The sequence below is a fragment of the Oryx dammah genome, unplaced genomic scaffold (assembly GCF_014754425.2).
Source record: "Oryx dammah isolate SB20612 unplaced genomic scaffold, SCBI_Odam_1.1 HiC_scaffold_4, whole genome shotgun sequence".
In the NCBI taxonomy this organism is placed as follows: domain Eukaryota; kingdom Metazoa; phylum Chordata; class Mammalia; order Artiodactyla; family Bovidae; genus Oryx; species Oryx dammah.
In genome coordinates this window covers 21,709,458-21,843,283 of record NW_024070188.1, presented here as the reverse complement: position 1 = coordinate 21,843,283, position 133,826 = coordinate 21,709,458, and the positions used below count along the sequence as shown (strand labels likewise).

Genomic DNA, 133,826 nt, shown 5'->3' with positions numbered 1-133,826 from the left:
TGTTAAAATTTGACATGAAGAAATAGAAATTATGCATATTTCATAACAACTGAAAAAAAGCTGAATCCCTAATTTAAAACTCTCCAGTACAGGTCCAGAATTTCACTATGTAATTCTAGCAAATGTTTAATGAGTAAACTTCTTTATGCTTTTCAAGAAAAAAAATTTAGGAAACACTCTCCAATTTAATTCATGAGGCTGGCATAACCCTGAAAACATGAACAGGAAATTGTGAAGAAAAAATTTGTTTATTTCAAAGGTGTATATCTTTCTGAACTCTCATTTGTGCCACTGATCTTTGTCTATTCTCACCCCCCAGACTACACTATCTTAATTATTGCCCTCCTCCAGAGAATCTTCCCAACCCAGGGATTGAACCCAGGTCTTCCACATTGCTGGCAATTCTTTACCAACTGAGCCACAGGGAAAGCCCTCTTAATTATTACAGACAGACAATAAGTATTGTCAGACAATAAGTATTAATACCTAGTAGAACAAATCCTCCTCCTTTTACCCTCCTATTCAAAGAATGCCATGAACATATACATCAAAATTCTTCATTTCAGCTAACCAAATAACATGTATAAACAATAATATGTCACAAACAAGATGGGTTTGTTGTAATTATACAATGTTAGTTTAATATTAGAAAACTAATCAGTAGAATTTACCACATTAAAAGAATAAAAAAATCATATGACCATCTTAATAGAAAAGCAGCTGATGAAAACCATCTTTTGGCAAACTAAGAATAGAAGCAAATTCCTTTAACAGAGGAAATCTACAAGACACCAATAGGCAGACACGATGGAAATACTAAAAACTTTTCTTCTGAGATCAGGAATAAGACAAGTATGAGAATTATCACCAATTCTGGTCAGCCTTATACGATAGTCCTAATCAGTGTAGAAGGAAAGAAAAAGAATTCAAAGAAACAAAACTGCTATTATTTGTTATGATTATGTGCATAGAAAATCCCAAAGATTCTGCCAATAGATATAGAATTAAATGACTTTAACAAGATTATCTTTGTGAAGTTCATTTAATTCTAATATCTACCTGTAGATTTTTTAAATTGCAGGACTATGACAAGTAGCAATAGAAAATAGAACTGAAAAATTTATAATAGTATCAAAAAATATTTAAAATCTAGGAATAGATATTGAAAAGTTGTGGGGCAAAAGCATAAAACATTCCTGAGAGACATAAAAAACAAATTAATTCAGGCTTATGTCACATTCACATATTGAAAGACCCAGCATTTTACATTTTAATTATTCTGAAACTGAGCTTTAGGTTCAATGAAATTCCAATAAAAATCCAAGTAGCTTTTTATGTGCACTTAAGTGTGTGTATGTGTATATGAGAGGGAGAGAAAGAAAAGATCTTAAAATTTTTCTAAATATATATATATATATATATATATATGAAAATTAAAGAAGCAGGTACAGGTAAGACACTCTTCAAAGAGGAGGATAAAAATAGGAGGATTTGTTCTACTAGGTATTAATACTTATTGTATATCTATAGTAATTAAGATAGTTTAGTATCGGGGTGAGAAAAGACAAAAAGATCAGTGGCACAAATCAGAATACAGAAAGAGATGAATCTTTGCAATAAATCAGTTGCCTCTATATTCAACTAGATATATACCCTTGGACATCAAAGTACCAATAAAAGAAAAAGACTGATAATTGAACCATGCTAAAATTAAGAACCTCCGTTTATCAAAAGACACTTTTAATTACCTGTAGTCAAATAATTCTGCTTCTCTACTGTCAGTGACAGCACATAAGAAATTGAAGCAGTGTAATGATTTCAACAAGTTTAATGAAGGAGCAAAAGGCAGTGTAATTTGTATATTTATTAATATTTCTAGAAATAACACATCATTTTATTATTCTCATAATTGAGAAGTTTCAATTGTGTAGTAGTCAAGTTCAAGGGTAGAGGACTATATTACACATATGAGTCTTAGATCCAGCATACATATAAAGAACATGTGCAAATCAATATTTAAGACAACCCAATGAAAAACAAGCAAGAGACCAGAAAGGCGTTTCACTAAAATAGGATACCACAATTGCCAACAACCATAAGAAAAGGTCTTTAATTTCTTTAGTAGTCAGGCAAATGCATATTAAATTAAATTAAATGCAAATTAAAACCACAGTGATATACTACTAGAATTCCTCTAGAAAAGCTAAAATTACTGACAGTCTTAAGTATGGGTAAGGTTGTGGAGCAACAAGAATCCTTATTCACTGTTAAAAATTTTAGAAAGTGATAAATTATCCATAAAAAGAGAATGGAATTAGCATGTATATATATATTATTCATACATTCAGGTTTCAAGCACTGACTTGTTGTGTCTCAACTGCCTTTCAGGATACGTACAGTATCTAGTTTACAGATAGGAAAAATGAGGCTCAGGAAAGCCAAAGATCTTTAGTATAAGTTTACTAAGTGGAAGAGCCAGCATCTAAACCAAGTCTTTCCAACTCTCAACTCCATATTGTTTTCCCTAAGACCAATGCAGTTTAGAACATAATTATGATCTGTGAAAGAAGTTCAGTTCTTTGCTATGTTGATCTCTATCCTAGTTGCTTTCTTTTAAAAAACTTTTTATTGGAATATAATTGCTTTACAATGCTGTGCTAGTTTCTACTGTGCAATGAAAAAAAATCAGCTGCACGTGTACACTGTCTCCTCCTTCATGATCCTCTTCCTCACCACATCCCACCCCTCTAGGTCGTCACAGAGCACAAAGTTGAGCTCCTTGTGCTATATAGCAGCTTCCCACTAGCTATCTGTTTTACACATGGTAGCGTGTATATGTCAAGCCTAATCTCCCAATTCATCCCACCTTCCCTTTCCCCCTCTGTGTCCACGTGTCACAGGTGGACATGTTCTCTATGTGCATGGCTCTATTCCTGCCCTGAAAATAGGTTTATCTGTACCATTTTTCTAGATTCCATATATGTGGGCTAATATACAATATTTGTTTTTCTCTTTCTGACTTACTTTACTCTGCATGACAGACTCTGGGCCCATCCATTTCTCTGCAAATGACCCGATATTATCCCTTTTATGACTGGGTAATATTCCACCATATATACATACTACTTCTTCTTTATCCATTCATGTCATTGGACATTTAGGTTGTTTCCATGTCCTGGCGATTGTAAACAGTGCTGCAATGAACAGTGGGGTACATGTGTCATTCTGAATTATGGTTTTCTCATGGTATATGCCCAGCTGTGGGATTGCTGAGTCATATGGACAGGGAGTGGGAGAAAACGGAATCCACTTGCACTGTTGGTGATGATGCCAGTTGATAACAGCCACTGTGGAGAGCAGTATAGAGGTTCCTTAAAAAGCTAAAAATAGAACTGTCTTCTTTTAACATATTTTTACTTAGTGAACATTATTGTACTAATTTGTTTACATGTGTCTCTTATTACTAGATTTTAATATTTTTGTGGGAAAGCTCTTATCTTTGTGTCTTTATATCCCCAGCATATCACACAAATGTCTGTTGAATGAATGGATGAACTCTTACCCTTGACATCTTGACTCACAATGGGCTAATTCCCATTTCAACTCTTTAACATTTTAACTCTTTAAAGAAAGATTGAAATCACTCTGCTCTCTTCTAGGGAAATTGAAGCCAAATCATGTTCTCAAAGATAAATGGTTCTATTTCATCTTTCCATTTGAAGTGATTTGCAAACAATTCCACTTCTTGTTCCTCTGTTCATTCACACACTATCCAAGTTTCACAAACTATACCCAGACAATGTGTTGAAAGTTTTGTTTTCTTCTCCTCTTCTGTGTGTATTTAATCATAAATATCTCTCTCAGAATTATATTCAGCATTATAATTTGCATCCCTGCTATACATTTGCATTCATATGTCAACTTTGTTAGAATCTAGGGAGAGTTTTATTTCGGCTATACTTAGTAATCAAAAATAAATATCTGTTTTATAGGAGAAAAATCTAAAAATAGATACCTTTAGTATGTTAACAGAAAATACATTCCTGGGAGATGATATACAAGGTACAAGATGCTACATGATGTGATAGAATTGATTTTAGCCAAAGTCTTGCTCATTTGAATGTAACAGTTAGTTATAACTTCTAAAAGTTGTGTTAAAATAAAGATTATTTTAACACTAATATTAAAATGCCACTTACCTGAGTGACATGTGATCTGCTGTATTTGCTTGCAGCAAATTCTATTAGTATAATTATATTGTGCTCAAAATATCTATGTATTTTAGGTTAAGTTCATAGTCTTTGTTGCAAAAACAGTTAGTGACTGTGATATGTATAAATATTTATGACTGTAATGAGAATAGCTAATAATAATGATATACTGATAACGTCTAAGTTTAGAATTTGTCTTTATTGGGTATTCCTGGTTGCTTGGTGGGTAAAGAATCTGCTTACAATGAAGACACAGGAGATGTGGTTTCGATCCCTGGGTTGGGAAAATCCCCTGGAGAAGGAAATGGCATCCCTCTCCAGTATTCTTGCCTGGGAAATCCCATGGACAGAGGGCCTGGGGAGCTATAGTCCAGGGGGTCGCAAAGAGTCAGACATGACTGAGTGACTAAACACAACACTGATAATGTCTAAGTTTAGATTTTGACTTTATTAATGCAATAGCCCTCGCTGTAAATACTATCATTATCTCTGTTTTACAGTAAGAAAGCTGAGGCCCACAATAAATATTTGTTCAGTGTCACGCAGTTAATAAATGGTAGAGATGGTACATAAATCTAAATAATCTGACCCCACAACCCCTGCTCCCCACTGCAGTACTATGCAGTACCTCATATATATGAGGAAAGCATATATAAGAAAAATTGCTTTGTGCAGGTTTTACTTTAGCTAAATTTTTCAATAGTACCATAATTCATCATTTAAAATCAGAAATGCTCTAATTGTAGAATTAATCTGGAAAAAAATGAAAAGCAGCATTATTACTGATTATTATAGAGTCTTAAGGTCAAATAAATATTTACAAAATTGTGCTTTGATGAAATCTGTGGTTTCAGATGTATCATAGAAAACGGTTTTACCTACTTCCTAATGACTGTTTGTGAACTAAAATGTCCCATGTGATTTGCTCTTTTTAGAAATAGCTCTGAGGATATCAAATGTGTTAAGTCTGCTCTGATTTATGGAGACTTTTTACTCCTGCATTCAATAACACCCGTAGCAATTTGGGAAGACATAATAAAATTTGGTATAAACACGAAGATTATCTTCAGCATTTGCAGCAGAAATTTTGTACTTAACATTCATCCTGTCAGGTAAAAGAAACAAAAATAACCACAAAGGATAAACTTCATCAGTTCCTTTCTGTAACAAGAGCTTTGTTTTTCTTCACATCTCTGTTTTGTGTCCTGATTAACCTTACTTTTCTGGCTCCATTTACGTTTAATTAATATGCATCCTTTCATAGCAAAACATTTTAAATTTTGATCCTATAAATTAAGAATTCATTATAATTCATAAACTGAACCAAAAACTACTTTTGGCATAAGTACAGAGAGAGTGGAAAGCGTAGCTAAGAAGTTTGACCCATACCCAACAAGCATCTGCAGAGTTTTGTTACCTAATTTGCAGAATTCATGTAGCTTATTCCATTCACAAGGCCGTAGAGTGACAGAAAACTTTTTCCATTTTCCAGCAAAATAGTGTACAGGCAGCAGCATGTTATAAAACAAAGCAGCACTTGCCAGTTAATCAAGATTCTCCAGCTTCCCCTTGTGCCTGGACCTCTGCAGCCTTGCCCAGACATCCTTGCCTAGGTCCATCTGGAACTGTAAGTTCCTCTATGGTTCCAAATAGCAAAGCTCGATATTCCAGAAATGTTTGCTCTAATCCTGACTTGTCTCACACACCCTGTGCTAGAATCTCTGTTCATCTGTATCCATTTACTAGTAATTTGCTCCTGTTCAGTAGATGAATTAGTTTTTCTTGTCTATAACTGGATGACAAAGTCCAAGATAGAATCTTCCACCTCAGTCCTGTCCATCTGTTCACCATATCCCATGGCCATATGTGCTGAACTTTTCATCTCCCATAGCTGATGTGGCTACTTTACGCTTCCAAGAGCTTACATAATGTTAAAACTTAGAACATTTACAAGTTGTCAGGGAACATGTACCCACCCACAAATAATAATCTTTTTTCTTGTTTTGTTTTGTTTTTCAAAAAATAAACTATCCTTTTTTTTAACTTTATGATTTATTTCAGTTGAATTGAAAAATGTCTCCAAAGTTTTTTTTTCAACACTGAAATTGGGACCTGGTGAAGGGAAGTGGTACAGTTCAGAAGGGAAAGTTCTGCTAACAAACTCCTATTTTTTTTTTTTGAGCCATGGAAACTATCATTTTGTTGTTTTAACATGAAGTGAAATGATCTAAGCTATGGTTTAGAAATATTAATCTGACTACTGTGTTTTTGATGGCTTAAAGAGAACAGTCATGAAAGCCAGTTGTATGATCGATCTGAGTGAGAAAGTAATGAAATCTTCCCTTAAATAGGGAAGCAGTAGTGGAAATTAATAGGAAGAAGACAGTTGTTGTCTGTAGATTCTGGCAGGATCTAACAACTAAGTTGGGGAGAAGGAAAGTCAAAGGTAACTGAGGTTTCACATTGCTCACTGCCCACTCTTAGTGCTAATGCTGTTAAGAAATATGGAACAACACAAGAATGAATCCATTCTGCAGTTAGGGAGATAGTGAAATATCCAAGAAGAGGTATTGAACCAGCCAGTGGAAATACAGAATTTATAACATTTGAAAGTCTCTTTACCAATAGCTGTGAAAATGGATATAATTTCTGTGTGACAGTATGTAGTATAGAAAGATGAGTTGCATGGGACTTTAAGATACATTCACTGAGGAAAAAAAGGATTGATAAAGGCAAGTATGCAAGAGGAATAGTCATGAAGTTTTGGGGGGACCCATGAAAATTTGTTTATTCAGTCCCCGAGGCATGTCCAACTCTTTGTGACCCTATGGATGGCAGCATACCAGGCCTTCCTGCCCCTCACTATCTCCTGGAATCTGCCCAAGTTCATGTCCATTGAGTCAGTGATGCTATCCAACCATCTCATCCTCTGTCGTCCCCTTCTCCTCCTGCCTTCAGTCTTTCCCAGCATCAGGGTCTTTTCCAATGAGTCAGCTCTTTGTAGCAGGTGGCCAAAGTATTGGAGTTTCAGCTTCAGCATTAGCCCTTTCAATGAACACCCAGGACTGATCTCCTTTAGGATTGACTGGTTTGATTTTCTTGCTGTCCAAGGGACTCTCAAGAGTCTTCTTCAGCACCACAATTCAAAAGCATCCCTTCTTTGGTGCTCAGCCTTCTTTATGGTTCAACTCTTACATCCATACATGACTACTGGTCCCATCACTTCATGGCAAGTAAAAGGGGAAAAAGCAGAAGCAGTGGCAGATTTTCTCTTCTTGGGCAACAAAATCACTGTGGATGGTGACTGCAGCCATGAAATTAGAAGATGCTTGCTTCTTGAAAGGAAAGCTATGACAAACCTAGACAGCGTATTACAAAGCAAAGACATCACTTTGATGACAAAGGTTTGTGTAGTCAAAGCTGTGATCTTTAGAAGCTCTACCTGGGGTTCTTTGAGTCTCTTAGATGTGCGTATTAATGTTTTTAATAAAATTTGTTATATTTTCAGTTATTGTTTTTCAAATACTTTTTCTGGTGTCTTCTCTTTATCCTCTTCTTGTGGAACTCCCACTACTAAGATTTTGGGACATTTGATGTTATCCCACTGGTCTCTTCAGTTTGGATAGTTTCTACTGATCTGTCTTCAAGTTCAGTGATTCTTTCTTGTGCCATCTTAAATCTGCTATTGTGGCCTTCTAGTGAATTATTTTATTTTTCAAATCAGGAATATATGCTTTGGTACTTTTTCTCTAATTTCTGTCACCCTGCTGAGAATCTCTATTTGTCGATTCATTGCTGTCATACTTTCCTTTAACTCCAGATCACTGCTTTGAACTACATAGCTGCTTTTTAAAAGAAGTGTTTTGTATTTTTTGTCTGTAAAATTCAACATTTGAGGACAATCAGACAATGTTTTTATTAACTACTTTATTTCCTGAATATAGGTCACACATTCTTATCTCTTTGCACATGTCATAATCATTTTCTTGAAAACTGGATGTATTAGAAATTCAGTGCTTATCCATTGTACCACAGAGCCTGACATAACTAGATATATTAGGCAATATATCTCAATCAGTCTGGATTCTGATTTTTGTTTTCACTTCTGAAGGTTATTTTTGCTGCTGATTTTGTTTGCTTGTTTAGGAATTTGCCTGGGTTAAATTTGTGAAAATTTTTTCCTCTGTCATTTGCTTGTGCTGATGTCTCTGCTCAGTTTAAAAAATATATAAAAGTAAAGACTTCCCTGATGGTCCTGTGGCTATGACTCTATACTCCCAATGCAGGGGGACTGGGTTCAATCCCTAGTCAGGGAACTAGATCCCACATGCCACAACTAAGACTTTACATGGTCAAATAAATAAGTAAATATTAAAAATATACATATAGGTATATGTAGAAATATGTGTACATTTCATAGATAGATATACATGTACATCTATATGTACCTATACATTATATATCATATTTCTATATATGTGTATGTTATATCATTTTACACAGAATTTACAGTCTTAGAAAGTAAGTTTTATTCATTTGCTAAAAGCTACTCAAATTGGCTAATACTATTGAGACTATAGTTTGGTTTTAAATTGTGGCTAGTAGAACATTTGTTTTGATTGAGTATAAATTTGGGTTTTTGCCTACTTTTCTTATAACTTCCATATAGTCAACACCATTAATAACTTTTCTAAAACAGAGATGTGAATGTTTTCTCCTTGCTGAATTCTCAGTCTCATGAATCCACTCTTAGAACCCTGATTTCAACAGAATAGTCATCTGATTTTTAGTTTGATGGTTCCATACTCAGATCTCCTGGCAGCAAGAGAGTAACCCTTCCTAGAACCATGAGAGAAAACAGTCTGTTCTGAGTATGGTAGAAGATAAAAATAAATCTGATAACTCATGTCACATTTTAAAATGTGTATTTTTTATTTAAGAAAAATGTTAATAAGTTGGCAAACTTATTGATGTTTAAATTTCTAGGAACCATTTTTATAGCTGATTATAATATGATTAAATATATTCTTATTTGCTAAATATATCACAACTACAATCTACTGTAATTTTACATAGTAATGTTTGTTATTTATTAATAACTTCATTATTTTACCTCCTTATGAAATAGTTGCATGTATACTGAAATTTTTAATAATGTTCCACAAAAAGATAAAAAGATAAGAGTTATTGACCATCTTGGATTAATTTTTTATGAATGCGGTGTCAAGTATATTCTTTTATAACCTCAGGTTTATCAATTTAATTCAAATGGTCAGTCTTTGCTGACTAGTCCTCTCTGACATCAGGTGTCCTCCAATTCTAATCTCAAGACTTTAGGAACTTTTGAGTTTGTAATCAGAAAGCTCCCTGGTAAGCATGAATGAGATGAAGGTCTTCAATGTTCATCTCAATTCTGGTAGAACCCAGAGAGTTGTCTCGTACATTTTAGCACATGTCTTTCTATTGACCACAGTTCTCCTATCCCAGAGCGCTGCTCCTTAGTTTATGAGAACTTTAAGTCCCATCATTAAACCTTTACTAATTGCATGTAACCTCTTTGGTTATAATTAGTTTCCACTGGACTGTAACCAAAGCCCATTCCAGTCTCTATCCATCATCTGGGAAAAGTTACTCCAGACCTCAATTTTCTGTCTATAAATAAGTAAAATAAAAGGGTCAAACTAGATGTCTAGCTGGAATGTTTCATAATTTTATGTGTTTATGTATTTTTGGAATCAATATCCACATACAGTCTTGCTTAATGTTACTTTGTGTGAATTGGCTATTATTAATATATATATATCTACACATTGTCTATCTACACGTAGCTTCCTAGGCACAACTAATTTTTTCAGTCTTTAACTTACCCTGTTACTATGTCCAGGTATCAGTTCATCTAAAATGACCAGTTAGAACCATTTCTTCTCTCAATCATAAAGATTCCCCAAACACAGGACCTGCCCTCAAAGAATCTCTCAATATGTACTGAATTGACATGGGTCATTGAGCCTCATTTCTAGACTCTGCATGGAGGTAGCTGTACTGGGAATGGTGGTTCTGAAAAGCAAAAAGACTTTAAAAATCTGCAGGGTCAGTGTAGATAGGGTAGAGGCCAGTAGCTCTGCAACTAGGTAGTAGGAAATAGAGAAACAAAAAACAGGAACTTTGGGATTCTTTGAGGAGCTTTAAACCACTTTAAAACACCACAGCCCAAATGTTTGTGCTAAAGAAGTAAGAGGGCCAAGGAGAAAATATTAGTCAGATCTGGGGCTTCATTCATTCCAATAACATGCCTGGCAGAGAAATCACTATCCGTTTTGCAACATAACCTTAGGGCAATTCTGGGTAGGCTTTGGGAGGGCAAAAAGTTGCCTTCCACAAACTGACCTGGCTTGCCAAGCAACCCACACACATGCCCCACACATGGAATCTTCCTTCTTTCCTTTTTCCTATCCTCTTTTCATTCATCCCTCATCCTTCCCTCCCTCTATTCTCTTCTTCCTCCTTCTCTTTCTCTCTGCTCCCCTCCTCCTTCTTCACATTCTCCCTTCCTTCTCTCTCTCTGTGTCCTTCTCCAGAATAATCTGTGGGATTGTGGAATGTGTTTGTCAGACAAGTGCATCAGGGAAAATTAAGAATAAGACAGAGGCATGAGTCTTGTGGTCATCATAAGTGCTTGGCCTTCTATAAACCTTAATCATTTATTTTATCTAAGCACTAAAATGTTGGTCTTTAGTAATTTATGGCTCAAGTACACATATTAATAAATGTCTTTGTGTGTATGTGTGTACATGGAAGTGTATATATCTGTGGGTTTGTCTTTATATAAACACTGATGGATATTTTTCCAAATGAACTGGTGCTGACCTTTGTTTTGTGTTTAAGCAGAAGGAACTTTATGTTCTACTTTTCCTCTGGAGAGATGGAAAGACTACTAAGGGTGGTGGCGGGGGGCAGATTTGTGTGTGTGTGTGTATTAGGTAATATTTAATGGAAAATTTGGGGATATTTTCCTTTGTCATGGTCCAAATAAATCTGTTTATGTCATAGTTACTGGGAATAAATATCTTTCTTCATGAGGGCCTTCTTAGTTTCCAGAAAATCTTATAAATGTTTATCAGTAAAGTCTATATAGTAGACTTTGTTTCATTAATAATAATAGTTACCTTTGAGAATCTGCTCTGTCTGGCATTGTGTCTAACACTTTACTTCATCCTTATAAACTTGCAAGATGGGCATTAATAGCCCCAGAACACTGAGATTTGGGGATGCTGAGCAATTTTCCTGAGGCTATAGAGCTAATATATTGTACAACTGTTACTTGAACATAGATTGACTATCTCTATCCATAGGACATTTGCCGTTATTACAGAGAGGGACTCGGGTAGATTTGGGACTTATTTTATAATTATGAGAGCTTCTCTATCAAGATGTTTGCTTTTTGTGAACTTTAATGGCCAATGGAAAATAATTTGATGATGATGATGATTTTAAGTTTAAAAAGTCTTAGAAGTGATCTAAACCTAGTGTTATGTTTTCTTAGATCCTTAGAAAAGGTTGTAGAGTATACATAAGCAGCCTTCAGATACCAAATCATAGTGCTTATCTGCTTTAAAAAGTGGTGTAGTGTCATTTTCTAGAATCTAGACTACAGATAGCTTTTAAATATATACCTTTATTTGCAGTATTATATAGAGGTAATATTTTCTGATACACAGTCCTTCTCTTAGAAAGAAGATAGTATTTGGTGTAGTCTGCACAGGAACAGTCTTCCTCATATTTGTCCTTGATAAGTTAGGGTGTGTAGCAGCACTGGGTTCCTAGGGAGAGATGATGGGCTCAGGCTGCTGGGGTCCACCTTATTGACAACTGTGCGATGCTTAGTGAACACTGCTAGAGATCCGCAGTGGCTGCAAGGGCTGTGGGGGTCCTCAGTGGCGCCTCTAGGTCGGGTGGCTAGGAACCAGGGAAGGCAGCAGTAGTAGCTGGAGCACACCGTACGACACAGTCGGCTGCGGGGGCAGCTGCAAGTGCTTGTGTAGTGGTGGAGTCTGGCTGCAAACACACACACAGTGGTGGGGGTTAGGAGCCAGTGACAGGTCCACTAGAATCTGCAGGGGCCCTGGCTGTTGGCCTGCTCTTCTGTGTCTCCACAGTCCCCTCTAGGTGTGCACACTGCAGGAGGCCTTTTCTGTCAGTAAAACAGAGTGCTGTGGGAGGTTTCACTCTGCTAAGTTCTCCCAACCACTCTGTTACCTCTCATTGGAAGACATCTGAAGATGAGAATATCTCAGACTGAAGGCAGCCAGTCTACAAACAAATGTTAAGCGGCTCAAAAGCAGGTCTATCACCACAGCTGCTGCTCCATCAAGTCACCAGCTGGCTGAGCAGAATCTGGCCTCCTTTGTTTTGCAACGTCAGCTCACTGTTTGTTTTGTTTCTTAAATACGTTTTAACTTGAAATTGCCCTCCATAACTGAAAGCACCCTTTGCTGTTAGGATTAGTGTTGAAATCTTCCAGCTCACTCAGCAGACAAGATAGTCCTCTCTGGAGGGTCTCTGCGGGGGTTGCTAACCATAAATCACTGCTTCCCTTAGGCCAGCTACCTCTGAACAGCACGAAGCCTCAGTTAGGTCAGTAAAAAGGTTTTAAACACTGCTCTGTAGATTGGAATGAACCGGCTGCATCTCAGATTTATCTAGTGAGATTTTTAAAGATATGATCCATGCTCAAGGAATGAGATGCGCTCAGAAATATTTTCTTTTTAAGTTCCTCTAATAGTTTTGATGAATAGCCATGTTTTGGAACCATGACTCACAGCATCGAAGAGAAATGTAACTCCTACTCCTTCCTATTTGTGAACTCCACTATTGTCAATAGCAGTGTTATCCAAAATGGGAGATAGCTGCCACTAGCAGCACATGGCGCTTGTGAGCACTTGATGTCACATGGCTATTTGAGATTTCAAAGGGGTGTTGAAATAACAATATTTCGGACATACTGGGTTAAGGAAAAATTTTATAAAACCTTATTTCACCTTTTTGTTTTGATATATTTTAATGTAGCCACTACACATTTCAGATTAGCTATGTGGCCAGCATTATATTTCTTCTGGACTATCCTTATCTAGAAGGCCATAGCTACCGCAGTTCAGAAATCCTGAATCATAAAATTCTAAAGGTGAAGGAATCTTGTAGATGATAACAAGCATTCATTCCATGAATGAGGTTATTGGCACCCGGTTGGGTGCAGTGACTTATTCATGTCCCTCAATTGGTGGCAGAGTCAGAAAGTGCATACTTGGCTCTCCATCAAGTGTCTACTTGACTTTTCCCTCCCATGAGGCCTGTGTTTGGCTGCAGTAGCCACACTGAGTATTTCAGGACTCCTCTAATTCTAGGGCACGGAAAGGCCTACTAGCCTCAGCCCCTGCTGCCATCTCTGCTCACCTGATCTGTCTTCATAGCTGGTTGTTGTTGTTCAGTCGCTCAGTCGTGTCTGACTCTTTGGTGCTTCCAAATTCATTTCTAAAAAGACATATTTGGACCTCAAGTTAATGTCTCCCCCTTTTATCATCTCACATTAATTACTGTTTTTGACATCCACAGGGAGTTGTGGTTTTAGTAAGGTGTTGGTATCTTTCCAAAGCATGGCTCAGAAAAACAAAAACCCCAACAAACTGAGAAAAAGAAAAAACAGAAACAAACCCCTTCTAGCTAATTGAGAAGTGTGAAACTTTGAAATTCATTATTATGTCCCCCCCCCAACATTTACTACATTTTGGTTTTGTCTGGCATCCAGAAAACAATGTTACTTCTCCAGTACTAGTACACTCTTCAGAAGGATCAAGTGCTGATGGGTGGTGAGCCACTCCCTAGCTTCTGCCCCTTAGCAGTAAAAACAAATTATTTTTTACATGACATCAACATGCCTTGCTTATATAAGACTTTTTTTTAAGCCAAAAATATTTTTCCTTCTTTCTCACCTGTTAATAAACTATTTGAGAATTTTAAGTAAATAGGTAGCATCCAAAGTATTTCTAGAATCCATCACCCTGCAATAGGAATATCTGCTGCTCTGAATGGTACATTCCAGGGACCCACTTTCCCAGATGATTCCAAGCCTGTAGAAATCTATGTATGTACATGTCCCAAAATATATGAAAATCTGTTTGTGTATGTACGTGTGTCGAAAGTCTGAAGATACAGGGAAATACCTGACTGAAGCCTTTGCATTTTGATGTATATTCTTCTGGATTCCTTAGGTTTAAGATGAGCTGTCAAGTGCAGAATTTATAGAGTAATTTATCCAAGTCACTGATAAATTAAAATACCCCAGGCAAATAAGACTAGGTAAATAAATCTTGTTTTAGAATTTCTTAGAACTAGGTCATAAAATGCTTTCTAATTTCAGTTCATCACTATCTAGTTGAATCCCTGCCACTGGCAGAAGGCAAGCAAGTTAAGTTCTCTTTCTCCGGTTCCAAGGCCCTATATCCAGTGCAGTAAAAATTTCTGATTATTATGCTATTTTCCTCAGAAGTTACAGGTGTCTTTCACTGTTGCTGACTCTTCCTGACCATAGAGATATTCACCTTGTGAAAAGACATAAAAATAATAATCAATAGATGACTGTTTAGAGATTTTACAGTATTGACACCATCTGCAACAGCAGTCTGCAGCCTATGCTTGTATGTATACTGCTGCTGCTGCTGCTGCTAAATCACTTCAGTCGTGTCCGATTCTGTGCGACCCCATAGACCCCACCATGCTCCCCTGTCCCTGGGATTCTCCAGGCAAGAACACTGGAGTGGGTTGGCATTTCCTTCTCCAATGCATGAAAGTGAAAAATGAAAGTGAAGTTGCTGGAGTTTACTTAAATTCATGTCCTTTGAGTTGGTGATTCCATCTAACCATCTCATTCTCTGTCGTCCCCTTCTCCTCCTGCCTTCAATCTTTCCCAGTATCAAGGTCTTTTCCAATGAGTCAGTTCTTCGCATCAGGTGGCCAAAGTATTGAAGTTTCAGCTTCAGCATCAGTCCTTCCAATGAATATTCAAGACTGATTTCCTTTAGGATGGACTTGTTGGATCTCCTTGCAGTCCAAGAGACTCTCAGGAGTCTTCTCCAACACCACAGTTCAAAAGCATCAATTCTCTGGCACTCAGCTTTCTTTACAGTCCAACTCTCACATCCATACATGACTATTGGAAAAACTATAGCTTTAACTAGACAGACCTTTGCTGGCAAAGTAATGGCTCTGCTTTTTAATATGCTGTTTAGGTTGGCCATAGCTTTTCTTTCAAGGAGAAAGAGTCTTTTAATTTCATGGCTGCAGTCACCATCTGCAGTGATTTTGGAGCCCCCCAAAATAAAGTCTGTTACTGTTTCCATTGTTTCCCCATCTATTTCCCATGAAGTGATGGAACCAGATACCATGATCTTAGTTTTCTAAATGTTGAGTTTTAAGCCAACTTTTTCACTTTCCTCTTTCACTTTCATCAAGAGGCTCTTTAGTTCTTCTTTGCTTTCTGCCATAATTGTGATGTCATCTACATATCTGAGGTTATTAATATTTCTGCCGGCAATCTTAATTCCAGCTTGTGCTTCATCCAGCCCAATGTTTCTCGTGATGTACTCTGCGTATAAGTTAGGTAAGCAGGGTGACAATATACAGCCTTGACATACTCCTTTCCTGATTTGGAACCAGTCTGTCGTTCCATGTTCAGTTCTAACTGTTGCTTCCTGACCTGCATACAGATTTCTCAAGAGGCAGGTCAGGTGTTTTATTAAAACTATTCTTATTGGGGAAAGGAAGATACAGACACTGGTATCAATTCTTCATAAAACTGGCAAATAAAACTTTTTAATATATTTCTGAACTGAGAAAAGAGCATAATAGTTCTAATTGACAATGCTTCTTTTAATAAAAACAAAGATTATATTTAATGTGATATTTTAGCAATTTTCTCACTGAAAATAAACAGTGTATTTTACCCAGTTTCTTAGTAATGACCTAGTTTCTTAATAATTTAATAATGACCATTATTGTCAGAATCTTATCATTTTCAGTAGTCATTGTCAGCCATACATGATTAAATTTAAATACGTCTTTTTTTCCTATTTATAACTTTGGTTTAGCTACTATATTCATATATTTTGTCTCCTATATATATTAAGATCATAAAGAAGGCTAAGCACCAAAGAATTGGTGCTTTTGAACTGTGGTGTTGTAGAAGACTCTTGAGAGTCCCTTGCACTGCAGGGAGATCAAACCAGTCAATCCTAAAGGAAATCAACCCTGAATATTCATTGGAAGGACTGATGCTGAAGCTGAAGCTCGAAGACTTTGGCCACCTGATGTGAAGAGCTGATTCATCAGAAAAGACTCTGATGCTGGGAAAGATTGAAGGCAGAAGGAGAAGGGAATGACAGAGGATGAGGTGGTTGGATGGCATCACCAACTCAGTGAATATGAATTTGAGCAAACTCCAGGAGACAGTGAAGGACAGTGAAGCCTGGTGTGCTGCAGTCCATGGGGTTGCAAAGAGTTGGACTCGACTGAGCAACTGAACAACAACTATATATGGTAAACACTGTTTTAATACTTAGCAAATGCAGTTTAATACTCAATTATGACATTAGGAAGGTTTTTGGCTTTCAGAGAATGACATCTGAAGATCAAGAACATACAAAAGTTACTACTGTTCTTTCACACTCATAAGTAGAAACTCTATAATAGAGATCTTTTATTTCAATACAGTATATACAACAGGTGATGTGGTAAAGTGGAAACAGCTGGATGTTTTGGAATATTATTACAAATCAGAATTGTCTAATGCTTCCTTTTCACTGCAAGCATTTGTTAATCTCAGCTCATTTGTAGTTTTAAGTGTTGGTATAGTTTGCTTTGTTTCACAAAATTGTATCTGTTGACTTGTGAGGCAAGATCTCTTAGGTTAGCATCCTCTCTGGTTGCTAGGTCATGGTCATTCTTACTGGTATCCAATAAAAGCAAAAGCAATATGGCAGCATTGCTTTCAAACAATTCTCCACCAAATTATGTTTTGCTTATAAACTTGCTTACAGAGAAAGAATATTGCCATGTATCTGCTTATGGAAAGAAAGTTACATCTTGATATGTTTTCTAATATTTTATTTGTAATTTCTCTTAATGTTTTTACTTGTTGAAAGATGCAGAAAATATTTGAAAGATGGTTTTTGAAGGAGTTGTAAACAAAGGTAACACCATTATCCCACTTTGATTAGAGCATGAATTTCTGAGTGGATGTACCAATTCACTGGTAATTCTCAGGTTACTTTGTGAGTATTAGTATGGATATTGAACGTATCCATATGTTTGAAAACGTTGCCCCCTTGGCCTCATCAAAACAGAATTATAATTAAGTCACGTGCTCAAATACTGTTCTTAATAAAGAAACGGGAAGTCTCTCAGTCGTGTCCGACTCTTTGCAACCCCGTGGACTGTAGCTTACCAGGCTTCTCCGTCCATGGGATTCTCCAGGCAAGAGTACTGGAGTGGGGTGCCACTTCCTTCTCCAGGGGAGTCTTCCCGACCCAGGGATCAAACCCAGGTCTCCCACATTGGAGGCAGACGCTTTAACCTCTGAGCCACCAGGGAAGATCAATAAAGAAAGGCAATGCCAAAGAATGCCCAAACTACCGCACAATTGCACTCATCTCACACTCTAGTAAAGTAATGCTCAAAATTCTCCAAGCTAGGCTTCAGCAATATGTGAACCATGAACTTCCAGATGTTCAAGCTGGTTTTAGGAAAGGCAGAGGAACCAGAGATCAAACTGCCAACATCTGCTGGATCATCGAAAAAAAGCGAGAGAGTTCCAGAAAAACATCTATTTCTGCTTTATTGACTATGCCAAATCCTTTGACTGTGTGGATCACAATATACTGTGGAAAATTCTGAAAGAGATGGGCATACCAGACCACCTGACCTGCCTCTTGAGAAACCTGTATGCAGGTCAGGAAGCAACAGTTAGAACTGCACATGGAACAACAGACTGGTTCCAAATAGGAAAAGGAGTACATCAAGGCTGAATATTGTCACCCTGCTTATTTAACTTCTCTGCAGAATACATCATGAGAAACGCGGGCTGGAGGAAGCACAAGCTGGAATTAAGATTGCTGGGAGAAATATCAATAACCTCAGATATGCAGATGACACCACCCTTATGGCAGAAAGTGAAGAAGAACTAAAGAGGCTAAAGAGCCTCTTGATGAAAGTAAAAGAGGAGAGTGAAAAAATTGGGTTAAAGCTCAACATTCAGAAAACTAAGATTATGGCATCCGGTCCCATTACTTCATGGCAGATAGATGGGGAAACAGTGGCTGACTTTATTTTTCTGGGCTCCAAAATCACTGCAGATGGTAATTGCAGCCATGAAATTAAAAGACGCTTACTCCTTGGAAGGAAAGTTATGACCAGCCTAGACAGCATATTAAAAAGCAGAGACATTGCTTTGCCAACAAAGGTCCGTCAGGTCAAGGATATGATTTTTTCAGTGGTCATGTATGGATGTGAGAGTTGGACTATAAAGAAAGGTGAGCGCCGAAGAATTGATGCTTTTGAACTGTGGTGTTGGAGAAGACTCTTGAGAGTCTCTTGGACTGCAAGGAGGTCCAACCAGTCCATCCTAAAGGAGATCAGTCCTGGGTGTTCATTGGAAGGACTGATGTTAAAGCTGAAACTCCAGTACTTTGGCTGCCACCTGATGCGAAGAGCTGACTCATTGGAAAAGACCTTGATGCTGGGAAAGATTGAAGGCAGGAGGAGAAGGGGACGACAGAGGATGAGGTGGTTGGATGACATCATCAACTTGATGGACATGGGTTTGGGTGGACTCTGGGAGTTGGTGATGGACAGGTAGGCCTGGCGTGCTGCGGTTCATGGGGTCACGAGTCGGACACGACTGAGCGACTGAACTGAACTGAACTGAATACCTCTGCAGTTAGACTCAGTATTATTAGGAAAATTGTTAGTTTTGATTCATTAGTTACTTGTTCCTCTCTGATGAATCTGAAGTTTTTAAATAGTTCATGTGCCTGAACAGAAATGATGAAACATCAGTAGTGTTTTTCTAATTTTACGTGCTAACTTTTGTGCTGACAGAATTACAATTAAATTCATTGGTTAGAGCTCTGGTAGTCTCAGATATTTTAAAATGTCAGCTTTCTACAACTATTGTTATAAATTTGGGGGGGAAATGGCATCTGCACTTTTTAGCCTAGAGCCATTTATATCCTGGTATCAAAAGAGATTTTAAAATTATATAATTGAATATGTTTTAATACTAAGAAATACCCTTATTTCCTTTATTTATACAGTTGAATAAACTTTTCTGAGATTTATGAAATAATCACATTATGTTTGTTTTATAGAATTACTCCTGGTCTCCAAATTTGTAAGATTCTTTTAAAATGTCTCATAATCATCTGGCTACTACCCAAACCCTCCTTTAGTTTGTACTGTGTGTGGAAAGACATTTGACCGTCAACTAGATCTTCTATTTTTATGAAGCAGGAGGTGAAAGTGAAGTCGCTCAGTTGTGTCTGACTCTTTGTGACCCCATGGACAGTAGCCTGCCAGGCTCCTTCATCCACAGGGTTTTCCAGGCAAGAATACTGGAATGGGTTGCCATTTCCTTCTCCAGGGTATCTTCCCAACCCAGGGATCGAATCTGGGTATCCCGCATTGCAGGTGGACTCTTTACTGTATGAGCCACCAGGGAATCCCCTAGGAAGATATATGGTCTCCTATGAGGACCATGTATCTAGGAAAATAGTACTATTAAAATAAAAATTCTCAAAATAATTTCAGTTTCCTGTATCATATAATGAAGAAATGAAAAGAGACTAACAAATGTGTTTGTATCTGAAACTACAAAATAGAAAGAGCTATCTAATCACCCTCCTTTTGATGTATATTATCTAGATTATTAATATTATTTTACATATATGTATGTCATTGTATTAAAATCCACACTATTTTTGAACCAAAAAGATCCTTAGAGATCTTCTACACTGGAACTTCTCAAACTGGAGTCACCTGCAGAGCTTTAAAACTTGCTTAGAGTAGGCATCCTGTAACAAATCAAAATTTCTGGGATAGGGCCCCAGGCATTAAAGGTTTAAACATTCCCCAAATGATTCAATGTGCAGCCTAGTGTAAGAATAAGTGATTGAAGCCAGTAATTCTCAAACACGCTGTGCCTAAGAACCACCTGTAGAGTTTGTTAAAACATGGACTTCTGGTCCTTACTCCCAGAATCTGGGCTTGGAGCTGACATTTAAAAAAGTCCCATGGTTCCCAGAGGAGAGGAGATAAGTCTGGAGGAGAGATAAATTGGAAGATTGGGACTGACATATATACACTGTACATATAAAATTCCCATGTTCTTGCCTGGAGAATCCCAGGGACGGGGGAGCTGCCGTCTCTGGGGTCGCATAGAGTCGGACACGACTGAAGCGACTTAGCAGTAGCAGCAAAGACCTACTGTATAGCACAGGGAGCTCTACTCAGTGCTCTGTATTGGCCTATATAGGGAAATATGCTAAATAAGAGTGGACATACATATGTGTAAGAGATTCACTTTGCTATAACCCAAACTAACACAACATTGTAAATCAACTATACCTCAATGAAATAATTAAAAAAAAATTCTTTTAAGTCCCAAGTTCCATGTACTGAATCACCTTATATATTGAAGCCCTGACCCTATATGACCATATTTGGAGACAGGACTTTTAAGAAGTAAAGTTCTATGAAGTCATACGTGCGGGGTGATAATCCAGTAAGACTTGTCGTAAAAGAAGAGGAAGAGAGAGAAAGTTCTGTTTCTCTCTCTACACTTGCATGCGCCAAGGAAAGGCAGTGTGAGGTTATAGCAAGAAGACAGGAAGAAAGCTCTCACCAGAAGCTGAATCAGCTGGCACCTTGATCTTGGACTTGCCAGTCTTCAGAACTGTGGGACATAAATTTCTGTCATGTAAGCCACCCAGTCGCTGGTATTTTGTTGCGGCAGCCCAAGCTGACTAATATACCACGTAATGCTGATGCCAGCAGTCCATGAGCCTCATTTTGAGCACTGCTAGCCGAGGCTGCATTCCCCAGAACTTGTTTTAATTTGCCTGAGGGTACTGCAGGGTGTCATTATTTTTTAACGTTTCCTGGGTGATTCTAGTGTATAGATAGAAATGAAAACCACAGATCAAGCCCAGTTTCTTCAACTTATAGCTAAGGACACTGAGACTCAAAGAGGTTGAGTGATTTTGCCCAAGTTTTAAATGCTGAATTTTAAATTGCTGAATTTTTCCAAATTTATAGGAAAAAAAAAAGAAAATTTATTCTGGGGTCACACTGCTGGCATCTGAAAGACTTAGTCCTAGAGCCCAGTACTCTCAGTTTCTAGGATTTCCCCCCAAACAACATTAACATTTGTTTAATTCAGGCAGGTCCACTTTCCTTTTCCATGATAGTACAATCCAAGAATGTTGTAGTCTGTACTCTGAGTCTGCTTAATAACAGTTGCTGTTTGTTGCAACATGCTTAAAGACTGAATAGAAGGTGAGATCATACACACACACACACACACACACGCACACATGTGTATATGGGCTTCCCTAGTGGATCAAGCAGTAGAGAATATGCTAGTAATGCTGGTGCCATATGAGTTGAAGCTTCGATCCCTGGGTCAGGAAGATACCCTGGAGGAAGAAATGACATCCCACTCCGGTATTCTTGCCTAGAGAATACCATGGACAGAGGATCCTGGTGGGTACAGTCCATGGGGTTGCAGAAGAATCAGACATGACTAAAGTGACTTAGCAAGCACGCATACATGTATATGAATATATATGTGGTTGACCTTCACACAATAATATTAATTTGCTCACTGTGAACAGAAACACTGGTACTGTCCTTCTTGTATAATAGCAAGAAACAGAAAATTGACTTGTGCAATAGAAAGATGAAAAATTTTTTGAATGCCTTAAAACCCCCAGGTATAATGTGAATAAATTACCAAGATGTAAAAGTTTACTGAAGATTTCACCCCAAGGACAAAAGTTTGGTTTGGTAGCAATTGCAAGTATGTGGTACTGAGCTTACTTTGCCTAAATCTCAGTGGAAAATTATATCATGAGTAACCTATGGCATCAAATTTAATGATGATAAATGTGCTATTTTGAGTAGGCATTTGATTTTTCCCTAAAATAAAGCTTATTTCTCCTTATACATTGACATTCTGTTAGTGGAAAAAATGAATCTTGACATTTTATAATAAATTGCCTTCAGTTCAGTCACTCAGTAGTGTCCGACTCTTTGCAACCCCATGAACCGTGGCACGACAGGCCTCCCTGTCCATCACCAACTCCCAGAGTTCACTCAGATTCACGTCCATCGAGTCGGTGATGCCATCCAGCCATCTCTTCCTCTGTCGTCCCCTTCTCCTCCTGCCCCCAATCCCTCCCAGCATCAGAGTCTTTTCTAATGAGTCAACTCTTCGCATGAAGTGGCCAAAGTACTGGAGTTTCAGCTTTAGCATCATTCCTTCCAAAGAACACCCAAGACTGATCTCCTTTAAAATGGGCTGGTTGGATCTCCTTGCAGTCCAAGGGACTCTCAAGAGTCTTCTCCAACACCACAGTTCAAAAGCATCAATTCTTCGGTGCTCAGCCTTCTTCACAGTCCAACTCTCACATCCATACATGACTACTGGAAAAACCATAGCCTTAACTAGATGGACCTACTAGTCGGCAAAGTAATGTTTCTGCTTTTCAATATGCTATCTAGGTTGGTCATAACTTTCCTTCCAAGGAGTAAGTGTCTTTTAATTTCATGGCTGCAATCACCATCTGTAGTGATTTTGGAGCCCCCCAAAATAAAGTCTGACACTGTTTCCACTGTTTCCCCATCTATTTCCCGTGAAATGATGGGACCAGATGCCATGATCTTTGTTTTCTGAATGTTGAGCTTTAAGCCAGCTTTTTCACTCTCCTCTTTTACTTTCATCAAGAGGCTTTTTAGTTCCTCTTCACTTTCTGCCATAAGGGTGGTGTCATCTGCATATCTGAGGTTATTGATATTTCTCCTGGTAATCTTGATTCCAGCTTGTGCTTCTTCCAGCCCAGCGTTTCTCATGATGTACTCTGCATATAAGTTAAATAAGCAGGGTCATAGTTCATTTGAAATATGAGGACCTCGAAAGACAGAAGTTAAGTGTGCTTTTTGGTCAGTGACGAAGCATGGAGAAGTGGGAGAAACGAAGCTTGGCTAGAAACCAGGAGGACTGAAATCTCTTCCCATCCCTATCAGTAATTAGCCCCAGGAACTGTAACAATGACCCCTTATGTTAACCTCAGTTTCTTTATAAGATGAAAGGGTCGGTATTATTCCAAATTTCTTTTTACCTTCATTGTATAGATCATAAGCACCTCTAAGGAATGCTGCTTTTCTGTCAAACTTTACTTGGGTTTTTCAATTTTGTTTCCATTTGTCCACAAAGAGTAAAAATGGCCACTCAAAATTTGCACCATTTTAAAATAAAAACTAACACAGAAGAAGAAACAGTCTGTATTCTTTGGAGTAAGGTTAGAAAAAGATGTTGAAAAATACCATTGGGTCACATCAGTTCAGTTGCTCAGTCTTGTCCGACTCTTAGCGACCCCATGAACTGTGGCACGCCAGGCCTCCCTGTCCATCACCAACTCCCGGAGATCACTCAAACTCACGTCCATCGAGTCGGTGATGCCATCTAGCCATCTCATCCTCTGTCGTCCCCTTCTCCTCCTGCCCCCAGTCCCTCCCAACATCAGAGTCTTTTCCAATGAGTCAACTCTTCGCATGAGGTGGCCAAAGTACTGGAGTTTCAGCTTCAGCATCATTCCTTCCAAAGAACACACAGGGCTGATCTCCTTCAGAATGGATCACATACTTAGCTTTAATATCAGTAAACTGTTAATTATTCCTCATCTAAAAAATGCGATACATGAAAAGAAGACAAGAATTTCATTGCTTCATACAGTTAATCTCACCAGTAGAAGAAAAAGCCTGAATAGCCTGGCTATTGGAATTCAGTATTTATAATACTTGGGCAGCAGAAATGTGAAATGAACATTACAATCTGAAAGCAACTTCACTAGTTCAACCAATATTGAAATCAAGTATCACTTCCCCAAACTGCATATCTGACAAATGTGTTTAGAAATTAGTGAACTGATATAAATGAAACTGATCTTCACAATATTTTATATAATTATTAAAACAGGAGAAGCATGACAAACAAACTTATATTTTAAATCTAATGCTTCATTTGATTCAACTGCCCATTACCCCTGTAGAACAGTGGTTCTCAAGCTTTCTCTACACTGGAGTCATAGGGCCTTAAACACTGAGTTATTATGCTTTGATTGGTACAGGCTACAGTCTGGGCATCACAAGTTCTAAAAGCGCTCCCCACCGGGTAGTTCTAAAGTACAGCCGAGGTGGGGAACCATTGTTGAAGAGTATTGGTTCTAACTTTGGCTGCATACTGGAACCATCTGGCATCTTAGAAAGAATATGGGATGCCTGGACTTCATCCTAGAAAGAATTAAATCAGAATTCTGAGAGTAAGTCTGAGCATTGGTGTGTTTTAGGTCCTCTCCTAAAACAAGTAGTAGGTGATGTTAATATTCAGCCTTAGGGTGAGTTACTACTACAGAACACTGCCTGAGTATTCCTCATGGCCTCCCAAATACGTGAGCATGAAGTCCCATAAGGTTTGTCTTCCACGTTAGTGGAAACCTGGCATAAACTCAATTACTTTCAGCAGGGCTGTGAGGGGGTGGGTGCATGAAGAGAGAAATAAGGCTATTTCTTGAACCAACAGACCGTAACAATACACAACATTGGGCAATCAAATTCCTGGGCCATGAATCTGTCTTCAGAACTTTCTTAACATAATTCTTCCCTAATTGTACTTCTCTAGAAAAAGCCAGAGTTTGGTAAAAAGAGGAGAATTAAGTACTACCTGAGCACCTGAATCGCCCAAATTAAAAAGTCTCAGTAAATATTTATTTTCTAATCTTCTCAGTGATACCCACATTGCTTTACATTCTCAAAAGCCATGTTCAACAGCATGCTAATGCAGTGTCAGCAGTGGCAGGCATCTGAGATTGAAAACTTGAATGTTAACATGGCATACAGACTAAATTTGCAGAACACAGGAAGGTGGGAGGTAGAATTATTCAGTTACCTCAATGATACTTAACATGTCAAGCTAAAGGGACCTAACTTAACATGTGATTCTATTAAATTTTCTTGTGCAAAGTGCTGAAAAAACTATAATGGGAATAGGCTGGGAAGAAGTGCTTTGGAGAAGACATGAAAAATGTTCTGCTTCAGAGTTTAAGTAGGTTACAACATAGGAGTCAATAGGGTGACATTGCTCCCATAATAGTTCCTAGGATTTACTTGGGAAAATACAGTAATTAGAACAAAGCCATTAAACATTTGTGTTATTTGAATGAAACCCTGAATTTCATTTTTGGGGGTCAGATTTTGAAATGAGCAATGACGAAGTAAACCACCTTCCAAGGGCTTTCAGAAAAGAGGAGGAAAAGCTGATGGAGTTGGTAGATATCCAGGCAAACTGAAGCACTCTCCCATGGAATTAAGGCTACAAGCATCCTGGAAGACTCTAGAGGGCAGGATTACAGATCTTTTGAGTCCTACTATCCGGGGTGGGGGGTGGGGGCCGTTTGCAAGAGGTAGATGTTACTCAGAAGCAGATTTCCAGGTCAATTTACAGCCAAACTGTAAATTTACAGCCCCCAGTTTTGGGGACAAAGCGGAATAAATGATAGTGGGTACTGTCTCCTTTGAAGATTTCTTAATCCTGGTTGCACATTCTGATCACCAGGGAAGAAATTTTAAAATGCTGATACTTACATGTTAGCCTTAGAGATTCTGATTTATTGGTCTGGTGTGGGGTCCCCATTAAAAACTATTTTATCACATCTCCTTCGCTGATTTAACGTTTTGGGATGGAGAATCACTGAGTTAGATGACTACTTATGGGGAGGTTAAATAAATCAAACCACATGCTTTTTCTAAGATCTCTTCCAAATTTGGGAAGGTAAGTAGAAACAACACTTATGGGTTACATACTACAGCTAGACACTTTCACAATTAATTTTCTCTAATAGCTGAATCAATACATGTAATCGCTTAGCACAGCATCTGGCATGTAGCAACTCTCAAATATTTGATATTCTTCAATGGAGGTATTATACCTCTATGTTACAGTTAAGAAAACCAAGGCTCCAGGGTTAGCTTTCCAAGGACCCTTGTAGTAAATTGCAAATGAGGATCATCATTATTATTTATTTTTGGCTTTGCCGAGTCTTTGCTGCTGCACCTGGGCTTTCTCTAGTTGCTGTGAACAGGAGGCTACTCTTCTCTGCAGTGTGCAGGCTTCTCTCTGGGGTGATTTCTCTTGTTGCGCAGCATGGGCTTTAGAGCACCGGCTCAATAGTCAGTTGCTCTCGGTAGTTGTGGAGTTTAGTTGCCCTGGGGCATCAAGGATCTTCCTGGACCATCAAGGATCTTCCTGGACCAGGGATCGAACCTGTGTCCCCTGCATTGGCAGGCATATTCTTAACCACTGGACCACCAGCGAAGCCGCTCAAATGAGGATTTAAACCAGAGTAAAGCCGTCTATGGGGTCGCACAGAGTTGGACACGACTGAAGCGACTTAGCAGTAGCAGCCGCAGCAAACTAGTTTTAAGTTCTAGAGACCCTTATCTCCTCCACCATCCGCCCCTAAAACATCTGGAAGTTTATGCAAATCAGTGGTGTACTTGAGTGAACATTTCATATATTTAACAAAACCACTTCCTCTTGACCATTTTGTAAGGAATCTCTCTTCAAATGCAATTTCTGGGAAAAAAAACAGCAGAAAAGTCGACATCCACATTTTTCTTTCTTTCTTTTTTTTTCCTAATGTGGCCTGAGGAAAACTGTAGGTCTTGAGAGCCTCTAAGAACCGGGAAAATGGATAGAGGCGGTCCTTTAGAAGTCATAACAGCGGAGAGGCAAGGGAGTAAAACACTCCTCTCAGGTAAAACCTCTCTAGGGCTAACGAATGGATGAAGATCTGTCACTTCTGTACCTTGTAGCTTCGGTAGTTTAATTACAGAGGTTAAAGCGTCTGCCTCCAATGAGGGAGACCCGGGTTCGATCCCTGGGTCGGGAAGATCCCCTGGAGAAGGAAATGGTAACCCACGCCAGTATTCTTGCCTGGAGGATCCCATGGACAGAAAAGGCTACAGTCCATGGGGTCGCAGAGAGTCGGACACGACTGAGCGGCTTCACTTCACTCAATACTGAGGGAGGCGAAGTTATTAGTCCTGGGGTGATGGCTCTGGTCTTATCTGACACCTTTCTGAGGTCAGGTTGAACCAGACTGTGCAGTGGCTGCTTCAAGAAAATGCAGGAAACTTCTCTAAAGACTGTGACTACTAAGGTTGCAGATCGTCCACCTGAAAAACTCGGATGACAGTCTCTCTCTCTCGTCCACCCAGGCTAGGAGATAGGGTAAATTAAATTTCTTCCTGTCAGCTGTATATTTCGAATGTTCTGTTCCTGACCCTTGACCTTTGATTACAATCTGTTTCGTTTGTAGAGTTCCCTGCTTTTGATTTACTGTATTTTGTTCGAACGGTTAAAGCGAGAACTGCTTCTAAATAGATGATTTCCTCCCTTCTCTCTGAAGAGAGTAAAAACCGAATCCGGGAGAAACGGAGGAGTAACAATTTTGGAAAAGGCGCGGGGAGCGGGGAACAGCCTTCGGTGGTAAAGTTCTTTCCACGTTTTCCTCTCCCGGAGCTGTTTTGAAGCATCCATCAGCTCCTCCCCTCAGGCCTCCGAAAGTACCCTGCGGTTGGGGCGATTCTGGAGTCGAACCCAAAGCGTGTGGGGTCATTAGAAACTAGAGCAAGTTGAAGCCAAAGAGGCCTGGCAGGGTAGGGGTGCGTGGATTCGGGCCCGAGTGGAGGCGAAGGCCGACAGCCGCGAGTCCTCGGAGAGGAGGAGGAGGAGGGCGAGAGAGCGGGGCGGGCTGGAGGTCGGGGTCCCGCAGCGGGAAGGGGTCCCCGTCCCCCCTCCCATCCTCGCCGCCCGGGGCTCTGGTGACGTTGCGGTTTCCTCCTCCCTCCAGCGAGCCTCACGCCCGCCGCGTCCCGCCCTCCTCCCCTTCGCCCACACCCACCCGCCCGCGCCGGCCCGGCTAGCAGTAGCGCCGCCCGAGGCTGCAGCGGCGCATCCTGTGGCGCGGCGCCCACCCGCACCCATGGCGCGGCTGGCGCGCTGAGGGTTCGGCTCCGAGGGCGCCGGGGGCCCGGGCGCCTTGGAGAGAAGAGGGCCGGGAAGGGGTTCCGGAGCCTGGGCCCAAGCTGGAGAGGCGACGCCCGAGAGGACGAAACCGCGGCGGGGAGCGGTAAGCGGAGGGGCGCGCGAGTGGTGGGCAGCGGCGCGCGGCGGACGTCGCTCTGGACCCCGCGCCGCGCAACTTTCTTCCGGAGTCTCGGGCGGGTCGTTGGCCGGGAGCCGGCGGGAGGCAAGCGGAGAGCCACGTCCCCCGCCGGGCGCCAAGCGCCGCGACCTGCGCGCCCGAGCCCAGCTCGGCTGGTGGGCGCGCGAGGCATGAAGCTGGAGCCATGAGTTTCCACGGCGGCGGGGCAGCTTTGAGTCCCTCTCCAACCCTTGGGCGCCCAGCGCAGAGCTGGGCGCACGGTAAGAACTCGGAGATCACTTTTCGGTGCGTCGGGTCCGGCCGGCCCAGCCGCGATTTTCCGGACGGCCGGGGGCTCCGGCTTCCCTCTGCCCGGTAGGTTGGCACAGTTTCGCGCCCTCCTTTCTCTCCGTCTCCCTGTTAATTGGGGTGGTGGTGGTCGGGTGTGCCGATCCTGGGGCTAGCAGCCCGCCTCTGCAGCTGTGGAAGCCAGGCAAGCACGTCCCGAGCCTCCCTAGACGCCGGATTCCAAAGCCGCCAGGCTCCACCGACACTTGGAGAAATTGTTGGTAAACCTCACTCCCAGGCAGTCCCTGGTGGTGGGGTGGGGGGTGGGGCGTGCTTGACTCACAGGCTGGGAAGCTCTGTGAGCAATGCCACATGGGCTCTGGATCTGTCGCGGATGGAATCTAAGCTACGTTTGTGACCTCAGAATTTTCTCATTTTCATCGCTTGTTTGAGGCATCAACCTCTGCTCAGGCTGGCGGGCATTGAAGGCTGAAACCGAATCCATTGCTTAGAAGTAGGAGGTGAACCTCATTTACTTGGAATTCCTTAGGTCAGGAAATGACACTTTTAGTTTCTAGGGATCTCCATATTATAAGGTTCTTTTAAACATTTTTTCATTAGTCATGCTTTAGAGAGTCATGGTTTAGTTGACATTAAATTTGAGAACGGACGTTCTCACTGAGAAATAGTTTCAAAACAGTTTTTTCCTCCAGTATTTTATTTTTCACATAATAGACCTTAACCTTTCAGGAATTTCCTTTTCTTTAGGTTTTTTTTTTTTTTAATTTTGCAATAAATGATAACCTGTATGAAATGAAATAGGATATGCAATATTTTATAGAATTTTCTGACTACTTCTAAAATGAGATCCCCAAATTGTTTGCAGGATTCATGGAAGAAATAAAATATAGGATTATCTGAGTATTTGTGTATCATGTACTACAAGGTTACCATACAGATATGTGTCCTTTTGTAAAATGTTCAGGTAAGATGTGTTCTATAAAGATAGAGAAGAGAAAATGTGGACAAAAGGGAAATTTGCAACAGAAAACAGTATAGACCCCTTGTCACTGAAGGAATTATTAGCACCTTCCTGGGCCTGCTGGGTGGAAGGTTTTTAAAGTTCCTCTCTCTGAGGTTTCGGGCCTGGTTACCGAAAGACTGTGTGAGAAGTTAGCTAGGTTTGCCACATGAAGTCAGGACCATCATAATACCTAACATTTGTGTGTCTCTCTACTTTAGGGTTTATGAAGTTAGTCCACAAATTAGCTAATAACATGTTTTCAGTGAGCTTTGTTGACCAGTCCAATATCCCACAGTGCTGCCTTGAGGGGATCTGATGGTCATCCAGGAGGAAAGGTTCTTCACTGAGGTTGTACTGCCCTTCCCAAGACCTCATTATAAAGGTTTCTTTTAATCTCTGAAAAAGTATTTTAAGATCATAGATGAAAATACATTCTGCAATTAAGCAATAAGATATTTGTTTATACATTTCTTAATATTTGTAGTTGAATATTTTGATATTTATTTCTACTTGCCTTGGATGACACTCTGTCCCATGAAAGAAATTACATGATTTCCACTCAATATTACAATTTCAACAAATGATTGGAAAGGAATAAAGGAAGATACAGCATTGAGATTGGGGTTTTACTGTATCAATAATGTTTGTTTCCCAAAGGGGTAAAGAAACTAGTAAAAGATTAGCATTTTGTAGTTGCAGTGTGTATTAAATACTACTTGCATGCATGCTAAATCGCTTCAGTCATACCCAACTCTTTGCAACCACATGGACTGTATCCCTCCCGGCTCCTCTGTCCATGGAGTTCTCTAGGCAAGAATACTGGAGTAGTTGGCCATGCCCTCCTCCAGGGATCTTTCCCACCCAGGGACTGAACCCGTGTCTCTCATGTCTTCTGCATTGGTGGGGGTTCTTTACCATTAGCGCCATGTGAGAAGGCCCGATATCATTAGCATGTTTGAGTCCTAAATATAGTACATGTTCTTATCCTTTTTTTACCTTCTTCCCCCATAAATTTAAAAAAAAAAAAGAAATAACTTTTTTTATGCTAGAATGTGTTTGTGGCAGGCCTTTGAGGAGATCAAGACCCTCTTGTAGAGGGAAGGTCATCACTGTAGTGGATACTTTTATTCTGTTTGCTGAGAAGGGCTGGATCTTTACTATTATGAAGGAGTGGGTAAGGTGGAGATTCCATGCCCAGCAATCCTTCTGAAAGAATGGCTCCAAGTAGAGGACAGGACAGTTCTTTTGACCATATTATAAAACGCCTTAGGATTTTCTCATCTTGGAATTACATTATCTTCACGCATGGCAATCTGTGGGCTTTCCAGGTGGCCCTAGTGGTAAAGGACCTGCCTGCCATTGCAGGAGACGTGAGAGACAGGCATTCAGTCCCTAGGTAGGGAAGATGCCCTGGAAGAGGGCCTGTCAGTCCACTCCAGTATCTTGCCTGGAGAATCCCATGGACAGAGGGGCCTGGTGGGCTACAGTCCATGGGATCGCAGAGTCAGATGTGACTGAAGTGACTTAGCATGTATGCTTGTTGATTTGTAGAAAAAAAACTTGTTGGGGGTCACCAAATTACCAGTGGATATTTGGATGACACAGTGTAATCTAAACCAAGAGTCAGTGCCTGACATGGGAATTAGGCAAGTGTATAAGTTCAGAGTACCAAAAAGAAATTACTTCCCAGAGAAATTCATCTGATGAATTAAGGGCAGAATGGAAGTAGAGTTTAAAGTCCTAGATTTCAGTGGCACTCATCCATGCTTCTATTTGATGATGGCAGTAATTAGAAATGGATGAATTTCAAAAAGTCTGACTGATCCTAATGCCCAACTCTCACAGGAAATTATATATTTTAAAAGTGAAACCTTGCATTAAGTGGATAATATTTTTAATTGAAGTAATTTTTCTTTAAAGAAAATCTTTCTATATATGTTAGTAAATCAGTGTAGTCCCAGGTTCTTACCCGTCTAACTTTAGTGTTTCACAGCTCCTACTTGCACGTAGAAGAGTGGTTTGATTAGGGGGTGGTAGAGAGATATTACAGGAAAGAATCATACTAGATTAAAAGGTAGTGTTGTGGACAGGATAAAAAGGAGCCATTAGGGTTAATAAATTCTTGCTTATGAATTCCTGTGCATTAGACAATGGAAGGAAAACAAGAGTCCCTGGTAGATCATACAGCTATGCGAATGCTTCTATTTAAAAGTGCCTAGGGCTTCCCCATGGCTCAGCAGTAAAAAACCTTCCTGCAATGCAAGAGACATAGGAAGGGTGGGTTTGATCCCTGGGTGGGGAAGATCCCTTGGAGGAGAAAATGGCTACCCAATCCAGTATTCTTGCCTGGAGAATCCCATGGACAGAGGAGCTTGGTAGGCTACAGTCCATGGGGTGGCAAAGAGTCAGACATGACTGAGCGTGAGCATGAGAAAGTAATTCAATATTTTTTCAAAGAATTCTAATATTTTCATTTTTTAGCCTAGTGGAAATGAAGAATGATATAGAGTAGATGTCTTATCCTTAGTTTAGGGCTGTAGAAATGGAAATACCATGAAAAGAAGAGACTCGTCTGTCATTCACAAGTAATTAGTGGCCTATTTTACATATGAGATTAACCTAAATGGCATATTTCATTCTACTTTTCTCCTTTATGATTCCACATCCATGTTATTAAAGACTCTTACATTTCATTTTCTACAGATCTAATTTATTATCCCATTTACTACTCATTACTGTCCATGATTCGTCAGCTCCCTGGAATGCTCGCTTGTGTGTTTTCCAGGCTTCTGTAAACTAGCTGTTTTGGGGCCCTCTTCCCACAGCACCCTCTTTCGCTCTGCTTATCTCTTATCATCCTCATCAGGGTTCCATCCTGGGGCCCCTTCTGATGCCCACAGAGCCCTGTGCTCGTTGCTCAGCCCTCATCTGCTGGCTTCAGGTTTTGGGGTGTTTTACCAGCTGTGTTGCTTCCGTCTGCATGTCTCAGCAAGCTCCAGCCTATCAAGGCTATGGGTTTCAGATCCTCTGTCAGAGGCCCAGAAGAGTATAAACCTGCAGGAGGCCGAGTGTTTAGAGAGTCTGTTAAATACCACAGAAAAGAAAAGGGAATGATTTTACTTTGGAAAAAGAAGAAATGATGGTTGAGACCATCTGTGTTTTTTGTTTTTTTTTTTTAATTTTTTAAAATTAATTTGTTTGGAGTACAATTGCTTTTTTTTAAATTAATTTTTATTGGAGAATGATTGCTTTCCCACCCCCACCCCACCCCACCCCACGCCACCCTGTCATGCTACACAGCATGTGGGATCTTAGTTCCCAGACCAGGGATGGAACCTGCACCCCTTGGCTTTGGAAGCGTGGTGTCTTAACCACTGGACCACCAGGCAAGTTCCATCTGTTTATTTCTTGAATGGAGTTCTGTCCTTAATTCCAGATAACACTATGAATTTTAATGTGCTTTAACATTACCACTGGATTTCCTTCTATTTGTTCCAACTCCCTTGGGGTAGTCCATAAACATGATCTTGGTAAGTGTTGTCATCAAATGTTAGTAAACAATTTCTGAAAGAACAGAATTTGCCTCTTTAATAATATGTAGAAGCTATAAACATCCTGGTAATAGCATGATTTGTTTGGGCACTTTTTATTTGAGAATACTTATAACCATTAGGTAAGTGTAGTTGTGTTTTTAAAAATATAACAAAACACATGTGTGTAGCTAACTCTCAGTTATGCATATGTCGTGTATCCATTGTAGACTGCATCCATCTGCTTTGCTCTAGACAGAGAGAATTTGCAACTGAGTGTATGTATGTGTCCACATGTGAAAAATATTTTTGGTATTATTTATGGAATTAATAGGGCCTCTCTACTTAATTAGTGGAAAATATTAGGATTATCATAGTAAAATTCCCTGTGTGTTTATTGTACATGATCATTCAGTAGAAATTGAGTAGGTCCACAGTCATTTAAAAAGCTGTCATTTAAATCTTTGCATTTGAAATATTCATTTCATATACAGATGCCATAGGGTTGTAAATTTGTTGATTAAATTAAGGTTTTTGCATTTTTCTCATGTGTAACAAACTTAGCTACTAAGGAAAAGGGATTTAATGCATGCAGATGTTATACCACAACAAAGCTGACTCAGCATTTCATAACTCTTAAAAAGAATTTGTAAAGGAAGTGGCCTCACCAAGCTGTGGGTCTATAATATTTTTATTGATAAAGTACACAGGCAATGTACTGGCTTTACTGTTGGAGTCTAATGACTATTGTGAGAAAAATGGGGATATTTGTTAGCAATTCTTGAAGTGGGAGTTAACAGCATTAGTGTAAAATGTAGTGATCAGCAGATTGCGTTGTGAACCTGGTAGAGATTACTAATTTAAAAAAATAGACTGGGAGCACAGTTGGTGAACCAGGGGATGCCGGTGATGTCCTAGATGAAGCGACAGTCCTCCCTAGCAGAAAGATCAAATGGAGCATGGTAATTGGCTGAGGGCCATGGGCCTCTTGAACAAGTCTGTTCTGTTCCGGAAACCAAAAGTGCCCTTCCTTATCTTTGCATACATTTTACTGTCATATCCTCTTCTTCAGACTGTGCTGTCTCTACTTCTTAGGGATTGGAAATCCATGCTAAAGTCACTTTTCATTAGAATTTGATCATCTGCATTTGTATGAGATGGCTGTAGGGATCTTTGGCAGGTGGGGGGGAGAAAAATTGTCATCCCTCTAAATACCCATTATGAAAAAAAAAACAGGACAGAATGCAAAGGAAACAGCGGTAGCAGGAAAAAAGGAGCAGAGAAGAGCTGTGAACAATGCTCATTTATTTCGAATAAACATATTTTAAAAAGTGAAAAAAAAGAAAAAGAAATAAAAGGCTACATATTAACATCTTCATTTAGAGTAGTTCTGTACCTTGGAGTATTGAAAGGGTTATTGCATTTCTAAAGTAAGCTTACATCCAGAAAGTTGCGTCAGTGACAAAGGAACTCAAGAATTGCATGATAAAAATCACCAAGTAGTTTAAAAATGTTTCATGCCAGGGTGCACTCAACACCCTGACACCAGGTAGAGTGGTAGTGAACACTGCTTACCTTCTTTACAGTTGTGACTGTCAGCTTTTCTTCTTGACACAGCGCTATTTTTGTTGTCTTGACTATATCTGAAGACAGACTCTAAGTGAAGGATTTCTGGAATTCCACAAATTCTGGTAAAGAAGGCCTCTTCTTGGGGCCTTGGCAGTTGGATGACAGCATCCTAGGAGGCTCGCATGGGGCCGGGCTCACCAGCCCCTTGGATAATCGGGTAGGGGCCAGCTGGATTTAGGAATCACCTGCAGTGTTTACACTTCTCCCAAGGGGGAAATGGGCCTGGCAGGAAGGAACAAGGGGCCTGAAAGGGAATGTTGAACAGCTGTTTTCCATCTTCCCTGAAGAAAAAGAAGAGGAAATCGACTTACAGCAGGCATCAAGAGGGATTTATGCTAAATACAGGGAAGTTTTTCTGAATGTTTTAACCTTTAGAATGGATTTATGAAGGAGGCCTTTGAGTTCTTCTCTGTTTAGAAAGGTTTAAGTGAGGTTGTCCAGGAGGGATGTTAGCATTTGTCTTCTGGGATTCTAATTTTAATCCTGCTGCTCATCTGGATTTGAAAATCTTGGAAATTAAAAGTGACTTAATTATGTGAATGTAAAAGATATGGTGAGTTTTAGTGTTTGAAATAAAGTTGTCTATAGTTGTCTATAGTTTCTACTTAGCATTTTTATTTACTAGAGCAAAGTATTAATATTTGCTAACTGGTTAAATATTGATCATGCATAAGATTGCTTCAGCGTTTCATTCAGATACACATTACAGCGTCTGAAAGCCCTTCTCCCCTATGCTCAATCTATTTTCTCCTCAAACGGATCACTTTCCGCTACATTTCTTTTTTATTTTAGAAAATCTTTTTTTGAAAAGGGCTTGGCAGCAGATTGTGGTGTTCCATTTGGACTTTCAGTAATATCTTTTACATTTCTCTACCCCATTTTTTATAGTAGAACTAGACTGGCAACAGTGGTCACATGAATGTATGGGGCATTCATTAGCCATGTGGTCAAAACATAGAGGTTGCCCATGTCAGAAAGAGCTTGGAAACCTCGCTTGTATTCCAGACTTCTTAACAGCAGTATTTTTGGTTAAAAAGAATGGCATGTATAGAAACAGAACGTGAGCTTTGTTTCATTTTTGTTCAGGAAAATAGACTCTAGTAGAATTAATTTGTGGTTTAAGGCCAGTGGTCGTGTTTTTTCACAGTAATAAAATCAGGCAGGACTTAAGATGTAATCATCTTAAAAGCATGTTCATACTGATGCTGCTAAAGGTGTTAGAAAACAGACTCAGCCAATATTGGGTCAGTGGGTTTGGGGGGTGCCAAGAACAGGAGCCCAACAATGTCAATGTCTTAGGCAGCTGAAATGGAATGTTTCCACTTAGTTTTACAGCCCATAGTTTTAAAGCAATTTTGAAATGTTTTTCACAGTTACCTTTCTCAGAGGAAACTGATTTCTTGGAATCACTGAAAAGCCTGCTGAGTTAACCAGTTAAAGTGTCTTTGGCTGTCACCCTTAGGTATGAGGTTGATTTCTTCTTTTTTCCTCTATTTTGAAGGTAAGTCTTTCACAAGTTAGAGCATGTTGGTTCTAATGAGAACCCAGGCGAAATAGAGAGCAGAATAATAATTGACCTATTACTTTTATCCAATAGTTCAGTTTATCATTTCTTAAACTTTAGTGTAAAAATTTAAGATCCACTTTTTTTCTCTTAAGGAAACCAGTATTGTTCAGATTGGATTCATCCTGTTAATCACATGCTCTGTTAGGGTTCCAAGCTTTTCAGCATCAATAGTTTTTAGATTTACTGTGACTTGCATAGAGTTATTCTAAATAAAATTCAAATTAACAAATGGTATTTGAGTATCTGCTATAGGAACTTGAAAAATTCAGTTTCACCTCAACTTGTTAAATGTAATCTGGCAAGTTTTAGGGTAAGTTGGGCCACTTTCAATATCTCTTTCTGGGGAAGAAATGTGTTGGCAGTATTTATACTACTAAATTGCCATAAAATGATAAATCCTGTGCCTAAAGAAGTTGAATGGAGCTAGCAGTATTCGGGTGGTTATGTAACAGACCCTTCTTTGTGTGCTTACACCGTTTTTTCTTGTTGGTGAAGCCACTGAAGTTTGGTTCAGTGATTGCAAGTTTTAGAAAAGATAAATCTGTGTTACCAGGAATGAATGCTTTGATATATAACTTTTTCCAGTGTACTTTTGAACCTGAGAGTCAGATGAAAGAACATTCTACTTTAGCGATAGAAATACTGAAAGGATTTAGTCATTCAGCAAGTACTTGCCAGGTACTTCATGTTTGAGGGGACGTCTGGTTGGAGCCGAAGCGGGGCAGCATGCAAAAAAAAAAAAAGACATGGATTCCAGCCTTCGGGAGCTATAAAGTCTGGTTAGAGAAGGATAACTGAGTATGAAACTTTATGAGAACAATTAAGTGTTAAACAGACAAATCCTTGCAACAGGATTGCAGGAAGAAAGATGTCTGTGAGGGTTATGTGGGCGAAGAATACTCAGCAAGGAGGGGAAAATGAACTGCACCTCAGAGGATTTTATGCCAAAAGGGGGAGGAGAGAAAGCCTTGCAAGTACAGCCACCAGCTAAGCAAAGGCGCAGGAAGAGGAGTGAGCTAAGGAGTGGGGTAGCCGCCAGGTCAAGGAGAACTTCTTAGAAAAATCCTGCAAATTCCCTTATTTCCTTTCATGACAGGCTCTCTCCTATCTTCTGTACCTTCTTCATGAATTCTTTCCTTGTTTTCCACAAATCTTTTTGAAGGCCTATGTTGCACGTAATCATTTGTGCATGACACCATAGGAAAGACAAAGAAGATCTAAGAGGATCTAAGATCCCCACCTCCCAGCGGCTTATACCTGAGCAGGTGAGGTCTGTCTCAGAGCCCTTTTGGATTCAGAGAGGACTGAAACAATAAATGTGAGAAAAGGAGAAAACAAGTATCTTCGAGTAACTCAGTGTGCATGTTATTAGTACTGAGTGTATTAATTAGTGGAGATAAAGATAGTTATAGATAGATAGCTATAGACATTCTTCCTGATCCCTTTTTAAGACCCAGTTCAGACGCCCCTCGGTGCAGCCATCCTTCTTCAACTCAGTTGGAAGTATTGATTTCTAAAAATTTCAATAGTACTTTGTAATTCTCATATAATTCTTTTTCTTTTGGCCTCAAGGATCTTAGCTCCCCAACCAGAGATCAGACCCATGTCCCTGCAGCGGCAGCTCAGAGTCCTAACTATTGGGCTGTCAGGGAATTTTCTTACTTCCTTTTTCTTTAGTGGTTTGTGTAGATATTTTCTTTGTTTTACCATTTTATAAAAGGGCAGGTGCACTTTCTTGGTTGGCATCTTCCCTGAATTCTCAAAGAGTATTGAGCAATGCGTGTATGGGGCCCTAGGGAAGGGCACTTGTGCACAGAGTTGCTAGGGAATGCTTCGTAGATAGCACTGTGCTCTTTGAGAAAGGTATGAAGTTGATGTGGAGCAGGTAGAGGGAACCCTCAGAGAGAGTAACAGTAGGAATCAAGGATAAAATATGAGTCGTGCTCAAGCAAGGATGAGCAGTTAAGCGTGAAGGGAGAGTTTGTGTGGGGAGGAAGTGAATGCTAATGTTGAAGAGACGGGCCAGAACTAGACTGTGGAAGCTCTTGGAGGAGAAAATTGTTATTTCTGCTGTGGGAAATAGAGGCTCTTGAGTAGGAAAGTGGTTATGATGATGGTGATTTATTTAATTTGGAAGGACCTTGATAGTTTGCAAAGATAGCTATTTCATGGGTAGTACTGTCAGACTGCATGGGTTTATATCTTGGCCCCTTCACTTTCTGTGTGACCTTGACTGGTAAAGAATCTGCCCGCAATGTGGGAGACCTGGGTTCAATCTCTGGGTTGAGAAGATCCCCTGGAGAAGGGAAAGGCTACCCACTCCAGTATTCTGGCCTGGAGAATTCCATGGACTATACAGTCCGTGGGGTTGCAAAGGGTCCGGCACTACGAGCGACTTCCACTTTCACTTTTCTCTTCCTTACTATTCTGCTGTGCCTCGGTTTCCTCAGCTATGAAAAGGGGACGATATTAGTCTCTGTGATACGGCATTGTGGTGAGGATTAAATGAGTTAACCCATGTGAACTACCTAGCATAGTTCCTAGTATTTGGTAAGCACTCTATATGTTTATTGTTTATAGCAGCCTTTGATGTAGATATAATAAAAATTACGATCCCTACTTTAGGAATGGAATGAGGCCTGGAGTGCTGCAGTCCATGGGGTTGCAAAGAGTTGGACACGACTTAGCGAACAACAACAATTTTAGGAACGAGAACATTGTAAGACTAGGACTGCGTATAGTTTATTAGGGCTGCTGTAACAAAGTACCTCCACTTGAGTGGCTCACACAGCAGAAATCTATTGTCTCGCAGTTCTGTGAGGCTAGAAGTCCAAAACGCAAGCATCAGCAGGATTGGCTCCTTCCAAGGCCGAGAGCACCAGCCCCATGCCTTTCTCCCAGCTTCTGGTGGTTTCTGTCCGTCTTCAGCGTCCTTGGCTTGTGGACCACTTCACGCTGATCTCCTGCTGCATCTCCTCCTGGCATTCTCCCTGTTTATGCATTTCTGTCATCAGACTGCCCCTTTTTATAAAGATAACCATCCTATTGGATTAGGAGCCCATCCTACTCCAGTAAGCCCATCTTAACTTAATTATAATTGTCATATCTTAATTATATCTGTGGTTTATTTGGACCCTGTTTCCACATAAGGTCATATTTTGAGGCGTTGGGTATTAAAACTCCAACACAGGAATTTTTATAGGACCCAATCCCACCCATTACTGATTTCAAGTTAGACCTTTTGAGTCTACTACACTATGCCATGACATGCCTAAAGGACTGGAGAAAAGAGGAGGCCTCTGTGGTTTTATATGGGAAATAAGTAATGAGCCATCCATGGCTCTTCTGCCTCCTCTTTGTCTGGACTTGCACTGTTTCCTGAACAGCAGTGGACACATTGTGCATGGTTGGCCTTGGATATTTGTGTGCTCCCTGAGTCCTGAAAACATCTTTTTACCTTTCTTCTATCTTTGCAGGATGGCACTCTCCATGACTTCTTTCCATTTAGGATTAGAGATAAAGATATTAAGGTAAGTTTGAAAGTGAAGTCACTCAGTCTTGTCTGACTCTTTGCAACCCGGTAGACTGCAGCCCACCAGGCTCCTGTGTCCATGGGATTCTCCAGGCAAGAATACTGGAGTGGGTTGCCATTTCCTTCTCCAGGGGATCTTCCTGACCCAGGAATTGAACCCAGGTCTCCCACACTGCAGGCAGACGCTTTAACCTCTGAGCCACCTGGATAATTTCAATTTTCTCTGTAAATTTGGATGATATGTTACTGTCCCCAAATATAGGTGATAAAGGAAGAATTGAATACTTCTGAAAAGAGGCAAAAATCTAATGTTTCAGAATAAGGATTTTGCTGAGGAGTTAATTGAAAATGAGTAAGTGAGTAGATATGCAGCTGTGAGGTAAGATAGAAATTGATGCCTCTGGGCTTCCCAGGTGGTGCTAATGGTAAAGAATCTGCCTGCCAATGCAGGAGATGTAAGAGATGTGGGTTTGATCCCTGGGTTGGGAAGATCCCTTGGAGAAGGGAATGGCAACCCACTCCAGTATTCTTGCCTGGACAGTCCCATGGACAGAGGAGCCTGGGGGACTACAGTCCATTGTGTTGCAAAGAGTCGGACACGACTACACATGCGTGCACACAGGTTTTTAGTGTTGAGTTTCCCAAATCACTGAGAGGTTGAGAAGTATTCCAAAACAATGCAAATGACCCATGAAGATTAAAAAGAGTACAGAGACAAATAATGATTGCAAGAGATGAAGGCGCCAGGAGAGTCACCCCTGACGAGTCACTGAGAAAACTAAGGTGGCTCTAGGAACGGAAGAAGCTGGTTCCCATCTTGCTTGTGGGTTGGGGAGAATGGCTTTCAGCCTCCATGGAGAGCACAATAGAGGATGTATCGCTGAAAGAGTCAAAATTACTTCACAGAATCTGTCATTTGGAGCATCTTAAGTGTCATCTCTGCCCGTTTAACTCAGGAATTGACTTGGCAAATGGTCTAGTCTCCACATTCATGTAGGACAGAACATGAGAAGAAGGTCTAAGAAATAAAATCGGTACAAGAGGAGTTTTCTCCAGCATGGATGAAGAGAATTCCTTCAGGTCTGACCAAAAGAAATAGCTAGGTAGAATCTGGCCATGAGCAGAGACAGGGTGAAATGAGTAGGGTGGATATGAGAGGTGTTACTCCTAGTTTAAGAGATACAAAGAATGGGGCTACCACTACCAGAATAGAATGCCAAAGTCAGAAAAAAATGCAGTAAATTCACCGATATGAGGATATAGACACCAAGTTAAATGTTCATGACCTGGAACATACAGACACAAACATTAAATATCTGGCAGTTTCACGCTCTGAGTTGGGCTATTTCTGGCAGGAAAATGTGTTTTGGCCTGTGAATCTGTCACCATCAATTCAGAAATTGTCTTATTCTTCACAGCATGCATGGTCTCCACTGTCTAGTAACGTATCGCCTCGAAAATTGTTTCTTGACTAGTAATGTTTTATAGACCGAACTATAAAAACTGTCACAAGAAGTTTTTAGCACAAAATAATAGGAATAATGTAGTGTGAAAGGAAGAATAATTAATTAGAAAGCACCCTTATTCTTTGACATCTCTGCATAAAAGAAATGTTGGCAGTACAGAGGATTTTTTTTTTTAATTTCCAGTAGCATCGACATATATACACTGTCATGTGTGAAATAGATAGCCAGTGGGAAGCTGCTGTATAGCACAGGGAGCTCAGCCTGGTGCTCTATGATGACCTAGAGGGGTGGGGTGGAAGGGAGACTCAAGAGGAAAAGAATATATATATATATATATATATACTTAATGTTCATTCACATTGTTGTGGGGCAGAAACCAACACACATTATGGAGCAATTATCCTCCAATTTAAAATAAAATATACAACTAATAGCAATAATAAAACCTTTATAACAAACCATTACATTATGATGATAATCTTTGGGAATGTGGTTAAAAGAAGGGACATGAAGGAAATTTAAATCTGAAATGTAAATTTCAGAACAGAAGATCCTCAGTGAAAGTCTTAGCATATGCAGTCATCCTGCATGAAGGAGGCCTGGCTGGTCTGAGCTTGGAGAAAGGGGAGGAGCAGAATGTCTAATCCCATGCAAAAAGGGCTGAAAATTTTGAGGTGACATTTAGGAGAAAACTCTCAGGAAACCCATGAAAACCACTCGTAGAATGTTGGGAAACAGCAGGGAATCCTCAGGGAGTGGACTGTGGTCAGAAGCAGGCCAGGCACGGTGACCAGGACATGGTGGGCTTGGGGGTACAGGAGCCAACCACAGTCAAGGGTATACGTGGGGCTTTGCCTGAGTGAGGGTTGGAAGGGCGCTGGGCAGAGGGCAGCTCTCAGTCAACTCTGTCATTAATAATCACACTCAGCAGTCTTCTAAAGTTCAGGCATTATAATACATTTTACCTCCAAAAGTTATACTCAAAAGATCTTTATTTCTTCTTTTTATGTAGTTGTATTTACATAGTTATCTAACTATGTGTTTAGTTATCTCTGAGTATTTAAAGCTTTGTATCTTAAACATGTTCATTAAATTCATCAATTCCATAAATATTCTCTGTTTAAGTGCTGGGCATGCTTAGGTGGTAGGGATATAGCAAAAAAGCAAAGTGCCCTCATGGAGCTTACATTCTAGAGGGGGAAGCCAGGCACACACACAAAATCAGTAGGTTGTATAGTAATTAGAGAGTTATAAGTGCCATGAAGGAAAATAAAACCCAGAAGGGAGTTTAGGGAGTGATGGTGGTTAAATGTTGTAAGGATGTAACTTAGATGAGATGGTCACATCTGGCCTCACTGAGAAAGTGACATTTGAGCAAATACTTAAAGGAAGTGAGGGAGCAAGCCACGCAGATGTCTGGGGGAGGAACAAACTCACAGGCACTGGGAAGGGAGTGCCCACATGTGTATAAGGATAGAGAGACCATCTGACTGGGAGGGAAAAGAGGGGGAGAGTTGTAGGATGTGGAGACTCCACAACCGGTCCACATAATGACTTGAGAGCTATTGGTGGTACTTTGGGACTTCCCAGGTGAGGCAGTGGTAGGGAATCCTCCTGCCAATGGAGGAGACCTGGGAGATGCAAGTTCAATCCCTGGGTCAGGCAGACCCCCTGTAGGAGGAAATGACAGCCCACTCCAGTATTCTTTCCTGGCAAATCCCACAGCCACAGGAGCCTGGCAGACTACAATCCACGGGTTCTTGAAGAGTCAGACATGACCTGCACGACTGAGCAAGCACGCATGTTGGTACATGAGATGGGAAACCTTTGGAGGGTATTAACCAGAGTGGTGACATAATCTGCGTTATGGTTGAACAGGTCAGCTCTGGCCCCTGTGTCGAGAATGACCACTGGAGGTGAGGGCGAAGACAGGGAGACTAGTTTGGCAGCTATTGCAGTAATTTGGGCAAGACATGATGTGGCTTAGGCTGTTACGGTGGTGGCGAAAGTGGCTGGATTCTGCATGTATTTTGAGAATGGAGCCAACAGAATTTGCTGATGGTTTGAATATGGAGACAAAGCGGGGAAGGGAAGGAAGGGAGTTTGGGCCTGAATTTCTGGCAGGATTGATTGCCAGTAACTGAGGCTGAGATGGGGAAGTCTGAGACAGCAGTGCCTACGTCTTTGGGTTAATTACATCTCTGTATCTTTGTTCTACAAACCAAGTCTGTGGTATTCTGAGTTTTGATTATGATTCATAGGAGGACATTTGGAAAGTACTCAGGGATTTTAATGCCAAGGAACTATGATCCGTGAGACAAAAATGAGGATGAGAACAAAAGTACACATAAAAAAGTTTGAGAATGTGAAGACAGCAAAAAAAAAAAAAAAGTAGAAGATTAAAAAATGGAAGAATGCTTAAATATAAGTAAGAGATGAAAAAGAACTGTGTGTTAAAAGCATCACTCCATACGTACCATCCAATAAGTGACATTTTAATTTTAAACAAATGAACTGGAATGGTATGTTTAGTGCCAGCAAATTACTTCCTAGTGAAAGTCTTCTAAGCTTTTCCACCTAATATTATGTATTTCATTTTTAGACAATATCTAAAGCTTTTAAGCCATTTGATACTAAGTCCAGTATTCTGCTGCGTCCTTTACTTCAACGGCAACATCCTTCGACACAATCATTTTGGGGGGTTTAAAATGGAACAATATCAGAAGTTGAGTAAGGAGAAGGAGTTGGTGAAAAGTATGACATTTTCGACTCTCAGAATTCTAACAGAAATTTAGATCATTGAACTAAAAAGGAGGTCAGGGAATTCCCCAAGACCACAGTTGGGCTCAGTGATTCATTAGAAGGACTCAAAAAGCTGTTAAAATTGTGGTTATAGTTTAACGCAGCCAAAGGATAGAGAGTGAAATCAGCGAAGAGAAAAGGTGCACGGGGTGGAGTCTGGGAGGAACCGGGCGCAGGCTTCTGATGTCCTCTGCTAATGAAGTTCCACTCCTGGCAAGAATATGTGACAACACCCACACAGAGTTGCCAGCCAGGGGAGCTCACTTGAGCCTTGGCGTTCAGGGATTTTATTGGGGTTCAGTCGTGGAAGCTTGTAATACCTGCATGACTGACTTTAGCTATTCAGATTCTGGTCCCCCAGAGCAAAGACAGTTCATTGTGAATCCCATTGTGACTATAAACTGTCCGATATTAATAGTACCACATGGCCCAAGGCCTCAGGCACCCAAAAATCCTCTTATCACATAGAATATAATGAGAACTCAGAACTCATCTCCCATGAACCAGACATGGGCCAGTCCTTTCTTAGAAATGTGTAGGATTTGAGTTAACCCTTTCCTGCATAGCTAGGTAGGGCTTTGAACATGGTATTAGTGCTTCCTAGAATCATTATCATTAGAGGGTAAATTTATAGGACCTAATGCTGAAGGAGATGATATAAGAACATATTCTAAATATGCATAGTTTTAGGTAGATAGGTAAATGAATGAACCAGAGTAGATTATGTATGAGAAGTTCAATGTATTTTGTGGTACTTTGCCTGAAAAATATATAATTGTTGTCATGACTTATCCCACAGAAGTTTGCAGATACTGGGCTAGAAAAATACAGGCATTGACCTCCAAGTATGTGGTATTGATTGGAGTCAGGAAAGAGGTGGAAAGGAGGGAGGGTAGCCTGGAAGTTGATGTTGAGGCAGAAGAATTGACTCATGGAACTCATGCAGCTATGGAAGCTGATTGTCTGCAAGCTAGAACCCAGGAAAGGTTGACGGTGTAAGTCCCAGTCTAAGGGCAGGAGGAGATGATGTCCGTGCTCATCAGTAAGGCAGAGAGAAAGGGAAGGAAGAGGGGATTTCTCCCTTCCTCTGCCTTTTTGCTCTATTCAGATCCTTAGTGAATTGAACAAGACTCACCTACATTTGAAACAGCAATCTGCTTTACTCAGTCTCCCACTTCTAATGCTAATCTCTTCAGGAAACCTTTCACAGACACAACCAGAAATAACATTTCATCAAATATCTGAGCACTGTATGGCTGCAGTCAGGTTGACACATAAAAGTAACCATCACAGGTGCTAAGAAAAGAAGTCATATATCTCAAAAATCAAAGGAGGAGATTTGGTTACAGAATTAAAGATACTTATGTCCACAAATTCAAAGAATTACATTGTTAACTGAAAATTAATATATAATACCATTTATGACTTCCCTGGTGGCTCAGACAGTAAAGCTTCTGCCTTCAATGTGGGAGACCTGGGTTCAATCCCTGGGTTGGGAAGATCTCCTGGAGAAGGAAATGGCAGCCCACTCCAGTACTATTGCTGGAAAATCCCATGGACAGAGGAGCCTGGTGGGCTACAGTCCATGGGGTTGCAAAGAGTCGGACACGACTGAGCGACTTCACTTTCTTTCACTTTCATGGGAAGTAGAAAATGTATTTCAATCAAACGTAAGATTTAAAAATTTTAAGTTCAGAAGTAAGTTTTTCATCTTTAAACTTCAAGACTGTTGTTTCTCTGTTTAGGATATTTTTCTGACTGGGTGAGCACATGTACAATCAGAATGGTTTATCAGTAAGCTTTATCTCTCTGTATAAAATTTGGTTGCCAAAGAAATAGTATTAAATGTAGAAACTTCTTTTCTCCTCACATGTGTTCAGTTACTTGAAATGTGTAGCCTCAAAGTTATAAATGAGCCATTGAGCAGGAAGAAAGCCCAACTTCTTGGCATCAGGTACTTTATATTTGTCAAAATATTTGGTATTTGTAGGCTTTTGAAGACTCTACAAGGTTATGAATACATGGTGCATTGTACCTATTTTTAAAATAACCTTCTGTGAGGGATGGTTTGTGAGCACTTCCTCCTGGTGTCATGGCGCGCTTTCTCTCCTGTGGACTAACCTTGGTGTTCCTATTGACAAGATGATGACAACTGCTAGCATTTGTTGAACACTTTCTAAATCCCAGTGGCCCTTTTAATGCTTGAAGCTAATTTAAGATCACAGAAACCCTGTGAGGAATGTGTCATTTTATCCATTTTACAGAGGAGGAAACAGGAACATCGCTAAGGATGTGGTGGTGCGGGGATTCAGATTCTTAAGTCTGGCTCCTGCTTGTGCCCTCAGTCACTAATCGGGTTCTGAGGTGAATGATGAGAACTAGCGTTTTGGGGGAACCCTTACCAGAAAGTGTTCATTGCTTTCTAGGTGTTATGTCATTTAATCTCCCAACCAGCCTGTGAGACAAATACCATTGTCCTCTTCATTTTAAGTAAGGGAATTGGTTTAGCTTGCCCACAGTCACACAGTGGTGAAAAAAGCCACTCTGACCCCTGGGCCAGCCTTCTTAACTGCCTCACCAGTCTGCCCTTATGAATCTGTGGCAGGAAGAAAATTTTTCCTTCAGTTTTCATGGACATCTCCTGGTTTAAATTAACTGTTATTTGAAACTGTATGAGGTTATATTTAGCTCTTGGCTTCATTATCTTTATTCATCTTCTTTACATGCTTTATGCTTTTAGTCAGTTATGCCAGAAAATAGTGTTTTCATGTTTAAAGCTATTGCTGAGAAAGTCAAAGCTAGTTTTTGAGACTCTTCTAGAAAAATCTTTGATTACGAAAAATTTTGAACACAAAAAGGATTGCTGATTTTCTTTGGGGCCAGGTACAATAAGTTAAATAAATTGCTTTGGACTAAGGGAGAAATTTTACCTTGTAGCCTCATGTCTGATATAGTTTCTAGGTTTATGGCTGCTCAATACATAGCTGAATTAATGAATAAATACAAGAAAGTCTTAGTCCCAGTATAGGTAGGGAATTGGTATTCCAATTCTGGAAAACAATACAGTGGAAAACTTAAAATACATAAGCTACCACTTTTTAAAAGATTCAGAATCAAAAAAGAAATACACTTAATTACACTAAGATCTGCTGAAGAAGGGATAGGCCACCCACTTCGGTATTCTTGGGCTTCCCTGGTGATTCATCTGGTAGAGAATCCACCTGCAATGCAGGAGACCTGGGTTCGATTCCTGAGTTGGGAAGATCCCCTGGAGAAGGGAAAGGCTACCCACTCCAGTATTCTGGCCTGGAGATTCCATGGACTGTATAGTCCATGGTGTCACAAAGAGTTGGACATGACTGAGCGACTTTCACTTTCATACTCAGCATTAGATTATTCTGAAAATAATGTAAGAATAAAAAATTCTGAAAATAGGATATTGTCGTCCCATGTCATCATTAAGAAAATCCATGAAAACTGTAACAAGTACCAATCAGAAGATATCCAACTGTTACACTGGTAGATAAACTAGAATTTACTTATAGCTTGTCTTAGAGAGTATAAAACCATTTCATTTTCTCTTTGAGCATTTTTGCAGGTAAAATTCAGTACTCTAGTAGTCTCATCAGTGACTTTGTAGATACTTCTCTCCCCCTACTCTATCCTGTTCTCTCTTTGCCTCCATGAAAATTTTACTTCCTCTCTGCTTTCTGTAGGACAACCACTCTCTCAAAAAACAGAATCTTAATGGTTTTTAGTTTTGTAGGAATGCGTAGCAGGCAAAACTCTCCGCCTGAATATACCTTCAGTTTGATAGCCACTAAATTACTCAAACAAAAGTCTGCGGTGCATGCGAGATGGAGATTTCAGATTTGACGCCAGAAAATATGTATGATCATTTAAAAATATAATCCAGCTTAATTCTCCTTCTTATATAAAGAAGTTATACAGTTACTGTTGTTGATGTTGCAAAGACATGAACTTCAGAGAAAATGTAGAATGAGAAAATGTGGAATCTTCTAAACAACTTTCCTAGAGACATGTGGAAATTGTCTTTCACTGTGCAGGGCTGCACTTAACTTACAGACCTAACCTAAAGTTTCTCCAGCATTGAGTGTGAAGGGGGTGAACACCATTATTTTATTATTATTTTTTTTAATCCAGGCGCGCGCCTTAACACCATTATTATACAGAGTGTGGTTTTGCTCTGTGGGTTCAGGTTTATGATTACTCCCTCAGCAGTTTGTGTAAATTCTTGGGGTTCCATATGTTATAATTTCATATTGTGGACTTTTGTTTGGAAATGACTTTTGGGGGAGATATATTTCATTTCACCCTTAAATAAGGAAACAGTAAGCCATCAGTTAAAAAAAGAACTTTCATTTTGATTAAGAGTGCTTGGTTTTTAAATTTTTCTTTTTTGGCTGAGTCCATAGGCTTTACACATCAGGGAGTATAATTTTAGGGAATGATTGTATGGTACCAAAACCATATGTTTTCTTAGCATTTGATATATTTAAGAATAATGTTAGATTTATTTCACTACAAAAGTCTACCAAGGACCTATAAGGTTTTATTTTGATATTGAGGAAAAATAATTTTTAAAATTATCCTAATGATGCATTTAATAAAATTGAAATAGAAAAGCGAGGAGAACTTTAAATATATATGTATATTCTACTTAAAACATATGGAAATGGTGCAGTAGTATGTGTGAGACCACGGCAAGATGTTTCTCAAATACTTGGAAATAGGTTTCTTTGAGAGTCAAATCCTAAAATAGATCAGAGAAGGAAATATATAGCTCTGCTGGGAGATATTAGTGCTCTCAGACCATTGGTTTGCCTAAAACCTGACTGGACGCCTAAGCAGGAAGGGAACTTGGGTTTCAGTGGAAGCATGAAGAAAAAGGAACTGTAGCTGCAAACTTCTGCAAGATCTACGTGTTTACCAGGGCATAGGGTACAATGTCAGGGGCATTCAGTTGTCTGTTTCCTAGACTGTTTTAGCCCTTCATCAATAAGGGCACCTCCAGTTCTAGTGTGGGAGGGTCAGCTGTCCTAGACGTATATTTGGTTGGCCAAAAAGTTTGTTTGGATTACAGGACAACCCAAACGAACTTTTGGCCAACACAGTATTAACTATTGGGCCTGTCCATTGGGTTGGGCACACTAGAATGGTTACTGTTGAGATGAACTTAGTGGAGGTGGTGCAGGAGCTCTGGGGAGGGGTTGGTGGTGCACGTTTCACTCTTCTTTCCTAAGTAGCATTCAGTGCAGTTCAGTCCCTCAGTCGTGTCCAACTCTGCGACCCTATGAACCATGGCACACCAGGCCTCCCTGTCCATCACCAAGTCCCAGAGTTCACTCAGATTCACGTCCATTGAGTCAGTGATGCCATCCAGCCATCTCTTCCTCTGTCATCCCCTTCTCCTCCTGCCCCCAATCCCTCCCAGCATCAGAGTCTTTTCCAGTGAGTCAGCTCTTCGCATGAGGTGGCCAAAGTACTGGAGTTTCAGCTTTAGCATCATTCCTTCCAAAGAACACCCAGGACTGATCTCCTTTAGGATAGACTGGTTGGATCTCCTTGCAGTCCAAGGGACTCTCAAGAGTCTTCTCCAACACCACAGTTCAAAAGCATCAATTCTTCAGTGCTCAGCTTTCTTCACAGTCCAACTCTCACATCCGTACATGACTACTGGAAAAACCATAGCCTTGACTAGATGGACCTTTGTTGGCAAAGTAATGTCTCTGCTTTTTAATATGCTATCTAGTGTTCCTGCCTGGAGAATCCCAGGGACGGGGGAGCCTGGTGGGCTGCCGTCTATGGGGTCACACAGAGTCAGACACGACTGGAGTGACTTAGCAGCAGCAGCAGCAGGTTGGTCATAACTTTCCTTCCAAGGAGTACGTGTCTTTTAATTTCATGGCTGCAATCACCCTATTACAATTCATTTTTTAGCATTTATTTTTAGTGGTATCCCAGGGGCATTTGTGACAGGGGCTGACACCGGAGACTCCATTCAAGTACAATATGGTGGTATTCTTGACCGTTTGAATTGCTCCAAGCCCAGGGCCCTTCCACTGCCTTTGTTCTGATTCCTTATACACCAGGCAATTATCTAATACTTCTGCTTCCTGTGTATTTTTCTAATGAAGCCAGAAAATATTTCCCAGTCTTCTTGATCGTTGTATTTCTGAAAAATGAATGCACTGACATTCTGGCTTTATATATGCTGAGGGAGGAGGAATTTAGTTTTATTATCATAACATCAGCTTCCATCTCCTAGGATGATCAGCTGAGATGATAGTCTGAGCCAAGACCAGACCCTGGACTGAAGTGAAATCATCATCTCTGGCAATGGCAGTAGATATCCTCCAAGTACTCTTGCACTCTTTCCACGATATAAACCTGTTACTGGAAATAGCTCCCCAGCCAGAGATTGTTTTTCCCAGCACTTACTGTATCGTTGTGCCTTTCTTTCCAAAGAATACAGTAATAAGCAGTCACGTTTTGTACACCGAGAATAATTCACTGGCCTTGGAAAGCAATCAAAGTCGATTAATAGTTCATTTAATGTTTATACTTTTCTTTGGGGGCAAAACCCCCAACAAATTTTTGAAATATGTCAAGGATCATATGCTTTCCTTTCCAATGAGCGTTGAGCTTACTATGAATGATGCCTGAAAGAATCGGGAGCCTTGAGTTCTAGTTTCAGCTAAATCTCTTAACATGTGGCATGACCTTGCCCTAGTCAATTGGTATCTCTAGTTCTCATTCTTTTACTTATGATATTTAATTTTTTTCAAATAAAATATTTTATGGGTAGGTTAATATTATCCTGCATGTCTGAAATGTCTTCCTTTTTGTTAAAAATAACAAATATTTATGGAGCTCTTATTTCATGTCAGGTTCTATGCTAAGTGCATTATATAATATTTATTTGCCCCAGGAAGTTGGGACCATTTTATGAATGAGAGAATGGGGGTTCTGAGAGCTGAAGTCAGTTGATCAAAACTAGTAGACAACTTATACACATGTCTGCCCAACTCCATGCCCATAATGTTAATTAGTGCTGTGTTCCTTAGACTTGGCACATATTTTAAGGGTTTTTTTAATCCATCTTAATTTGGGACATGGTTTACTTTCTATAGGGTGATTTCTTACTTCCATCTTTATACTTTCTATATTTCTGAAACCAGAGGAACTGAAAGAACTTTTGTACTACTGTGTGTTTCATTTATAAATCACCTCAGACTATTTGGAAGCCCACTTCATTTTTGAAAACCAACGTGCTGGTATAGTTTTCAATTCTTTTCCTTCTCGGCATACGCTTTCTGTGCTTTCTTTGTGTAAGGACGACAAAAATGGAAACTTTTAATGTTATTGAATGTTAAACATTTGGCTAAAGGAGAGAACTTTGGTTTACGCCTTAGGAGATTCAGGTTTATTTCTGTCTCTAGATATTTATGCTGAGATATTGTGAGAGTAACTCTTAGTACTGTTTTGCCACGTGAAGTTATTAAATATGTGAAGAGCATTTCACACAAAATCGCTGTGTGTCAGCAGTCATAGTATCTGCAATGGATTGTTGGAACCAGAATTAAAGCAAAATAACTTTAGGCTTATTGTTGCTCTGTGTGGACCTACTTAAGATAATTGGAATTCAGGCAGTTTGTTAAATCCTTTTTACGTTATTTGACTTGGCCTTAGCATAATGCCATTTGAACTGCTGCAGATGTATGTGGTGCATACAAGCAGATAAATGATTATATTTCTGTCTGAATTATCTCAACTGTACTGTATTCATTGATTAGGTCTAAAGTTAGGAATGTTTTGCTCTCTGAGCTGTGTCGAGTGAGATAAAAGAATGGGAAGGAAAACTGAATTAGGAAAGAGAGTTGGTGGAAGAGAAGAGGAAAGAAAGGCTGTTGGGGGACATGAGGCTAAAAAGGGTCGTTCAGAACCATTCTGAGAACTGAGTTATGAGTACACTGTGCACTACTCATAGGCAGCTTCTGAGCGGAGCTCACGATTTTGCCATTTTGAGGGTACCTTGCTCCTGAACTGGGCCAAGGGCAGCTTAAAGATTTAGGGAACTGGTTGTGTTTTGTGTTAGAGAGAAGGGGAGGGTCATGGTTGGTCATTTTGGTAAACTCTTTAGCCTTCAGCATCTTCCAAATTTTGGTCATTCAGGCACCACCTTCAACAGCTTTTGCCTTATCCATTTGTTTTTCTTTTAAACTTACTTTTAAACTTAAATGTATTTTAAACAGGAACTTTATGTGTCTGTTGAAATCTGGTTCGATATGATAGTTATAGCTTTTCCTAATGTGCACTGAAATAAGTACATGAAGTTAGCATAAAGCCTAGCCACCAGTGTCCACCTAAAATTGCCTTGAGAAATGCTCCTTTCATCTAATTCTAGCTCTTCCCTTGGCAGAGAGGGTACACAATGCTGAAGGTAGATGGTTAAAGGGAAACCCAAAACCTGGATATAGGGGCTTTTCAATAAAAACCTAAGACAGATTTAAGATGGTAGATGAGAACTAGGTCTCCCTTTGGGTTACCAGCCTAAAGACTTTAGTTAAGTTTCATTTATTTTCTTCTTTCTTTTTTTTGGTAAACTACTGAATGTTTTTTAGGCTACAGTAGTGACTAGGCCTCATGAGTATTTTTCTCTATTTGTTTCTTCGCAGAAACTGTATCTCGAAAATTCTGAACTTGCTTTAGCTTCAAGTAAGGAGGAGTAAGAGTTCTCCTTGCTCATTTTAGTGATAAGATCCCCTCTATCACTTCCTAAGCCCAGAAGTTCAGTGTCTGTGAACTGCCTTGTACATGCCAGGCACACACTGCTAACCCCTGAGATGCAAACAGGAAGCTGTGGTCCCCTCTTTGGAGAGGTCTGGCATAAACAGCTGAAACGGTCCCAATGTAATACAGCCATCAGCCAGATACAGAAGAGGTTAACTCTTTGGGTAGATCAGCAAAGGCCTTCATAGCTGGTTGCATGTATGCCGTAAGGAGAGCAGCACAATTTGTGCCCCTGTGAGTGTCATAGTCTTTTCTCCTCCGTCTTTGTAGATGATCCTTTAGTAGAATTTCTGTGGGTTGTACCCTGGCCCACTTGTATTCTACCAGGAATGTTTTCAATGTGTGGTAACTCAAGCCTTGCTGCCCTGACACCTCCACATGAATTTGAAGCAATAACTAGGGAACCTTCAGTAACAGTTGGCATATTGAGATGGCATCATTCCCAAAACAACATCTTAATGAGGTCTGTGCTTCAGGAGCAACGCTTCTAGTTTAAATATACTCGGGCATGTCCTGTGTAACTGGAAGCCATGTGGCAGAAGTGGCTGTGATCACAGCGTGGTTCAGTCCTGCATTGGAAGGGTCTTATTGGAGCAGCTTCTCTAAGCTCAGCAACTCCAGACCTGGGTAGGAGGGTGCTGTACATAAGGCAGGAGAAAGAGAATATAACAAAGCAGGGACTTCTTAGTGATTAAGACTCTGCCTTCCAATGCAGAAGTGTGGGTTTGATCCCTGGTTGGGGAACTAAGATCCCACATGCTGCAGGGTGCAGCCAAAAATTTAAAAATAAAACTTTTTTTTTTCTTAGAAAAAGAGAAAGTAAGAGAATAAAACATATCAGCCTTAGCCCCTTTTAGGGAATGTGTGTATAGAAGAACCCTCCTGCAAGTGCAGGAGACATGAGAGACCCAGGTCAATCCCTGGATCGGGAATATCCCCTGGAGGAGGGCACAGCAACCCACTTCAATATTCTTGCCTGTAGAGTCCCATGGACAGAGGAGCCTGGTGGGCTACAGTCCATGGGGTCACAAAGAGTCAGACATGACTGAAGCAACTTAGCATGTAAAAAATCTGAGATACAGATTCTAGTCTTCACATAGCTTCCAACCCATCCCTCCATACCCCACGCCACCTGCTTACCCACCTAGAACCTGAGCTGCACATTTAAAAACCAGTAGTTCAGAGAAGATTCTCAGTTCTATCTAGGTAGAGGTCGGTTAAAGGAGAAACCTCCAAAGCCATCCTCACCCTGGATGCCTAAGACCCTCACAGTGCTAATTGCATTGATGGCCCCATCCAGTGGGGATTTAATATATGCAGGCTTTTTTTTTTTTTTTTAATTAGCACACTTGTTCTCTTAAGAGCAGAAAATAAACGCCAGGGTGAGGGTGGTGGGGAGGGAGCTTTCAGACTGAGCCACGTCTCTTGTGTTACCAGAGACCACAGCCCTCCTCAGTCATAACCCCTGAAGACTGTTTCTGTTGGCCAGCTCTCTGACCTTGAAGGGTCCAGCCAGCCGCCTTGAAAATTTGGGTGCTAGACATAATACGAGTAGAGTCCAAGAGTTATTTCTATTTTATATATTTTATGTAACTTGGCTATATTCACTTTTTATTCGTTAAAAGTTCTGTTTTTGAAGTAAGTCTAAAATACTTAACACACACACTGCCACTGACTTTTTTATATATAGGCTAACGCACATTCAGAAATATAAAGAATACTAGTGTTTATGGCAGCATCCACAAATGATCCTGTGTTGCATCACTTGGACACAGACCAAGTTAAGAGTCTGGGTTGTTCTCCAGTGTGTGTTTAACCCTTGGTTTTCTTTCTTCTGAATGTGATGAGGCAGACTTTCCTTGGAAAAATGGTTTGCGTTCAGCTGGGGAGATTGATTTTTTCTCCATCAGTTTCTCCCTTTAATAATTGAAAACTACTGTTCATTATTTACATAAAACTGTCTTTTTCTGGTCTGCTTTCCATAACCTTTCCCCTCTGAAGAATTTTAAGAATTCCCTGACTTGCCTCTGGGGGATTTTATGCCTGCTTTATCCCAGATGTGGGACATAGACCAGGCTGAGGGGTTTCTTTTTTTAATGTTCCTACTTTGAAAGACATTCTTTAACTAGGGAGCAAAGCTGCCACTGAAGAAAAGGATTTTCAAGAAAGTTAAGCAGTTTAAGAAAATATGTGAGCTTGGTTTAAATGTCTGACTTAACTGAATGACACCGAAATCCCGAGTGCGAAATGAAAAAAGCAGACAGTAGTTTCCAATAATAATGGGAAAATGCACACGTGTTCTTTCAGCCTTTTAAGTCTGGAATTTTTATTTTCTGAATGAAGGCATGTCAGTCTCCAGTCCCTGCAGCCCCCTGTCTGATCTTGCCTTGCATGCCTGCTGATGTCATCCCAGGGAACGCATGGGCTTAGCAGATGTTTACCCTACTTCTGTTAGTCCTTGTCCCCACCTTCTGCTGACACAAAGAGGATAGTCAGCTTTACTCATAATATTTTGTCTGCTCACATTCATATAGATGTATCGATCCTAATCCCTCAATCAGAATGGAGAATGTTAGAAGGAGGGGAAAACTTCAGAGTGCAGGAGGCTGTATTAAGACGGGATTTTCTCATTTTTTTCCTAACGTCCATTCAGATTCCCAGACATTTCACCACCAGCTTTTGGTTATTGTAGCCTTCATAATAATGTCCAAAAATACCATAAAATTGAAACACTTTTGTGCAATAAAATGTGAGAAGAATGCCAGCTAGGGTTTTTCTTCTCTACCAAGCAAATATTACACGATTTTCCCAAGTCCAAAGCTCTGTTTTCCACAATGAATATATCTGATGTATCATGTGTAATTAATTAAATTATTAGGTTTTAGTTTCTTCCTAGTTCACATTTTTGTTGCATTTTTGAAATATCTGAAAATTCTTAAGCTTAATTTTCATAGTATGCAAGGTGGCTGCCTACCATATATTTCCTGCTTCACTGGTCCTCTGGCTGACATAACCTCCTCTCCTTTTTATTCTCCTGTAGGATCTTTCGAAGATGGTTTGGCTGCCTTGGAGATTTGGAGATCTGATGCCACGATGAGGACTCACACACGGGGGGCTCCCAGTGTGTTTTTCATATGTTTGTTTTGCTTTGTGTCAGCCTGCGTCACCGACGAGAATCCAGAAGTCATGATCCCCTTCTCCAATGCCAACTACGACAGCCACCCAATGCTGTACTTCTCCAGGGCGGAGGTGGCCGAACTCCAGCTGAGAGCCGCCAGCTCCCACGAGCACATTGCCGCCCGGCTCACTGAGGCTGTGAACACCATGCTGTCCAGCCCCTTGGAGTACCTCCCTCCTTGGGATCCCAAAGAGTATAGCGCCCGCTGGAATGAAATTTACGGCAACAACTTGGGGGCCTTAGCAATGTTCTGTGTGCTGTATCCTGAGAACATGGAAGCCCGAGATATGGCCAAAGACTACATGGAGAGGATGGCAGCTCAGCCTAGTTGGTAGATTTTTGTCTTTTTCTTCTTACTGTATTAACTCTGTGATTTAAGTAATGAATTCATAGGGAGATTAAATCTCAGAGGCCAGATTTTCATATACTCTGTGTGTGTATGTTTGTGATTGAAAGGGAAAGATTGCTTGTTATTTGTGTTGTCAGTGGCTTATGAATGGTCTCTAGTTTCAAAGATCTAGTAACTTCCATGTTTAAAGTTAGAAGAAAAATATTTATAGATACAGTCTAACCAAAGAAAAAATAATTTGCTTCCTGAGTAAACAGTACCATCTTGATTGCTGAGATTTCTTTCCCCCTTTTTTAACACACTTGTATTACTATCATCAGGTCTTAGGTTCTGACTGACCCCCAAGTAGTTAAAACCTTTTGCCAGCAAGAGATTTCCTCCAGTTAAGATTTCTTTCCAAAAAAAAAAAAAGATTTCTTTCCATTTTAGGACAATTAGGAGCTTGAAGAGCTAAAAGTAAATGTGATAGGATTAACTGGCAATTTATAAACAAGGTCTTATCCAGTAACCAGCAAATTGCCCAAACCTGTATGAAAACCAAAGTTGTAGTATAATTATGTGAGGAATTCTAATTATGTAATAATTTACTTTCAGAAGTTCAAAATTTGAGAACAAACTTCCTGTCACTTCTTGATTAGCTTAAATTTATTTGTTTATAATTAATGTGCCTACCTGATTCCAGAAGATATGGGATGAATTAATTAGAGATTCTGTGTATAATCTTATTTAAACTGTGTTTTAATACATAGTCATGGACCAATTACATTAAAACAATTGCAAACTATATGAAATATCCTTTTTAAATTACATAGGCTGTTAATTGTCCTAGGGTTAGAAAGAGCTCATTTTTAAATGATTAGAAAAATTAGTGAATGCATTTAATGTTGTGGTGAGTTACATCTCACATATCATAGGGGTGAAGAATGGTAGCTTGCAAGCTTCCTGAATTCTGCCAATACAATAAATAAATGTAATTCTTCCTAAATTTCTGCAATATTATAAAGAATGTTGTTTGCTTGTAGAGTTTGAAGGATTTCCTGAAATTTCTTATTGAAAAAGATTATAGAAGCATTGGTAATACATTCATATCAGAGCTTATTTTTAAGGCTTATTGTTAGGTATGCATAATCATTTTGAAGCTTACAATATTTTAGATTGAAAAGAAGCTTTTTATTTGGATTGTTTCAAAGCTGAGCCATATATGCCATAGTTTCTCTTCTTGATTAACTCATTCTATTCCTGACTCCAAGAAAGAACATAAAAGATGTATGACTTCAGTTTTTATTTGCCAATCATACCTCAGTAAAGCTTGGAAAAAATTTTTAAATAATAAAAAAATGATGTATGAAAATTGGATATTTGAACTATAAATTTCTGTTAGCAGATATCACAGTTACTTGACATTGTACAGTTAGTTAAAAATGGCAGCCATATTTATAGTATTTGAGGAAAAAAATCTTTGTTGTCTATAAAGGTAAAGTCCTTTTTGTTTTAGATAGATAAGTGAAATTTGACAGATTAAGATACTGACAAAAATGTTCCAAAGAGCCATTCTGGAATATTAATTTCACTTTATGAAAGAGTAGGTCACTGGGAAGTACCACTTTATAATGGAGACTTTATCAGGATAATTACAATCACATTAAGAGACTTGCACAAGACCTGTGCAATTTTATTATAATAAAAACCATTCAGGCATATAAACACCACCTTAAATGCTGTCATTAGAAAGGAGGAAAATAAAACTTAAAAATGATCATTTTCATAGTTTCTATAAGTTCAGAATTACTGGTTGATGGAGATGTGTAGAAATATACTAGAGGACTGTTACTTTTTTTGTGGCAGTATTGATAAAAAAAACAGGTATAACTCTATGCCATTATCCAGTAACCCAAAAGCCAGCCTGTGATAGAACTGAACAGTTGAGTTCTTTCTCTTGACCTCCTGGTAGATGAAGGTCAGAAATTGAGAATTTACCTTTATGTCTGCTGTGTATTTCCTAAGTTATCTTAGCATAAAAAGTCAAGCTACTAGAATATTTTTATCTTGGGAAGAACTGTTACTAGGTGGTACTTTTAAATGATTTTATGGAAATTACTAGTTTTAAGAGCTATCGCACCCAATACCTAGACTCTTAAATTTTTAGTAAATTGTAGTTGAATATAATCAGTCCCTTTTTGAAACTTAAAATACTGCTGAATGTTTTCGTAGTTCAACTATCCATATTTAAATCAACTAAATCATACGTTCCTATTATGCCCAGAGAAAGTATTGTAGGTATTGTCGCTGTCTTAGGATATAGTTCACCTATATTTGGTTTCAGGGGAAAATAAAAGACTTTTATTTATAAAAGACATCAATATTTAATACTATTTAATTTTTAAAAATCTTCCTACAATGGCTTCATTGAGCTTAATACATTTGCCATATTCCATGAAGATCCTTCCTACTCTTTATAAAAACCAATGAGTAAATTGTGTCCATTCACTTGTTCAATTAATAAACATTAACAAACATTTATTGAGCATCTGTTGCATGTCATGTACCATATAGATGCTGGGGATTCAATGATGAAAAAAAAAATAGCTCTGTACATTTAAAATTTGCACCAAGCATAAGGGCTGCAAACACTGGGTGTCTGAAACCTAAGCTAGGACTATAGTCTCTGCTCAGAATTAAGTGTAAGGATCACTTAATGGGAGGGGGGCGGTGGTCATTAGTTTTTATTCATGAATTACTTAAAGATTTGAGGAATAAATGTGATAACGTAAAATACTTATTAGCACAGTTCCTTCTATAGTAAACCTTCTATAAATAAGAATGACAATCATAATTATTGTTACTGGTATTTACTTAGTGTTTCGATCTTGTTTAGTTTATAATTTGGTGTATGTAGGCTGTAAGGAAATAGTATTTGTTTGGGATTTATTTGGAGACTTCGCTTATCTTTGTTCAAATTGCTCTCAAAACTAGAACATCTGTTTAACGTATAATATGTTCCTTTTGGCATTATTCCATTAAAACTTTCAGTGTTGCTCCCTTGGGCCCTTTTTGTTAGCAGATAAGAATCTGATGGTAGCACCAATTGTGACGGCTCAGGGGAAAGGAACAATGATGTGTCTTTTGTCTGGTATTAAAAAGAAGTACATCTGACATATATATGCATACAGATTTATTAATGTAGTTCATTTAATTTGAATACTTTTTAAGTAAAGTCACAGCTGTAGATTTACTTATTTAACAGTCTAAGGCCATTGGAAAAGTTAAATGGAAAATATTATCTAGCTATATACTAATCTTATTATGTGTTCATCTGATAAAAGTAGAAAGGGATCTCATAGATTGATAATGATGTTGGTGATTAAAAAATAACCACATGCAGTACTGTCATCTTTTAACATTATAATTTTGTGTGTCAGTGAGTACACAAAGATGAGATGTGTCTATGTCCTGTATCTGCTTCTGTGGAGATATCCATATTCTCTTTCAGAAGCTCTCTCTGCTTTGTTCTTCTACCTTTTGTTAAGGTCATGCATTCTTCATAACATTCTCCGTAACAGTAAAAGTAACAAGGTAATTGAATTGTTCTTAACTTGGTTGTAAAAATCAAATTTTTAAAGATGTTACTTTAACCTATATATAAAATGGCACATCATTTTCAGCATCACCAATAATGTCTTTGACCTTTAAATTAAGCCTTTTTTCCTCTATAGATCTCCTCTTCCAAATGAGAGCTAGGATTTGGGTTGCAGTTGTCCCTGTGTTATATAAAAGAGTGATTAGAACTTCATCATACAACTGCTTTAAGAATAATGTGCTGAGATCATAAATCTAGACCTGGTAACAATAGAAAATGTGTTCTATTACAGTTAAAGTCATTTCTTTTTTTTATATATATCATCTAATCACCAGAGCAAGTTCTATATATGTCAGTTGACACATGGGGAAATTTATAAATGGTTGATTTCTGCATTCAGTCCATCCTTAATTAAAAAGGGAACACTGTTAGATGCCAAAAAATGAAAAATTTTCCATCAGTTTTTTTTCCTCAAGAACTTAAAGGTGAGAAAATAATAAAAACAGATCTTAGTCAAGATTTAAGGTATTTCTAAAGAGTCAGCTTTTGTAGTTTTGGAATAAGCACATATTGCTCAGTTTTCCTAAAATTTGCATATGTATATATATTTTTATTTACTTATCTTTACTTTTTTCTACTGTACCTTTCTTCCCAAAGATTAAGGGAACAAAATATAATATTCAAATAAGAGCTAGCTGAGAAACAAAAGAGGAAAGGAAAAGATGAAGAGTATCAGCTGGACTAGCAAGGAAGCAGTTGCTGAAATGCATCTTATGTCCGATGGGTGAATGGGCCACAGGTGGGCCCTAAATTCTTTTAAAAGTAAAGAAAGTAGGTTCAGTTAGTTTTGAAGTATAGTGTCCATGGGATTAAAAACAGATCAGGTACTCCAACTCCTACTCTTGACTCAAGGATCAGAAAGAAATTTCTCCTGGAATTTTCATGAAAAACTCTCCTGGTAGTTTCATGAACATCCTTCCAGTGCATGTGTGATGAATAGCACGTGCTGTCTTTTTATACTGTACTAGACTAGACACCACCCTTATGGCAGCAAGTGAGGAGGAACTCAAAAGCCTCTTGATGAAAGTGAAAGAGGACAGTGAAAAAGTTGGCTTAAAGCTCAACATTCAGAAAACGAAGATCATGGCATCTGGTCCCATCACTTCATGGGAAATAGATGGGGAAACAGTGGAAACAGTGTCAGACTTTATTTTTTTGGGCTCCAAAATCACTGCAGATGGTGACTGCAGCCATGAAATTAAAAGACGCTTACTCCTTGGAAGAAAAGTTATGAGCAACCTAGATAGCATATTCAAAAGCAGAGACATTACTTTGCCGACTAAGGTCTGTCTAGTCAAGGCTATGGTTTTTCCAGTGGTCATGTAGGGATGTGAGGGTTGGACTGTGAAGAAGGCTGAGCACCAAAGAATTGATGCTTTTGAACTGTGGTGTTGGAGAAGACTCTTGAGAGTCCCTTGGACTGCAAGGAGATCCAACCAGTCCATTCTGAAAGAGATCAGCCCTGGGATTTCTTTGGAAGGACTGATGCTAAAGCTGAAACTCCAGTACTTTGGCCACCTCATGCGAAGAGTTGACTCATTGGAAAAGACTCTGATGCTGGGAGGGATTGGTGGCAGGAGGAGAAGGGGACGACAGAGGATGAGATGGCTGGATGGCATCTCTGACTCGATGGACATGAGTCTGAGTGAACTCCGGGAGATGGTGATGGACAGGGAGGCCTGGCGTGCTGCGACTCATGGGGTTGCAAAGAGTCGGACACGACTGAGCAACTGAACTGAACTGAGACTAGACTGAGGGCAGGACTGGAAATGTTTTGCTCATACATACCTCTGTCATCTAACAGAGTATCAGGTATGTTTTTGCCCAATGAATGAATGCTCTAGTATTGTTGGATGAAGGTTCTTCAAAGTGAAGTTGACTAAAACTAGAGTGGAGGTAGAGGGGAGGGACGTATGGTTTAGTCCCAGGCTACTCTACTTTTCTTTCCTAGTCTAGCTTAGTCCTTCAGCAGAATTTTGCTCCTGCAGAAAAGTGAGATGATGTATACCTGTCAGGTGGCCTCTCTATACATTGTGTGTCTCAGCTGAGCTTATGATAGATGCATTCTCTGAGCTTGGTATTTCACTACTCTGCCTGTTGTTACAGTAATCTTCTATACCTAAAAATTAAAAAAAAAAAACTCACTTAAATGATCATCGGAAATCATGCCACACCTGAGCAACTTAAGAAAGATATAGATAAGTTGACCATATCGCACCTATTATGAAGAAATGAATGTACTGAATAGAGATTTAAAATAGAATTGTAACAAAAGATTTGTTGTTCAAGCTCTCCTGACAGCATATAGTTATCCCATGTGCATTTCTGAGCAACGGGCTTTTCAAGGCTTTTGTCTAAACATTGTAAAGCGTGGGGAAGGGGCCAAGCATAGCAGTCCTCGGATGCAGAGCTGCACTTGTGTCTTGACTCTATTTTATTAGCCTTTTGCAGGTTTTTGTGTTTTTTTTTTTTAACGTCTATAAAACCCCAGTGTCTTTGTCTTTAAAATGTGGATTGATTCTTCCCATGCAAGCAGTGTTGTTCCAAAGGTTAAATGAGATAATGCATGTAAAGCTCTTAGCATTATGTGCCTGACACATATTTTACCAAAAAGTTTATTTTTACTATACAGAAATAGATATGATCATGTAGCTTTATTCTTGACACACAGGACTTCATTTTACCTACTCACTCTGGAGTTGTGTTTTTGAGAAGTACTCTTTTTGCATCATTTTCTTCCCTTTCTTTATAGTATTTTTGCTTACTTATCATCAGAAAATAAATCACAGAGGAAAGAAATTACTTCAGTCTTGCATGGGTGCCAGTCAGCTACAGGAATTCAGAACTGGTGAGGGAAACAAAGAAAGTTGAACTTTTGGACAGAGGAGTAATTATCATTTTATTTGCAACAGACAGTGTATTAAATTCCTTGCTTGTGCGATGCAAACTTCTGGAGAGTGACATCTGAGGGCCCGTTTGCAAAATAAAATACAAAAAAATAATAAGGTAAAAAAATGCCCTTGGCATATCATAGTGAACCAATCAGTTTTATTCCTGTATGTTCCAAAATGAAGGGTGAGCACGTCACTCAGCATGGTGTGCTGGGCTTCAAATGCAGTTCCCTACAGCTGTCTCTCAGGCTTTTTACTTCTCTAAGTTGCACAGTAAAGCTGGGGATCAAAGTAGGGGAGGATGTAGAGCCACAGCACCCTAAGTAAAAAGATCGGGTTTTTCTCTCATGGCCTTACAGTGGTAAAGACCTGGAGGCATAGCCCATAGTGCACCTGGAATCCATTCAAGGAAACAAATCCAGTGGACTCAACTGCAGGGTCTCTATTAACCCAGCCCCCAGGTCCACTTGGAGAAGGCAATGGCAGCCCACTCCGGTACCCTTGTCTGGAAAATCCCATGGACGGAGGAGCCTGGTAGACTGCAGTCCATGGGGTCGCTAGGAGTCGGACATGACTGAGCGACTTCACTTTCACTTTTCACTTTCATGCATTGGAGAAGGAAATGGCAACCCACTCCAGTGTTCTTGCCTGGAGAATCCCAGGGACGGGGGAGCCTGGTGGGCTGCCGTCTCTGGGGTTGTACAGAGTCGGACACAACTAAAGCGACTTAGCAGCAGCAGCAGCAGCCAAGTCCCCTGGCTCTTTCTCCTTCATGCTTTCCTTCCGTTCTGCCCTTCCTCCTCTTTCCCCTTCTGCCTCTTTTTCTCTCTGTTCCATTCATTCAGTGATCTAAAGAAAGACACTGCTTTTACCCTGCTATAAATCCTTGCAAACAGAAGTCTAAAACTGATGACAACAAGGCTTTTTATGATGATCAGATTCTTTAATATTTACAGAAACACGTTTTAGGAACCTGGCCGTTGGGAATTCCCTTCCGGTATACCATTTAATAAACAGGTTTTTGCCAGTATTATTCCAGGTGAGGGCAGTGGGCAAGTACTGGTGTTGTGAGACCTGTGGCAGGAGGAAGCAGGTGAGGAATTGCTCAGGGTAAGGCCAAATCAGGTGTTAAGGTTAGCTGAACATCTCAGTGCTGGTTTTCATACGCAACAAGGAGACTCTTCTCCATTCAGATGAAGTGAGGTTAAAATAGTTTAATAATGCTTCTTTCTAACAACAAATGTGAGACATTTTATATCATCTCTGTTGTTGTTGTTCAATTGCTAAGTCGTGTCTGACTCTTTGGGCCCCATGAACTGCAGCATGCCAGGCTTTCCTGTCCTTCACTATCTCCTGGAGTTTGCTCAGACTCATGTCCACTGAGTCGATGATGCCATTCAACCATCTTATCCTTTGTCTTTCCCTCCTCCTCTTGCCCTCAATCTTTCCCAACATCAGGGTCTTTTCCAGTGAGTCAGCTCTTAGCAGCAGGCAGCCAAAGTATTGGAGCTTCAGCTTCAGTATCAGTCCTTCCAATGAATATTCAGGATTTATTTCCTTTAGGATTGACTGGTTTGATCTCCTTGCTGTTGAAGGGACTCTCAAGAGTCTTCTCCAAGCACCACAGTTTGAAAGCTTCAATTCTTTAGCACCCAGCCTTCTTATGGTCCAACTCTCACATCTGTATATGACTACTGAAAACACCGTATCTTTGACTACATGGACCTTTGTCAGTAAAGTGATGTCTCTCCTTTTTAATATACTGTCTAGGTTTCTCATAGCTTTTCTTGCAAGGAGCAAGCATCTTTTAATTTCATGGCTGCAGTCATAATCTACAGTGATCTTGGAGCCAGAGAAAAGAAAATCTGTCACTGTTTCCACTTTTTCCCCATCTATTTTCCATGAGGTGATGGGATCAGATGCCATGATCTTAGTTTTTTGAATCTTGAGTTTTAAACCAGCTTTTTTACTCTCTTCTTTTCACCCTCATTAAGAGGCTCTTTAGTTCCTCTTTGCTTTCTGCTATTAAGAGTGGTATCATCTGCATATCTGAGGTTATTATTTCTCCTGGCAATCTTGATTTCAGCTTGTGATTCATCCAGCCCGGCATTTCACATGATGTGCTCTGCACGTAAGTTAAATAAGCAGGGTGACAATATACAGCCTTGACGTACTCCTTTCCCAATCTTGAACCAGTCCATTGTTCCATGTCCCTTTCTAACTTTTGCTTCTTGTCCTGCATGCATGCGTGCTAAGTTGCTTTAGTTGTGTCCAACTCTTTGCGACCCCATGGGCTGTAGCCTACTCAGCTCCTCTGTCCATGGGATATTCCAGGCAAGAATACTGAAGTGGGTTGCCACAGGATCTTCCTGACCCAGGGATCAAACCCAGGTCTCCTGCATTGCAGGCAGATTCTTTACCACTGAGCCACTGGGGAGGCCCTTTGTGTCTCGCATACACCTCTAAACATAGCCAGTTGGAAAGAAATCCTGAGTTAGTTTTCCTGTGGGATCTGTTTGTTGTTTGAGTGTAACCTTCAGTCTTGGTGCAACCCTCAACTGTCTCCACAATGAGTCACGCTCTCTCCTACCTCCTGCTCTTTTAGTGTCACTTGTTGCTTTTTTAATAAAAAAAATTCACCGTGGGCTTTTAGAGTTGTCCTAGGGAGCTGTGCTTAAGGCCAGAGGAATCCTCATCCTTCTTCTGAAGGGGTTCTAAAACTGTGCTGCTCACCCCATATATACAACAAAGATGCAAGTGTGGTAAGTTCCACACCATCTTTACAATCTGGCTCTCACATTTATCTAATATTAAAACTTGCCAAGTATGTTGTTTAAATTTTATGCATTCCTTGCCCTGTATCTTGAGAGATTTGAGTTAGCAAGTGCTACATATATATATATATATATATATATATATATGTATGTATGTATTCTATTTCAGTATTGCTTTATAATCTTTTTTTAAAGTTGCCTTTATTAAGTGAAATAGTTAGTGCTAGTACCACTTAAGATGTAGGGCCTTGCTGACATTAAGTTCTCACTAATAGTGTATCAAGAGATATTTATAACTACTGGAGAATAGCAGTAACATGAGTATGTCTGTGCAGTCTTTCATAAAGCTGGCTGGTTCTTTTTACCATAGTTATCTTCAGAGTGGCTCTTTCCTTCTTCATCTTCTGCTGTATCTGCCAAGAGAGCACGTTTTTGCTGTGTTTAACACAATCTCTTTCCTCCATCCTTCCTTTTTCATTGCAATGTCAACATGCTGGTTTTGGATAGCAGGAGAAACCATAATCAGGAGACAGATCATTACACTTCTCACGTAAGCCTGCAGTTTAGAAGCTTTGTGTGTGGATGGCTTTGAGGAGAGGAATCAGGTGGAAGGGAACTAGATGGAAGCTTAGGGAGGAAGTGAAAATCACAGCTAAGCCAGAGAGAATAGGAACAAGAAGGAATGAATTTAAGGGACATTTAAGACAGAATCTACAAAGAGATTGATTGGATATGGGACACTGTTTCTCAAACTATGGTTCCTTCATCAGAATCATACAGGTCTTCTTAAAAACAGAGCTTCCTGGAACTGGGCCAGACTCAGGGAAACACGATCATTTGGAGTAGGCCAAAAAACTTTTCCTTTTAACAAGTTCCCCCTATGGTTCTAAGGCACCTAAAAATTAAATAGTGAAGGGAAGGGAGGTAGAAAGCTTGGGACTTGGTTTTTGTCTTGGGCAAATGGGTGCACAGTGATGCAGACAGGAGATGGAATGTAGAGTGGGTGTGTGGGAAAGAAAAGATAGTTCACTTTTAAAATATATATTTATTAATTTTTTGGCTGCACCGAGTCCTCATTGCCACGTGCACACTTTTCTCTGGTTGTGGCGAGTGGGGGCTGCTCTCTAGAGGCGGTGCTGGGCTGCTCACTGCACTGGCTTCTGTTGTGAAGCACAGGTCCTAAGGTGCACCGGACTCAGTAGTTGCAGCGTGTGGGCTTAGTAGTTGTGGTGCATGGGCTTAGTAGCTGTGGTGCTTAGACTCAGTTGCTCCTTGGCACGTGGGATCTTCCCAGACCAAGGATCAAACCCGTGTCCCCTGCATTGGCAGCCAGATTCCCAACCACTGAACTACCAGGGAAGTCCCTAGTTCACTTTTTTGCATGACTTTTCTCTCCACTTTAATGGTCTCACTTTGTTGGTATCACCAACTATGTGGAGAGATGAATTTCAAAGCCCTCTGTCCCTGGAATTATTACAAGCGCTTACAGATTGTCTCGGCAAATACTTTGGTATATGTTTATTGGTATAATTTTAAGGATTTCCTGGCCATATCCGTTCATTTTTACACATTCATCACCTACCACTTTCTCTTTTCTGTGGCTTTCACCCTCCTTACCTCTAGCTGTTTTTCTCCTTCCTCCCCTTTATTCAGTGCTTCACTCTCACTATCTGAATACATCTTGCTGTTGGTGGTGGTGGTGTCACTGTTGGATATGGGTGAGCTCTTCAGGAAGAATTATCTTTAGGCGGTTAAGAAAGATCAGCCTGTCATCATTCCTGTAAAACATGCCCCCATCCAGAGCTTTTGGATTCTTGAAATCTTTTTATTTCCTAGACTGTTGTGATTTTAGTGTTTTAAGCTTTTCACCAGCAGGCATCGATGTGCATCCTCAGTGATTCACTGGGCCATGTGTACTGACAGTTTCAACTCTGCCTCAATCTGGGTGGTAACAAGTTTACAGACCAGCCCTGAGCTGAGCTTTCTGCCTGCAGGGATCCAGACTCATCCACCCCTTTCCTTCCTCCTTACCCCAACTCGATGTAGACGTCAGGATCCTATTTAACTTCTCCTTCTTCCATAACATTTTCTCTAGCCCCTTATCCATCTCAATTCTCATAGGTATTATTTTTCATGTGACTTGTTGGTTTTACAGTAGTAACAGGGTTACTTACCTCGTTCTCTGATGAGGAGTGTGTGTCTTCAAGATGCAGCTTAAAGAAACTTCTTCGTAAAAACCTTTTAAACTCCAGTTTCTACCCTGCCCTGGCCAGTGTAATTCAGGTGTGCCAAGGACCCCTGCAGAACTCTTACAGGCTGTTTCGCCTACACTATCATTGTATGGATTCTACCGTTTGTTTGCCTCTGGCACGTAAGCTTATTGAGAGCAGCACCATCATCGTGTTTTACTTCTCTGTCCTGAGAGTTGAAAATGCTGTAGGGGCCGCAAGGACACTAATAATAACTTAAATGGAATGAATGAATGATCATATTTTGATGAGTGGTCTAGGCTTGCCATGAGCAGGAATCCAAGATCTGTTTTCAGTTTCGAATCGGATTTGGTGCCTTGTGCACTGTGGATGGTCATACTTATTTGGCCTCACTCTCACTCTGAGGACCTGCCTGCTGTTCATCTGTAATCAGAGGTGTTGCACCTTTGGCCCACTCAGAGGCTGGTAGCGGGTATGTCAGGATTTGACATCTCTGTGTCTGGTTCCCCAGGGAGTCTCAGATTCCCTGCTCGTTGAAGCACTTCTGCACCTGGTTTTCTCTCCTGCCTAATCTCTTGAATTTTGGTGTCCATTATCTTAACTTCCACATAATATTCATGGGTACTCCTGGTCAGGTAACCTCAATCGAATTTTGTTTTTATTTTAAAGCCACCTGCTTCAGTATTTGGAATAAATGGTAGTGATGTTAGGTGGTGGGAGTGATACTTTCTTAGAATTAAGATCAAGGACTGTGGAGTCAGACTTCCATGTTCTAATCCCATTTGTGAACCATATGACATGGAACATGTTACTTGATTTCTTAATGACTCAGTTTCCTCATCTGTAAATTGCTGATAAACATTATATAATACTTACCTTGTAGTGTTTAGAGGGTTAAATGAATTAACGAAACAGTAACTGGCATAAGGTATTAGCTATTATTTTTATCTTTATTGCTTTGCTTTTATTTTGTGTTCTTATAGTTTGATGTCAGTAAAGGTAGTTTTCATTTATAAACAAATATATGCATATAATTCATTTTATGGAAGGTTATTGTATACTTACTCTGTTCTAGATGTTGTACCTAGGTACTGGGATATAAAAATTTGACACAAGTTATACATCTTGCCTAGAGTTGTTGATCTAAGGAAAATATGAACTAATACACAATATTAAAGCAGATGATAAGGCTGTGATTGAGAAAGTACAGTGTGCAGTGGAAGACAGAGAGGTAATTAATACTTCAGCATGCCCAGCATTGGAGCGTTGGGAAGGCTTTCCTCCAGGAGCCTGAAGGACAAATAGGAATCAGCCAACCACCCTTATGGCAGAAACTGAGGAGGAACTAAAGAGCCTCTTAATGAAAGTGAAAGAGGAGAGTAAAAAGTTGGCTTAAAGCTCAAAATTCAGAAAACGAAGATCATGGTATCCGGTCCCATCACTTCATGGCAAATAGATGGGGAAACAGTGGAAACAGTGTCAGACTTTATTTTGGGGGGCTCCAAAATCACTGCAGATGATGACTGCAGCCATGAAATTAAAAGACGCTTATTCCCTGGAAGGAAAGTTATGACCAACCTAGACAGCATATTCAAAAGCAGAGACATTGCCAACAAAGGTCTGTCTAGTCAAAGCTATGGTTTTTCCTGTGGTCATATATGGATGTGAGAGTTGGACTATAAAGAAAGCTGAGCACTGAAGAATTGATGCTTTTGAACTGTGATGTTGGAGAAGACTCCTGAGAGTCCCTTGGACTGCAAGGAGATCCAACCAGTCCATTCTAAAGGAGATCAGTCCTGAATATTCATTGGAACGACTGATACTGAAACTGAAACTCCAGTACTTTGGCCACCTCATGCGAAGAGTTGACTCATTGGAAAAGACTCTGATGCTGGGAGGGATTGGGGGCAGGAGGACAAGGGGACGACAGAGGATGAGATGGCTGGATAGCATCACCGACTCAAAGGACGTGAGTTTGAGTGAACTCCAGGAGCTGGTGATGGACAGGGAGGCCTGGTGTGCTGCGATTCATGGGGTCACAAAGAGTCGGACCCAACTGAATGACTCAACTGAACTGAACTGAAGTGAAAGGGAAAGAAGAGCATGTTTCAAAGTTCTAAGCAGAAGTAACTGATGTTCAGAGACCGTGACATAAGGAAGCACAGTGCTTTTGAGGACCTGAAAATTTAATGTAGGGTGGAGATAAACAAGTATCGAGGCTTAAGTGGACAGCCAGATGCTGCAAGACCTTGTCCACCCTGTGAAGAAGTTTGGACTTTTTCTTATAAGAACTGTGAGGCCACTGAAGGGTTTTGACAGGGTAACAACGTGGTCAGATCTGTGGGTGTGTGTGACTTTTTCATTGTAAAATAGAAGTAGAACAGCATAGGAACAAATCTGTGGCTTAGTAAAGTATTTTAAAGCCTACGCCCTGGTAACCACAGCCCAGCTCCAGAAACAGAACTTTGCCAGTCACCCTTGGAAGCCCCTGGTTGGCCCCCTAGTCACAGCTCCCTCTGCCTCCTACAAAGACGCCCCTGACTTCCAGGGTCATCAATCATGTCCTATGTTTCTTTATAGTTTATTCAAGTGTGCATCCCTAGGCATAAGTTTAGTCTTGTTCATTTTTTAAAATGTTTAAGTCTTTCTCTGCAGTTTCCCCTCCATCCCTTTATTTTTGTTACAGTTTATCTGTGGAAGAACTTGGACCCTTTGACCAGTTCAGTGTCCTGCAATCTGGATGTTGATTGCAGCCTCAAGGTGCAGTGTAGTGAGTTCCTCCACCCTTGGGGTTTCCTAGAAACTGACAGCTGTGTGCCGAAGCTTGATCCAACTCTGTTTTGATCACTTTAACACAAGCATAGGTGGTGGCTGTTCTCTGATCAGGAGACACAAACAGGCTGCCAGTTTCTGCACGTGAAGGACTTTTGTGGTAGGAAGAATCTCTGATCACATGGGAAGAGTAGATTGCAGAGGTCAAACCAGGAAGACCAGTTAGGCCTTTAGTGTTTATCCAGATGACAGCCTGGATTAGGGGTTCTGAGAAGGGAGAGAAATGATGGGTTCCAGAAAGGTCTAAGGCTTCGCATGTATGTACTGGTGTGTGCTAAGTTGCTTCAGTCATGTCTGACTCTTTGCGGCCCTATGGATGGTAGCACACCAGGCTCCTCTGTCCAGGGTATTCTCCAGGCAAGAATACTGGAGTGGGTTGCTGTTTCCTCCTCCAGGGGATATTCCCGACCCAGGGATCCAACCCATATCTCTTGCGTCTCCTGCATTGGCAGGCAGGTTCTTTACCACTAGCGCCACCTGGGAAGCCCCTTAGCATGTATGAGACTTGACAATTACATTTGAGGACAAGAAGGACAAGAAACGTTGTTTATGGGATGCTGAGAGGATGGTGGGACCTTTCAGTGAGATAGCAACACTTGGAACTCTTGGAGAACACTAATAGAGGGTTTGGTTTGGGATCAGCAAAGTTTGAAGAGCCTATGGGCCCAAGGGGAGATGTTGAGTTCATGTCTCTCCAGCATTATTTTTAGCTGCCTCCTGTTTGCTGGAAGTATACTGTGACTTTAAAAAATGTCGTTAGGGAAGAAAAATGATTTTATCCAATAAAAAATTTGCTTCTAAATACAATGGACTTAGTTTCTGTTGATAATAGGAAAATTTAGAAGGAAGGTTCAGAGCAGGTCAGATTTAATTAAAGTAGGCTTACCACAATAAATAAATGAATAACAACAAGAAGAATGAGAAGGCAAGGTAACGTGCTAAAAGAACATTACAGCCACTTGGGTGTCCTCAAATCACTTTCTGGATGTGAAGCCGAGATGAGACATCATACAGGCGGCACTCCAGGAGGAACGTGTCCACTTGAGTGAATCATGCTATTTTTCTGAAGTTGAGGGGAAAAAAAGAAAAAAAGATTCTTGATGAGGTATGGATGGCAATTTGGGCTTCTAACAATTTAATGTGCAGCTTTTAGTTTGCTTCAGGGAATTCACTCGTCTTAGAAAAAATCTAGGGAAAGGGAGAGATGAGAATAAATCCACACATATTGCTTAAATTTTATATCAACTTTAATATCTTCCCACCCTAGACTTTGAGCCATTATTTTGAAAAACCATATGAAGTTTACTATTTTACTTTCTTTGGAGAACCTGTTGACATGGGAAAGATTTGACACTATTATTAAAGCCAGTTTGAATCTTCTGCTCTTTGCTTTTCTGTCATAGCCTATTGCTTGGTTAAAGCAGATGTGGTTACATTCAGCCTTTGGGGAGGCTAATGGGTTAATGTGTCCAGTTGTTTCTGACTGTGTGGCCCCATGGACTGGCGCTCACCAGGCCACTCGGTCTACGGGATTTTACAAGCAAGAATACTGGAGTGGGTTGCCATTTCACTTTTATTTTCAGTATAACAGATAACTCTGGATAACCCTGGATCTAAAACTTGGGGATGTGTTTAGTGCCATGGCATGTTGAAATCGCTTACAAGTTTGGCTCATAATTTAATCTAAATTTACTTTACCCATTAATTCTGTTTTATAGCAAATAGCACCTCTTCCAAATTTTTTATGATTCACAAAGAAAAATCCTAAACTGGCTTTTTCCATTTTGTTTCCAGATGACTTTTTAAGAAGGACTCTTTAAAATTGTGTCCCTGGGACAAGAATAAGATAAACATTATTGGACAGGGTGCTGTTCATAAGTATTATTTCATTATCTCTCTTAAAAATAAATGACTTCAAATCCAAACAGATTGTTTGAGGGGATGAGAAATGTTTTTTGTTGTTGTTGTTTTTCTACATGGTGACAAATTATTTTTCGTTCTTGAACTGACTGTGTGGACCCATTTGCTGTTTTACACCTGCCTCCATTGTACCATCTTCTGCCCTCTTTGATCATTCTGAGCTTCTCTGGTGGTCTGGGTTCCTTTCCAGTGAACTCTCAGTGGGTTTTCCCATTTGGCTAGCTCCAGATCCTCTGCTGGAAAGTGCTCGGGGCAACCTGCTCTTGACCTGGATCCGAGCACAGAAGCCAGCTCTGAGCCTGGGTCCTTTCTGCCTACAGGATGCATCTGATGTGGCACATTTATCCTCTAAGACAGTGACTTTCAAACCTTTTTTGACTCTGACCTACAGTAAGAAGTAAAATTGACATCATAACCCAGTATACACATAACTCTCCATATGTAAATATGTAAGTAGAACCAGGCCTTGCGTTTAAGTTATGCTCTACACTCTATTTTCTATTCCATGCCATTGAATTCCACTAAAAATATGCTGCTCACAGCCCCTTATATTCATTCCACAATCTATTAATAGCTTGTGATTTATATTTTGAAATCTCCTTCTAACATTCTGATAGACACATTCCCTTTCAGAGAATCCCTTCTTAGTATCCCTTTTCTTGAAGATTTCCAGTGAGGGCACTGCTTCACTCTTTGAGGTGGCTTCTTTATTCCATAATTCTAGTGTTCAGAATATTTGTTTCTAAGATATATTATTAAGCATCTTTTTTTCATTAGGAAACAGTGCAAGTCTGTGATTAATGATTACATTTCAGGTTTCCAGGGCTGAGTGGAATAAATTCTGCAGCACATTACTTCCAATTGGCACCTAGCATAAAATCAACCACAGTTCATTCACTGTTTTAAAAAGGCAACTTCAGCAAAACCTTGAAAAAGCATATTGTAAAAGAGGAAAATTCTGATAAAGCATAAAAAAGTAGTAATCTTGGGTAAATATTAACCTTATTGAGGAAACCATAATAGAAAGTAAAATATTGTTTCACGTATCCTAGCACCTTAGGGTCGGCCTCATTTTGAGTTTGATATTTTGCTGCCATCGGGGTGGCAAGACTTAGCAATTTGAGTACCATTTTTGCCATTGTTAAAGTGTCCCTCACTTTTTCTAATGTGTTTTTTTAGTTAATTTTTATTGGAGTGTAATTGCTTTGCAGTGTTGTGTTAGTTTCCGATGTATAGCAAAGTGAATCGGCTATATGTATACATATATCCCCTCTTTTTTGGATTTCTTTCCTATTTACGTCCCCACAGAGCTTTGAACAGAGTTCCCTGTGCTATACAGTAGGTTATCATTAGTTACCTATTTTACACATAATATCAATAGTGTATATATGCCAATCCCAGTCTCTCAATTCATCCCACCCTCCCCTTCCCCCTTAAAGTATCTCTCTCAGTTTTTAAACTCAATGTCACAGGTAATTATTTGCCCTTTTGCATGTGGTGATGTCAGAATATAAGAGGATTGCTTTAAAATAAGTAGGAGTCACCACGTGTTCAGACAGCAGCGGGAAGGTGGAAGATGGTGCATGCAGATGGCAGTGATGACAAGTCAGATTCTGTAAGGTCGGTGCCTTATTCTTAGGGTAGCTGTAACAAAGTACCACAGACTAGGTGGCTGAAAACAAACAGAAGTTGATTTTCTCACAGTTCTGTATACTAGACATCTGCAGTCAAGGTGTCAACAGGGTTGGTTCCTTCGGGAGGCGCTGAGGAAGAACTGTCTTTTCTCTTTTCTTTTCTTTTCTTTTTTTACTTTACAATATTGTATTGGTTTTGCCATACATCAACATGAATCTGCCACGGATGTACACGTGTTTACCATTCCTCTGGGTCATCCCAGTGCACCAGCCCCGAGCATCCTATATCCTGCATCGAACTTAGACTGGCGATTCATTTCACATATGATATTATACATGTTTCAATGCCAGGAAGAACTGTCTTACACCACTGTCTGAGCTTCAGGGGGTTGTAGGCAACCCTTGGCATCCTTTGGCTTGTAGATGTATCACTCATCATGTCTCACACATACCATCTACCATAAACACATACACACTTCTTGTCCCTCCAGTTTTCCAATGTAGATATGTTGTGATTTTAATAGAATGAAGATTGTGTTTGCATATTTTAATGAAGCAAAAGCTATTGACAGCTGAGCCATATCTTATACTGTGATTACTTTCAATTTGTGTACAACTTTTTGTTTTCTCTAGGATTACTTATAGCCTTTTTGCTTTATTTGCTTAGTTTCCTATGCATTTATCACCAGTTGCCAACCAGACTCTCACGCAGTTATGTAAATCTCTTAACCCATTCCAACAAGATATTTTTAATAAGGCATTCTTAACAGTTCGTCTTCTTGAAGAGGAAACTGCCACAGTGTTTAACTGGTTATAATCTAGATCTGCTGTATAGCAGTTGACTTACTCTTCTTTCCTCTTATGTGGTGGATCCCCTGTGCCAAGAATCTTGTGTTGTCTTCTCCTTGGTATATATCCTAATTTGGGTGGAGAAATTAAATTCTCCACTGGTTTCCAGAGGAAGTATTCATGAGAGGTAAATTTTGAAGCCTTGGTTGTCTTTTTACATTGTGTATCTATTAAAAATTATTATTAAAGAATATTTACATTATGACTGTACCAGGTCTTAGTTGCCACACATGGAATCTCTTAGTTGCAGGATACAATCTCTTAGCTGTGGCATGTGGGATCTAGTTCCGTGACCGGGGATAAACTCGGCCCCCTGCATTGGGAGTACAGAGTCTTAGCCACTAGACCACCAGGGAAGTCCCTAATAATTATTATTATATAGTTACTTTTTTAATGCAGTCTTCTTTTAACTTTTATACTAGAGTTATAAGTGATTTACCCACCACTGTTACACTATTACTCTGCATTTAAGTGTATATTTACTTTTACCATTGAATTTTATACTTTCATGTGTTTTCATGTTACTAATTGGTGTCCTTTGATTTCAGTTGGAAGAACTCCCTTTAACATTTCTTGTAAGGCCAGTTAGTAGTGATAAACTTCTTCAGCATATGTTTATCTGGAAAACTTTTTATCTTTCCTTCAATTCTGAGAGACAGTTTTACTTGGTTATTTTTGATCCACAGTTGTTGTTTTTTTTTTTCTTTCAACACTGTGAATATATCATCTCACTTTGTAAAACTCTACTGTTAGTATTATGGGAGTTCCCTTGTATATAATAAGTTGCTCTTGTCTTTCTGTTTTTAAAATTTAATTATGTGTCTTGCTGTGGGCCTCTTTAGAGGCATCTTTTTTGATACTCTGGGCTACCTCTATCTTAGTGTCTGCTTCTTTCCCCTCAGGCTAGGGAAGTTTTCAATCATTATATCTTTGCATAAACTTCTCTTTCTTCTTCCCTCTTCTTCTTACCCCTATAATGTGTATACTGGTCTTAATGGTGTCCCAAAAGTCCCTTCCCTTGGACTGCAAAGAGATCCAACCAGTCCATCCTAAAGGAAATCAGTCCTGAATATTCATTGGAAGGACTGATGCTGAAGCTGAAACTCCAGTACTTTGGCCACCTAATGCAAAGAGCTGACTCATTTGAAAAGACCCTGATGCTGGGAAAGATTGAAGGCGGGAGGAGAATGGGACAACAGAGGATGAGATGGTTGGATGGCATCACCAACTCGGTGGACATGAGTTTGAGTAAACTCTGGGAGTTGGTGATGGACAGGGAGGCCTGGCGTGCTGCAGTCCATGGCGTCTCAAAGAGTCGGACATGACTGAACTGAACTGATAAGTCTCTTATGCTATCTTCCCTGGGGTTTTTTGTTGTTGTTCTTTTCCCTTTTTTCTCCTTTGACTGGATGAATTCCACTGTCCTCTCTTTAAGTTCACTGATCCTTTTTTTTCCACTTAATGTAGTCTGCAGTTGAATCCTTTTGAATTTAGTTCAGTGCTATGACACTACAATGCTTGGTGCTTTTTAATATTTTCTATCTCTGTTGAAGCGCTCTCTTTGTTCATGCATTGCTCTCCTAACTTTGAGCATGTTTATGACTGTTGTTTTGACTCTATCAGATAATCACTCATCTCCATGTTGTTAAGACTGATTTTTAGAGATTTATCTTATTCTTTTGTTTGGAACATATTTGATTTCTAGAGATTTATCTTGTTCTTTTGTTTGGAACATATTCTCATATTTGTTCTTTTTATATTGAATCAAATCCCAAGTGTATCATTTCATTTCAGTGTTTATTTCTGACTTATGTTTAATTTTAAACATCTGAAATATTTACATGGTTCACAATATACCATGTTAGGATCATATTATAAATAATGCCGTGCTAAATAACCTTATACATATATGTTTTTCCATTTGTAATATTATTGGGTCAAAATACAAAATCCATATAAAGTTTGTTGCCAAACTCTACCCCATAGGATTTATGCTATTCTGCATCCCTGACAGCAGTTTTAAGAGTGTTTCTGTTTCTCCACAGCTTTTACTGGAGTGTTTATCATACTTGATTTTTTTTCACTGATTAGATTAGTTTTGCAGATTTAATTTAAATTTCTTTTATAATAAGTCGAGATGAAAATTTTGAATGAGAGATGTTTGCCTTTTTGTTGTTGTTGTTAACTGTCTTGTTTGTCATTTGCTCATTTTTCCAATGAGATTTTTTTTTCTTCTTACTTTTAGGAGCCTTTTGGTATATTAGGATAAATCTAACTGTATTTAAGATACATGATTAAAATATTTTTCCCAGTTTATTCATGTTTATTTGTGGTCTTTTTTTTTTTCCTATGCAAAAGTTTTTTGGGTTATTTTTGATTCATTTCATTTATATATGGCCAAAATTGTCACTCTTTTTCTTCTATTGCTCCTTGTTTTTGAATCTTAGTTGGAAAGGCTTTCCCTTCTGGTCACAAGGGAATTCATCTATGTTTTGCTTTAAGATTTATATTTCTTACTTTACATTTAGATGCCTGATTGATTTAGAATTTATTTTCTTATGTTCTGTGAGGTTTGAATTCAGTTTTCTTTTTTCTTCAAATGACTATCTAATTGTTCCAATGTAACCTGTTAAAAGGTACTTCATTTCACTGTTGATTTTAGATCACATACCTTTATCATATACCAAGTTTCCATATGTTTTTGCATCTATTTCTGAATTTTCTGTTTGGTTCCACTGGTATGTATGTCTGTTCATATGTTAGTACCACTCTGTTCTGATGAGTGAAGTTTTGAAGTGTGTTTTCTTCTCTGGCAGAGCTAGTCACCCTCCATCACTGTTATTCTCATTGACTTCCCTGGCTCTTCTTGCATGTTTAATTTTTTCTTAAAATGAAATTGTCTACGTCTAGGCATTTTTTCTCACATAATCACTGGATGCTTGCACAGTCATTGACTAAAGTGATGACATCTATGAATTGTTGAACTGAAACATTTAGAAATGTTTTACATATATAAATATAAAGCATGCTAAACATATAAAATACCAAGCTACTTTTAAATGGCCAAAAGTCATTTTATTAAGCTTTTCTGAACACTACAGGAAAATCTGTGTTATTCTCTCCTACACCTTTTCAAGTTTCAGAAATTTCTCCGTTATAACTGATTCTTTCATAATTCATTATTAGAATTTGATAGGTAAGCCTGTTTTAAACTCTAGTCCTTTGAACTCTGCCATTCTTACAGAACAGAGGTCTTGTTATCAAATCTGAATCATCTTACTTACAGTGTTTCTCCTACTTACCTTTTTAGGCTAGGCAATAGCCCAAAGCACACTTGGCCAGCAAAAATGGATTACAATTATGAATGCTGTTTGGTTCCATTTATGTAGATTATACTTGGATAGCATAAATTGAGTATTTGGATAAAAAGACTTTGTGTCAGTAAATTAAACATTGGAATAATGACACAGCAGTGCCATTTCCCTTTAACAACACTCTTCTATGTTTTATTTATATTAACTTGGTATGTTTTGACATTCAAACTAATTCATTTTCTCTGTAAACCATATAGAATACTTCTTAAGTAAAAAAGTATCTTCTTTTTAGTTTCTGCTTTTGCATAATTGACTCCTAAATATTCTTGAGTAGGGCCAGACTTACCTAAACTATTGTATTTTAGAATGTAATATTTGCAATATTAAATGTGGAGCTTTAAAATGAAGTTAAGTGGTAGTGCTCTATATTGAATCCAGTGATTTCATGAATATAGAAATGAAGACTGTGGAAGAAAATGGTCTTTTTTAGTTCTGAGTTGATACATCATTTTCCCCAAAGATGTCTTTGAAGTGAAGTGAAGTTGCTCAGTCGTGTCCGACTCTTTGCGACCCCATGGACTGTAGCTTACCAGGCTCCTCCATCCATGGGATTCTCCAGGCAAGAGTACTGGAGTGCATTGCCATTTCCTTCTCCAGAGGATCTTCCCGACCCAGGGATCGAACCTGGGTCTCCCACATTGTAGGCAGACGCTTTACCGTCTGAGCCACAAGGGAAGTCCATAAAGATGTCTTTATATACAGTCAATTCTAGTTCTGTCCTTCTGCTGTCCTTCTAGCGGTTGTTTTCAAGTGGGCTTCCCAGGTGGGTCAGCAGATAAAGAATCCGCCTGCCAGTGCAGGAGACACAGGAGATGCAGTTTCAATCCCTGGGTCAGGAAGATCCCCTGGAGAAGGAAATGGAAACCTACGCCAGTATTCTTGCCTGGGAAATCCCATGGACAGAGGAGCCTGGCAGGTGGCAGTACATAGAGTTACAGAGTTGGACATGACTGAACGACTAAGTACGCACACAGGGTGCAAAGTAGAAGTTCAAAAAGGAAAACTCATTGTCTATTTCTGGAAAACTCATTGTCTATTTTTGTGTCTCTAGTCTTGGCTAGCTTAAGGAGTTGAAGATTCTCAGCATGCAGGTTTAAGCCCAACAGCCCCTGGACCAGCCGTCCCTGGAACAGTCCATTAGGAGCCTCAGACTCACCAGAGGTCTGCAGGGAGAAGAATTGTTTCAGGAATGTTTTGTGGTTGGAATCAAATGTTCCTTGGGTGGACCCTGAAGAACCGTGTGATCACACTGTCATTTCTCATGTCTGCCCCTTTCCCCACATCTTGTACCTTATTTCTCTCCTGAACATGGTGAGACTTTGGAACCCTGTGTTATATTTCAGTGTAAGTGCCCTTCTGCCTAGTTAGCTCTTGATAGGTTTGCTGACTAGCTCTTTCTTCTGGCTGGGTTCTTATTCAAAACTGGTGACTTTCTTTAAAAGCACAGTACTTCCCTCCAAGAAGAAGTAAAAATTCTAGATTCAGATAGTCCTGGATTCCGTTCATGACTCATCATTTAACTTAACTATGTGATCTTCAGTGAATAATTTTCCTGTCCAAATACCAATTTTACAGTCCATGAAATGGGGATATTACATCTAATGTGAGTTTTGAAGATTGAGTGAAATAAGTGTAAAGGGTGTGGCACACACTACCTGCTTAATTAACATGAAGTATAAATTTCTCTTTCCTCCCAACTATACTTAATTTTGCTTCAAGATGCAAATACCGCCCCTTAGCCTCCTGATCAAACACTTGGAATATGGACTACACGCCAGGCCAGAGTTGAGTTGAACACGCCCCTTAGGTAGCTCGCTGCCTGCTCAGAGTCACCCAGATCAAGTTTCTCTATATTCCAGGCTTACTTGGCTCTTGTTGGCAGTTTACAATTCACAATTCTTAGGGTCCCACTGTGCTTCACAGACACGGCCAGGTTAGAAATGCACTTCCTTTGGCTAAATGTTGTAGGAATTACTACAAAACGTAACATATTCCTGACATTTAACGTTTATGGCTAGTTTTCATGTTTAACTTAGCGGAAAAAAAGATGAATCACAACTGCCATTAGTCATATTTTTAAAAGCCTTGGTAACACAACTCTCCTAACTTACAGGAGTCTGTTTCCAAGCATACAGAGGCATTTGGTAGAAAAATGGAATGACTGTCTATCTGGTGACTGTCTTTAGGACACTTTTGGAATGAATGAATTGATTTACATTTAAAAATAGAACTGGCCTTATATTAGCGTGTTCTGTTGGTGTGACCAAGTACATGCTGTAGGCAAAGGTGTGGCTTATATGCAATAGACATAGCTTCAGTGAAGCTGGCAAATGTGAAGTTGGTGCTGCTCTGCTCTGTAAAGTTCTATTTGGGAATTTCTGAAGAGTTCATCGCTATGTTCTACATTCAAATTCTTAATTCCTTTAAAGCTTACTTCATTTTCTCTTAAATTTATATTCACATAAACATCTACTGTCTAAAATAAACCAGATTTTTAAATATGAGTCTTCTACTTTGTGAATTTACTATATAAATATTTTATAGATTATAAAACTATGTGTTACCTCAAAATGAAAAAAAAAGGATTGAGTTCCGCTTTTCAGAAAGGTTTAATAAACAGTGGAACCTCATTCAGACATACCTGTGAAAACACATAAACTTACCTATATCATGAATCAATCAAATCATGACCTTCAAAATGTAGTTATATATGAAAAGCCTGGTATAAAATTGTCAAGCTGTAAAAAGTGCCCAAAAACAGAATAATCAAAATATTATAAAGGGAGTTATATTATCTCATTGTTTCTAGTATTTTTAAAAATAAATTATTGATGCATTTAAATAAATATCAGCGATTTCTTGACAGCTCTTAGATTTTTAAATATAGAACCTCTATTATTCAAAATATTCACTTTAACAGTATTTGTCAATGAAATAGTATAAAAATTTAAATGATAGTATACAGAGTATTCTGCAAACATTATAGTGCCTAAGGTTAATCTTAGATATGTAAGTATTAATCTTTTCACAGATAATAATTTTCTACAGACTATGTTTCTACTAAGACTATATGAAAAAGTTTTTAATATAATTATTTGATAATTTAAAACTCAAATCTATGCAAATGAAAGTAGATGCCAACATTGTTACTATGTTGACTATTTTATTATTTCATCAAGTAGGCTGTCAAGCTTTTAAGTAATAGGCTCCTTAGAGTGCCTATTTTTGTACTCTTTACATAGTAGTTCAAAAGCATTTTTGATAATGGAAGCAATCTGTCTTCATAAAATTATCATAAAAATTCTGATTAATGAAGCTACTAATTTTGAAGCTACTTCCTTTTACAGTCATAACTTGATTTATGGTAACAGCACATCATGATAAATCCTATGCCTTTCCGTATCGATACTGTGTGTTCCAACCTGGGCAGTTCATAGTTTCTATGTTCACATTATTCTTTTTCACATAAATTCACTTAAATTCACCTTTGGAAATATTCTAGGCAGCAGATTTTTTTAAAATGTTGGACTCAGAATTCTTTTACACTCTTAAAAATTAATGACACTGAACATCAAAGAGCTTTATTTATCTGGGCTATGCCTATTAAACGGAGAAGGCAATGGCACCCCACTCCAGTACTCTTGCCTGGAAAATCCCATGGATGGAGGAGCCCTGGTAGGCTACAGTCCATGGGGTCGTGAAGAATCCGACACTACTGAGCGACTTCCCTTTCACTTTTCACTTTCATGCATTGGAGAAGGAAAGGGCAACCCACTCCAGTGTTCTTGCCTGGAGAATCCCAGGGACGGGGGAGCCTGGTGGGCTGCCGTCTATGGGGTCGCACAGAGTCGGACACGCCTGAGGTGACTTAGCAGCATGCCTATTAAAATTTACTGTACTAAAAATTAAATCTAAGAAATTTTAAAAAATATTTATTCATTCATTTGAAAAAAAGAAGTCCATTTCATATTAACATAGGTAACATATTTTTAGGAAAAACTAGCTAGATTTTTGGAAACAAAATATTTAGTGTGAAAGAAGTCATTGTTTTACACTGTTGCAGGTCTTGAATATCTGCTTCTGTATTCAGTTGGTTGCAATGTAGTATTTAGGTTGAAATACGTGAAGAAAATCCAGCTTCATAAAGACAAATGACTAAAAAGGGAGGGGTATTTGAGGGGTCTTTTCAGATAATTATGGATAGCTTCTTTGATACCATACTAGAACCTGCATATGGTAGTTTTGTATAAGTTAGTTTTATGTGGAATCTGGATTTTAAAAGTTAGTTTCAATGCGGATTCTGAAACTATGTTAGTTAATAAGCTCCTTATATATCTTAACTGGTAAAAAGTCCATTGCTATGTTTTGCACTTAAAATGAATCTTTTATCTTTGCATGGTTTTGTAATCTCATGCCTGTTTATTTGAATGTTTATTCTCTGAGTTATTCCCATCTCTGAAATGTTGACACGTTTGTATATGCATGCTAAGCCGCTTCAGTCGTGTCCGATTCTGCAAACCTGTGGACCGTATCCTGCCAGGCTCCTCTGTCCATGGGGTTCTCCAGGCAAGAATACTGGAGTGGGTTGCCATTTCTTTCTCCAGGAGATCTTCCCAACCCAGGGATTGAACCTGCATCTTTTATATCTCCTGCACATTTGTTATCACTGACCTCATCAAGAAAAGTCTTATTAAAATATTGTTTAACTTTTAAGTTCATGGTAACAAGTTTTCCAAAATTCTTTTTTTTTTTTTTTTGATTGAAATCTCAAATTGTGTCACTGTCAACAAAAACCTTTTCCTTGAATTGGAAGGCTTCCTCGTTTCAAGAGAACTTCCACGTAAATACCCAAGTCTGAAAAACTGAAATTTGTCAGTTAGTCATTCTGTCATGTAAAAATGATATTTCATAAAAAACCAAAGAGCTGGTTCCTCTCTCAACTCAATACACAATGGCTTCTCCTCATGACAGTTATTTACTTTGCTACCCACAGTGCTTTATACATACTTTCCATTTCATCACTCAGGATTTTAGAAAGATATGTACTAAAAAGATTGATATTTTATAAAGTCAATCATTTTTACCACTTTATTAAGGATATTCTTAAAAGAAACTGGGTTTATTAAAGATATTATCAAGTGTAATTGTTTTTCTTCAGAACTTAGAGTGCACGGCCATGTGCAGAATCTTACAAGGATTACTAGAGCAGTTCAGTGTCCCTACCTGGATTCTTGCTGAGATGCCAACATTTTTAACCCACTAGTGCTTCTGCACCATCAGTGTGAATATCAATATATAACATCTTTATACTATTATGTGAGTAATTTCTATTCATGAATCTCCTGAAAGAGTCTCAAGGCACCCCAGGGGTTCATGGGCTACTGTTACTTCAAGAACAGCTCTCTAAACAGGTCAAAGTACAGCTTATAAAGAGAGGAATACAGTAAAAATTTTCCTAACTACCCTCTTAACTTCTTTAATTTTCTTAACTAACCACCTCTTAACTGAATTGCCGATGAATTAACCTCCATCCCTTGTGTAACTGGCAGCAGCCCTCAGAGATTGCTGAATGTCAAGGCTGCTGGGCCACCTTCTACTGTGTCTATTCATTTCTGTTGCCACCAGTAGGATTATGTGCTTAGCAAGTATCAGTTGTATTTGTTCTCAAATCCGTTTATGCCACTTTCACTAATACATTGTTGTTGTTCAGTCATTCAGTCATGTCTGACTCTTTGCGACCCCAGGACTGCAGCACGCCAGGCTACCCTGTCCTTCACCATCTCCACGAGCTTGCTGAAATTCATGTGCACTAGTGATGCCATCCAACCATCTCGTCCTCTGTCGCCCGCTTCTCCTCCTGCCTTCAGTCTTTCCCAGCATCAGGTTATATTCCAATGAGTCAGTTCTTCCCATCAGGTGGCCAAAGTATTAGAACTTCAGCTTCAGCATCAGTGCTTCCAATGAATATTCAGGACTGATTTCCTTTAGAATGGACTGGCTTGATCTTGTAGTCCAAGGGACTTTCAAGAGTCTTCTTCAGCATCACAGTTTAAAGCATCAGTTCTTTGACACTCAGCTTTCTTTATGGTCCAACTCTCATGTCCATACATGACTACTGGAAAAACCATAGCTTTGACTAGGCAGACCTTTGTTGGCAAAGTAATGTCTCTGCTCTTTAATATGCTGTCTAGGTTGGTCATAGCTTTTCTTCCAAGGAGCAAGTGTCTTTTAATTTAATGGCTGTAGTCACCATCTGCAGTGATTTTGGAGCCCGAGAAAATAAAGCCTCTCACTGTTTCCATTGTTTCCCCATCTATTTGTCATGAAGTTATGGGACCAGATGCCAAGATCTTAGTTTTTTGAGTGTTGAATTTTAAGCCAACTTTTTCACTCTCCTCTTTCACCTTCGCCAAGAAGCTCTTTAATTCCTCTTCACTCTTTGCCATACTTGGCTGTCCAGTGGGTCAGAGAGTAAAGCATCTGCCTACAATGAGGGAGACCCAGTATAATCCCTGGGTTGGGAAGATCCCCTGGAGAAGGAAATTGCAACCCACTCCAGTACTCTTGCCTGAAAAATCCCATGGACGGAGGATCTTGGTATGCTACAGTCCATGGGGTCACAGACACACAACTGTGCAACTTTGCTTTCCTTTTTCCTTTCTCTGCCATAAGGGTGGTGTCATCTGCGTATGGCTTATTGATATTTCTCACAGCAATCTTGATTCCGGCTTGTGCTTCCTCCAGCCTGACATTTCACATGATGTACTCTGCATATAACTTAAATAAGCAGGGTGACAATATACAGCATTGATGTACTCCTTGCCCAATTTGGAACCAGTCTGTTGTTCATGTCCGGTTCTAACTGTTGCTTCTTGACCTGCATTCAGGTTTCGCAGGAGGCAGTTAAGGTGGTCTGGTATAAGAATTTTTCACCATTTGTTGTGATCCACACAGTCAAAGGCTTTTGTGTAGTCAGTGAAGCAGAAGTAGATGTTTTTCTGGAATTCTCTTGCTTTTTCTATGATCCAGTGGGATGTTGGCAATTTGATCTCTGGTTCCTTTGCCTTTTCTAAACTCAGCTTGAACATCTGGAAGTTCTTGGTTCACATACTGTTGAAGCCTAGCTTGAAGAATTTTGAGCATTACTTTGCAAGAATGTGAAATGAGTGAATTGTGTGGTAGTGTAAACGTTCTTCGGCGTTACCTTTCTTTGGGATTGGAATGAAAACTGACCCTTCCAGTCCTGTGGCCACTGCTGAGTTTTCCAAATTTGCTGGCATATTGAGTGCAGCACTTTTAACAGCATCATCTTTTAGGATTTGAAACAGCTCAACTGGAATTCTGTCCCCTTCACTAGTTTTGTTTGTAGTGATGCTTCCTAAGGCCCACTTGACTTCAAATTCTAGGATGTCTGGCTCTAGGTGAGTGATCACACCATCGTGGTTATCTGGGTCATGAAAATCTTTTTTGTATTCTTCTGTGTATTCTTGCCACATCTTATTAATATCTTCTGCTTCAGTTAGGTCCATACCGCTCTGTCCTTTATTCTGCCCATTGTTGCATGAAATGTTCCATTGGTATCACTAATATTCTTGAAAAGATCTCTAGACTTTCCCATTCTATTGTTTTCCTCTACTTCTTTGCACTGATCACTGAGGAAGGTTTCCTTTTCTCTCTTTGCTGTTCTTTGGAAATCTGCATTCAGATGGGTATATCTTTCCTAATACATATAATCACTAATACATTTAATTGCACAGTTTTAATAATCTACAAATAGAATAAGTGTAAGTTTAAAAAAAGAATGTTTCTAAATGCTTAAATGCTTTGGAATGACTTAACTATAAAAAACTTCCATCATAATTTAATATGGATGAGATTAGAAAAAGTTTAGGGAAAAACTCAAAATTCTGGAAGGATTCTATATTCTTTCACAAATATCTTTAATTTCTTCCTATATTAGAGAAACCAAGGCTGAAAATTGTGTTGTTATGTGTTCTTTGCAGGGAAAAATAATGACACTGATCCATAGACCCATATTCAAAGAGAAGGCTTTTGGCTCCCCTTCAAAAGATTGGTGGATATGTATATATAGATATTTTAAAGTGAGATAAATTCATAAATTAATATCTATCTTTTTTTATGATTCACCTCTTAACGTGATTCTTTAGTATATACCTACTAACTGATGGTTAGGATGACACTGAGTAAGATAGATCCTTTACTGCCATTCATGAGCTAGAAGCAAATTTCCTTTGGTTTACATGATAGTGAAATATACTCTCATCCATAATTACTCTCTGTATCTGCATAAGAATTAGTAAAGAATTTAAGTAATCTCTTAGAAATGTAGCTATCACAGGTCAGATTTTATAATGATATAGTGATGCATCTGATGGTACCAGGAACTTTTTTTTAAGATTTTTAAATTACATAATTTAAAGGTTTGTTTGTTTTTTTAATGAAGCATTGACTTACAATGAGAACTTTAAAAAGTCAGTGTACTAGGGTTTTGTTAAATTGGAAACTGCTTAGAATAAGCAACTGTATGTGAGAGCCTGGAAATTGTTTTTTATCTATAAAAGTAAGTTCACTGGTAAGTTTATTGGTGTATCAGACATGTCAGCCTGCAGGAGGTGGTTGCAGCTCACTGATGTCAGCTTTATCACAACTGTGTGCGTGTGCTGTCATTTACAGATGACATGGTTGCAGAGACACAGGGCTGGGGGAAAAATGCCTTGGATTCTCTGTCTGGCTCCAAGTCACCATGAATCAGTGAAGACTGTGTTTTTAACTCCCTGGCAGTGAGCTTGCAGTGTGAGTTGTTTTCTTTCCTAGAAATAGGGAATTAATTCACCCCCTTCACAGTCTGTTTACAACCAGTACACACACTGGCAAGCTGACTGGCAGGCTGGCTTTGTCCGTGGCCAACTGGTTAAGAAGCTCATCAGCTTCGGTCATTTTAGCACCAGGCTGTATCATTAGCACAGCTAACCAAACACTGAGATTATTGTTAAATACCAAGCAATTCTTCCAAACTGCTGATTTCTTAATCATCACATATTCACTGTCAACAGTGTGGCCTACAGGCTTGTTCCTTCCTTTTTTTTCTTTCTTCCCCAAAAGATTTATTGAAAGTCTGCTGTGTGCCAGTCACTGTTATGGGATTGGGAATCCAGCAGTGAATACAGCAGAGGAGAAAAGATAACCCTGCCTTTTAGAACTTCAGTTGTGGTAGAGGATATGTACACAGAAACCTGGGCTTCCTTGCTGGCTCAGACAATAAAGAATCTGCCTGCAACGTAGGAGACCTGGGTTCAGTCCCTGGGTTGGGAAGATCCCCTGATGAAGAAAATGGTAACCCACTCCAGTATTCTTGCTGAAGAATTCCATGGACAGAGGAGCCAGGCAGTCTACGGTCCATGAAGGTCACAAAGAGTTGGACATGACTGAGCACACACGTGTCTATTGTGTGTTACCTGCTCAGTCGTGTCCAGCTCTTTGTGATCCTATGGACTATAACCCACCAGGCTCCTCTGTCTATAGAACTGTCCAGGCAAGAGTACTGGAGTGGGTTGCCATCTCCTTCTCCAAGGGGTCTTCCGAACCCAGGGATCAAACCTACGTCTCTGGCTTCTCCTGCATTGACAGGTGCGTTCTTTACCACTGTGCCACCTGAGACGCCCACACATTGACAGACGTACTTAAATGCCAGGAGGACAAAGAAACAAAGAAGGTGAATGAGATGCGTGGGTTGAGGAGTAACACTGAAATTCTGACAGAGGGGGCAGAGAAGGCCTCACTAAGATGACCAGGTCTTTAGCACTGGGTTCACCGAAAGGTTTGTTCGGGGTTTTCCATTATGGAAATGGAAATGATCCTGTTGGCCAACCTGATATAAACTCCTAGAGGAGAAGCACAGTCTGGAAGAAGTAGTCTCTCAGAACTTAAGTTTTCTTCATCTGTGTCTGTGGGGTTTGTATGAGAGAAGTAGTACATCTGAATGTTCACTGTGCCTGAAATTTTATCGTCTCTTCTAAATCGTGTATCTGGATAACCAACTATAGCAATCTGAGAACCTGTGTCTCTGTCACAGATATTTTCCTATCATGCAGTTACTGTCTACATCTCAAAATATTATGTATATTCATCACTACTTACAAATTACCATAGTTACTATCCTAGCCATTAAATCTTGAATTTTAATATCTTAATGAAGAAGCACATATATCACAGTTTTAAAAAATATCTGTACTGATCATTATATTTCAAAATAATACATTTCCTGGTACCCCTATGTATTATATGTTAGGAGTTTTAAACATATTGAGAAAGAGGCTGAGGCTTTACTAGTTTGCCAAAAAGAGGCTCTGGCATAGAAATGTTAAGCTTTCGTTTAATCCCTAATTGAGAGCTGTCTTCCACCTCCCACAAGTACAGTACACCCTTCATTTGTTTCCCTCTTTGAGAGATTACTCAAATACATCCTGAACAGATAGGAAGGGTTTCCTGGATCATTCCATAGAACTGTGATTGTGAAAGATCCTTTTTAGCTTCCTGTTTCCTGTAGCCACATACTATTAACGTATTGGGTTGGCCAAAAAAGTTTATTCAGGGTTTTTTTTGCCAACCTAGTATTGCAGAATTACATAGCAAGTCAAGCAGACATGTAGCTTCTTAGAAAAGGACAGTTTTAATACTTCACGGATTAGCTTTTAGACTTCCCTAAAAAAGTACTTGAAGATTCTTGAAATCAGTGCAGTTCACTCTGAGAAAAAATGAGATACAGAAATATAAGTTGGAATTGGCTCACTTTACTCACTTACACCAGCTTTTTAGCTACTCTCCTCATCATGACGTTGACCAAGTGCATCTGCCTAGATTGAGAGGACCTAGACTATATACCATGGTACCTTCACCTGGATCAGCCTATGGGAAATAAGATGGGATATATAAACGCTTTTAACTGTTTTAGCATGACCGTCGTAGAACAGAGCCAAGAACTCTACTGCAGGTAGAAAGGGGAGGGTGAGCACTAGTTAATGGGTTAGTCCAGAGAATTTTGCTCTGTCACTACATATTATGTACTTTCAATCCCTCAAGAATATAAATATACTCTTCTATCGCTCATCAAGAGTTAAAAACCTAAAAATTAGCATTTTAATGTTGCCAGAAACTGGAAAGAGAAAATGTTAAGTCTGTAATTTTCACATTAGACAGTCTTTATGCTTGTGTCTTATGTGGAGGAAAATCTGGTTTTTACGTCATTAAACCTTCTGGACTGTACCTTCACTTGTGTCCTTTGTTGTTCTGAGAAGTAGATACTTGAAAAGTGTGATGAGAGCTCTGAGCCATGTGGCACTCATTTGCATGGTCTCTTTTCCTTTATAGGTTGGTGAAAGATGCTCCTTGGGATGAAGTCCCACTTGCTCACTCCCTGGTTGGTTTTGCCACTGCCTATGACTTCTTATACAACTACCTGAGCAAGACACAACAGGAGAAGTTTCTTGAAGTGATTGCTAATGCCTCGGGGTATATGTATGAGACTTCATACAGGAGAGGATGGGGATTTCAATACCTGCACAATCATCAACCCACCAACTGCATGGCCTTGCTCACAGGAAGCCTGGTTCTGATGAATCAAGGTGTGTACAGCTGAGGAATGCCGTGAGCTGACGTCGCTCACAGTTACCACATTGTGAACCAAACATTTCTATAACTAGTCTAAGTACATGTTCACACTTGGCTCCTAACTAAGCCCAGACAATGATAATACCTCGGGCACTGCTTGGAGAGTTGAGAGACCTCTCTTTCCTCATTTCTACTTGTTATGTTAGTCTGCTTGTTATTTTAGTATGCTGTCTTATTGTCCCAAGTCATATCCTTACACACAGGATCAGTGGTGAATATTCCTTTTTCCAATTTTTGACAGTGAAGGCAACCTGCCTGGATAGAGTTTATAAAAGCTAAACAGGTGGTTTATTATTTGAACTGAATATTCCTCACACACAGGTTGTGTGTCAATATATTGCTTCTTTTTTTCCCCTTTAAAGACTTTAAAAGAATCTATCTAAAGACTTCCCTGGTGGTCCAGAGGTTCAGACTTTGCCTTCCAATACAGGGCATCCTGGTTCGATCCCTAGTTGAGGAGGTAAGATCCCACACACCTCGGGGCCACAAAACCAAATATAAAACAGAAGCAGTATTGTAACAGATTCAATAAAGACTTTAAAAATGGTCCACATCAAAAAAAATCTTTAAAAATAAAATCAGTTAATCTAGATCATTCAGGTCAAATTTACAGTTGCCTTTTATGGGCTATATAGCTGCTTTGCCTTATTGTATTATATAGTTGCTAATATCACATTTTCTTTTTATATAATTAAATTTATTTATTTTTAATTGAAGAATAATTGCTTTATAATAATTGTATTGGTTTGTGCCATCACATTTTCTTTGTCCTTGTAATTCTGACTTAATTACAATTCCTGTTGAGAGACATCTGTAAATAACTAACTAAATAAGGTCATGTTTAAGAAAAATGACCCTTGGTTTACAGTGAATTATTAGAATATTAAATACATACTAATAACTGGAAAATCTAAAAGAGTTTAACTCAAAAAAATTTTTTTAATTAAAAAAATTAAAAGAGTTTAACTCTTGATTATTTTCCCCATAAGACTTAATAAGCATTTTATAGATTATCCAGCATCAGATTTTACCCAAGCCTAAGTTTCTCCCTTGTCATATCAACCATCACTTTAAATTAGGTTTTAGAGGAAAGGAAACTAAAATTAATGGAGCATATGGCATGTGCTAATCCTTGCCCATATTTTATTTAATTCTCACGTCAACTATATAAGGTAGCTGGGCTTTGGACCCAATTCTAGACAAATTCAAACTTCATTGTCTTTCCACTATATTTTGTTGCCTTTCTGAAAATAAAAATTCAATTCATAATAACTTAAGGAAAGCTTGACTAAGAGTGTAAATTTTTGCCCCCCACTCTCACGAATACAAACCAAATTTTAAAAGTCAAAATGCCAGCCACATGAACCTACCTTCAGACCATTTATAAATCCTCAGGCCTGTGGAAAGACAGCATCATGAATTGGTGGAAAGAACCCTAGAGTGAGCTGGATGGTAGCCCAGGCCCTTGGATTTTAGTCTAATACAGTTTAATTCCCTTAGATAAAGTTTTAGTTCTTTACCAGCAGGAATAGAGCTTATTTCTTCATTCTCCACAGTAGATAAAATTGTTCCAAATGATAAACAGGCACCTAAAATACTGGCTCAAATTGGATCACAATTTGTATTTGGCCTTGGCAGGAGTTTTCACATGCATTTGTTTTCTGAATAATGTCATGGTTTGCTCTGGGATGCAGTCTTCCAGGGCTTTTCCACAAGCAGCACCCACACTGATGAGAACAGGGAACAGAGAAAGGAATGGAATCCCTGGTCCTTCACATCTCTGTTAGTCATCAGGCTTACAGCCCTCGCTTTCTCAGCTGCCTCGCTCTCACTCTAGGGGCTACCTTGGCCACTCTGCACTGATAATTCCATGTGCTCAGAGTAGCCTTCTAGATCCTGACTATGGTAGATTTGATAGGTGTAGCTCCCACTGAACTCACATGACATCTCAGCAGTAGGAGAATTAGGATTTGGTGGCTCAGTTGGTAAGGAATCCACCTACTGTGCAGGAGACCTGGATTCAATCCCTGGGGGGAGATCTCCTGGAGAAGGGAGTGCTCCCCACTCCAGTATTCTTGCCTGGGGAATTCCACAGATAGAAGAGTCTGGCGGGCTACAGTCCATTTGGTGACAAACAGTCGGACACGACTTAAATGAACTAACACTTTCGCTTTCTGTTCTGCTAACCCAGTCTGAGGCTTGGTACAGAGGGCCCACAGGATCACATGTATTCAGTTTACAAATCAGCTGGAAAGAAGACAGAAATGAAATGTTTAAATGATTACACTATACTTGTAATAAGACCAGGGAATGAGAGAGAGTGTCATGAAGTTATGATTAAATATCAAATGAGTGTATTAAGTTTGCATTCAGCAGAACAAGTTTAGATGATGGTTCATAGAACTTTGAAGGATACATAGGATATGGATAAGTGAAAATAAGGAGAAATCCAGGAAGGATATATGGGTGATGGAAAAAATACAGGGCTGAACATTAGTAACAATATTGGTACCTCGTATGGATAGATTTGAAATTTACAAAGGTAGACATTACCTCATCTCTCCTGGATAAAGTTTTTTAGAAGGAAAAAATAAGGAAAATCAGGTAATGAGGAGCAGTGAAAAAGCGGTCCTGATTTTAAACATCAGTCACATTGGTGTCTGGCTGGACATGGAGGATACAGATGAGGAAAAGATGAAGATGATTGGGATTTAAACCCTAATAATTGGAAAATGGAAATTAAAACCTATCCAGAAAGCTGGTATGTCAGGTGTGGAGCTGGATGAGTGAAGGGGCCAGTGCATAACAGAGCCTGAGAATGGTGTTCCCCCCATGAGATGAGATCTGGGACTTACTTAGGCTGGGACTTTGGCTTTAGGCTTGGACACATCTGGTGGTACCTGGGCCTCTGGAAGACCCCATCCCCTTGGCACATCTAGTAGGCCAAGGTAGAAGGTTCAGCATGGAAACCATGCACATGTCTATGGGAAAGAAATAAAAAGTCTACTCACATTAGGAGACTGGGAGCTTAATTTGATCCTTTGGGGTTGTGTATTTTAAATACAAGCAAACAAAACAAACTTTAAATCTAAAGACCTAGGTTCAGATCAAAGCTCTATTCACTTTTAGTCGTATGCCAGAGGACAAGTCAACCTTTCTATAATTTTAGAGAAATAGTGCATAATTGAGTTGTTAAAAGGATTAAGTAAGGTTACGTTTGGTGCTATGTAACTTCTAAATGCTACAAAATGTGAGGAATTGTTATTGTTACCTAAATACTGGTTTCACAAAAATGATAGAAAAGTAGCATTTCTGAGTGAAAAGGATTTTATAAAATATTTTAGACCTTTAATTCTCAGTTGGGGAAAATGAAAACAGTGGCAGGTGAAGAAGTACTTGAACAAAATCATGTAGCTCATTTTTGGCAGACGTAGGACTCCCAGTTGATTTTTGTCACCTTTAGACTACTCCAAGGGTCTCTCCGCCCCACTGTGCTGCCTTGTCTGATGCTGTGACATCTAAAAGCACATAAAGGACGAGATACTGTCTGCTAAGAACAGGATAAGTTGGAGACCGTTCATTTAGCATTTCTAGAATTTGCAGCTTATTACAGATTCTGTAAAATAATGGCAACAGTTGTTGTGAAGTGGAAAACTTCAAAAATATTTTCAGTTGGTGATTTTTAGAGAAATTGAATAAAAGTCTCAATATACAAGATCTTTTCTTGCAGGCATAAAGTATGTCAATTTGTAACCTCAGATGTGGTGTGATTTCAATTTATTAACGATTATTAAATTACTGATACTTATTGAAAGGTTTGCCTTTAATTAATAAATGACCTGTATCAAGAACTTCTTAACCCAAATCATGGACTCATCATAAACCTGGATTAGCAAGATGCTGTTTATAACATTGAAAAGTGAGAGTTTTATAAAGCACAATTTGCATAAAGTAGTCAGATAACCAAGAGGGTTTAATTTGGCCACATTTTTGTTTCTGCTTTGTTATATCCTTAGTCATTGTTTCCATGTGTTTTCATCCTTTAGGGTACCTTCAGGAAGCTTACTTATGGACCAAACAAGTTCTGACCATCATGGAGAAGTCTCTGGTCTTGCTCCGAGAGGTGACAGATGGCTCCCTCTATGAAGGAGTTGCATATGGCAGCTACACCACCAGATCACTCTTCCAGTATATGTTTCTTGTTCAAAGGCACTTTGACATCAACCACTTTGGCCACCCATGGCTTAAACAACACTTTGCATTTATGTATAGAACCATTCTGCCAGGTACAGTAAAGACTTAGAAGTGAAAAACACTTTAAACTATTATAATTTTTTCTGATTATGAAGATGGGCTAGATTAAGAAATGTGGGATTTGAGCCATATGGAGGTTAAAGGGATTTTTCTTTTTAATCAAAGAATTTAAGAGTTGTATATAACCAAGAATATTCTGGATGTTAATGTGAGGATTTCTGATTTAAATATTATAAAATGTGGAATATAACAGATCAAATATAATTTATAGTCCCATGGTACTTTTATTTTTGTGTGTATACAAACTTGGGTACATATACAAACTCTTTTTCATGAATCTAAAAATATAAATATTTATGATTATATGTTATTTTCCTTTATGTATAAACCCTAATTAATCCTAGTATTTTTTTAGTTTTAAATTTTTTCTTCTAAACTATACAGACATAATTCAAAATAGAGATTACACTTGGAGGTTTAGTATTCTCTTTAAATATTTTTGGGTTGATCCCTGGGTCGGGAAGATCCCCTGGAGAAGAGAATGGCTATCCACTCCAATATTCTTGCCTGGGGAATTCCATGGACAGAGGAGCCTGGTGGGCAATAGTCCATATTGAAATAAATGGTATAAAATATAGAAAGCTAACTAAAAAATGAATATCTATGAAACCTCTAATTTCTTGTTGTTATGTGGTAAGCTTTTAAGTAAGCATTTTAAGAGAACTGGCTTTTAAGAGAGAAGCCTTTTATTCTCACTAAATTCATTTCTAGGACAGACTATAACTCTGCTTACTTCTAAACAGGAGTAAATTTTCATCAGGCTGGATTCTTCCCCAGTGAAATGCAATTTTTAGTTGACTGATTCTCGACCTACAACAAATAATCCAGGTTTTAAATCTTTTTGCTCTGGCTATATACACATGGATTGGATAGAACCTCCATTATTGCATTAGTTATCAAAAAAATACTACAGAGCCCCCAGAAGAACCATGTTATGATTTGGTTTAGACTCACATTCAGAACCCTATTGTTTTATTGCTTATCCTTGCACATTCGGGAGCAGCCTCTTGTTTCTTTGTTTATCTTGGTAAACACAGGCCATCTAAAGCAAGGGGCGCCTTTAAGGAGCCTCAAAGCTTTGTAATTTGATCTGAGATCTAATAATCTGCCACACTCGGGCTTTGACTTGCTGTGAACTGTGTATATGGCTACTTCCTAAGGTGGAAAAGACAATATAATCACCTTTAAGTGGAGAACTCATGTGTTTGTTTCAGTTAGTGAAACAACCTTTATTGAACATTGATGTCCCAGGCACTGTCATAGGCAAGGGATTCAAAGAGTAATAAGACATACAATCTGCTTTTAAGATACTCACAGATTAGCAAAAGATTCAGAAAGTCACAATTTATAATAAGATTTACTTGGACAAGCATTTACTAAACTGGCAGGAGCAAAAACGTTAGCTATAAATTATGTAACTACGATCATGCAGGCATTTTTAGAAGGGATTCTGCGTTAAGTCAATCTGTTCTCAACAACATTTTTTTTCCTCTACACTATCTGTTCTAGTAACAATTATCCCTGTCTGAACCAGAGTTTTCTCCCATTATTCTTTTTCAAGGATGCCTGGAGTATATCTGTTTTTACTTGCTTCTGTTTTTCTGACCTATTCCAGTATGATCTTTACATTTTTTTCTCTTTTCTTCAACTTCTGACAGTACATGTGGGCAGGATCTTCTCTGGGAATGGTTTTGTTTTCTTCCTCCAGATACTCAGTTTCTCCCCTAAACCTTCTAATTTCCACTGTTGTTGCTGTTCATTCGCTAAGTCATGGACTCTTTGCGACTCCATGGACTACAGCAAGCCAGGATTCCCTGTCCTTCATTATCTACTGGAGTTTGCTCAGGTTCATGTCCACTGAGTCGGTGATGCCATCCAACCATGTCATCCTCTGCCACTGTCTTCTCCTTTTGCCCTCAATCTTTCTGAGCATCATGGTCTTTTCCAATGAGTTGGCTCATGGCATCAGATGGCCAAAGTATTGGAGCTTCAACTTCAACAGCAGTCCTTCCAGTGAATATTCAGGGTTGATTTCCTTTAGGATTATCAACTGGTTTGATCTACTTGCAGTCCAAGAGACTCTCAAGAGTCTTCTCCACTTCTACTGTATTGAATGCCAAATTGAAACACTTTATGTTATTATCTTGGCCTGGGATGTGGGATGTGTTGGTGGAAAAGCTAGTGCTCATTCCAGGTGCAGAGACTCACCATGCACAAGAGGATAGATAGCCAATGTATCCATGCAAGTATAATTGCATATGGCATGGACACTGGAAAATGAGGAAGCTGAGCAACATACGTAAGCATTCCATTACCAATGACAAGTTGCCACATAATAAGCTTATACACAAGGTTTGTGGAAGACCTTTGGAAGGATTCTGATTAATTGGGGTAGAGCAAAGGGATCATGGTTCTGTTTCTTATTTTTATACTAGAAGACAGTTGATTCCAATTTGCAACAAGGATTCAGAATCATTGTTTGGGGCTTTATGGAAGTATGTAGTTTTAAATTTATCTTAATTCTGTCAAACGTCTTTCCTCAGGGTTTCAAAGAACTGTGGCTATTGCAGACTCAAATTACAACTGGTTTTATGGTCCGGAAAGCCAATTAGTGTTCCTGGATAAATTTGTCATGCGTAACGGCAGTGGCAACTGGTTGGCTGACCAGATTAGAAGGAACCGTGTGGTGGAAGGTCCAGGGACGCCGTCCAAAGGGCAACGCTGGTGTACTCTTCACACAGAATTTCTCTGGTACGCTACACTGTACTGGCTTGAAAGAGAAATTATACTCAGGGGCACTGTGTGTTAAATATTTTTGCATTAAAAAAGAAAAACTCATCTCTTCATGCCACTGACGCACTCACAGCTTCTGTTCGGTTCATATTGCAGTTTTGAGACTCTGTTAGAAATATTTCCTTCCATTTAACATCTAATTACTGTTTGCTCTTTTTGCTTTTCTTGTATTAGAGATATCCTTGGCTCACAGTGTTTCATAGATATGCATGTTTTGATTTACATCATTTCTGAAATCATCTAAAGAGAAAAACCACAAAATTTAGACCTAGTTTTTCTGATAATCACACCAAAGGAAAAAAAAACGTAGTAAAATGTTTTGTTTTGGTAAATGGAGCGTTATAATCTTCTAATAGCAAAGCTGTTACTAAATTTTCAAAACTATTTAAAAGTGTTTGACAGTATTTGACAGTTTTACTTTGATAATAAAAGAACCATGTAATTTTTTTTGCCTTAATCTTTTAAGCCTAGAAAGAGCAGCCAGGGTCTCCTTTTTTAAAGTACTGCCAAATACATTGTTGGCATCCAATAAATTAAAGTTAAAATAAAAGTTACAGAGAATTGGTTAATCATTAATCCCTGATGTCTTTTCAAGCTATTGAAATTTGCATTCAAAGTAAGTCGAAAGTAAGTAAGTAAGCTTGCAAGATTTGATTGCTTCTTTTCATTAAGAAAAAAAAAAACAAGAGGAAGAAAAATGTTAGTAGAGTGATACCTGTCATAGTTTAACCATCATTTTTAAAAACAATCTTCACAGAGGAACTACATATATTAATATGTAGCCATTCCTGACTCCATTTAGGGGTATGAAGTAATTATTTAATAGTGTCTTCACTTACCCATAAATAAACAACCAAGAGAATTCTATAAAGCTGCTTCTAGGAGTCAGATTAATGATAAGTCTAACTTGGTTCAGAATATGCCTTTATGGGAATATGAAAACTGACTAAGGGATTTTCCTGGTGGTCTTAGTGGTTGAGGAAGTAAGATCCCGCATGCCGTGTGGCCAAAAAAAAAAAGAGGGAGAGAAATAAATGGTAAATACCTGAAAAAATGACCAAAACCTGAGAGAAGGATGACCAGTTTGCTTATATCTGGATTTGTTAAATCACAATAATTAAGCCAACCCTCTACCCAAAGCAGAGATTTTTGATGTCCTGAAACAAACTCCAAAACAGCCCAAATCAAGTATCAATAAGCCGAACCCTACCACAGCTGACCGATTCACTTTAGAGACCTACCTAAGAGCCAGCACAGGTCTGCCTTCCCTCCCTTGAGCAGCAGATCACATGAACCTGCCAAGGCTATTGTCTGAAGTCACCAAAAGCAAAAAGTCATCTTCATTATTATTTTTACAGCCTTTCTGAATCAAGACCTGTGTTTTTAACCTGTGTTAATTAAGTAATGTTAATTATTGTCTTACTTTGATAATAAACCTGTATCATAAATTAAGATAAGAAATTTATTATTAAAAAAGCATGCAGATTAAAACAAAACAAAACCTTTGGATTTTTGTCTGGACTGAACAATGGGAGGAACAATCATAAATCCCCCCCACTATGAGATTGTTTCCTGAATTTCATGCATTTATATTCTTAGATATTGCATTGGTAGTAAATTTTATCTAATATGTGGAATTCGACTGTATTTAAATTTATTTTTTTAGAGGGGAGGAAAGTACCAAATTTGAATTTCAGTTTTTTGCAGAACAGTACTTGCTTATCACTAAGTGATTGTGCTGTGCTGTGCTTAGTCACTCAGTCATGTTCGACGTGTGACTCCCTGGACTGCAATATGCCAGGCTCCTCTGTCAATGGGGATTCTCCAGGCAGCAGTGCTGGAATAGGTTGCCATGCCCTCCTCCAGCAGGTCTTCCCGACACAGGGATTGAACCCAGGTCTCCCACATTGCAGGCAGATTCTTTACCAACTGGGCCACCACGGAAGCCGAAGAACACCGGAGTGGGTAGCCTAGTCCTTCTCGGGGGGATCGTCCCAACCCAGGAATTGAACCAGGGTCTCCGGCATTGCAGGCGACCTCTTTTACCAGCTGAGCTACCAGAGAAGCCCACTCAAGGATTGCTAGAGTCTAAATATTTTTTTAAATTTTTTTTTTTGATGTGGCCCGTTTTTAAAGTTTGTTTAAAATTAAAAGTTTGTTTTAAAAATTTAACAAATTTTATTGAATTTGTCACAGTATGGCTTCTGTTTTGTGTTTTGCTTTCTTGTCCATGAGGCATATGGGATCTTTGCTCTCCAACCAGGGATTGAACCTGAACTCCCTGCATAGGAGGGTGAGGTCTTAACCACTGGACCACCAGGGAGGTCCCTAGAGTCTAAATCTTGTGTGGTTTCCTAGAATTAGGAGCCCCTCAACCAGAGGTTTGGGTGAGCTGCTTAATTCTATGAGCCCCAGTCTCATTTGGGTGGCAGTTCTGAAATCATTAAGTGAGGAAGGTCCACGTAGAGATGATCAGCAGCGGTCATTTCAGGCTCACACCCTTCACAGATGTAAAGGTACACTTGTCTCCCGTTCGCCAAGGACGTTCCTCTACTCATGCTGATTGTGCATGGGTGTTTTCGGAAAAGTCCATAATGCAGTCTACACGCCAGTGCCCCGGGTAGCATTTGTGTGTTGTTTCCTAGCCACGTTGCCATGTGGCATCACTGTTCTGATATGTCCTTTCACTTCTAGCAGAAAATCATGTAATTTTTAAAAATTAATTCTTTCAGGTACGATGCCAGCTTGAAATCTGTCCCCCCTCCCGATTTCGGCACCCCGACATTGCATTATTTTGAAGATTGGGGCGTTGTGACTTATGGAAGTGCGCTGCCTGCAGAAATCAATAGATCTTTCCTTTCCTTCAAGTCAGGAAAACTAGGGGGACGTGCAATATATGACATTGTCCACAGAAACAAATACAAAGACTGGATCAAAGGCTGGAGGAATTTTAACGCAGGGCATGAACATCCTGATCAAAACTCGTTTACCTTCGCTCCCAATGGTGTGCCTTTCATTACTGAGGCTCTCTACGGGCCGAAGTACACCTTCTTCAACAATGTTTTGATGTTTTCCCCAGCTGCCTCCAAGAGTTGCTTTTCTCCCTGGGAGGGCCAGGTCACAGAAGACTGTTCATCAAAATGGTCTAAATATAAGCACGACCCAGCAGCTAGCTGTCAGGGGAGAGTGATTGCCGCAGTGGAAAAAAATGGGGTGGTTTTCATCCGAGGAGAGGGTGTGGGTGCTTATAACCCCCAGCTTCACCTGAGGAATGTTCAGAGAAATCTGATCCTCCTGCATCCGCAGCTTCTCCTCCTTGTGGATCAGATACACCTGGGAGAGGACAGCCCCTTGGAGAGGGCAGCAAGCTTCTTCCACAATGTGGATTTTCCTTTCGAGGAGACGGTGGTAGATGGGGTCCATGGAGCTCTCATTAGGCAGCGAGATGGCCTCTATAAAATGTACTGGATGGATGATACTGGCTACAGTGAGAAAGGAACCTTTGCCTCAGTGACATACCCTCGCGGCTATCCCTACAACGGGACAAACTACGTGAATGTCACCACACACCTCCGAAGTCCCGTCACCAGGGCAGCTTACCTCTTCATAGGGCCATCCGTTGATGTTCAGAGCTTCAGCATCCACGGAGACGCTCAGCAACTGGATGTGTTCGTGGCCACCAGCGAGCACGCCTATGCCACTTACCTGTGGACAGGAGAGACCACAGGGCAGTCTGCCTTTGCTCAGGTCATTGCTGACCGGCAGAAAATTCCGTTTGACTGGAGTTCAGCTATCAGGAGCAGCGTTGTCCCGGAGGTGAAGGACTACGCTGCTCTGGTGGAACAGAACCTGCAGCATTTTAAGCCTGTGTTCCAGCTGCTGGAGAAGCAGATCCTGTCCCGCGTCCGGAACACAGCCAGCTTTAGGAAGACTGCCGAGCGCCTGCTGAGATTTTCAGATAAGAGACAGACCGAGGAGGCCATTGACAGGATTTTTGCTATATCGCAGCAGCAGCAGCAGCAGCAGCAGAGCAAGTCCAAGAAGAACCGAAAGGGAGGCAAGCGCTATAAATTTGTGGATGCTGTCCCTGATATTTTTGCACAGATTGAAGTCAATGAAAGAAAGGTTCGTCAGAAAGCTCAGATCTTAGCACAGAAAGAACTGCCCATAGATGAAGATGAAGAAATGAAAGACCTTTTAGATTTCGCAGACATAACATATGAGAAACACAAAAACGGTGATGTGATGAATGGCCGGTTTGGCCAGGCTCGGATGGTGACAACGACTCACAGCAGAGCCCCAGCGCTGTCCGCCTCATACACCAGACTGTTTCTGATTCTCAACATTGCTATTTTCTTTGTCATGTTGGCAATGCAACTGACTTATTTCCAGAGGGCTCAGAGTCTTCATGGCCAAAGATGTCTCTATGCAGTCCTTCTAATAGATAGCTGTATTTTATTATGGTTGTATTCTTCTTGTTCCCAGTCACAGTGTTAGTATTGAAACTATAAGTGGCTTGATTGTTTTGTGGTCACAAGTCTATGCAAAAAGAAAAGAAAAATTCATTGCCCTAGTTTATTACTGGAAATTTTTTTTTTTTTCAGATTCTTTTAACAAATTAAGGGGAAAGTACTTCTACACAAGGAATCAGGGACATGGAGAACTCAGTAGGCATAAAGGCAAAGAATTAGAAATAAGGGTAGCTTGATTGCCACATGGTGTTTCTGGAAATGTTTGGCTTGGCTGAATTAGGAATCCATATAATACTACTCTTAAAAGAACAAAAAGTCTGGTTTTAAGTACTATTTCTTCTTAAGAGAAAGAGACTTAGATAGAATTGGATTTTATTAATATTAATTTAACGCTATTAGCACTCTCCAGATACTATTCTATGGAAAGACTGAGGCACACAATTCTGAAAAATACAGAAAGTTTTTTAATGTTGTAATCATGTTAAAAATAAATGTTGGGAAGTCCTGGTTATGGTGGTGTCAACTTCCTTGGAGAAAAATTCATGTGAATAACAGTGTCTGCATATTGGGTTACTGTTTAGATAACATGGTAAAATGATAGCAAAAGGTTGTTAAAAACTTGAGATATCTCTCGAGCAGAAAACATATATTAGTGAATGAACATTTCCTTGATGATGTTGATTTCTGTATACACATAATTGACTGCTTTTACACATCCATTGTTTGTTCAATAAGTAAAACAATTACAGGTCACTTAATTTCCTCTTTTCTTTCTATGGAAAACTGTTACAGACCCAATGACTAACTTCAAAATAAAATATTTTATATTTGACTGTTGATTTCAATACCAAAGAATATGGGGAAGCTAAAATTTGAATATAATTCTCATGTTTTTTTAATAGAAAACTTTCTCTAAGTTTATTTTGCTAAATAAACATCATAATTGTGACTTTTCTGCAGTGTCTTTCTTTTTTCCATTCCATTCCATTTCCATTCCATTCAACATGTATTCAAGAGTTTTGAAATCTTTGAAGAAAACTGTTTGAACTTGCGTTAATTAAGCATAAGTTGGAATAAGCAAAATAAGTTGCTTATTTTCTTTTTTGTTGTTTAAACATATTTTAAACAGTTAAACAAAAGCCAAACTCTGATATTTAGGTAATATCAAACTTTAAAAAGCTATTTAAAAATTTTTATTTAATTAATGAAATAAGAGCAAGGATGCTCTCGTTGCAGGTTGCGGGCTTCTCATTGTGGTGGCTTCTCTGTTGCAGAGCAGAGGCTCTAGGGTACTCAGGCTTCTGTCGTTGTGATGCACAGGCTTAGTTGCCCCGAAGCATATGGAATCTTCCCAGACCTGGGATCGAACCAATGTCCCCTGCATTCCAAGATGTATTCTTAACCAGTGGACCACCAGGGAATCCCAGTACCAAACTTTTAAAACATAAAATTTCTGAATTTTGATTAAGTCCTCAGGAGGTAATAGCAGTACAGACTACTGGATATGTATTCCACAGATTGATATTTCAGCATAAGAAAATGATATACTTAAAAGGAACTTGAGTGGATTGTCATACATTTAGCATATTTGAGTCTTCTATATTTCTCCCTCGAAAACAGAGAGTATGTTTGGCTCAAGTTTATAATAAGAGTACATTCAAATCTAAGGTAATAATGACCACCTTTTCCTTGTACATGTCCTTTTGGTTCATAGAAATACTAATAAGTAACAGAAAACAAGAATGTGGAGAAATTTATGAGCCCCTTTTCTCAGTTTTAATTTTGAATCTTCTTACACTAAAAAAAACCACAAGTCTGACTTTTCACTGTGCTTCACTCATACTGGAAATCTAGAAAATGACTTCTGAGGAAGTATTTTTTTTTTCTTTCATGGAAGAAATCTCTGGGGAGGATGTCATTACACACTGTTTGAAAGAATAATGTTTTCAAAAGAATAATGCTTCCGTTTGTCCTGCATGGATGCTGTTACAGGGTTTTAAATTTGCTTTATGTGACAGATTCTCCGTTTACTTAACCTCGTTCGACATTCCTCTCTTCTACTCTTTCTCATTCAGAAAGGATGAATTGTCTGAAATGATCAAAAGCAAATTTTGAAAAAGAGGGTAAATTGCTCTTTGAGGCTACCAAGCAAACCTGATCTCAGACCCAAAAACTCAGGCATACTTTCTCATAGAGATGAAAAGTGCTTTCCTTTTGTTTTCACTAGTTTAGGGCAGGCAGTGAATTTGTCCCCATAGCATGATCCAGTGTAATACATTAGCTCACTTATAAAGCAACTTTTAAAAATGCAGTAATTCCATATCTTGAAAACAAAATTACAGGATTTGTTTTCCTTCTAGTGGATCTTGTATTTATTTTAATTGAAAAGAAATTTCCACAGTCAGTGACTTAAGTGGCAAAGCAAGAAAAAAATGCTAAGACAGATCACAGCTCTTCATAACGAGACATGCTTTATATCAGGGATAGTGCGTACTTGAATAAAACTAAGAAACTCTTTGTATCTTCCAGAAAAACAAGCGATGTTAGATCTCTCTTGAAACTGAGTAATTAATTATGGAATCTGTTTCAGCACTGCTCACTGTGAAAGGAGTATTTCAGGTTTACTGGATAACATGGGAACTTTGTTCAGAGGCTTGGCAGGACTTGATGTCCTCACCCTAAAGAAAATTTGGGCATCTTGAGCCTACAGAGCTTGTCTGTGTAGTGGAAGAGGCATGTTTCCTGGTTGGTAACTGATTAGGTTCTTAACAGCCATAATGATGGATGAGACCTATTTGCTGAGAGAAGTCTTTTGAGATCCGTGTTATAACTGTTAATAAAGTCAACTGGAAGACATTCTTAAACTGTTTTAATAATTAGAATCTATTAAGTCACCTAGAATATTGAATTTAATTCTGCTGCAAAGATTTTAGTCATAGTTTTTAAGAAGTACCAACTGTTCCAAGGTTACTAGAAAATAGTTTTAACATACACAGTTTAATTTTTTAAGAAGAAAAATTTATATTACAACTTAACCTGCTTTTAAAAAAAATTCGACAGTTCACAAACCACCACAAAAAATTGGAAATTTCTCCAAAGTTTTGAGAGCAAACAAGTTATGAAATGCTTGTATTTTTGTTACTTAATAAAAAGTAAATGCATGTTGTTCATTAGAAATATAAATCAAGATCAACTGGGTACTTTTGAGAGTTAAAAGAGAAGCAAAAAAGATTCCAAGACTGTTCTAGGAAAATTAGGACATATGGTCATCTGTGTCTTAGAGTAATTCAGGAAATAAAAGGGGTAAGGAATATATACGAAGATCTGAGTTCAGCGCTTTAAAAAGAAGCTTGAGATGATCTTGTCAACTACAAATTGGCACTTCCCATTGCCTTACCTACTTATCTGCCTCTACAAGGGTTAAATCATATGTTACTGCAGCTGCTGATTTTCAACACCCCCTGAAAGGAGTTCAGGGTGGAGAGCAGAAAAGAGGCACTCCATACTTGGAAAAAATTGGCAAGACAAGTCTTCAGACAGTTAGATATTTTCAGGAGCTGATTTTATGAACCCAATTCTTACATCTCCCCATATCTAGAACAGCACTAAAATCCTTCGTGGTGATGACTGTTCCTCATGACTAGCTAATCTTCATGAGAGTAGCAGAAATCTGGAAAAATATGTGCTTGATGGCAAGTATCCCCCTTCATCAAAATCACATATATACTGATCTTCCCCCGCCCCTGCCTCTTGGGAGCAGTTTCTCAAAGTTCTCTGGGGTGCTGTCTCCCCGACTGTGGTCCTCACATTGCCCCCAATAAAACTTAACTCACAACTCTCACGTTTGACATTTTTTTAAAGTCACCAATCTGATTGAGCCTCCAGGTGCAGAAACAAACTCAAGCAAAGGGAGGTTTTATCTACTTATTCCTGTACTTACATCACTTCTGTTGGCAAATCACTTGATTTTTCCTCTTTATGTTTGCGTTGAGAAGAATTCAGTTTCTGCAGCTTATTTAGCTTATTGGAGTAGATAACTTGTTTTTCCAGCAGTCTTTCAGCTAGATATGTGCTTTACACTATATAACATTAGTGAAGTACTGAAGAGTTTTCAGTAAATGACAGAGAAATCATGCATTCCAATACATGGTCTAAATATTTAAATTTCAGTCATCAATTATTTTATAGGTTAAAACCCTATTAAGCAAGATGTAATTGCCATGCAAAAGATAGAAGTTGATGGTTACATTATGACTTTCCTGTTCTTGGCAGTGCAGTTTCTTTCGGGGGGGTTTCCTTTCTGTTTTTGTTTTCTGTATGTTATAAGCACACATGATTGGAAAAGTAAAATAGCACTAGAAGGCTTGTATTTTTAAAAGCCTCCTGCCTCTTCCTTTTCACTCTAGATTCCTACTTCCTGGAAGTAACCAATTTCAGACCATCTTAGCTGTTGGGTTCATTACATCCTTGTTTGTGTTAAAAGTGTAAAATTTCCTACCAATGAAAAGAGGATTTAGCTTTTTCACTCATCTCCCCTTTCTTCACACTTGTTTCATGCACCACCTTTCTTCTCACAGAGCTATCATAACTTTTGGCCCACTCTGTCACGAATTTATTTTACTGACAGTATTTGTATATTCAGTTCAGTTCAGTCGCTCAGTCGTGTCTAACTCTTTGTGACCCCATGAATTGCAGCACGCCAGGCCTCCCTGTCCATCACCAACTCCTGGAGTTCACTCAGACTCATGTCCATCGAGTCGGTGATGCCATCCAGCCATCTCTTCCTCTGTCGTCCCCTTCTCCTCCTGCCCCCAATCCCTCCCAGCATCAGAGTCTTTTCCAATGAGTCAACTCTTCGCATGAAGTGGCCAAAGTACTGGAGTTTCAGCTTTAGGATGGACTGGTTGGACCTCCTTGCAGTCCAAGAGACTCAAGAGTCTTCTCCAACACCACAGTTCAAAAGCATCAATTCTTCGGTGCTCAGCTTTCTTCACAGTCCAACTCTCACATCCATACATGACTATGGGAAAAACCATAGCATGACTAGACAGACCTTTGTTGGCAAAGTAATGTCTCTGCTTTTGAATATACTATCTAGGTTGGTCATAACTTTCCTTCCAAGGAGTAAGTGTCTTTTAATTTCATGGCTGCAATCACCATCTGCAGTGATTTTGGAGCCCCCAAAAATAAAGTCTGACACTGTTTCCAATGTTACCCCATCTATTTTCCATGAAGTGATGGGACCAGATGCCATGATCTTAGTTTTCTGAATCTTGAGCTTTAAGCCAACTTTTTCAATCCTCTTTCACTTTCATCAAGAAGCTTTTTAGTTCCTCTTCACTTTCTGCCATAAGGGTGGTGTCATCTGCATATCTGAGGTTATTGATATTTCTCCCTGCAATCTTGATTCCAGCTTATGCTTCTTCCAGCCCAGCGTTTCTCATGATATACTCTGCATACAAGTTAAATAAGCAGGGTGGCAATATACAGCCTTGATGTACTCCTTTTTCTATTTGGAACCAGTCTGTTGTTCCATGTCCAGTTCTAACTGTTGCTTCCTGACCTGCATACAGGTTTCTCAAGAGGCAGGTCAGGTGGTCTGGTATTCCCATCTCTTTCAGAATTTTCCACAGTTTCTTGTGATCCACACAGTCAAAGGCTTTGACATAGTCAATAAAGCAGAAATAGATGTTTTTCTGGAACTCTCCTGCTTTTTCCATGATCCAGCGGATGTTGGCAATTTGATCTCTGGTTCCTCTGCCTTTTCTAAAACCAGCTTGAACATCAGGAATTTCATGGTTCACGTATTGCTAAAGCCTGGCTAGGACAATTTTGAGCATTACTTTTCTAGCATGTGAGATGAGTGCAATTGTGTGGTTGTTTGAGCATTCTTTGGCATTGCCTTTCTTTGGAATTGGAATGAAAACTGACCTTTTCCAGTCCTGTGGCCACTGCTGAGTTTTCCAAATTTGCTGGCATATTGAGTGCAGCACTTTCACAGCATCATCTTTCAGGATTTGAAATAGCTCAACTGGAATTCCATCCCTTCCTCTAGCTTTGTTCGTAGTGGTGCTTTCTAAGGCCCACTTGACTTCACATTGCAGGATGTCTGGCTCTAGGTAAGTGATCACACTATTGTGATTATCTGGGTTGTGAAGCTCTTTTTTGTACAGTTCTTCTGTGTATTCTTGCCACCTCTTCTTAATATCTACTGCTTCTGTTAGATCCATACCATCTCTGTCCTTTATTGAGCCCATCTTTGCATGAAATGTTCCCTTGGTTGGTATTTCTAATTTTCTTGACGAGATCTCTGGTCTTCCCCATTCTGTTGTTTTCCTCTATTTCTTTGCATTGATCACTGAGGAAGGCTTTCTTATCTCTCTTTGCTATTCTTAGGAACTCTGCATTCAGATGCTTGTATCTTTCCTTTTCTCCTTTGCTTTTCACTTCTCTTCTTTTCACAGCTATTTGTAAGGCCTCCCCAGACGGCCATTTTGCTTTTTTGTATTTCTTTTCCATGGGGATGGTCTTGATCCCTGTCTTCTGCACAATGTCACGAACCTCCGTCCATAGTTCATCAGGCACTCTATCTATCAGATCTAGTCCCTTAAATCTATTTCTCACTTCCACGGTATAATCATAAGGGATTTGATTTAGGTCATACCTGAATGGTCTAGTGGTTTTCCCTACTTTCTTCAATTTAAGTCTGAATTTGGCAATGAGTTCATGATCTGAGCCACAGTCAGCTCCTGGTCTTGTTTTTGCTGACTGTACTGAGCTTCTCCATCTTTGACTGCAAATGTAATCAATCTGATTTTGGTGTTGACCATCTGGTGATGTCCATGTGTAGAGTCATCTCTTGTGTTGTTGGAAGAGGGTGTTTGCTATGACCAGTGCGTTCTCTTGGCAAAATTCTATTAGCCTTTGCCCTGCTTCATTCTGTACTCCAAGGCCAAATTTGCCTGTTATTCCAGGTGTTTCTTGACTTCCTACTTTTGCATTCCAGTCCCCAATAATGAAAAGGACATCTTTTTTGGGTGTTAGTTCTAAAAGGTCTTGTAGGTCTTCATAGAACCAGTCAACTTCAGCTTCTTCAGTGTTACTGGTTAGGACATAGGCAAAACTATGTAAATATGACTTAAGGGCTGGCCATGTTCTTACTTCCTTTCATATACAACTTTGGTTTTCCCAGAGTTAATGATTCTTTTTTTTTTTTCTTACATTTGCTTAGTCATCAAGCAGCGTCATTTTATCTCCAGACTTTCCAATGTAAACATGCATCTTATTCTGTTCAATCACATCTGAGTCATCTGGCAGTTCTTTTGTTCCTGGGACCATCGTTGAATGATGGTTGTCATCAAATATTTCTCCATGATTCTGAGGATTCTCTGCACCTCTTTTCTGTGTGTATCTTTTGTTTCCTGGGCCCCATGTTTCCTTTTTCTTTATTAATATATTTTTGAGATAGTAATGCTCAAAATATTATCTCAGGTAGGATAGATATCATATCTTACCTGAGATTCCTGAGAAAGGAGGCGTGGGGAATAAAGTTTTGTCTCCTTCCATTTCTGAACAATTATTTATTCTCTCCTTCACTTGATTGATCACTTTGCCAGCAATTTATTCTGGAAATAACTTACAGTTGTGAAGGCATGGGTCCATGACTTTCCAGTTTCTCCTGTTGCCATTGCAAAGTCTGTTACTGAGTTTTCTCTCGGACAGAAGTTTTAACTAGAGAGAAAGTCTCTCACCTCCTCCCTGGTTAGTTCAGTGGAGACATGTTGGAGGAGGGAGTCACTTAATAGGCCTAACTGTTGTGTTCTCAAAGTCAAGCAGAGAAAGGGGCTAGAGTCTCAGTGTTTGGTAAGTAGACAAGTATTCTATAAGCACGTGCCTCCCCTCAGTTATGCTGTGTCTTCAAACCACAATCCTCTTCTCAGTCCCTCTAGCGAGCCGAAGCCTCATCTTCTGCTGGCGTCCAGGTGAACTCTGCCTGCTGTGGTTCCATTTTCCACTCCCTTGCATTCCCACACCCACAGGCACCAATTCTTGAGCATGCTTGCTGTTTTGCTGAGTGAATTGGCTTGTTTCTGTCAACTCAAATCCCATTTTCTTGCTTGTGTGGATTTCAGCCTCCTGTTTAGTTACCATTCACCCTTCTACCCTCAGCTCCCTCTGTCTTGTTCTATTCTTCACTCATTCACTCTGAAAATATTTTTGAGTGCCCACTAATTATGAGGCGCTGTTCTAGTGCTTAGAATACTCCATCTGTGAGTAAAATAAAGAAACATCCCTGCCTTCTTGGTGCTTACCTTCTAGGAATGGGTCTGACAAGTTTGCATAATTCATAAGTAAATTTTATAATCTATTAAAAGCTAATAGGTGCTGTGAGGGGAAGGGAAAGACAGGATAAGGAAATCAGAGAAGGGAAGGGTGTAATGGGTAGTCAGAACTGTCTTTATTGACGTCCTCATTTCTAGTCTCTTTTTCATTTTTAAAATCCCTTTAAGTGGATTGCATAGAGTTTCAGTAAGGATTATAAATTCGTTCATATCCAGTATGTGTAACTAGAAGCCCCACATCACCTTTCAGGTGAGTTGACAACAAGAATGATAGTGACATGTGTTTACTGGGTACCTACGCCTTGCCAGGTACTGTTTGAGGAAGCGGAGGTTTGGTAGAGAACAACAACAAAATAAAACATGGTCCTCGTGTAGTTGATGATTTGAATGAGTGGGTGGGTGGGAGGAGCAAAGAGCCACAATCACGACAAAAATACATTCTGTCAAGTAGTGCTGAGTATTGTGGCGAACAGTCTAGATAGGAGATAATCAACTCCCTTGACTAAGTCTAGAGAGGGAATATTTAAGGCCCAGCTCATAGGCAAAACATCTGACCAAAGAAGTGTCTGTTCTGTGGGAGCATGTTGATAAAACACGAGTCAAGGGGCCCTGAGGATATTTGTCGGACACGACTGAGCGACTGAACTAAACTGAGGATATTTGTCTCTGAGTCTCATTTACTTAGAAGAGCAAGCTGCCTGCCTTGGCTCTGCCCCAGTCACCTGACTGTCCCTTAATAAACAGAAAATTGTCCAAAATTTCCTGCAATTTCTGTTTTCAGCCTGCTTGTCTAAGGAACTTCACCTAGACTGATGTGGCTGGAGTGCACGGTGAGTAATAATAAAAAGTGATGGGAAACAAGACTGAGAAGGTTAAACAGGGTTATGGAGGAGATGCTCCTTTCTTCTCTTTCCATTTAATTTTTAAAAATAACACCAGTTGGGACTTCTGTGGTGGTCCAGTGGTTGACCCCACGCTTTCAATGCAGGGGGTGAGGATTTGATCTTCAGCTGGATCCCACATGCCCACTGCATGGCCTAAAAATATTTTTTTAATTAAAAAAATTAACACCGATTGTACGAACATTTTGAATAATCTAAGCAGTTGCAGTACCTTCTAAGTGAGAAAAGCTGAAGTACTGCTTCTTCTACGTGTCTAATTGGGAAGCCTCTGTTACAGAAGAATCATACGATTTCAACGGTGAATCTCAAAGGAAACATCGATGATCTGGGATGGGCTTTTGAGGTTTTGGTTGAAGGCAGACTTTAAGGCACGAGCTTCTAAAAACACTTCAATCAGCCCGTCACTTTCCACATCAAACAATGAAAAGTGATTTTAGTATATATTTATGAATTAGTTTCTGAGCAAGAGTTCGCAGTAGTTTAGGTACCTTCTTTTCCTTTCAAAGAAGTGGTAATAGCAGGATACTGGAAATACCTTTCTGTCTGAGGGGAACATCTTGTAAATTTCCCCTACTTTCCATTTTCCCCCCATTTTTCAGCATTTATTATTTACCACTTTTAAAATTTTGTCCAGGATAAGAGACAACAGGTGAAAGAAAAGAAATTCCCATGTATTGCCTTCCTGTGAGATATTCTTGACTTCTTAGCTCCCTCACCCCACTCTTTGAGGAATTTATTTTACTGACAGAAGAACGGATCCATGACATTTGTTAGGGTTCTGAGGAGAATTCTTAGAGCCCTGTGTATATTTAAAGTTCTGTTCTTAATACAAAAAAAAATGTGAAGAGAGGAAAATATGATTATTTTGAAAGATGAATTCACAGAACTTTTTGTCAAAGTTGAAAACAAATTCCAATAATAATTTAAAACATTGCTGTTATTGAATACTGCCCTTGAGTCACACTTAAGAGACATAAAGAGATCATTAAAATTGCTACTCCATCTGTCTTCCTCGCTGGACTACACTTGGACTACACTCTCTTGCATATTGTACATACATGTTCTAACACAGTACCTGGCACATACATGGTACCTAGAAGATACTTGATGAATTGATTGACTGAATACATGAATGGAGCACAGAAGACTGCAGCTTCCCAAGACCTTAACATACAAAGCTCCAGCTGTCACCGTGAGCTGATATCATTAACCTCCCACACATTAGATCCTGGAGCTGTTTCAACACGGTCATCTCTGGGTTACGTGGTGGCCCTAAAAAGCAATCTTCAGGACAGGGTACAAGAGAAAGACAGATGTGAACAAGATACACTTGCAGCTGCTCTACGGCCATCACCTATGTGGTGGTCCCACATGGGAGTGAAAGCTCAGATGTCAAAGCACAACTTAAAATAACACACCATTAGTGTGGGATGTTGTAAACCACCAGTAACCAGCAGCCTCTTGCTAAGCTTCAGCTATTATCTGTGAGAATGCCTTTTGAGTTCATGTCATTGTGCAATCTAGGGAGTGAGGCTATGCCAGCACAGCTGACTTCCTAGAGAACATAAGACAATGTGGCGTGGGCACCAGGAATGTGGGCAGGCAGTGTGGCTGCGAGCGTGGGTTATTCATCTGGCTTTACAGCCACACCTACACCATGGAGACTCGCACCTTGGCACCTCGGGGTACACCTGACTTCCTGAAAAAGACTCTGGCAAGGGGAGGGTCTTGTATAAGTTTTTGCATGTTTTCCTCTATTTCTAAATAGAGTTTCTGTGTTGCCTAGTGGATGTTTTAAGAACCTTATAGATGATGAGAGGACCTTTGTGAATTCACTGCTGAGGAGAGGTCATTTCTTACTTAAAAAAATAATTTAGATGCCAGAAGAAGAAATAGGGAATGAAAGAGTATTTGATAGTTCTGTAAAACAAATTTTGTGGGTTTTTTTAAAAATAGGATATGGCACCCCACTCCAGTACTCTTGCCTGGAACATCCCATGGACAGAGGAGCCTGGCGGGCTGCAGTCCATGGGGTTGCTAAGAGTCGAACACAACTGAGCGACTTCACTTTCACTTTTCACTTTCATGCATTGGAGAGGGAAATGGCAGCCCACGCCAATGTTCTTGCCTGGAGAATCCCAGAGACGGGGGAGCCTGGTAGGCTGCCGTCTCTGGGGTCCCATAGAGTCGGACACGACTGAAGCGACTTAGCAGCAGCAGCAGCAGCAGTTGGACCATTCCCAGGTTAGGGATATAGGTTTATGATGCCATCAATATGACTGTTGGATTGTTCTTCCCCTAAATAGTCTCAAGTGAGTTATAGACTTAAATTTTTTAATTATATTATCTCTTTGAATAAAGATGGCTGATAGCTTGCTTACTAAATATCTGATTCTTCCTTTGTTTCTTGTTTAGAAGACTTAGTGAAAGTTGCTCAGTCATATCCGACTCTTTGTGACCCCATAGACATCCATGGAATTCTCTAGGCCAGAATACTGGGGTGGGTGGCCTTTCCCTTGTCCAGGGGATCTTCCCAACCCAGGGATCGAACCCAGGTCTCCCGCATTCTTTACCAGCTGAGTCACAAGGGAAGCCCTTGGATGAGTTAAAAATGAAGTCACTCAGTCGTGTCTGACTCTTTGCGACGCCATGGACTGTAGCCTACCAGGCTCCTCTGTCCGTGGGATTTTCCAGGCAACAGTACTGGAGTGGATTGCCATTTCCTTCTCCACTTAGATGAGTTAAGTCAAGTGTAAATGCCGGTAGAGCACAATAAACCTATTATGTGGTGAATTAGCGCCCTCTAGCACATGTCTGCGTCACCACTGTTAAAAAGTCTTTTACAAAGTGTAATTTGTGAAACTAAAATGTTCTAAATGCTGTGCTGGGTTCTTTACACTATCTCATTTTATTTTTTAATACAAGCATTGTGTGACAAAGGTTGAGACAGCTCTGTAAGGAGACAAAGCAAATATGCAAGGCGGTGAGGGCTGGCTCAGGTGTGAGGGGAGAGTTTAGACAGGGAATGACTGATTTATTGAAGGGTGCAGTGATGATTAGAGGAGGAATTCTGGGAGCTCTCAGGTTAGCAGCAGAGACAGAACTCTGGAAGGGACTGTTGTAATAACCACATTAGTTAAGAATGATTGCAGAACTATATTATATACAGCGGGAGCAAAGAAACATTACCACTAAACTCTTGAGGTTCTGAAGGTAGTTTCAGTGAAGAGATGACATCGGGCTGAGTATTAAAGAGGAGGAGTTTGTCAGGTGAAGAACTGGCAAATGCCATTTAAGGCAGCAAGTGAGAAGGCAGAGAATTAAAGAAGACCATGTCATGTAAGTACAGGAAAGTTGGGGGGCCAGTGCTGTCAGAAACTGAGGCACATAGGGTGAAGTGGGGCAGAGATGGCTGGAGCAAGACTTGGAAGAGCCTCTGTGCTAACACGGGGAGTATACAAATTATCCTGACAACTGGGAGCACTGCGCGTTTTCAACCGGAAAATAACGTAATTAGATTTCTTTCCCTGACTTACAAGTTGAGAAATATAATCTATGGTCAGAAGACTACTAAATCAAACATACCTTGTAAACATAATCATAAAGCAGACGTTTTTGTAACCTTTATCCTGGTACAGAAATATAACCTTGGAAACACCCTACCCCATCTCTCAACCCTAGCCATAATCCCTCTCAAGCCCTCAAGACAACAACCACTTTTCTTGTGATTCTTTTTTTTTTTTTTAAAGACCTTACTTCCCTGATGGCTTTCAGGGAAGGGTTTCTGTTTTGTTTTCTTTTAAGTGCAGTATCTTAAATTTTATTTATTACTTGATTTTTGGCTATGCTGGGTCGTCATTGCTGCAGGGGCTTTTCTCTGGTTGCTGTGAGCGGGGGCTACTCTCTAGCTGCGGTGAGTAGTCTTCTCATAGCAGTAGCTTCTCTTGCTATGGAGCTTGCTCTAGAGTGTTCAGACTTCAGTAGTTGCAGTCTGCGGGCTTCATAGTTGTGGTTAGCAGGCTCTAGAGCACAGGTTCACACACTACGGCACAAGGCCTTAGTTGCTTCAAGGCATGTGGGATCTTTCAGGACCAGGGATCGACCCCTTGTCTTCCGCACTGGCAGGCAGATTCTTTACCACTGTGCCAGCAGGGAAGCCCTCCTTGTGATTCTTAATCACCTCTTTTTCTCTTTAGTCACTTGTATATACATCTTCAGAAAGTGAAGCTTCTGTTTCTGAACTTTTTATGAATGGAATCATACTGAGTATATTCTTTGTGTTTGATTTCTATTGTTCAACATTATGTTTTTAAGATTCATCCTTGTTAATTGTTGCTATAGGAGTATCTTTCTACAAAGCCTCTTGATGAAAGTGAAAGAGGGGAGCGAAAAAGTTGGCTTAAAGCGCTCAACATTCAGAAAACGGAGATCATGGCATCTGGTCCCATCACTTCATGGGAAATAGATGGGGAAACAGTGGAAACAGTGTCTGACTTTATTTTGGGGGGCTCCAAAATCACTGCAGATGGTGACTGCAGCCATGAAATTAAAAGACGCTTACTCCTTGGAAGGAAAGTTATGATCAACCTAGATAGTATATTCAAAAGCAGAGACATTACTTTACCGACTAAGGTCTGTCTAGTCAAGGCTATGGTTTTTCCAGTGGTCAGGTATGGATGTGAGAGTTGGACTGTGAAGAAGGCTGAGCACTGAAGAATTGATGCTTTTGAACTGTGGTGTTGGAGAAGACTCTTGAGAGTCCCTTGGACTGCAAGGAGATCCAATCAGTCCATTCTGAAGGAGATCAGCCCTGGGCTTTCTTTGGAAGGAATGATGCTAAAGCTGAAACTCCAGTACTTTGGCCACCTCATGCAAAGAGTTGACTCACTGGAAAAGACTCTGATGCTGGGAGGGATTGGGGGCAGGAGGAGAAGGGGACGACAGAGGATGAGATAGCTGGATGGCATCACTGACTCAATGGACATGAGTTTGAGTGAACTCCGGGAGTTGGTGATGGACAGGGAGGCCTGGCGTGCTGCGATTCATGAGGTCGCAAAGAGTCGGACGCGACTGAGCGACTGAACTGAACTGAACTTCTACATTGCTGTACAGTATTCTTGTTTGAATATTTCACAGTTTATCTCGTCTGCTGTTTTTGGTATTTGTTCTTTGATTTTTTTAACCAGTTTTTGCATAATATGAACAGTAGTACTATGATTTTTTTTAACTCTATTCACAAGTGCATAACAGTTTCCAGATTATACTCAGATTCCTTTTTCAGGAAGTTAACTCTACCAGGACTGTGTGGCAGAAACTAGAATGGGATGAGGTATAAGGGCCTGTCCACTTTCAAGGATGATGAAGAGGTCCAGTTTGAGAAATGGTCCTCAGGGAGAATGGAGCTGCACAGGAAATGGAGTGGCATCCACAGCTGACCCTGAGTTTTCTAGCTTGAAAGACTGATAGCCTCAAAACTCTGGAGGAGAAATAAGTCTTAGGGAAAAGTGAGTTCTGTTTTGGATTGGAGTCGACTGCTGGACATCTAAGTGAAAAGATCCACTAGGCAATCAGAAATGCCTATCCAGAACTTAGGAAAAGAAGGGGCAGGGGATGAAGATTTTGGAAATGGTAACACACAGTTGGGATTGTCACGGTCAAGTGAAAGGAGAGTAAGGATAATGGGCAACACTTTTTGAGCATTTGCTAGGTGCCAGGCACTGTTCTGGGCTTCCCTGGTGGCTCAGAGGGTAAAGTGTCTGCCTGCAGTGTGGGAGACCTGGGTTTGATCCCTGGGTTTGGAAGATCCCCTGGAGAAGGAAATGGCATCCCACTCCAGTACTCTTGCCTGGAAAATCCCATGGATGAAGGAGCTTGGTGGGCTATAGTCCATGGGGTCGCAAAGGGTCGGACACGACTGAGCGACTTCATTTTCACTTTAGGCACTGTTCTAAGAATGTTAGTTGTAATGACCCACTTCATCTACCCAATAACCCACTCAGGCAGGTAATATTATTTTCATTTTACAGATGAGAGATATGTAGTTAGTGGTGGCACCAAGAGGGGCTTACACAGGCACTTTGTGTAGAAAGGAGTGAACTTCAGTGAGGACTAATATCCTGGTTGGGAGGTGGAGGAGCCTGGGAGGGAGACTCAGATGAAGTCATCGAGTTAGGAGGAGAGCCAGAAGAGTATAATAGTCAGACTTATTAGGGAAGTACTGCAGGTGCCTGTCACTGCTGGGAGAGATCAACGTAGTGTGCCAAAGCCGAGTCAGAAACAGTCAAGCTCTGAGTCCAGGTGTCAAGGAAACCTACTCAGGCTTGGTTCATTGCTTCCAAGAAAGGAAGTGAAACCCCTTTAAGGAACCTAACGATAGAATAGAGAAAAAAAGTAGTTATTTCCCTTTGGTTGCTGTCTACAGCTAAATTACAAAGAAAAATCCCTCCTCTAAGTAATTCACTGATGCACGTGTATGGGAGGGGCTTCCCAGGTGGCACAGTGGTAAAGAACACACTTACCAAAGCAGGAGACGCAGAGGACTCGGGTTCGATCCCTGGGTCAGGAGGTTCCCCGGCAGGAGGAAATGGCAACCCACTCCAGTATTCTTGCCTGGAGAAGTCCATGGACAGGGGAGACCGGCAGGCTACAGTCCACAGGGTTGCAAAGAGTCAGACACGACAGTTACCGAACATAAGCATGACCATAGGTATGAGACAATGGTGCAGAAATGGGGCAGATAGTGGGAAAGTTGACCACTACAGCCTAGAGAACTCTGCTGAGTAAACAAACTGAGCTGGGCAGGAAGGAGGGCAGCAGGAAGTCACGGGAAAGTCCCTGCTCCGCCAAGACCTGCAGCCCTACCAGCCCTCACTGTGGTTTGGAGACTCTGAGGAAAGAGGGTGGGAGTGGGTGTTCAGGCGGCCCTACAGCTGTATCGAGACCTGCCCCGGTATGGCCTTGTCTTCTTCCTGGTGTTGCCCTGCTCCTATCTGGATAGACTTATGTACTGTCTGTCAGAAGGTTGGCAATTCATGGATCTTTATGTTATTCTGAGCTGAATGACATGCACAGAAGGAATCAAGTTCTGAACTGAATAAAGCTGGCGTGGTGCTGACTTTGCGGTGAGAGCAGAGACATCAAAGTCTGCTTCTCATCCATTCACTCACTGATTCACCCATTAGTACCACAAATATTTATTGAACACTGATAATGCTCTGGGTACTACGCTAAGACCCTTGTAACCAGAGAGGGATTAAATCAAGCATGGTCCTTGCCCTCGTGAAATGGATAATCTAGTGCGGGATTTGAAAGACATCAGTTCAGTTCAGTTCAGTCCAGTCGCTCAGTCGTGTCCGACTCTCTGCGACCCCATGAGTCGCAGCATGCCAGGCCTCCCTGTCCATTGCCAAAGACATAGCAAGCAGCAAATAGGAGGTTACAAAACTGTCATGTGTAACAAGGAAACGAATATGAGGCTAAACATAGTCAAGGGATGGGTGAGGAAACTGAGAGTCTAGTCATGGAAGATCTGGGAGACGTGTCCCATGTTCAGTTCTCTTCGCCTCTAAGGCCTGGGAGAAGACGATACATATTCGTTCCCTTGCAGTTAGGTAAAGCTTTGTGTCTGGTTCTGATCAGATGTTGCTACCAGAACAGGGCATTTCCATAATAAAAATCATCTTTTCTCATCCTCACTATTTGTCCCATTTCTCCACCTTCCTCTCGTATTCACACATAAGTGAATTACTTAAGGGAGGGATTCTCTTTGTAACTTAGCTGGAGGCAGCATCTAAAGGGAAAGAACTATTTTTCTTTATTCTATAATTAGATTCTTTAAGAAGTTTCAGTAGACACGTAAGGATGTGAGAGTAGGACTATAAGGAAAGCCGAGCGCCAAGGAACTGATGCTTTTGAACTGTGGTGTTGTAGAAGACTCTTGAGAGTCCCTTGGACTGCGAGGAGATCCAACCAGTCCATGCTAAAGGAGATCAGCCCTGGGTGTTCACTGGACGGACTGACGTTGAAGCTGAAACTCCAATACTTTGGCCACTTGATGCGAAGAGCTGACTCATTTGAAAAGATCCTGATGCTGGGAAAGATTGAGGGCAGGAGGAGAAGGGGATGGCAGGATGAGATGGTTGGATGGCATCACTGACTCAATGGACATGAGTTTGGATAAACTCTGGGAGTTGGTGTTGGACAGGGAGGCCTGGTGTGCTGCGGTTCATGGGGTTGCAAAGAGTTGGACATGACTGAGCGACTGAACTGAACTGAAAGAGGTTTCAGTTCCTTTCCTAAAATATGTGGCAATAACTTAGCAGTCTAGTGGTGGACAGACAGAATGGAAACTGATAATGAAGGCTAGAGAGATGGCAATGCGTCTTATATGGCTGTTGATAAAACTGACTCCTGTATTAACTTGGAAAGAAGATTATGTAGCTTACAAAATGTGACTCTGGGGGGAAAGACTGGAAAACAGTGTTTCTAGTGTGTTGGTTGCTACTGGATATGTTTTGGCAAGGCTTTATAACCTCAAAAAAGAAACTGGCTGATTTGTAAGCAGAAATTAATAGGAATAGAGATATTTCACAAAATTGAACTTTGAAAAATTGGAAAACCTGATTGGTAACAGTCTCCATGTACTAAGAGAAAAATTGAGGAAACCTCAAAAGACAAAGTCCATTAAAATAGATCTGGGGAAAGGCCAAACTGAATGGTCTCCACATCTATTGATAACCCCTCTCAGTAAATTATGCAACTCCAAGGCAAAGATAAAACTAAGATATTCAATAGGATAAAGAGCTGGGACACACATCAAGTACAATTTTTATCTAAAAAACATAGTCTCATGTTTATTCAAGGTACCTATAATGGCAAGAAAGAGACAGCTTGTATCTATATCTATAGTTTATACCTTTGTCTATATCTAGAGAGAGAATGGAACAAGAAAGCAAAAAAAATATAGTAGATGTGAAAAACATGTTTTGAAAACAACTATGAGTATAGGTATTGACAAATATAGTTTACTGAATTTAAAAAAAGAAGAAGCTTATGAAAATTTGAGAGACCTTTGAGCCAGAGGAACACAATCCCAACTGGACCTGTGGTCTTCCAACATTGTACAAGTAGCACATGAACTAACAAAACTACTCAGCCATCAGGGGCAAATGCCCACTAAGTATTTAGCTGAAGACGATAACAGACAACCTCTCAGAGGGTCAAGTCTTGAGAATGAAATAGCATTTTGCAGTTCCCAGGGTAGGGACCTTTATGGTGTTGGGTGGTGGTTTAGTAATCAAGTCGCCAGGTCGTGTCCGACTCTCGCTTCCTCATGGCCTGTAGCCTGCCAGGCTCCTTTGTCCATGGGATTCTCCAGGCAAGAACACTGGGGTGGGTTGCCATTTCCTTCTCCAGGGGCTCTTCCTGAACCAGGGATCGAAGCCGAGTCTCCTGCATGGCAGGTGGATTCTTCACCGACCGGGCTACCCGGGAAGCCCTAGTTTTTGCCCAGAGGTAATTAAGAATTAAAAACCAGGTCAGTTGGTGGCTGCTGCTCACTTCCATTTTGCCCTTTCAGAATGGAGTGTTTCCTGCTGTTGTCCTGACCTTGTTCCTTCACTAGGCATTGACTATGGGAAACAGGTTAATCTATTTACTTCACAGTCTGAGGACCAAAGGGGTCACATGAAGACCTGGTGTAGAGATTGTCACACACTACCCAGAGATTCTGGATTGTGAGCTCCACGTCATGACTGGTTTGGACTTTCAGTTTTTTGGGGGTGGGGGTGGGGAAGAAGGTGAGTGAGTTTCAGCCACCCACCCGCCTCCTTTCCTCTCCACCCAGCTTTCACGCCTGCCTTGTCTCTGTCCCAACAGTGGGCACAAAGAAGACTCCACAGAGCACACTTGGAGCCTTGTCTGAATGAGGCAGATGGCTCTTTCCCTTCTGTGTCCCCCAGGGCCGGACAGACGCCACCCAGTCCCGTCTTCACCAGGTCTTTTCCTTTTACCTTCCTACTGATTTCTGACATTTTTCAATTCTCAAATACTCAGTTCTTCATCTTCCATATTCTTTCATCGCAGTCAGTTTCTCACTAGGATTTATTACTTTGGGCAATAAGAGGTGAGTTATTAGGATTCCAGGTTCAGGGATCAGCCCTTAATATGAGCCTTGTGTGCAAAGAGAGAATGAGGGAAAAAGCCTCTTCCCAGAGTTGTTCCTTAGACCTTCTCATTACATTAAGACATTTTATATTAGTATTTTTTATTGTTGAAATAACATATGGCATGTTAAGAAATGAGATACTATATATATCTTTCTTTTTTTTCTGTTTTTTACACAAACAGATTGATTGTATGACAAGCAGTGTTTTTGCTTGCCTTTTTCAATTACCATGCCTACTCTGTCTTTTCAACCATATCAGCACATACAGATGCGTCTCAGTCATATGAATCTTCTCCGTATTCTATTATATAGATGCCCATAATTTATATAAATAGCCTATAACTGAACCTCACCTTGACTGTGAATGTTTTAAATATGCAACATATTTCACCTGGTTTATCCTTTTAGGGAAGATCTTTCACAACAGTTTAAGTTCTCCAATGAGTTGTGAAATAATTTTTTGAGATTTTTGAGATTTTGCAATATGACATTTATACTTTGAAGAAGCACAAATTTCCCCCTATTAAGTTACTTTCATTTTCTTTATCTTAATCCTTTAATCTTGTTACTCATTATTATTATCTTTGAAAATCCAAATCTTTGGTCATATTTCATAAACTAGCAAGCCAAATTTGAATTAGGGGAACTGAGCTTGTGGTAAAGCAAAGTATAAATGACCATTGGCAGTGAATTGTATCCCAGGTTAAAAACACCTTTAAAATAGCTATCTGAGTCTACGAGGAAACACAGTTGAATGTATGTTTACCTGGATTCCTAATAGTTGAAGGTCTTAAGAATCTTGGAAGGAAAACCAGGACTTTAATAGCTTTTTATGGTATCAGATGATGGTGATGATGGTGACAACAAAGACTGGCTACACCTAGGTCCCCAGAATTAACATAATCATCTACCATAGAAAAAAATAGGAGGGATCACAGAATACTTGAACTTTTGTGATAGGTTTAGGAAATTCATGTTAAGAAAAGGGGAAACTATCCATTAAGAGGTATTTGAAATGTCATGGGATTGCTACTTAACAAATGACAGTCCTGTACTAAGGAAGAGGTCTGGTCTTTCCTTCTTTCTGCTTCATAACTTCCGGAGGAAGAACTTTAATAGACACTCAAAAATCTTATAATAACACATCCCAAATTTTCAAATACATTTCTTAATATAAAAAATATATTCCATATGCAGAAATGTATAGGCTAAGAATGTCAGACTTTCTAAATTTACTTGTTATTTTGGTTTTTAAAAATAATTTCACTTATGTATGTATTTTTGGCTGTGTTGGGTCTTTTTTGCTGTGTGGGCTTTTCTTTAGTTGTGGTTCTCACTGCAGTGGTTTCTCTTGTTGCTGAGCACAGGCTCTAGGGTGTGCAGGCTTCAGTAGCTGTGGTTCCCAGGCCCTAGGGTGCAGGCTCAAAGTTCTGGTGCACGGACTTAGTTGGTCCGTGGCAAGTGGGATCTTCCTGGAACACGGATCAAACCCATGTCTCCTGCATTGGCAGGTGGATTCTTTACCACTGAGCCACCAGGGAAGCCCCTACATGTCATTTTGGCATCTAAAGTTGTATCTTGCACATTGCAGACCTTAATTTGATCTTACTCTTGTGGGTCTTGTGGCCAGGACTGACACTTTGCTATAATCTAGCAGTTGTATTCCAAGCAGGACCATACAATTAGCTTAAGTTCTCATGAGTGCTACAGAGAATAATGTTTGAGATCCTGTTTACTTGAGAATGACCGTAGAGAACTTTCAGATGCACAGTGTGAATGTGCCTTTTCTTTCAAGAGTTTCTCTTGCTTTCTTTTCTGAGAAATATTTTGTGGTCTCTGAAACTGAGAAATGTTTTGTGGTCTCTGAAACCCATGTCTGACAGTGGTAATGACAGTGCTGAGAAACAAAGTACTACAGTTAACAAAACAGAACAAAACTCATAAACACTGGCTTTTCACTGTGTTTAACATGAGAATCTCTCACTCGTTTTCTTAAAAGTTAAATAAATTGGTGCTAAATTACAGATTTTCAAAATTATAAAGGTCTTTCATGGCTTCCCAAGTGACTCAGTGGTAAAGAAGCCACCTGCCAATGAAGGAGACTCAGGAAATGTGGGTTTGATCCCTGGATTGGGAAGATCCCCTGGAGGAGGAAATGGCAACCCACTCCAATATTCTTACCTGGGAAATCCCATGGACAGCGGGGCCTGTCAGGCTAGTCTACAGGGTCACAAAGAGTTGGACATGACTGAGCACACACACAACATCAACAAAGGTCTTTCGGATATTATTCAGTGTAGTCTTAGAGAAAATTCTTGCATCTTCTTGAATTACTATTTACTCTACGTGCTCTAAGGGCTGAACTTCTAAGCAATGTCCTCTCAGAATAGAGCTGGGTATAAAGGGCTGGACAATCTTCAATAGACCCAGAACTAGAACTGCCTACTGTTGCAGAGGTGGTGAGGTGCAGGTCTGGGCACTAGACTCAAATGCAGGGGCTGGGAGGAAATTCAGGCTGGCAGGCAGTAGCTGGACTCTAATAGTTATGAAAGTGCAAGTTGCTCAGTCGTGTCTGACTGTTTGCAACCCCATGGACTGTACAGTCCATGGAATTCTCTAGACCAGAATACTGGAGTGGGTAGGCTATCCTTTCTCCAGCGGATCTTCCCGACCTAGGAATAGAACCCGGGTCTCTTACATGGCAGGCAGATTCTTTACCAACTGAGCTGATAGTTATGGAAACTTGTAATAAGTACAGAATGATCATCTTACCTGGGAGATCTGTGATTGAGGGAGCGCAGTGTGGCAACCCCAGAAGGAGGTGTCTGGAGACACAAGCTGACAGGATGATAGGTGAGGATGCAGGTCAGTCTGTACATTTCATGGTGGGATTGTAAACTGCATACTCTGGTCTACAAAGCCCCTAAATGGCCTTCCACCTGAAGCTCTGCCTTCCTTCTCACCCTCCCGTGCCCTCATCACTCTGACTGTCTTTCTAACCACAGAATACTAAGCTCCTTTACACACAGAGCCTTTGGCATTCCCATTTCTGCTTAAATGTCCTCCCCACATAGAGGCTTTCTTAGCACACTCTGCAGCACATGATTCCATTTTAATTACCTGCATCACTTGAGGACATTCCCCCTAATTACCTATATCCTCTTCACTAGAACACAGGTCAGAGAAAGCAGGGTATCTGTTCGTCTTGTTCCTTGTTGTGTACAATAATACCAGCTACTTTTACAGGTACTAGCATATACTGGATGCTTATTAAATATTTAAATGAGTGATTGCATCAGCAAATGAACTAATTAATACATTGGTTAACGAATTACTCAACTTGAAATAGGGGACTGACAAGATAAAAGTTTCTGTAACTAAAAATATTTGAAACCAAATCCTTGACAGGAACTGGTAAGAAGAGGAAGGCTGTCTCCAGATGCAGAAGTCTTAGTAAATGAAGGGAATGAAAACAGACAGCAGGACTGCGGTGATGGAAGAGGTCATGCTAAATAGCTTGAGTCTTGATGGAGAATAAGACTTCTAATAAAAATATTAGACATGGTGGAAAAACCCAGGTTTGGATGTAGTAATGGGAGAATGCCAACCCTCCCTCTTATTCTGAGAAATGTGGGGAAATAAGTATATCTCATTCAAGAGAATGGGAGGGTATGTTTTAGTTTGGTTACTATTAAGAGGGATATGGATAAAGCCATCTACACAAAAGTGTTGACAGAGTGGCACTTCTTCATGGCGATATGTGAAAATCGTAGAAGGGGAGACAACATCTCAGAGGAGTGTGCTGGCTGTGAAGACTCCACCAGTAAGAGGAGTGTTGAGTAACCCAAAGGATAAGGGAAGGACGCTTTTCTGCAGATGTGGGATTACAGAGATGACTGTCATAGCAGAAGTGATTTCCTGCAAACACGCAACTTAGATGCAAGTTTACACAGAACCTGGCAGTACCTGTTCAAACCTCAGAGAAGAGGCCCCATCTGCCTGGCATGACACAAAGGACCTTGATCTGGGGACAGCTTCTTAACACTCACACAGAGAAAATAGTTTTTCATCACAGTGCTGGGGAATGGTGGTTTTGTGCCAGGCACTGGTGGTGGGAGATAGCTAAAAAGGCAAGTTGGACTAAGAATAGGGTGTTTCCTGCCTTCTCTGCAACAATTCACTCAGCTCTCTAGGCTACTTATTCTTCCCAGAAAAAATGAGGCAAACCTAGTGGATGGGCTTGAGCAGCAACCAGTTCACTCTGACATGCCCGCCCAGACTCTATATCCATGCACCCTCCTTGAAGTGAAATGGACAACTGAGGGCACAGCAATTTTCTGAAGGTAGTCACTGAATACAATCCTTGGTCTAAAATGGAGCATTCATTTGGATTCTTAAATATTACACAGCTATTTGTTGTCTCTTCCTAAGTTGCAATGCAAAAGGTAATCTCTCACACTGGACATCCATTAATAGGCACATCCTGCGTATCAAAGCACTTTATGGATGCTACTCACTTGTCTCAACAATCTCACACTGTCAGTACTATATTCTGTTTTTACAAGTGAGCATGGTGAATCTTAGAGAAGATAACGTATTAAACACACACGCACACACACAAAGTGCACCTGACTTCAAAACCCATGTTCTTTCGAGTACACCTCACCTCACTCTAGAGCCACGTAGACTAAGGCTCAGTTTCACAGAAGTGGTTTTAGCTTGTCAGAGGAATGCTGCTCTGAGCAAACTGCAAGTGGAGGAAGCAACACGTTAGATAGAGGTGGTTGCCGTTTGAAGTGTTTTTGTTTCAACTAGTGTTTTCTGAACAGCCAGTACCCTGCTCCTCCGCTGATCAGTTTGGTGGCCCCTGGGTAAGGATTTGATACACTTCTGTGTACTGCCAGTGTGAGGACGTACCTGAGTGGGGAGAAAAAGTATATTCAGTAATTCAGGCTAATGTCCTGTAGGAGATCAGGTAGAGGAGAGAAAAGTGGCAGTTCTGTTCAGAAAGGGGACAGGAAGGGGACAGAGCATCATGGATATACTGGAATTTGAGCGGGGCTTTGTTGCAATTCAGTTTATGTAAGAGAAACTGGACATTTGCCCTTGAATAATGTTTCCTGTAAATCATGGAGGTTTGTGGGGGTTTGTTGTTGTTGCTGGTAATTGTTGGGTCTGATTGGGAGTTGGTTTAGGAGCCAGGGTGGCTGCAGTAGAGGAAAAGCTGGTGTTTTTCCAAGTTTACTCAAGTAAAAAGTAATCTTTCCATCTGGGGACTGCAGAGTCTCCCGATCATTAAGGGATCATTAAGGGAAAGGAAAGTCCCTGGTTCCTTGTCAGTTTGGAGGAAACAAAAGCTACAGTGGAACAGGCCTTATCTTCCCTCAGTCAGAGTTCCTCAATTGAGGGATAAAGGTCACCAATGCACCTGCTTCTGGAAAGGGGTGCGCCCTGGGGAGGTCGGCGGGCTGTGTCCTTGGATCTGCCACAGTTAGTTGCGTTGAAATAAGAAAGTGAAAGCTCAGGGCACCCTGAGAAACCCTCTTGCCTTTTTTGGAAGGTGCTACTTAGCGAGGTAGGGAAAACCCCAGATGCCCCAAATCATTTGAGGAGCTGGGCGGTGAAGAGGCAGAAGCAGCCGAGCCTTGTCCACAGCGCCCTGGGGCAGGAGACCCATGGAGAAGTTTCGGGAGGTGTTGAACTTGCACCTCAAACACCGCCACGCTCTGGGCTACTGCCTGGTGAGCCTGCTGACGGTGGGCGGGGAGCGCATCTTCTCCACCACGGTCTTCCAGTGCCCGTGCAGCGCCGCCTGGAACCTGCCCTACGGCCTGGTCTTCCTGCTGGTGCCGGCGCTGGTGCTCTTCCTCCTGGGCTACCTGCTGAGCGCGAGCACCTGGCGCGTGCTGACCGCCTGCTGCTCTCGGGGCTGTAAAGAGAGGCGGCGCGGGGCCTGGGTGTGCTTGAACATCAGCGCCACCGCCTTGGTGGCGCCGCTCACCTGGGTGGCCGTGGCACTGCTCGGGGGCACCTTCTACGAGTGCGCTGCCAGCGGGACCAAGTTAGCGGCGCGGTACCTGTGCGAGGACCCCAACTCGAACTGCTCTGCCCTGCTGCCGCTGGTGCCCTGCCAGCAGGCCCAGGCGCCCGACGTGAACCAGAAGGAGCTGCAGAGGAGGCTCACGGCGCAGTCGCAGGTCGGGCGCCCGCGCAGGATGCGCTCTGGGGGTCGGAGAGGGACTGGCTTCTGCGGGGCGGACGGGGAGGTAGAAATGCGTGCCCTTGCTCCTGACACCCAGAATGGCTGTTGGCTTCAAATGAGCCGACAGGCAAACCTCTCTATCATCTATCTTCCCAGGGCTTCCCAGGTAGCGCTGGTGCTAAAGTGCCGGTGCAGGAGACCCAAGAGATGAGGGTTCCATCCCTGGAGAAGGAAATGGCAACCCTCTCTCGTATTCTTACCTGCAAAATCCCATGGACCGAGGAACCTGGCGGGTTACAGTCCATAGGTCGCAAAGAGTCAGACACGACTGGAATGACTTACCAGAGCACATCAGCTTTCTTTCTTTCTTTTTTTTTTTCTTTCTCTCTCTCTCCCTACCCCTTCCCTCCCTCCTTCCGTCTCTTCCCCTCTCTTTCTTTCGTCTCGGTGCTATTTCTTTCTTTTTTTCTCTTTAATTGGAGTATAGTTGACTTACAATATTGTATTAGTTTCAGTCTTACCTATGTGTGTGTCTTCAGAGTCTCTTCCCTTATGAAAGTGAAAGTGAAGTAGCTCAGTCGTGTCCGACTCTTTGGGACCTAATGGACTGTAGCCAACCAGGCTCCTCCGTCCATGGAATTTTCCAGGCAAGAATACTGGAGTGGGTAGCCATTTCCTTCTCCAAGGAAGATCTTCCCAACCCAGGGGTTGAACCCATGTCTCCTGCATTGTGGGCAGACACTTTACCATCTGAGCCCCCTGGGAAGCCCATTATAGGTTTTTATAAAAAACTGAGTATAACTAATGAAAGGAGGAAGGCACTGGGGCACTCTGTTGTGTCAGGCATCTGCTCTGTGCCCCACACCCGACACCTTGCTGGGTCCTTTATCTCTATTGTTATTCTCTTTTGTCTTAACAGTGGGTACACTGAGTCCAGATCTGGCTGACTTTAAAGCCATCACCCTACACTGCTTCTGGGCTTGCAAAGCTCAGAAGTTCTTGGAAATGAATACCTGTTTCACTGGATTTTCTGAAATTCCACATTTTGAGTTCCAGGGATTCCACATATAAGCTCCTCCGTGGATCCTCCACATGACTTGGAAAATGTCTTGTCCAGCGAGCAGTTCTACTGAGGGGTGGGGGCAGTGCTTACTGCCACTTCTTTCTCTTAAGGGAATAAGACCTAACTGTTGCTTGCTCATCATCTTAACTCTTAGTAGTCCAAATTTTACCCGTTGATTAAAAAAAAAAAAAAACTTTTTTTTAAGTGACTAAATCGCTGTTTTTTTGTGTTTACCTAAGGTGTCAGGCTGGATCCTGATAGCAATTGTTATCATTGTCCTCCTGATTGTTACATCAATCACTCGATGCCGGTCTCCAGTTAGTTACATGCAGCTGAAATTTTGGGAAATCTATTTGCAACAGGAGCAGCAGATTTTTAAAAGTCAAGCCACAGAACATGCAACGCAACTGGCAAAAGAAAATATCAAATGTTTCTTTGAGTGCTCACATCCACAGGAATTCAATACTCCAAGAACTAAAGCCTGGCAGAAGATTTCATCACTATATACTTTCAATCCAAAGGAGCAGTACTACAGCACTTTGCACAAATACGTGAACAAAAAACAGGAGAATCAAAGTAGCACATCTTCTGAAGAAGGTGAAATGCTTTGTGTTCTTAACTTTGTAGAATCAACTCATATGAACAGCATTACAGACTTATGACCTTGTTAATGAATGGGAAAAGAAAACTCTTCTGAATTATTGATTCCTTTTAAAAAATAAATGTGGGTATTGTTTATGACTCCTCTGGTCTTCCAAGTTATGGAAACAGAATATTAAATAAAATAGAAATTTAGAACTTTACCTTTTTATTATTTTATTTAAAGAGTAAGCAAGTTTAAATAGTTCACTTAGTGTGACAGTTCAGTTCAGATCAGTCTCTCAGTCGTGTCCGACTCTTTGCGACACCATGAACCACAGGACACCAGGCCTCCCTGTCCATCACCAACTCCCGGAGTTTACCCAAACTCATGTCCATTGAGTTGGTGATGCCATCCAACCATCATCCTCTGTCGTCCCCTTCTCCTCTTGCCCTCAGTCTTTCCCAGCATCAGGGTCTTTTCAAATGAGTCAGCTCTTTGCATCAGCTGGCCAAAGTATTGGAGTTTCAGCTTCAACATCAGTCCTTCCAATGAACACCCAGGACTGATCTCCTTTAGAATGGACTGGTTCGATCTCCTTACAGTCCAAGGGACTCTCAAGAGTCTTCTCCAAAAAAAAAAAAAAAAAAAAAGAATCTTCTCCAACACCACGGTTCAAAAGCATCAATTTTTGATGACCACTGGAAAAACCATAGCCTTGACTAGACGGACCTTTGTTGACAAAGTAATGTCTCTGCTTTTGAATATGCTGCCTAGGTTGGTCATAACTTTCCTTCCAAGGAGTAAGCGTCTTTTAATTTCAAGGCTGCAATCACCATCTGCAGGGATTTGGGGGCCCCCCAAAATAAAGTCAGCCACTGTTTCCACTGTTTCCCCATCTATTTGCCATGAAGTGATGGGACCGGATGCCATGATCTTAGTTTCCTGAATGTTGAGCTTTAAGCCAACTTTTTCACTCTCCCTTTCACTTTCATCAAGAGACCCTGGAACTAAATCAGAATATTTATATCCCTAGGCCATATGCTATAATGCTGCTTTCAAATAAAACAATTTAGTAGCAAGAACAGCAAAGTAACAATTGAACATCATACCTTTCTTTAAGGTATCTGATGTTAATTTCAAGTTCATTTTCGTGCAGACAACACTTTGTTTGGTTCTTTAAAATACTGGCGTTTAAAAAGCAAAAGTAATTGAGCATGGCTCATATTTAGCCCTTCTTCCTCATTTGGCAGAGCCTTGCTTCTGCTTCTATGTCTCTTGTAGCACAGAGGCTGTTATTTAGTACTGGTCAGCAGAACGGGATATTCTGTTGTTGCGAGTTATATCTTGCAAGAAAGTTGGCAGCAGAAACTGCACGATCCATTTTTTTTCGATTCCCTACTGAATAATTTTGAAAATCATATGTCTACTTTCATTTTTCCCTCATTTAAAAATTTCTTCAGTATATTCTTCTCTTCAATATTTTTTCTGGCCTATCATTTGTATGCATGTATAATAGTATATTCAGTTGTATCGTATGACCTCCATTTTATTGACATGGTCCACTTTCTCTTGCATGGTCTTTAATATTATTATGAAAGTATATATGTTTAAAATAAAAATGATAATAATAGAGAACTGTGTGAAAGAAAAAGTGAAGTTACCTCATTTCTTTGCCATATGTTCTTCCCAGAAAAAGCTGTGCATTTTGTGTGTACATGAGCATTATCTCTTGCTATAAATGTGATTCTGCAGCTTTTTCACATAAAATATCATTGTTCCATGTGATATATACATAGCAATTTACCTCCTGAAAAATTACTGCGTAGCATTCTACTGAGTAGTAGGAAATGATTTCTTTTTTGTTAAAAAAGAATGTGCACACTCATGCACATATTCATACAGTACACAAAGCTAAGCACAGGGCTTCCTTGGTGGCTTGGTGGTAGAGGCTCTGACTGCCAATGCAGGAGACACGGGCTTGATCCCTGATCCAAGAAGATTCCGTGTGCTGCAGAGCACCTAATCCTGTGCACTACAACTATTGAGCCTGTGCTCCAGAGCCTGGGAGCCATAACTACTGAAGCCCTCACACCGTGGAGCCCAAGCTCCATGACAGGAAAAGCCTCCACAATGAGAAGCCCACACACCACAATCAGAGAGCAGTCCCCGCTCACTGCACCGAGAGAGAAGTCAGTACAGCGGCAAAGGCCCAGCACAGCCCCCAAAAATACCTACATATATACTTAAAGATAAGCACCAAATTGTCAAAATTAGTCAATTCTGAGGACTAATAATGGGTCACAGGATTCTTTTAAACCTCATGCACTTTTGATCTTTGGATTTTTAATTACTAAATATTAATGGTATGATTAGAAAAGATTAAAAAGAACCCTTATTACTGGTGCAGGGCTTTATAGTCAATAAAGAAGTTTTGCATCTTTCACTTCATTTCATTTTCAAGAGTTTGTGGAATACCCATGAAACACATCACTCACACTTGGTTGTTCAGTCGCTAGGTTGTGTCTGAATCTTTTGTGACCCCATGGACCATAGCCCACCAGGCTCGTCTGTCCATGGGATTCTCCAGGCAAGAATACTGGAATGGGTTGCATTTGCCTTCTCTAGAGGATCTTCCAGACCAGGGGTCAAACCTGCCTCTCCTGCCTTAGCTGGTGCACTCTTTACCAGTGAGCCACCAGGGAAGCCCCTCACTCACACTTACAAGTAAGAAACTGAAGGTTAGAGAGGTCACATTACTAGTCCAAGGTCACATGGTAGAAGTGAAGCTAGGGGCCTAATCCTCTCTGGATCATGTGGTTCAAAGTGGCTGCTTGGCTGTGTTTATTACTAGGTTAGCTTCTCACCCCCACCCTCATTTTAAACCCATGAGCCCTGGTGGGCAGAAAAGATACAGATGTCCTTAGTGACCCCCAGGAATTTTCATCTCATCCAGAAAGTTGGTGACTCTTGATAGCTAAGGCCACTTTGAACAAACATCACGCGATCAGGACACAGCAGTTATTTCATGGTGGGAATACAGTCACCCCTATTCCAATGGATATATCACTTCTCTGACCCTGACCCCAAACAGGCTGTGTCATGGACTCAAGAAGCATTTCTATACTCAATGTATACTTTTTTGCTGGCTCACCAGATGGTCCTTCATAATCATGATGGCTTTATGCTGCTCTAAAGCCTTAACCTCAGAAGAGATGCAGACACAGCTGCTATTAATACTTGCCAAAAAACAACCATGTTGTTCTAAGAGATGATTCCACAATATATTGAGTACAGGTAAGATGATACAACTTACAGAACATAAGATGAGGCATGTTCTTTCTGTTCCAGCCAAAGCCATGGACCGTAATGTCAATGCTCAGTGAACCGTTTAAAGAGGCAAGTCTCCAGGAAAGCTTCTGAGAGTAGAATTAGCCTCAGAATTAGTCTCTGGTTGAAAACCATCTGGGAAGATCTAATTCTGAAGCCTCTTATCTACCAGGTGACCTGTTATGGATAACTCCACCAGGATAGAAGATGGAGAAATGCTCCCATCTGAGTCAGCCCAGCAACAGTCACCACTGCTGATTTTGTCAGCAGCAAACTCCCACGGAGCACCTACATGTGTCCAGTGCTGGCCTGCCCTGAAATTTAAGCTTCAGTTGTCTTGTTTCATCCTTTTCATTACCTAATTATGAACTCTTGTGAATTTCAGTGTAAGTACTGTGGAGTTGAGTATAGATGCTTATCTAAGGAAAGATACATATATTGCAAAAGGGATATGGGGACTTCCCTGGTGGTCCAGTGGTTAGGACTCTGTGCTTCCACGGCAGGGGGCACAGGTTTGATCCCTGGTCAGGGAACTCAGATCTTGCACAAAACCCTATAAAATGAGACCATGAGGTCAGAGTGGTGAGGAAGCAGGGGCAGATCATGGAAGACTTTGGGGCCAGTGTAAGGACTTAGGTGTTTACTCTGAATGAACTGAGTAACTACCTTACACATTCCCTACAACAAATAATTCATCTGATCACTCTTTCAGACCATTGAATCCTTGGAGATAATCAACAGAAGGCAAGAGCATGCGGACTCTAAAAAAGAAGTGATGCTTTCTTTTTGACTATAGATGACCATAACCCTGGAACTAAGGAAATGATGAATAAGACCTAATGATACAGTGGAATTAAAGTCAGATAGGAAGGATGTGAGTGTGTGTGTGTGTGTATGTGAGTATGTGTGTATGTGAGTATGTGTGTATGTGAGT

General features: G+C 40.1%; 2 protein-coding genes and 1 non-coding gene across 6 annotated transcripts; all 3 read left to right on the top strand.

Moving 5' to 3' along the window:
* The first annotated feature begins 28,489 nt into the window (after nucleotides 1-28,489).
* DSE (dermatan sulfate epimerase) lies at nucleotides 28,490-103,262 on the top strand. Of its 4 annotated transcripts, none has more exons than XM_040238449.1 (6): nucleotides 28,490-28,726; nucleotides 56,434-56,902; nucleotides 90,430-90,683; nucleotides 94,776-95,015; nucleotides 97,587-97,794; nucleotides 100,569-103,262. In XM_040238449.1, exons 2-6 carry the CDS (start codon nucleotides 56,487-56,489, stop codon nucleotides 102,331-102,333), a joined length of 2,883 nt encoding a protein of 960 aa, XP_040094383.1. In that variant the 5' UTR covers nucleotides 28,490-28,726; nucleotides 56,434-56,486; the 3' UTR covers nucleotides 102,334-103,262. The 4 variants fall into 4 exon arrangements, with proteins under 4 accessions (XP_040094383.1, XP_040094385.1, XP_040094384.1 ...); XM_040238451.1 differs by having other exon boundaries at nucleotides 28,622-28,726; nucleotides 56,434-56,898; XM_040238450.1 differs by lacking the exon at nucleotides 28,490-28,726 and adding an exon at nucleotides 29,042-29,116 and having other exon boundaries at nucleotides 100,569-103,261.
* A 23,939-nt stretch (nucleotides 103,263-127,201) lies between these two features.
* On the top strand, nucleotides 127,202-129,785 carry CALHM6 (calcium homeostasis modulator family member 6). Its single transcript, XM_040238448.1, has 2 exons — nucleotides 127,202-127,914; nucleotides 129,222-129,785. Exons 1-2 carry the CDS (start codon nucleotides 127,393-127,395, stop codon nucleotides 129,642-129,644), a joined length of 945 nt encoding a protein of 314 aa, XP_040094382.1. The 5' UTR covers nucleotides 127,202-127,392; the 3' UTR covers nucleotides 129,645-129,785.
* A 3,567-nt stretch (nucleotides 129,786-133,352) lies between these two features.
* Nucleotides 133,353-133,425, top strand: TRNAG-UCC. Its single transcript has one exon. It is a non-coding gene; the product is annotated as a tRNA-Gly (tRNA).
* The last annotated feature ends 401 nt before the right edge of the window (nucleotides 133,426-133,826 follow it).

Excerpts from the sequence above, each read along its gene's own strand:
- DSE (XM_040238449.1), top strand. The coding sequence starts at position 56,487 with ATGAGGACTCACACACGGGGGGCTCCCAGTGTGTTTTTCATATGTTTG. Across the intron at positions 56,903-90,429 it reads ATGGCAGCTCAGCCTAGTTG|GTTGGTGAAAGATGCTCCTT; the intron begins GTAGATTTTTGT and ends TTTCCTTTATAG. Across the intron at positions 95,016-97,586 it reads GTATAGAACCATTCTGCCAG|GGTTTCAAAGAACTGTGGCT; the intron begins GTACAGTAAAGA and ends GTCTTTCCTCAG.
- CALHM6 (XM_040238448.1), top strand. The coding sequence starts at position 127,393 with ATGGAGAAGTTTCGGGAGGTGTTGAACTTGCACCTCAAACACCGCCAC. Across the intron at positions 127,915-129,221 it reads GGCTCACGGCGCAGTCGCAG|GTGTCAGGCTGGATCCTGAT; the intron begins GTCGGGCGCCCG and ends TGTTTACCTAAG.